The following is a 128,065-nucleotide window of genomic DNA, read 5'->3' as shown; positions in this document are numbered from 1 at the left end:
CACACATGCTCAGTGAAAATTGGGAAGAATTTAGCTGCAAAGCTTCCACCACATTCTGACGACAATAAAAGTGCTGTATCCCGAGGCTTCAGGTACCAATCAGAACTTTCCTTGAAATTGCGGTTCCCAGCTGCTGCACTTATGAAATGCTGACTCTGGACGCAAGAACTGAGGAGAGGGAGCTTTTAGTTGGTGCTCTCTACTGTACCAGACATGAAGGAGAAGCAAATCATATGACAAATGCAAACAAGAGATGAACAAGATGAGAAAGGGGCAGTGGACTTCTGGTACTTCCACAACTCTCATTCATAAGCCATGGCATTGATAGTGAAGGGAGGCCCCTTGCAGCAGTGTTGGAATAGAGCTCTGGAGCATTCCACTTAGACACATGCTTGGGGAGGGACCAGGGAATAGAATGGGACCAGGAGCCTGATGGGATGGATAGACAATGCTGGCAGGAGTAGGGGGAAAGGGAGGGAGGGGAGAAAAACTTGGGCAGGAAATTGAGAGGGTGGAACCTGAGCTGGGATGAGATGGACTGAGATGACTGCGTCTAAAAGTAGGAGAGCCTGAGAATGGCTGGGCAGGGAAATGGGGTGAGGGAGAAGGGAGTTAGGAGCCAATGGAGGGAAGTGAGTAAAATGGGTAGAAAAAATAGTATGTATACATGTAATTAAAGATTGCCTCATAATATATATGCCCAAGGCACCCAAAATAAGGATGAACAAGAAACCTTTATTCTGGCCATGCCTGACTTTCCAATGCTCAGCTTTGCAAATGTAACTCTGTGTCAGCATTGTTTTGTGTGTAATATATTTGAAATTGTAACTTTGGTTATTTTGGAAGCTGCTGATTAAGGCCCTCTTTTTTCTAGTACAATCACTATCTCCTGCTTCACAGAGGTTTGTCTTTCTTCTCCAAGGGACAGAGCAAGGAAGAAGTTACACTGGGGCAGCTTGATGATGACAGTGGGAGGAAATTGGAAAGCCATAGGCGAGTAGAACCTCTGTCATCTCTCCCATTCTCATGCCTGGTGCATGGGACATGAGGTATCCCAGAAGCCCCAATATAACAGAAACCAGATGATAGTAACAGAATGAACATTAATACTGTGGGAAATAAGAAAATGATTCTGTTCTGAAGATTAATTAGTTTTTGGTGCGGTAGCTGCTAATATTAAAAGGCACCACTGACCTGCAGAGAGAGATAAACAAGAAAAAGTAATATGAGGGGTCTGATTCACATAGATGCACCAATGCTTGATTGCGCCAGCACAAACCCAGGATCAGCAGAATTGCCAGGAGGTAGCAGTGGTGGGACCTAATTCTTCATTTTGCTTGGTGAGGTGCAGTCCAGAAGACTGGACCTGGGAAGAGGGCTACTGTGGGGTAGTGATGATTCAGCATGTTCTTTCAGCAGCATCCGCCTTTGGGACAGGCAATCTTTACATTCAGAGTATTTAGATGCACCACCTTTCCTCTGAAATCTGACTATATTTCCAGAAAAGAGAGGAAATGAAGATTAATATAAAGCAGCAAGTAATGTGGCAATACATTAAACAGAAAACAGTTGTGTGTCACCATCTAACTAATGCTCAGTGGCCTAGAGGAATCAAGTCAGTGATCTCAGACCAGGTTCCAGTGGAATTTTCCACATGAAGCCCCTGTAGCACAACTGCTTCTTGCCCCAGTTAAAAGGGGATTAAAGAACTCTTCTGCACTCAGTCAATCCCAATGTGCCACACCTGTTAGGCTTGTCAACCTTGGAGAAGGATGGGACCTTAAAAGGAAGGCCCTTGGATGGGTGGTATTTAGGAGCACTGAGCTCTCCGGCCTCAGGGGAGAAGGGTTGTTACTGGGGGAACTTTTCCAGAGCACTAATAGTTCAAGTTCTCAGAGGGAACAACTTTTCATTATTTTTAAATTCAGAGTCTTGTTATTTAGACACACAAAGGAAAGAAGCCCAGACCACTTTCCCAAAAACTATTGTCTTTTCTCCTCAGAGACTGCGGGGCCATGGAGGAGTTTTGCCGTTTCCTTTCAGAGGTCTTCTATCACCCACCTCACAGAAGGGCTAAACCCTCTAAGAAGTACAGCTGGAGAACTATACATCAAGTCTGGAACCCAAACTGTAGTCAAACCACTGTCGAAAGAGGTATGTACAAGACAAGAAAGGTACTACCCTCACCATCCAATTACATGTGGATCCGGCTGCCATAGGGGGAGGTAGAGAGACTGAAAGTCCTTGTGCAAGAGGGATGTAGACCTAGCCCAGCAGTGCTGGAAGTGGCTCTCTGTCACCCAGCAGATATATGGAGCATATCTGTTCCAGTAAGAGCTGTTGCAACAGTGGCCCACTCAGCAGTAGCTGTTGTCTTAATTGACAAAACAGCATAAAGAGCAACAACAGCTAGCGTGATAGTTGGTGATAGGTTTGCAGTCAGAAACCTGCGTTGCTATCGGTGCTGAGGAAAATGGTGAAGATGGGACCAGATGATGATCCCGGCACTTTCTTGAACACCTTTGAATAGGTAGCCATGCTCTCTCAAAGGCCTCCAGATCATTGTGGCCTTCAGCTAGTCCCCCACATGACTAGCCCAGCCCAGGACACCTACGGAGCACTTGACTCTGAAGCTCCAGGGGAAAAGTACTTCTGAAGAGCCTAGCTGAGAAGGGTGGTGGACTGGCTGCAGAACAAAATTCAAGTGGCCAAGTTAATACTGGCTGAACAATTTAAACTAATAAGAACATAAGAACGGCCATACTGGATCAAACCAAAGGCATCTAGCCCAGAAACCTGTCTGCCAACAGTGACCAGTGCCAGGTGCCCCAGAGGGGGTGGACTGAAGACAATGATCAAGCAATTTGTCTCCTGCCATCCTTCTCAAGCCTTTGACAAACAGAGGCCAGGAGCACCATTCCTTACACCCTGGCTAATAGCCTTTTATGCACCTAGCTCTCTTTAATGTATCTCATGAATGTATTTAGCTCTCTTTAAAACTGTTATAGTTCTAGCCTTCACTGCTTCCTCTGGCAAGGGGTTCCACAGGTTGACTGTGCGCTGTGTGAAGAAGGACTTTCTTTTATTAGTTTTAAACCTGCTACCCATTAATTTCATTTGGTGTCCTCTAGTTCTTCTACTATGGGAACAAATATATGTTATCTTTATTCACCCTCTCCACACCACTCATGATTTTATATACCTCTATCATATCCCCCCTCAGTCTCCTCTTTTCTAAACTGAAAAGTCCTAGTTTCTTTAGCCTCTCCTCATATGGGACCCATTCCAAACCCCTAATCATTTTAGTTGCCCTTGTCTGAACCTTTTCTAATGCCCAAATATCTTTTTTGAGGTGAGGAGACCACATCTGTATGCAGTATTCATGATGTGGGCGTACTGTAGTTTTATATAGAGGCAGTAAGATATTTGTCTTATTTGCTATCCCTTTCTTAATAATTCCTAGCATTCTATTTGCTTTTTTGACTGCCGCTGTACACTGCATGGGCGTTCAACTAGAAGCCAAGAGTAGGTAAGGAGGCATCACAAGGGTCACTGATAAAGGTGGTGCAGTTAATGGAAAATTTCTGGCAGAATCCCCAGAAATGTGGGGAAGTACTATACTCTAGGATTAGGAAATAGGCCAGGTCTGATCTCAGGCCTGGCAAAGGGAGACCACCCTCTGTCATTCAGGGACAAGCGTTGTCATTTTCAGTCTCACAATGGTTAGAACAAACAATGGTAAGTCAGGATTACCCAAGACATAACCAAATCAGAATGGTTGGCTCCCAGTCACTCTTCCAGGACAAGACAGTTCAAGTCCAGGAACTCAGCCCTTATACCAGGTGCCAAGAATTATCTTGAGCAGCTCACTGCAGTCTACGTGGCTCTGGGAAGAAGGACAAAGGAGCTTGAGCTGCAAGTCATGTTCTTGTTCATCCTCCCTATGAAAGGAATAGGCTCAGTTAGGACCATAAAATTGTGCAGCTAAATGCATGGTTACAAAGCGGGTGTCTGAGACAGGGCTTAGGGATCTCCAACCACAAGATGTTGATCCAGGAAGAAGGATTGCTAGGAAGAGGTGAGGTCCATGAGAAGATCATATTCACAGGCAGGCTTGCTAACCTAGTGAGGAGAGCTATAAGTTAGGTTTACTGGGGGATGGTGACCTAAGCTCTGAGGTAAGGGGAAGTGGGACACAAAAAGCCTGGGAAATAAACAGGAAGAATTGAAAGTCCTGACACAGAAAAATAACTATAATGTGATTGGAAGAACAAGGATTTGGTGGGTAAGTCATATGGCTGCACCTCTGTCATGGATGGATATAGACAGTTTAGGAAGGACAGGCAAGGGAGAAAAGGTGGAGGAGTTGCACTTCATGTAAAAGAACAGTATGATTGCTCAGAGCTCCAATGTGAAACTAGAGAAAAATCTGTTGAGTCTTTGGAGTAAAATTAGAGGTGAGAGCAATAAGTGTGTTGTTGTGGTAAGTGTCTGCTATAGTCCACCAAACCAGGAGGAAGAGATAGAAGAGGCTTTCTTCATACAACTAACAAAAGTTTCCAGATCACAGGCCCTGGTTCTCATAAGGGACCTCAAACACCCTGACAACTACTAGGGCTATGTCTAGACTGCAAGCCTCTTTCAAAAGAGACTTTTTCGAAAGTATCTTTCGAAAAAGCCTCTTTTGAAAAAGAGCATCTAGACTGCAAGCAGTACTTTCGAAAAAGCAAGCCGCTTTTTCGAAAGAAAGCAGCGAGTGAGTCTGGATGCTGTCTTTCTAAAAAGCCCTGTTGGCATTCAAGAATGCCTTTTTTCGAAAGAGCACTTTCGAAAAAAGGCGTTCTTCCTCGTGAAATGAGGTTTACCGCCGTCGAAAGAAAAGCCGCGTTCTTTCGATTTAATTTCGAAAGAACGCGGCTGCAGTCTAGACGCAGGTGATGTTTTTTCAAAAAAAGGCTACTTTTTCGAAAAAAAACCCCTGAGTCTGGACACAGCCTAGGAGAGCAATATAGCTGTTCACAAACAATCCAGGAAGTTGTTGGATACAATTTCCTGGTGCAAGTGCTGGAGGAACCAATTAGGGGTCATGCTTCTCTTAACCTGCTGCTTACAAAGTGCAAAATCGGTAGGGGAAGTAGAAGTAGGTGGCATCCTGGTCAGCAGACACACTGAGATGGTTGAGTTCAGGTTCTGACAAAAGGAAGAAAGGAGACCATTAGAACATGGACCTTGGACTTCAAAAAAGCAGACTGACTCCCGCAGGGAACTGATGGATGGGATCCCCAGGAGGCTAATATGAAGGGAAAAGTAGTCCAGGAAAGCTGGCTGTATTTTAAAGAGGCCCTATTGAGGGCACAGGAACAAGCCATCTGAATGTACAGAAAAAATAGCAAATATGGCAGATGGCCAGCTTGGTTAAACAGATAAATTGTCAGAACATTCAGTGTCCCTCCCCTGCCACCAAAAGGATTTCCTGCTTCTCATGTACTTCACAAAATTTTTACTATTAGTTTTTTGAATCTTTGTCAAACTGTTCTTCAAATTCCCTTATGGCATTCCTAATTATATTTTTACACTTCACTTGCTAGAGTTTATGCTCCTTTCTACTTTCCTCAGTGGGATTTAACTTCCACGTTTTAAAGAACTCCTTTTTGCCTCTCACTGCTTTTATTACTTCATTGTTTAGCCAAGGTGGCACTTTTTTGTTTCTCCTATTATGTGTTTTTAATTTTGGGTTTATATTAAGATGAGGTTCTAGTTTTCTATCTTTAAAGAGCTTCCATGCACCTTGCAGGGGTTTCATTTTTGGCACTGTATCTTAATTTCTTTTTAACAAATTTCCCCATTTTTGTGTAGCTTCCCTTTCTGAAATTAAAATGCTATTGTGTTGGGCTGCTATGGGTTCTTTGCCCCCCTCCACATGGATGTTAAATTAATTATATTATGGTCACTATTACCAAGCAGTTCAGCTATATTCAGCTCTTGATCCAGACCCTATGCTCCACTTACGACTAAATCAAGAATTACCTCTCCTCTTGTGGGTTCCAGGACTAGCTGCTCCAAGAAGCAGTCATTTCCTGTGTTAAGAAATTTTATCTCTGCATCCTGTCCTAACGTGACCTGTCCCTAGTCAATATGGGGAGAGTTGAAATTCCCCATTATTGTTGAGGGTTCTTTTTTAAATTTGTATAGTCTAATTTCCCTGAGCATTTCAGTCACTATGACCATTCTGGTCAGGTGATTGGTAATATATCCCTGCTGCTATATTTTTATTATCTGAGTAGGGAATCACTCTATTCATAGAGCTTTCAAGGTACAGGTCATTTAAGATTTCTACTTACTTTGACTCTATGCTTTCTTTCATAGATAGTGACACTCCTCTACCAGCAAAAACTGTTTTGCCCTTCTGACATATTTTGTACTCCAGTACTAATATGTCCCATTCATTATCCTCATTCCACCAAGTTTCTGTGATACCTGTTATATCAATATCCTTATTTAATATGAAGCACTCTAGTGCTTCATATTAAAGCACTATTACACTTCTAGCATTTGTATTTAAGCAATTAGACGATTTTTGTCTGCCATTACATGATGTAATTGAATGGAACTTTTTTTTTATTTGACTATTTCTGATCAGATCCTGCCCATCTTTTATCATCATCAATCCTCTCCTCCTTACTAGGGCATAGAGAATCTCCATTAATAGATTTCTGACTAAGAGATGTCTCTGTCTAAACTGCATGCTTCTCTGCACTTGTTTCCTTTCCCCAGTCCTTCATTTAAAAACTGCTTAACAACCTTTTTAATTTTAAATGCCAGAAATCTGGTTCTATTAGGTAGAGTCCTTGTATAGGCTTTCCCTTTCCCAAAAGGTTCCCCAATTCCTAATAAATCTAAATCACCTCTTCCATATATTGAGACCCTGCAGTTCTACCAGTTTAACTGGCCCTGTGCATAAAACAGGAAGCATTTAAGAGAAAGCTATTTTGGAGGTCCTTGACTTGAATCTCCTATATAATGGCCTAAATTTGGCCTCCAGGATCTCTCTCCTGTCCTTACCTATATCATCTATATGTACAATGACCACTGGCACTTTACAAGCATTAAACTACACGCAAGTCTTTCTAGATATCTTGAGCCATCTGCAACCTTCACACCAGGAAGGCAAGTAACCATGTGTTGTTTCTGCTCATGGCAAACCCAGCTGTGTTTCACTTAGGAACAGGCTTTTTCAACCCTTGTTGTCCATGAGCAGACTCACCCCTTGGTTAATGGTTGTTGCATGCTAAAGGATTTAAGGATGAAAGCCTTGTTAACAAGTTCTCAGCCTTGCCTACCAGGCTGCTAGGTTCAGCACATAGTCCTGCTAACAGACCACCCTATCTACTTCAGTCAGTCAACAAGCACACAACAAACATCCTAAAGACAATAAACTCACCCCTGCAGCATGTAGTCACTCCTCCTTCCTCTGGTAAACTCCCTTGCAAAACTCCCGTTAGTTGCAAGGAGTCTGAGGTCATGAACAAGGGTCAGAAGCTAGAATTTGAGAACAGGTGGAACACCTCTTGGCCTTCCTCTCAATGTCTTCATTGATCCCTCACCAGTAGACATATTTCTGGGCTATGACTTTCCTTTGCACAATGTCAAAGTGATCTTGATGAAGAGCTTACCCAACAAAAAACTAAAGTGCTTTTGGAATGATCTCATTTCCCAAGTGATACTACTTCAATTTACAGACAACTCATGTTGACGTGATACAAATTGTATAAACTGGGACTTTTTAAGATCACTCAACCATTATTTTGTAGTCCCATTCTCTTCACAAGAGAAGAGCATCATCCTTAGTTTCTTCATTGATGTCTGTTCTAGAGAGGAGTAACCCAGCCATAAAACTGAAATAGAACTCTTTGAGTTGATGGAAATTTGGGCAGTCACACCTGCCAGGCTCCTCAGCATTGCCATGCTGAGCTCTTTAATGAAACAAAATAATATAGGAATGAGCTCAAAGTATCAATACCTATTGTTGAATAGCAGCAGCTAACGATGAAATTCTGTGTTTTAGTCTAAATAATGAAATTATTGTCTACCATACAGATAGGTATGAATCTTTCAAATTCTGAAGATAATGCCAACAGCTTATTTCTTTATTTGTGACTAGTTCTTAGTAGAAGTGAGTGTTACTGAAGCACAGACAATTGGTTTTCTCCACACCATTGTAAGAATCAAAATCCCTGGCTACGTCTACACTGCAGGCTTTTTGCACAAGAACAGCTGTTCTTGCACAAAAACGTGCAGAGTGTCTACACTACACAAGTGTTCTTGTGCAAGTAAATTTACAGTACAGCATCGGAAAACAGTGCTTCTTCCGGAAGAGTTATTCCTCTCCCCACGAGGAATAAGCTCTCTTGTGCAAGAGCTCTTCCATAAGAAGGCAGTGTAGATAGGCAACATGAATTTCTTGTGCAAGAAACTCCTATGGATAAAATGGCCATCAGAACTTTCTTGTGCAAGAGCACATCCACACTGCCATGGACGCTATTCCGCAAAAGTACATCTCTTGTGGAAAAGCACATGGCAGTGTGGATGTGCTTTTGTGGAAGACATTTTGCACAAGAACTCTTCCGCAAAACTGTTCTTGTGCAAGATGCCTGCAGTGTAGACATAGCCCATAAGAATGGCCATACTAGGTCAGACCAAAGGTCCAACTAGCCAGTGTCCTGTCTTCTGACAGCGACCAGTTCCAGGTGCCCCAGAAGAAATTAACAGAACAAGTAATCATCAAGTGATCCATCCTATCAGGAAAAATGTAGGAAAGAACTGCACCCATCCTGATTATGGTTAAGCCACAAGAACACCTCAAGGTGGAAGGCTGGATGAGGGTGTAGTTGAAACTTGTCCTTGAAGAAAACCATGTATGGTGGTTCTGAAGATAGGGCCCTGATTTCTGAGACCTTTTTGGCTGAGATGATGGCCCCCAGGAAGATTACCTTCCCGGACAGGTTTTAACAGGATGGGACTCTCCGCCACAGTGCTTCCTGCTGGTCACTTGGGAATTAGCTCTTCAGTGCTGGAGTGCCCCCTTCTGGCCGGTTTCTTGCCTGCTGTTAGCTTTGCTCTCCGCCACTTTGTGTTAGGACCCCAACCCTCCCCTCTGGGTACTGCTCTCTGAAGTGCACCCACACTCTGGGATCCTTCCCTTCAGGGAACCCCCAAGCTCCTGTACCCACCTTGCCTCAGTGACCCTACTGCCAGTCTTCATCTAGCCCCTGCCTCGGGACAAGCTGCAGTCTGAAATGGCCACTCATCATTGACAAAGGGGTGTGGACCTGCTGCCTTCTACTGCCCTGGCTATCGCCCTGCAGCCCTAGTACTCTCAGACCTTGCTTCAAGCCCTTCAGCTTGGGAGCTTGCCTGGCCAGAGCTTCCCCAATTCTGCCTGCCATTCCCCAGCCCTGTTCTAAGTCAAGAAGCCTCTAGCTTCCCTAGCAACTAGACCCCTCCTGCTCCGCAGCTGGGGTGAAAGTGAGTCTGAATCTCTCCTCCCCTCCAGGAGCCTTTATTTATACTGCCCTCGGCTGGGCCCTAATTGATTAATACCTGCCACAGCTACTGGCTCCATAGCCCTGTGGTTCCAGCCATCTCCTGTGCTGGGTTTTAACCTCTTCAAGGTCCAGTGTGGGGCAGACTCCCCATCACACAGGTAAAAAGCAAGTTACCAAGGGGTTTAAATTTGGCCCCCGTTAGTCTCTATAATACCCATTTAAGGTTCCAAGGTGAAATCAGCCATTTCACGTGTAGGTACAGCCTGTCTAGTCCCTTAAGAAAATGTCTACAGAGCACATTAGCGAAGATGGACTTGCTACTAGCCCCAGGTGAAAAGCAGATATAGATGTCAGATATACTCTAATCAAAGACAATGACAACCCTTGAAGCATTAGGTGAAACCAAATAATCCAGAATACTGTACACAGCATTGGCACTTGAGTGGGTAAGACCACCTTTCTGTCCTGACCACATCAAGAACTTGTACATTTGGCCAAGTATGTAGCTCTGGTGGATGGTTTTCTGCTTCCTAACAGAACCTGTTGAACTGATCTCAAGCATGCTAGTTCCTTGGGATTCAGTCATGGAGCTTCCAGGCTATCAGACAGAGGGGCCATGAGACTTAATGTTCAGATGCTGCAGAAATCTGTGACCATGAGAGATTACATTTAGGAACAGAGATGGGGGAATTGATGTTTCCACCGAAAGTTCCAGAAAGTTGGTAAATGAGTGCTGGCATGTCCAGGCCAGCACTATCAGTATCTGGCTTGTTCGCTCTCTTGCTTTCTCTTGACCTTCAGCAGGACCTTGTGTATGAGTAGAATGGGTAGGAATGCACAGAAAAGATGGTCCTTTCAGGGAAGAAGGAACATGTCTGCAAGTGAACATTTCCTGTTGTACTTTGTCACAAATAGGTCTATTTGGGGAGTTCCTTGTCTCGGGGAAAAGTCCCTCATGACATCCAGATGAATAGACCCTTTGTGATTGGAGAAGGATCCGATGAGATGATTGGCTAACACACTGAGTCCCTGGAAGACAGGGAGTCTCTACATGGATCAAGCAGGTTATGCAGAACTCCCAAATGCAGAGATCTCCTGGCAGAGATCAGAGGAGTGCCCTACACTTTGTCTGTTTCTATAGAACACCACCTTCCTATTATCTGCAGGGACTGATACACACTCACTTTCAGGTGGGACTACAACTCTTGGCAAGCAAGACACACCACTCTGATTTCTCTCATGTTGAGGCCCTGGGTTCTGAGGACTTTTAGGGGAGTCCCTCATCCCAACTTAAAAGTATCAGTGACTAGAGATATTGACAGTTGGGGTTAAGCACATGGAATGCCTGCACAGACTAACAAAAGAGGGAAGAGATCACTGGAGCAGGAGGTACAACCACCTTGTCCAAGCAGTCTAGGTCAGGGTAGTACACTGATGCTAGCCAGGCTTGAAGTGGTCTGAATTGCAACCTTGCATACTTCTCCGTGTAAGTCAGGGGTGGGCAAAAGGCCCTCCATGGGCCTGATCCAGCCTGCCAAGCAGGTGGATCCAGCCCACAGAGGCCCTGCTGCTCCCCCACACTCCAGTCAATCAGGGTCTGGGAATGGGGGAGCACGTGAAGAAGCCTTCTTTGCTCTGCCCCTGCCCTGCGAGCAGTGCATGGCACTTCAAAGCACCGTGTGCTCCTGGAAGGGCAGAAGGCAGCTTCACATGCTCCCCCTCCACCAGGCCTTAATTCATCCTAATTGGCCTGGTGGTGGGGGAGCGCATTAAGTCTCCTCCCATGCCAGGGGCATGGGCACCTAGGAAGAATCTGGGGTGAGGCCAAAGACACTTCCTCACCCCCAGACCAATCCTGGTCTCGGGGTGGGGAACCCAGAAGTATATTGGCCCTGCACCTCTGACTTTATTCCCCATCCCTTCCCGTGCAGCCCAGGGCCACTTAAAAAATTTCCAAAGTGGCCCCCGGCAAAAAATTATTGCCCACCCCTGATATTATGCACTGATGTAAGTGCATAATACCGCATGCACCAGAAGTTTCAGGCAGATTCTTGCTGTGGTGATAGGCTCAATCAGAAAGAGCCTCAGAAAGCAACCTAATGTCTGGAGGCTGGATTCCAGTAAGTAAGTTTTGGCCTGGATTGAGCTGAGGACCATACCCACAAATTCTGGTATACCATCATCAGGTGAGCCCTCACAAAGGTTTCTTGGAGCCAGATCCATGCCTGGCAAACCCAGACCATGGGCTGATGACCAGACCAGGGTTGGAAAGGTGGCCTCCTCTTATAGCCCCTCCTCGATTTCTGCTATAGTCTTGTTTTTGCTGTGACTATTACAGCAGAGGTCAAGGTTGTCACTTGAACTGTTTCCTCATCTGAAGAAGTGGGTTGTGCCCATAAAAGTTCATACCACCATCTACATTTTTTGTTAGTCTCTGAGGTGCAACAAGACTACTAGTTATTTTCTAAGTTTTTTCAGTTACAGACTAACACAACTATCCCTCTGAAACTCCTCAACAGTGTTGACATATGTAGTCCCAGAAATTTCAGCATGTCCCTGGAGTCCTTCAAACTGTGCAGCTTGGTGTACATACATTCAGAAAGCAAGGATATGCCCTCAAATGGTAGGTGTTACGTTTTTGCACCTCATGAGGAAGGCATGAAGTCTGTAGCAAAGAACACCTCTGCCTCACTAAAGCTAAAGCCATGGTCCGATGCGACTGAGTTCACCACATCCAGAGCCACCTGCAGGGATGACTTTGATACCATCATTCCTTCCTCAACCAGTGCTGAGAACTCAACCCTGGATTCCAAGATAATGCTCTTTAAACTTCATCATTGTGCCGTATGAGTTAAAGTAGTATCTGCTAAGGACTGCCAGCTGGTTAGCAATACAAAGCTGGAACCCCCCTGTGGCGTAGATCTTCCTGCCAAAGTGGTCCAGCTTCTCTGCATCCACGCCCGCTGTCCCTAGAACCAACTCTGGAGAGGGATGTCTTTAGAGGAGGAAAGCAGCATTTGCATACCACCCTTTTTGCCATAGGCTGCAAAGAGGCTAGAGTTTGTTACAGCACCTTGACAGATTCTCACATGGCACTGTTTGGGGGAAGAGCTACCCGAGGGGACCCAAAGGTACCAAAATGTTGACCGGGGCCTGGGAGATCTCTGAAGTTTTCTACAACTGAATGCCCAGGTTTTCCTCTACACTTCTCAATCCTTCTTGATGTGCCCTATGCTCATACTGAATGAGCACAATCGAGGCACCGGTAACTGCCATGTCCAGAGAGGAGGAGGAACTGATACCTAGCTCTGATTCTTTTCTGCCCACTCCTGATAGGTTTTGTGATGCTGGTTCATGAGTAAGGAACTGGTCTCGATGCTTTGGCGCTGCCCCGTACTACTAGCATAGGAGGGAGTGAGAGGACTCTATGGTCTGATGATCCTGAGTATGATCTCTGAGACTGCGGAAAGCCCAGGGAATCCACAAAGAGCAACTGCATGAGGCCAGCCTGCAGGTAGGAACCCATGACTTATGCTCAATGGTCTGAATAGTACAGGCTCCTATCCGGGGTTTGGGAACCTGGTTCTGAATCAGACGCTGAGGATTTGCGCCCTGGGAACCAGAGATGCAGTACTGGACGGTATCAGCAAGTGGTACCAGGACAAAGGAGACCAATGCCATTGCATCATTTCTGGCTTTCCTTTCGACAGCACCTGGGGCCTCAGTGCTAAAACCAGCCTTCACCTCTAGTGCCAGCTCACATCTAGTCAACTATGGTGGAACCAGGAAGGACATCGGGTCCTGCACTGCTTGGAACAACTCTGGTGTCAATGAGCATACAAGCCCTGCTCTCCTCTGGCTCTCCCGTAGGGGAAGAGTCCCACAGCACTGGACTCCATGGCTCGCTCCCTGGGGCCAGAGTCAATGGTACTATTGCAGCAGCAACTGAGACCAGGTGGCCCGCCCCAAGTCTCACTCTTCTCTCCATGACTCTGATCCAAAGTTCACTTAAGTCAGTGGAAAAGGCCTCATTGACATCCGGATGTTTTGAATCAGGCTCTAGCAGGAGAGTTTTGTAGCCTAAGTTCCTCCAGTAAAACTCTCACTCCAAGTTAACTTCTGAGAGTGTAGGTTTCTCTCTTCAGGTATACTTCCCTGCAGGAGTCCTGACACTGCTTGGAGAAGGGCTTTTCTGCATCTTCTAAGATCTCTCTGGTGCTGAAAAAGAGAAGTGCTATGGAAAAGTGACAAAAGAAATAAGCAATATGGCAATTTGAGGACTGGACACAACACCAAAGGTTTCAGGGAGCCATCCAGTAGGCCACACTAAAGCATATGCCCATGATAAACAGAAATTGTTGGCATATTCATGATCTTTTTCTGCTTTGGTGGCTGGATGTTGCTCCTTTTTTACTGTTGCCTTGTACATTAATTATTATCACTAGATCATAGTGCAAAGTGGTATTGCTCCAGGTCAGTGTTAGTTAATGAACAACTTTATTTTTCCTATTTTTTTCCAATGCAAATAGTGAGATACATACTCTAAAAATGCAAAATAATTGAAAAATCATAGTCTGTTACTGTTTATTTCACAGAACTTAAGTTGAATGCATAAACAAAGGAAACATTTAAATTTTCTTTTCACATATTATATCTATGTGAGGAAAAAAATAATACACACGATTTACATTTTACAAGATATACAAAAATCAGATTATGAAATGATCACTTGGGAAGATAAAGTTTTTGAAATATTTCTCTCTTTAAACATTAGAGAAAAAGTGCTGATCTGCTAGAGCAATAGGTGCGTTAGCAAAGTTATCATACTGTTACAAGTCTAAGCTGTATTATGGAGAAAGAGTATATAAATGGCAGTGTTTCACGAGGAGAAATGTGACAAATGTCCATTGCTAGTGCATCTTTATAATATGCACAGCCAGAATCCCCCAACCAACAACAACTATGCTGGTACGCAGGAAGGTGTTGTCATCATCATCATCATTCTAGACAGACAAAGCTCATTTGTGGCTAGTAAGGGGTTCTGAGAGTGTCTAGCAGCCACCCTGTTGGAGCTCCACAGGCCTGCACCCCAATTATGGGTAGCCCCTGAGAGGATATGAAACGAGGGGAACTGCATATTTGGCTCTGTACGTTGCCTGAGATTGCTAAACTAGAATTATGCCACAGAAAGCATTTTAATGAGATTTATTGAAATACAGCATCATCAGCTATCCAAACACTTGTAGTGCAGTTTCCAGGACGATGTGACTATGTGAATTATTAACAGAAATAGACAAATGCTTTGCTGAGCAGTATGGAGAGACTGTGCGTTGATGGGAAACCTGACAATCACAAGGGCAATGCAGGTGTGGTGAAGAAGCACATTCTCAAAGACTTATTCACATTTGCTTTGTGTTTCATTTTCATTCTTTTAATTATACTAATTTGTTCCGTTTTCTAAGTAGTCAGCACTATATTTTTCATAAGAAATGCTCTTGCTAAAGTAGTTCTGGAATCTTACACAACTATAGATTGGCTATGAAATAAAGTAATTGCAACTGCTAGTAGGTAAAAAATATGCAGACACTGAAAAAGTGACTTTTACAGGATTTGTACAGAAGAAAATAGTTTTGTCTTAAACCTTCAGGTATCACAGTTACATAATTGTATAAAACAAGGCCCATTTTTAATGCATCACACTAAGCATTAGCATATTCATTTTGCTCAATGTTGACCACAAGATCCTTTGTGTCACTAGTTCCAGGAACTGCATCACCATTAAAGTACAAGTTGTTCTCAAAGCTGTCACGTGTTGACATGTGACTCTTTCTTTTCCTGTAAAAGAAATAGCCTGCCAGGCCAACTCCTGCTAGGACAAGGAGCACCACAATAACTACAATCCCACTTTTGCTGTGGCTAGTTTCAGATATCTTCTTTTCATTTTTCTCCTCTGCAAATGAACACAACAGATTTAGTAGAAACCACACACTTGGCATCTGATTACAGAATACAATCCTGTACTTAGAAGTAGTGGTATATTTTTATCACTGAATGCTTTATCATCCCCAGATAATTAGTGATTGGCAATGCAGAAGACAAGATCATAAACCCTATAAAACAGCATAATTTATAAACCTTAACAACAAATTTCAATCCAAATATAAGGAAGAACTGAGAATTTGGACATAAACAGAGTATTATGGATGTTTTCTTATCAAGTGATGGTTATTTACCATATATATGACATGAAATTAGAATATAAAATATGACCATCTGATATTTCCTATGCTTTATTTGGGCCTATTCTTCATTTATTTGAAACAAAGTAATCTTACCATTTTTGTGGGGGGCCTTCTCAGTTGTTTGCACTTCAACAACTATAAAACAGAAAAAAATCAGTTACACTGGGTCTTTAAAAATCTTCATAATACACTGAAAATTGTACATTAAAAAACACATACTGTGAGAGTGGCTACCTTTTTTTGCCTGTAAAAAACCACGGACTTTTATGATACAGAATAAATACAATATTGTTACCAGTAGAGGCACATGATAAATGAATCTAATGTAGTTACAAAACACGCAATGAACCTGAAATGATTCTGCTGTGAGCTCCATCGTGACAGACCCCTGCATCAGTCAGAGCTACAATATACATATAGGCCACACATCCAGAGTGTGTGGATATGGCAGTTCACTTCACAGAGCAGCTTGTAGGATTGTGGCCTACAAGCCTAATCCTGCATATGTAGAGCCATGAGCAGATACAGAATTTGTATCTGCATCCGCATAAGTATCTGCAAAAATGAGCCGCAGATATCCACACTGACATATGTGGAGGTGGTTGCCCATGGATATCTGCCAATCTGCAGGGTTCTGAGTATAAAATTTATACCCACATCTGCAAAAATGAGTTGCAGATATCCACATTCACATTCTTACATCTGCATTCACTTTTGCAGACATAAGATTACAAAAAGGTACAGCAATTACTATTCTTAAGAAATTATGGTAATGATTAAAACTGACAGTACATTTGCAAGATTGGGTCCTATGTCACGTTGTTACTAATAGATGTAGCATGCAAGTATTTTTTGCTTCTTTATCCAATAAAGTTCAACTGCATGCATACACACAATGGAAATATTTCCAGGGTGCTCAATAATTTGGGTAGAAATAGCATTAACATGGGCAATGGAAAAATATTAAGTTAAAGGTAGACTATAGAAATAGATCTCTATGTTTTATTGCCTCTTCAAGAAAAAGCAGGCTTTAATTCAACATGCTGACTGTTTTATATTAATTCTCTGTGCTGTGAAATGGGAAATTATTAGGGCTGTCAAACAATTAAAAAATTTAATTGTGATTAATCGTGTGCGCTTCCCCTTTGCAACACCGCGGTGGCATTTCAACGGGGCAGTGCTGCATGGAGCCAAGGATCAGCTGGAATCCCCAGCTGACCCCGGACTCCATGCAGCACTGCCCCTTGGAAGCGCTGCAGCTACATTTCAAAGGGGAAGCACTTTAGGAGCCTGGGATCAGCTGGACACTCCAAATGATCCCTGGCTTCACTTATGCTGTCCCTTTGAAGTGCTGGAGTGGCACTTCAAAGGGGCAGCGCAGCATTAACACCTGCAATTAATGTATTAAAAAATTAATGTGTTAATCCTGTCCTGAGTTAATCGCAGGTCTTAACGCAGGTCAATTGACAGTCTTAGAAATTATCACTGCCTTGGAAAATTCCATTTATTCACTCAGCTTGGAATATTATTTATTTTTGCTAGGTAAATAAAATGCCATTTGTTTTCTATTGCTAATCGTCATGTCGCAATATGGTTGAGTAGATTTTGTGGATAGTATGCTACATTTTTGTGACAGTTATGCAAGGCCCTCTGTATAATACAAAAACATCTTTCATCAGCAGTCAGGAGAAAGTCAGATGATCGTGCATCAAGAGCAGCTTTCTATAAAAGGGATTTCCTTCATTTCATATAGAGGAACTAGGCACATTTCAAATACTGAATGTATTCTGCAACAGGTGCTGCATGTTCACAAGTAACATGTCATAGTGCAGTGTGGGAGAAATGCTCCTTCTATGTATTCTGCTCCTTTTGCACCTTTGGGAGATGGAATTAACCATCACAAATTTCAAATGATTCAGCTGAATTTGTCTGGTTGAAAATTTGAATTGAGCAGGAAGTGTTGCAAAAACAGGCATTCTTATGAAATGTCAATTGCTTCATGATTGACCTGTATCAAAAGTACAGCAAAGATGACACTGTTCATAGTGATTCTGCTTCATGCATCAAGCTTTCTAAACGCTGCCAGTGACACTGGGGTAGTGAAGTATATGTATGCATGAGTCCACAGGACAGGTTTGCTGTGGACTTGGTCCTTAGCTTGGTCCATTATTTTAAGGACTTTCTAAATTTTGTACACTTCAACCAATACTATTTGCTTTTACCTAATCAATTTTTCCTTCTGCAGTTTACTCATATTCTCCTAATATGTTCCAGGAAAAAATATCCGTACAGTACAAAGAAGTGAAGATAATGAATATTCACTTGATATAAGGAGTAGCAAAGAGTGCTGAGTGGGTGCATGTGTATGTTTGAAAGAGAGAAAGACAAAAAAAATAGCTTTAGGTTCAGATTTAAGCATTTATTCTGCAGGACAAAATTTTCAGGAATGGACCAAAGTGTGAGTGCAAAAATGCAATCCTAATATTGTCCTCCACAATTGCACACACAAATATTGTAACCATGTGGGCAGTTTTGGAAGTATAAGTACTAATTTCCTGATTTGCGTGCATGCATTTTTGGAAACAGAGGTTGGCATCTGTTTTTTGTCGACCTGGACACCTACTTGTTTGACAGTTTAACTAGGGTTGCCAGATGGTTGAAACAAAAATACCGAACCTTCCCTCCCCCCCAAAAAACAACCACCAGGAAAAAATTCTGTTGAAGGAAAAAAAGGGGGAGGGGGGAGAGACCAAAGTTGTTGAGAAAAAAAAGGACTCCAAGACTTATTAAGCAAAAAAAAAAAAATTTAAATAAAACAGTATTAAAACAGCATGTCCCCTTTAAGAGTGAGTGCAGGGATAGGAACAGGGGAGTGGTTGAGCACTAAGACCCAGGGGAATCATTGCTTCCCCTTGGTCAGCAGCCATATTGTGCTGGCAGCCTTGCAAAACCAGGTAAGCATGGGGGCTGGGATTGGGAGTGTTGGGGGCCGCTGGGGGTGCGGAGACGCCGGGCGCTGAGTGATTGTAGGGTTGCTAGGTGCCCAGCATTTTCACCTCATGGCTGGGGGGGAAAAAAAAAAATCAGAAAATACCGGACATCTCAGGTGTCCAGTATTCTCTGAATTTTTTTACTGGACAGGAAGTGAAAATACCAGACTGTCCGGGTGAATACCGGACACCTGGCAACCCTACCTGTAACCCTTTTTTCCCCTAGTATTATGTGTTGTGGCAGTCAGGTCAGAGAACTGCTGCAGAGGGGGGGAAAGGCAGCTCAAAAAGGGTTAAAATCCTCCCTGTACTAGAAGCAGAGGGCTGCAGTACAATTAGATGCAGATAGGAGGGAGCTGGCTCAGGCAGATTGGGGCCAGCTGACTCCTCTGCTGGCTGGCTGAAGGCCTTTAAAAGCCTCAGCAAGTTGGAAGCTGGAGAAGAGTGATAAGACAGAAGGGAGGTGAAGGAGAGACAAGGAGCAAAAGGTTAGAGAGCGATTCATACTAGCAGTACAACAGAAACAGCCAGGGAGGGAGTCCAAGGAGGCATGGTGGGGCTCCCTACCACAGAGGCCTGCTGCAAACTCCAAACTCTGGGGCTGGGAATCTACATTACATCTTATTTAGAAAATACCGGACATTTACATTTTCTCAATTTGTTTGCCGAACAGAAAGCTCAAAACTGGACACCTGGCAACTGTAGAGGAAAGAGGGGCCCTTGACATAGAAATGTACTCTAAGCAGCACATATCTATTGAGAGTATGCATACTATAAACATTACTAATAACACAAATCCATAAATATAATACATTAAAATCATCACTTACTTTTTGGTTTTTTACAAACGTATCCTTTGTAGGAAGAGCAATAAATATTATTCCAGTATCCAGAATTTGCATACATTTCAACACAATGCTCATTTTGTTGACTTGAGGGTTCTCCTACATTCCAGTTGACAAAATCCACTGCACTGTTGTCTAGCCACAACCACTGTCCTAGTGTTAATTAGAAATAAACTGAGCATTAAACAACAGTTTGGTGGTTGTTCATTTTTGGCAATGGGGATAAACAATTCAAGGGCACTTCAGACAATGTTTCATACTTTTATAGTTTGTAAAAAATGCCAAAAACCCTGAGGTGTGTGCCCTTGAGAGGTGTGAGGGTCTCAAAGGAGGCATAGGGTAAGTATCTCATACATCCTCTATTTTACTGTTTTCTTTAGTTATTCCTATTGTGGTAATGACAGATGGAAAGACATAATTTAATTTCTCTGAAATGCCCTTATCTTCTGAGATTTGCAATTATTTGATTTTATGACTATTTACTCATCACCATCCGACATAACTTTTCTAATTTCCATTTTTCATTTTCCTTGCCATAGTTTATTGTTCCTGCCTACTGGCTTTAGCAGGACTGGATTTCCGTTTTCTGAACAATCATCTGTTTACTTGAATAAATCTCTCAAGCTTTGTTATTTAGCCATACTGAGAACTCTTGTTGGATTTTTTTTTTTTTTTTGGTCTTGCTGTTTCCTTTTTTGTTAGAGATACGTGTCTTTCCACTGTCCTTAAGTAATGTTTACACAACCTCCATGCTGAGTCTACAGTTTTCCTTACTTTTCACTTTACAAGGTTTTGTAACCAGCTTCCTCATTTCTTTGAAATTCACTTCTTGGCATCACTGTGCTAGATTTTCAAGCATTTATTTCCCTGAATATTTAAATTGAATTATTCACTATTTAGTGGCACAACCATAGTTAGTTCTTGAGTCAGTTCCTGTGGGTTTCTTAAGACTAAAGCAAGAATAGCCTCCTTCTCTATGCTCTAGACCAGGGCTATTCAATCTCGTAAGCCCTGGGGGCCACAATGATACTCTCGGCACATGCTGAGGGCTACAACTTACGTGTGGTTGCATATACATGCAAATATATATACAAATATATGCAAACAGCTTCTTTCCCACAATGCCCTGGCGCTTCTGGCACCTCTTCCCTGGGGGCTAGAAACACCAACACCCTGTACCCATCTGTTCCAACCAGCCCAACGCTTGCATCTTTCAATGCTCACCCTGCCTGTGATACACCTCACCGTTGTGAAGCCTGTTCCCAGTGGAGGCCATGTTCAAAGCATCCCATCCGCGGGCCATGTGTTGACCCCTGCATAAACCCAAACCACACCATGGGCCACAAACAAATGGGCTGCAGGCCACATGCAGCCCACAGGCCACGTGCTGAGTAGCTCTGCTCTATACTAAAGTGTTTTAAGAAGCAATTACTTATTTAAGATGTCAAACAATTATTTCTATAAACCTTTTCTTTTCATGACTGACCACTGTATTACACTTCTTATTATGATTTTTCAAAATGAAATTCTTTTTTCATATTAAAATTAAAGGTCAAAAGCAAAACAAAATGTATCGGTCATTACTTTTCTGGACCTTATCTTTATGAGCTCATTCTTTCCCTCCACAATTAAGCTGTAATTCTTGCCTTATCCTTTTCTGGATAAAAACACTCTTTTCAATTACAGATATAACAAGCATCTGTCTTTGTCTGAGTTGAGTACTCCTCAGATTTCAGTTGCCCCCTACTTCCCACTTAAAATAATCTCTACAAAACTTCATCCATCTTCTGTGCTAGCTGTGTAGTGTTCTGCTTTGCATCAGGTAGAGTCTGTGCATTCTATATAGGCTTTCCCTTCCTCAGAATGTTCTCCAATGTCTCATGCACTTGAACATCTGGTTACACCATCTCGTCAACTGCATAGTGAGACTCTGACACTTGTCCTGTTCAGCTGTCTCTGCTCCTGGAACTGCAAGTATTTCAGAGACAGCCTCTCAAAGGTCTTCAACTTAGATCTTTCTCCTAGTCATCTAAATTTAGCTACCAGGATTTGTATTACCCAGCACCCTTGGGCTATGTCTATGTTGCGCATTCTCACGCAAGAACATATGCAAATGAGGTGCGGCAATGAATATTGCTGCTCCTCATTTGCATACCTAATGAGCTGCATTTTGCGCAAGGGGCTTTTGCGCAAGAAGGAGCAGTCTACACTGCTCCTTCTTACACAAAACCCCCACTTGCGCAAGAGCCGTTCTGCTGCTTATTTTCAGTCAGAATGGCTTTTGTGCAAGAAGGGGGTTTTGCACAATAAGGAGCAGTATAGACTGCTCCTTCTTGCGCAAAAGTCCCTTGCACAAAATGGCAGCTCATTAGGTATGCAAATGAGGTGCCACAATATTCATCATCATACCTCATTTGCATATCTCTTTGCGCAAGAATGCACAATGTACACATAGCCTTCATCATGAGTACCAATGTGTACCATGACTATTGGGTCCCATGCAGCCCTCAGAAGAAGTCTGTCCTGATGTATCATGAAATTTGCCATCTTTGAGTCTGTGAAGCATATACTTAGACAATCCTCACACACTCAGCTAGAGTAACATTAGTGTGTTTCTGATGAGAGGAGATTCTATCACTATAGCCATGTCTAGAAATTAGAAATCGTCCTGACTTCCAGAGATACTTTTTTGTAATGTCTATGGAATAATAAGTTTCCTCTACCTTCATTGGAAAATAGTCACAAGTAAAGGAGTCTGTCTTTTCCATACTTGGTGTTTTCCTCCTATCATGAGACTACCTTATGCAACTGGGGGATCAGGACAGCCAGCTAGATGTATACCTGTTACCTCTATAAGTAATTTAATCTCTTTGTACTCCTGTGATTCATCTGATATTCATCTGACGAAGTGGGTTTCATCTGATGAAAGTTCATGATTCTATATATTTTTGTTAGGCTCGAAGGTGCCACAGGACTACTTGTTGTTTCCTCTGGTTCAGTAACTCTGGCCCCAAGATGATGCATTTCTGCACAGAGGGACACAAGCTGCTTGAATCAGATGTATCCTCACCCCAAGAATCATATTTTATACTTTCTGAAGTAAAAAGGGTAGGAACCCTCCTGATGGATTTGCTTTTGGTCTTCAACTGTCACAATTAAACCAGAGTTTTGACTCGAGGGAGATACTAGATTGAGCTACCTTTTAATTTAAAGATAAAGTTAGAGGCCAGTGATTAGACATACATTAATTTAATGGATTCTTTTTATATTAGTTCATGAACAGCTGAGGCAACTTACTTGCACTGGTGCTCACCTCTCACACAGTCCAAAGAGCCCTATGTTCATTCAGTCAGTGCCTAGTTGTGCCCAGAGTCCCCCCCGCCCCCCACTCCATATCTGAGCAAGGACCCTCACTACTTATTTTTATGTATATCTTACCTATGATGTGACTTTTCCCTCTAACCACTTTATTATAGTCAACCAACTGGTCATATATATGACCTTCATTCCTTCAACAGTAGATAAATATATAAAATGTCTCCTTTCCTGTTCTATCTGTTTATGTCTTACATCAAAGCACAGTGTGAAACACTTGACAATCAGTGTATCTTTATGACATATACCATCTAAGAATAAGTATTACAGGAAAAAATGCTCACCATCCACGTTTCTGTACATCCCTGTCCAAAACGTTGATGATTTTTCTTCAAGTGGCTCAATGTTGTGTGCTAGAAAGTTGGCTTCAGCCAAATCTTCTACTGAAACCAGAGAGGCACCTAACAAAACATCAGAAAATAAACATGGAGACGAATTTCCAATGGAATACATTCTTCCGGTTGAGTATGACTTGCTTTTTCAAATGTTTGGAATTTTAAATCACTTACCATGTTGACTCATAATTTGCCACTGACTTTTGTGCCCAACCTCCAGTCAAAACAATGGGAATCACTGCAGGATATGATCTTTTAATTTCTGTCTTCAGTGTAAATGTTCCCTTCCCACTGCAGGAGCTACACCAATTATATACTTCATAATGGTATATGTGCACTGTTTTAATTTTTAAGATGTTTGCAATTTACATTTTTGAATCTATAATTTTTTCTAACTATTCAGCTTAATTTCTTCACTCTTGATCTTTGTTATCAGATACATCATGACTAGAAAGATAATTTCACCTAAAATCCACAAATGTCTAAAACTCTGTATTCTGGTAGGGTAAATAGAAAACGAAAGAGGATCATCCATCACAAGAAATTTGAGCATTTGAAAATGGAAGGCAGCTTGGGTGAAAAAGAACATGAAATCATAGAGTTCGTGATTCTAAGGAATGGTAGAAGGGGAGAGCAGCAAAATAGAGACAATGGATTTCAGGAAGGCAGATTTTGGAAAACTCAGAGAGCTGGTAGGTAAGGTCCTTTGGGAAGCATGGCTAGGAGGCAAAAAAACTGAAACCAGTTGGCAGTTTTTCAAAGGGACAGTATTAAGAGCCCAAAAGCATGCTATTCTACTGTGTCGGAAAGATAGAAACTATGGCAAAAGACCACCTTGGCTTAACCAGGAGATCTTGCATGATCTAAAAATAAAAAGGAGTCATATAAAAAGTGGAAACTAGAACAAATTACAAAGGATGAAAATAAGGAAACAATACAGGTATGCAGGGGTAAGATTAGAAAGTCAAAGGCACAAAATGAGCTCAAACTAGCTACAGAAATAAAGGGAAACAAGAAGATTTCTATAACTATATTAGAAGGAAGAGGAAGACCAAGGACAGTGTAGGCTCATTGCTCAGTGCAGAGGGAGAAACAGTAATAGGAAACTTACAAGTGGCAGAGGTGCTTAATCACTTTTTTGTTTCAGTCTTCACCACGAAGTGTGATGATGAAGGGATGTCTAACGTAGTGAATGCTAGTGTGAATGGGGTGGGTTTAAAAGATAAAATAAAAAAGTTAAAAATCACTTTGAAAAGTTAGATGTCTGAAAGTCACCAAGAGTAGATGAAATGCATCCTAGAATACTAAAGGAGCTGATTGAGGAGGTATCTGAGCCATTAGCTATCATCTCTGAAAAATCATGGAAGTCAGGAGAGATTCCAGAACACAGGAAAATGGCAAATTTAGTGCCCAGCTATAAAAAGGAAAATAAGAACAACCCAGGAAACAGACCACTCAGTTTAACTTCTGTGCCAGGAAAGATAATGGAGCAACTAATTAAGGAATTCATCTGCAAACACCTGGGAGATAAGGTGATAGGTAACAACCAGCATGGATTTGTAATGAACAAATCATGCCAAACCACTCTGAAAGCTTTCTCTGATAGGATAATGAGTCTTGTGGATAAAGGAGAAGTGATGCATATGGTATACCTAGACTTTGGTAAGGCATTTGATATGGTCTTGCATTATTTTCTTATCAATAAACTAGGTAAATACAACTTAGACAGGGCTAACTGCCTGGATAACCGTTCTCAGAGGGTAGTTATTAATGGCTCACAAATCTGTTGGAAGGGCTTAACAAGTGGGGTTCCACAGGACTCTGTTTTTGGGACCTGTTCTGTTCAATATCTTCATCACAGTTTTAGATATTGGCATAGAGAGTACGCTTATTGAGTTTGCAGATGATACGAAGCTGGGAGGGATTGCAACTGCTTTGGAGGATAGGATCATAATTCAAAATGATCTGGACAAACTAGAGAAATGGTCTGAGGTAAATAGGATTAAGTTTAATAAGGACAAATGCAAAGTACTCTACTTAGGAAGGAACAATCAGTATCACACATACAGAATGGGAAGCAACTGTTTAGGGAGGAGTACTGCAGAAATAAATCTAGGGGTCATAGCAGACCACAAGCTAAATATGAGTCAACTGTGTGATTCTGTTTAAAAAAAAAAAAGCAAACATGATTCTGGGATGCATTAACAGCAGTGTTGTGAGCAAGACACGAGAAATCATTCTTCTGCTCTACTCTGTGCTGATTATGCCTCAGTTGGAGTATTGTGTCCAATTCTGGACACCACATTTCAAGAAAGATGTGGAGAAATAAGAGCAAATCCAGAGAAGAGCAACAAGAATGATTAAAGGTTTAGAGAACATGACCTGCAAAGGAAGATTAAAAGAACTGGGCTTGTTTAGTTTGGAAAGAAGACTGAGAGGGGACATGATAGCGGTTTTCAGGTACCCGGTATCTAAAAGGGTGTCAGAAAGAGGAGGGAGAAAAATTGTTCTCCTTAGCCTCTGAGGACGCGACAAGAAGAAATGGGCTTAAACTGCAGCACGGGAAGTTTAGGTTGGATATTAGGAAAAACTTCCTAACTGTCCAGGTGGTTAAACACTGGAATAAGTTAGACAGACATCTATCTGGGATGGTCTAGATGGTAGTGGGTCCTGCCATGAGGGCAGAGGACTGGAATCGATGACCCCTTAAGGTCCCTTCCAGTTCTAGTGTCCTAAGATTCTATTGTTCTAAGATTCTAGGAAATGTTACCACTGGACCAGTCAGCAGCCTATCACTCTACTGCCTGATGGTCAGACCTTGCTGTGGTGCAAGATTGGGAAAGCTGTTAATTTATCCCCTCCCTTAAAGATACCTAGAATATGATGACTGATTGGGACAGTAGCTGAAGAGGGATCTGATTTACTACCGAGAATTCTTTCACAGGTATGTGCAGGTCAGACTAGATAATTACAATAGTCCCTTCTGATTTAAAAGTTTCTGAGTCTATATTGTGGTAGCTTGATGTGCATGAGGGACAGCTAAAGTGAAATATTTTGCAAAAAGCCAAAATTTTGCAAAAGTTCTTTCAGGAAATATTTCACTTAGCTTGATGTGCATGAGGGCGAGCTGAAGTGAAATATTTCCTGAAAGAACGTTTGCAAAATTTTGGCTTTTTGCAAAATATTTAACTTTAGCTTGATGTGCATGAGGGACAGCTAAAGTTAAATATTTTGCAAAAAGCCAAAATTTTGCAAACGTTCTTTCAGGAAATATTTCACTTCAGCTCGCCCTCATGCACATCAAGCTAAGTGAAATATTTCCTGAAAGAACTTTTGCAAAATTTTGGCTTTTTGCAAAATATTTCACTTTAGCTGTCCCTCATGCACATCAAGCTACCACAATATAGACTCAGAAACTTTAAAGTCAGAAGGGACTATTGTGATAGTAATCTGGTCAGTGGATCAGATTATTCCTGTGAGAGTATAAATTATTAAACTTTTTAAAAGACCCCGATTATTTCTATAGAGTCTGTGAAATTTTTAAGAGCATAAGAATTATCTGTGATGTGGGTTTACAATAAATTTTTCTTTGGCTTTGCACTGCAAATTAGGGACAGTGAAGGACAAGCACAGCAGCATAGGCACAAAAGACTAGAAAGTCAACAAAAAGAATGAAGACTGCCAAAACCTGAATATTTTGGAATATGTGCACTGCTGCAAACATATTTATCAAACTGATAGCAGCTGGCATTAGAAAGGCTCCTCAGTAATTCTGAGTGTTTCTTGTGTGGATTCAGGTGCTTCCTGGTGTTAGATATATAGTATTAGATTAAAAATCTGCAACTTCCTAAAAATTCTTGTGCTGTTAGTTCACAAAAAATGATTCAACTAGAAATTCTCAGTAAAGTTTGCTGTAAGTTGCGGAGATTGACATTACTTTGGTGAATTCTGTCCATGGGATTTTCCAAGTTTATTATTTTTGTAGTCAAATATTAGAATTCTATCACTTCCCTTCTCCAGCTTCCTCATTTCCCACCATTCAGCAATACTGAGAGTACAATTCATATACCACTACAAAACAGTACTCTGTCTTGTTTCTCCCCCTTTTGAAAGGAGTCCAAAGGGTTCTTCATTGTGATTTTCTGTTGGATTCATGAGTTTTCTATAAATTTTGTGTGGAGGCCAATTCTGTAGATCCCTCCTTCTCACTGCATCAACTTTCTATTTCCTTCACCTCTGAGACCAAGCAACACACAGCAGTGACAATTCAACATAATACACCAAAGGCTCAATTCCTAATAAAACAAGAGTCCCCTATTACATGGATACCAACTACCACTTAAGTGTAGTTGGTCAATCATATGCAAACCTGAAGCCTCAGAATATACGCATCATCCTATGCAAGGCCATTGATGAAGAAGAGCAAAATGGGCAATTGCCCCCAAAGCCCGGTGATTTAAAAAGGCCCAGGGCTCTTTAATTCTATGCCAGAGCCATGTGTGGCATGGTCTGGGTTGCCATGGGAGGCACAACATAGTCTGGGTGGTGATGAGGGTTGGCTGCCTGTAGACCTGCCCCTTCCAGGAGGGCTGGATCCACGTCCTCTCCTGCGTTGCCCAGGCTCAGCAAAATCTGTTGCTAGTCCAGCTCCTATGTATGATATGGTAGCATAATTATAATTTTAGTAAGTGTTTTCTGAACCTTTATATAACCCACCTATGTCACAGCATTTGTTAAATGTATATGTTTTTATATGTGGGGATACAGATTTTGCAATATTTCTCTCTGCCCCTTTGGTGCTCCACGTTCTTGATCCCTCCCTACACATACAGTAATAATAGCATAAATGAAATATTGTATTCAACTTTACTTAATGGGATTTCTGCTGCTGCATCTTTTCATACATTTCTTTGAAGTTTACATCATACTGGTCAAATTCAGCTTCATGCACCCTTCAGGTTGTCTTCTGTAAGTCTTGAGCGCAAATTACCTTTGATGTGATTCAAATGAGAGAAAGCCTTTGCACACATACAGGTAGAGCCAAACATTGAAAATAAGGCCAAGCTGACATTCTGCATAGTGTTGTATGTGACAGGAAGTTCTTTCCACGTTTGCAGAAGCAGATCATCAACGTGCTCCAATTTCTTCATGTCAGCCCATTTGTGCAGTTTTGCCAATTCTGCACTTTGTTGATCATTCTAAATCAGAATTCAGCTCGATGAATTTTTCTACCCAGATATCCAACTCCTTGAATTCTGCTATTTCCATATCACCGACTGAGATGCCTAGAATGACTGTCAAATCAATTCAGTTCTTCAACAAATGCCTTATGTGGACAAATCAAACTTAAACAGACCACTGTGTTTGCAAAAGTCAACAAAACGAAACTTGAATGCCCTCAGGAGCTCAGAAACAAATCTGTCAAGATCCTGCAAATCAAGGCTGTTACTTGGATTCTCTCTCTGATACAAATAACAAAACATTCATAATCTTTAAAAATGTGACACTGTGCCCATCTCAGCATCTTTGATGAAGAAAATCCATTTTGACTCAAATCCATACATTGCTTGCCCTTGTAGCTTACAGTTCAACTCATTAAAATGGTGAGTTGATGAACATAAGAATGGCCATACAAGGTTAGACCAAAGGTCCATCTAACCCAGTATCCTTTCTGCTAACAGTGGCCAATGCCAGATGCCCTAGACGGAGTAAACACAACAAGTGATCACCATGTGATCCCTGCCCTGTCACCCATTTCCAGCCAAACAGAGACCAGGGACACTCTTCCTACCCATCCTAGCTAATAGCCATTGATGGACCTAACCTCAGGAATTTATCTAGATGGAGCTCATCCTCCCTATATAGGCTCCCCCAATCCAAAAGTTTCCCCAATTCCTAATAAATCTAAACCCCTTGTCTGTATACCATCATCTCATCCATGCATTGAGACTCTGAAGTTGTGCCTGTGTACCTGGCCCCGTGAGTGGAACTGGAAGCATTTCAGAGAACACTGCAACAGAGGTCCTAGATTTCAATCTCTTTCCTAGCAACCTAAATTTGGCCTCCAAAACCTCTCTCCTACTCTTCCTTATGTCATTGGTACCTACATGTACCATGACCACTGGCTCCTTCCCAGCACTATACATAAGTCTACCTAGATGTCTTCAGAGATCCACAACCTTCACACCAGGCAGGCAACTCACCATATGGTTCCCCAATTATCACAAACCCAGCTATCTATGTTTCTAATGATCGAATCCCCTATTACTAACATCTGCCTTTTCCTAAAGACTGGAGTTCCCTCCCCTGAAGATGAATCCTCAGTGTGAGAAGATATGACAACATCCTCTGGAAGGAGGGTCCCAGTTATGGGATGGTTTCCCTCTGCTCTAGTTGACTGTTCTCCTTCCCATAGCCTTTCATCCTCCTTAAAAGTACAGGGGCTGTCTGACTGGAGGTGGCACAGTTCTACTGTGACCTCGAAAGTCTCATCTATGTACCTCTTTGCAGGAACATACTGACAATCAAAATAGGCCCAGGAAATGGGTTGAGAACGTCCTCCCCATGACGTCACCCCTGCATGCCCCTCAAGTCCTGCCCCGTGTCATGTCCAGCACATGGCACAAGCGGCGGGTCGAGCACTGCGTGCTGCATATAGCACGGACACAGAGCTGTTCCAAGTGAGGGGCAATGGTGTGCGGACATGAGAGCCCACCAGACAACAGCCCACTGGGAAATTCCCGGTATCCCACTGGGCCAGTCCGCCCCTGCCTCTCTTAGCTCCTCCAATTCTGGCCTCCAAAGCTCATACGCGGTTTCTGGGGCCAAGAGCTCCTTGCATCAAATGCACATATATGCCACCTGTCCATAGGGCAGGGAATCTTACATAATACATTGGGTGCAATAACTGCTCTTGGGCTTTTGCCTGCATTCTCTCCTACTGGTAATTAGATTGATAAGGTTATTATTTAAGTGAGGTAGTTTTGGTTTTAATTTAGTTTAAAACTTTTGAAGAATGTCAAGTGTACCTTGCCCCCTTCCAGCTCCCTCTCTAAACACCCTCACAAAATTCCTTGTTAGCTGTCCCTGTTCACAAAGCTCCCTGGTCACTTACTAGCTCCCTATCCTTCCTGAAAGGCCCACCTCCTGGCTAAGGCTTGACCAATTAACAGAGGGTTCTAGATTTCAAATCCTCATTATGAAGCTCACAGTTTCCAACTGCTGGCCTCAGCACATGGTCCTTCAAACACACATGCATCTCCAAAGTGACAAACACAAACTCAGCACACAGTGTCTTTCAGGCAACCAGCAAGTAACCCTCAAACACAAAAATACACACTATAGACAGTCACTTATGCCAAGGGTTCTGTAATCACTCCTCTTTCACCTGGAGAACTTCCTCATGAAACTAGTAGATAGTAAAACTTGAGCAACCAGACACAGTCTGAAAGCTCAAGGTGTTTGACACCTTTCATATAAAAAAATGATAATCTCATTCATGAAGGTGGCAAAATGAGACAAAATTTTGCCATGAGATAACCAGTGAATCTTGGTGTGCCTTTTTAGATCAGGCTATTTGGAATCTACTTCCTCGAGCAGTGACTGAAATTGATGGTGATTAAGGGCGCAGGCAAGAATCCAATTGGCAGTGCGGTCAACCTGTTTCATTACATTTCCAAGTTCAGTTCCACAAGATTGCACACAAGATTGTCCTGAAGCACATTGCAACAAAAATTCAAAAGTGGGCAGTTCAGCTGTTCTGACAAAAGAGTAAGGAATCCCCTGTAGACACAGACACAAGATTATCCAACTGTATTTCTGTCTCATTTACAAAGTTCAACACCTTTTAAGAATGGCTTCAGCCTTTGTTTGATTTTTCATAGATAATATCTCAGTCATTTCTTCATGAAGGGGAATGCCACAAATATATCATCACATTATACACAACTGATTAGCGTCACATATGTCAGCTGTCTCATCCATAGAAAATGAAAACTAAGTAGCTGTACTCAAATTTTGCATTTGTTCCTTGTCAATTTGATGAGCCATTTACATAGCAGTGTCATGGACTTTATTTGCTTATAATGCCATGTCTTGAATTGTCTGTAAGATTTTGTCTTTCTTGTGAATCTCGTCAAATAGTCCATGACCAATTTTTAGCATGCATCTCTTCACATTATTCCTTGTCAGTGAAAGGTTTCCCCTCTTGAATAATGCTGTATGAGCCTTAAAACCTTGTGAAGTTTAAGTGCCCATCTTTTTTCGACCATGCCAGCAGGCTATTTTGTTCATTGTTCTTCTTTCATTGCAGCTCCATGCAGGTTTCTTTTTCGCGCATCACTGACGGGGTATTTTGTAGCAAATGCTGCATGTTGCATGTTCTCTGCAAGAACTAAATAGGGCTCTTTTGTCATTCCCCAAATACACACAACTTTTTAAAATTAAAATGAAAAGTGAATTCAAACTTTTAAAAATACATAATTCCACATATGACAAAAGAGCCCTATTTATTTCCATACTGAGCCATATTTGGCTCTAGAGCCATAGGTTGCAGACACCAGCTCTATGTTGTACTGACAGGGCCAAGGAATTCCGGCATTGTGTCCAACAGTATTCCAGTAAAAATAATCAGCAGCATAATGAGGTAAAATGCATTTTCCACAGTCAGTTCTCTTTTAGTTTCTAGCTGGGATCCTGGTATCAGCAGTGTAGCAATGGCTGTGGACAGTAGGTGACAAGATATCACAGCGCTCTATCACAGTAACTATTTTTACTTTAGCTGTCACATGCTTGGAGAGTTTTATCCCAGTTAATACATAACTGTAGAAATAAGATGCCATAATATATAATCATGGCAAATAAAAGCACTTTGTACTACCACCAATTTAGGGCCCAATTCTCCCTCACAGAGATGCAATTATCACTGATGCCAAATCCAACTATCAGTAGGGAACTAAACAGAGAGTGAGTGACTAAAAATATAGGAAGCCCAGAGGGTGAGGAGCGACAATTTGAATGTTATATCCCTCATATAAAAAGATATGAAGTTTTAGTCCTCTGTGCTGCAGATTTTATAGGCAAACTCAGAAAGTACTTTCCCAAATGCAGAAGAGGAAAGGGACTTTGAACAGTGTCGGTACATCATGCAAATGATTAGATCTGTATCATGTTGATGCTGTTCACTTTTGTACTTTTAACACCTCTTTACCAAGCAGCAGCAAGTATCTGGAGCCTTGCAGGTTGGCTTCCCAAATGAGGTGGGGGAAAATAAGTGATCTGGACTCTGAGTATATTCTATGTTAATTCTTTAATTTATACATAGACCAATTCTTGAATAGAGGAGGACTAACAGCAGGTAGGAAATCCTCCCTCCCTCCCCCCGCAGGAATCCTCAGCCTTAGCACCAAGGCTTGGCTCCTAAGTAGCAACGCTGCCTCAAGAACAGACTCCGGTCAGACCAATGCAGAGAACCAGTTGTCCTGCTGTCCACATAGTTTCTTCCAGCCAGAAACATGCATTTCCAAATGAAGAATGTACAATGTGTTGTCCCATACTTAACATTTTCTCTCATGTTAAGAAAAAGAACTGGAAGACTGCGTGTAACCAGGCCACACTTCTTATAAACATGAACATATGCTACAACCAGAGTTGAGCATTTGGGGGGGTGGGAAACATGTCTGTATTCAAAGGGACTCTAGGAAGTAATTTGTGGCAATTTAATTTAAAAAACTGTATAAATCATGATATAAACTGGAGGCTATGATAAAAAACACTGATAAACCAAAACAAATAATTAATTTAACCGTTCCTTTGTAATTTTAGAAATTCAAATACAACGGCTGTTTTTACTAGTACATGAGAATCAGACATTGAAAATCACTGTAGTTAAACATTCACTTCTCCAGGTGATTAAATTACAAAAAAGGAAACAATGGTGCCAATTTAACAGTGCATTGTCCCTGTCAGGTTTCTGTAATTCTATTCATTCAATGGCTTATAACGGCAGTAGCTCAGGAGTAAATCAGACCCACAGCATAAATGATGTAAAATGAAATTTTAGGAAAGCAAACTTTGTATTATTAATGCAGACAAGGAATTTGTCTTTAAATTATTATTATTATTGCTAAAACTTACTATCATGGCCACTGATACAGTCATCATACTGTACAAACAATAGATGTATGACTTGTGTGCATCTTACCTCTAATTTAAAAGGACACTCACCTAATCGAAGGCATTCTAAGGAGGCCTGGGCCCAGTTTCTTGAAGATGAAGACTCAATGAAGTAGCAGTGACCACGGAAAGGAATCCATGATTTGTGTTCTAACTCAGGGCACTTTCCTGGGAGTTGGGGAGGATCAGTCGGAGCTTTAACTATTTAAAAAAAAGGGGACACAGATTATAATTAATAAAACATTTTGTTGAACAAGTTTCTCTTGCTTTTACCATGAGTTGCACATACTAATTTGACACCAGGAAACTCTCATAATAAATGTTTAATCATAATATAACCTTTTAAATGATGTATTCCTTGTTATTATGCCATACCAGAAAAAACTCTAAATGGTGAATAATTAGTGTTACAGCTGCATTTTACACTCTAAGCACCTAATTCAGCAAAGTCCATAAGCACATGCTTATCTTTAATCGCTTCCATATGTCTATCCCTACTGAGCAAATGCTGAAACATGCTTACGAACATGTTTAAGTCCCGTGTTCAGTGCTTTGCTGAACTAGAGACTAAATTTGGTTAGATCAGGCCATAAACCAATACACCTCTTAAACCAAGAGAAGAGTGCAATTAACATCAATGGTGGTTTCAGGTGCATTTAAAGACAGCCCAGTATCAGGCCAAAATTATTAACTGAAAAACTACAGTAAATAAAATGTTTAAAATCTCAGACAAGTAGGAGAATATATACTGTACAGCCTAATGATCAGGAATGTATCTGTTTGTTAAAACCAAGTACTCTGGGTCAAGAAAGTCTGTTCCTCTTTTACTTACCTCTTGACCTGAAATCAGGATTTTCTGTTTTTCCTGGCAATAAGCTGGCATTTCAATTCTCATCAAGCCACGAGGAAAAAAAATATCACTCTTGGTTTGGCAGGTAAATAAAATAGAAATGGGTTTTCAAATATTTTGTTTAAAATTATAATGATTTTGCAATCTGCCACTACACAGTGCACTGTGGTGATGAATGAGGTTGTGAATAGACTAACATCTTTTTAACAACTGTAATGTGTTTTTGTTCACCTTTAGCAGTGGTGCATTTTTTAAGTACTGCAGCGGGATTTAGCTTATTACTGCCATTAAAGAATAACTTAATTAAACATGACAGAGACAAAGTGGGTAAGGTATTAGCTTTTACTAGACCTCTTTCTTTTGGTGAGAGACAAAAGCTTTTGAAACAAACAGAAATTGGGCCAATAAAAAGATAATTACCTCAAACACCTTGGCTATGTCTACACTGGCACGATCTTGTGCCAGAGCTGTGCAAATGAGGCTAAGCGTGGAATATCGCCGAGCCTCATTTGCATATCTAATGAGCCGCCATTTTTGCGGAAGAGGCCCTTGAGCAAGAAGGAGCTGTCTACACTGCCCCTTCTTGTGCAAGAAAAACCCTCTTACGCAATGCTGTTACGCTGATTATTTTCAGGAATAACGGCATTGTTCAAGAGGGTTTTTCTTGCGCAAGGGGCAGTGTAGACAGCTCCTTCTTGCGCAAGAACCTCTTCCGCAAAAATGGTGGCTCATTAGATATGCAAATGAGACTCGGCGATATTCCACGCTTAGCCTCATTTGCATAGCTCTGACACAAGATCGCGCCAGTGTAGACATAGCCCTTGTGTCTCTAATATACAGGGATCAACATGACGACAACACCACGCTATTAAAACACAACTATTTAAAATACACTAGTTGTTCTTCTTAATCTAGTCAAAGGAAGATGTTCTTAAAACATAAGTGTGTTTAATTTAGAATCAATGATCCATGATTAAAACCACCCTATAACTCTGAAAATAAGTGTCTACTCTTTTGCCCACAAGATCTGAGAAAACAAAACATTATTTTACAGGAAAACCAGTTGTTTTTTCTTTGGCTATGTCAAGAATCATAAGTCCTAGATGTCAACAGATTATTGTACTGTGTTTTCTATTAACCATTCTTTCAGTAAGAGATGTAACATTAAACTTCTCGGTCTTGTAAATTAATTAACTATCAAACTCTTTTTTCTTGCTTTTACCTAGCATTCAATAGTTTGTGTACTCCACTGCCCTCTGCTGGATCTATCTGACATTCAGATACAATGCGTAGTCCTGTGGTACCTTGGGGCACATCTACACAGCAGAGCAAATGTTGAATTAAGCTATACAACTTCAGCTATGTCAATTGTGTAGCTGAAGTTGAAAGAGTGCCAATAGCCAAATTAAGCTACCTTCGACTCTTCCTTCGACTTCCCTTACTCCTCGAGTCAGAGTAATAAGTTACACGGGTCAGAGTAAGAAGTCCTCCAACTCACCATTGTTTTGAAATAATGGCTTGCTGTGCAGATGCACTCTTTGTTATTTTAGAATAATCTCAGTAATTCCAAAATAGTGCTGCTTTGTAGCAATGCCCTTAGAGAGTAACAAATATAGTACCTCATATATCATGAGCTTTTGTGGACAAAACTCTCTTCTTCAGATGAGATGAGTCTGAGTCCACTCAAGCTTACCTCATCTGAAGAAGTGGGCTTTGCCCACAAAAACTCTAGATAGATAGATAGATAGATAGATAGATAGATAGATAGATAGATAGATAGATAGATAGATAGATTAATAGATAGATAGATAGATAGATGATTAAAGAGAGAGAGAGATCTCTTCCTTCCTCCCTCCCTCTGACAGGGGCGGTGAACCTTTTTTGGGTTGAGGGTCACTGACGCACAGAAAAATCAGTGGTGGGCTGCACACAAGTGTGAAGCAAAAAAAGAAAAAAACCAAACCCTCATTGAAGTTGCCCCCTATTGAGAAAAAGAAAGATGCTCCCCACATTTCCCGCATGCACAAGAGCCTAGGGGTCCCAGGCTAATCGATTTTGTGTACTCCAGCCCCACGGTGCAGCAGCAGGGGGACTGGAGCACGTGCGTCGGCTCCCCAGTGCTAAGAGAGGGGCCCTTAGCCTTGGAAGCTGGATCCAGGCAAATCAGGGGCCTGTATCTAGCCCCCAGGCCTGAGGTTCCCCATCCCTACTCTGAAGTGTCACAGGACTACTCGTTTTTAAAGGTACAGACTAACACAGCTACCCCTCTGAGACTTTCTGACATCCAAATGTTTGTCTCATTTTCTAGTCAGCGAGTTAATCTAACACAGTGTTTCCAACTGCCAGTCCATGGACCAGTGCCAGGCCGTGAACTGCTGGCTGCTGGGCTGTGGCACATTGCCATGCCATGCCCATGGCCTGATGATTGGCTCAGCAGGAATCTAAGTTCCCTGGAAGCTGCACAGCCGAGTGACTGTGCAGTTACTAATTGACCCCCGCCTAGAGGTTTAGGGTAGCCACGCAGAGAGCTTCTTGGCTGGGGCGGGACACTCCCTCAGAAGCAGAAGCTCCTTGCTCTGATTCCAGACAACGATCGTGCTGGTAGGGAATGCACCCTTGCCCTCCGTGGTCTCCCATGCATCTTCCCACCATCAGCAGCTGGACTGCAATTTTTCCCCGACCACCTCCTCCCTGTGGGCTTGGCTTGCTATTGTTAGGCTCCCCAGGGTTGGGGATCAAAGTAGGAGGGTCAGGCAGATTCTAAATGATCAATCAATGCACAAGGGAGCCAGCTTAGAAGCAGGCTCAGCATCTGTCTTGCTGGGCACAGCCCAGAGTGAGGGCTTGCATAAAACCAAGCTGAGCTCTCAAACCCACAGGATGCATCCTCTTTCCCTGGATAAGGGGGGACTGTGTAAAAATGCTCCAACTGCCTTGCTTCTACTGACCCGCAGCAGCACTCCATCTCCCACAGCTGTGAGGGACAAACCTCCAACCTGCTTCCATGGACCCTAGCTGCAGAAAACCATTGGATTTGGGCCCAGCTCTGTACAGAAGCAGAACTAGTGCAAATTTTCCAAAAGAGACTTTCCCCTGTTGAAAAAATGCCATGGCTTCAAGGCAGACATTATTCACTTGCCTCTACCCAAGAAAGAAGCAGATGTAGATAATATCAACCCATCTTTTCTCATTTTTCACGTGGAAACTCTTAGGTATATTTTATGTACTTAAAATTCAAGGAACAATACAGACCAGTCGCTGTTCAGATAAAAATGTCTAGATGGCATAAAGTGTCACTGTGGTCAGGCCCCATTATGTGTCCTGCAAACAGAATGCAATTCTGGTTTCAAACAGAACTTTTACCTGTTTTACAGAGCTCTGTTTCATTTGCATAGCATGGATCCTAAACATTCCCCAGAGAGAGTGTACAAGCCTGAATGTAGAATTTTTCAAGAGCAGAACTACACTGTTAAGCAAAGAGTTACTGTATACCCCATCACAGGCTCAGACACAGTGCCTAGATTCTACCCAGCTGAAGCCAGCTTAATGTGAATACAACACCCTGTGTTCAAATACAGCCCCCGATCAGTGTGTCCCAATAGAGCCCATTCGGGGTTATCATAACACTGTAAAGATAAGAGACAACTTAAGTTAAGTTAAGACCATAAGTTATGATTCATTATAATTGGGGGAGGGATCGCTCAGTGGTTTGAGCATTGGCCTGCTAAACCCAGGGTTGTGAGTTCAATCCTTATGGAGGCCATTTAGAGATTTGGGGCAAAAATTCATCAGGGATGGTACTTGGTTCTGCTGAGAAGGCAGGGGACTGGACTCAATGACCTTTCAAGGTCCCTTCCAGTTCTAGAAGATAGGCAATCTCCATTATTTTATTTTATTTTTTTGGCTAACCCAGCTCTCTACTATGGGGCTACTATAAGGTGGGTGCATAACTGGCTGGATAACTGTTTTCAGAGAGTAGTTATTAATGGTTCACAATCCTGCTGGAAAGGAATAACAACTGGGGTTCCACAGGGGTCTGTTTTGGGACCAGTTCTGCTCAATATCTTCATCAATGATTTGGATATTGGCATAGAGAGTACGCTTATTAAGTTTGCAGATTATATGAAGCTGGGAGGGGTTGCAATTACTTTGGAGGATGGGGTCATAATTCAAAATGATCTGGACAAACTAGAGAAATTGTCTGAGGTAAACAGAATCAAGTTTAATCAAGACAAATGCAAAGTACTCTACTTAGGAAGGAACAATCAGTCTCTCACATACAGAATGGGAAGTGACTGTCTAGGAAGGAGTACTGCAGAAGAGGATCTAGGGGTCATAGTGGTCATAGGGTTGCAAAGGTGGTTTCAACACAAATACTGGACACAATTGACATTACATCACAATCTACATTACATCTTATTTAGAAAGTACCGGACATTTATATATTCTCAGTTTGTTTCCTGAACAGAAAGCTCAAATACTGGACTGTCCAGTTCAAAACCAGATATCTGGCAACCCTAATAGTGGACCACAAGCTAAATATGAGTGAACAGTGTGATGCTATTGCAAAAAAAGCAAACATGATTCTAGGATGCATTAACAGGAGTGTTGTGAGCAAGACACGAGAAGTCATTCTTCTGCTCTACTCTCTGCTGATTAGGCCTCGGTTGGAGTACTGTGTCCAGTTCTGGGCACCAGATTTCCAGAAAGATGTGGAGAAATTGGAGAAAGTCCAGAGAAGAGCAACAAGAATGATTAAAGGTTTAGAGAACATGACCTGAAAAGGAAGACTAAAAGAATTGGGCTTGTTTAGTTTGGAAAGGAGAAGACTGAGAGGGGACATGATAGCGGTTTTCAGATATTTAAAAGGGTGTCACAAGGCGGAGGGAGAAAAAATGTTCTCCTTAGCCTCTGCGGATGGGACAAGAAACAATGGGCTTAAACTGCAACAAACGAGGTTTAGATTGGACAGTAGGAAAAACTTTCTGTCAGGGTGGTGAAACACTGGAATAAGTTGCCTAGGGAGGTTGTGGAATTTCCATCTCAGAGCTATTTAAGAGTAGTTTAGACATACATTTATGAGGGATGTTCTAGACAGTACTATGTCCTTTCATTAGGGCAGGAGATTGGACTCGATGACCTCTCGAGGTCCCTTCCAGTTCTGATGTTCTATGATTCTAAGATACTCTTGACATCTTGCCAACTTCTCCCATTGCCCAAATCACTGTAAAAAGCCAAGCGCGTTCTTGTCTTTCTTTTTACTGGATGAGGCTGAGCACAGTCCTGTGTGTTTCTACCCACAAGTAATGTACATTAACTCTTGCTACCTTCCCAGAAAAGCATATTAATGCTAGAAGAACAATGTGATGGTGTGTCATTCAGTTCGTCTATTGTTTCTCCCACTCCTAGTATTTAAGGCTGTCTTCATGCTGCCTTTGAAATGCTTTCTTCTATTGTTCTGTGCTATGGTCTGTTAAACTTTCACAATACCCTCAGTTTTCAACAAGACCAAGACGACATAGTCACTAACTCAAGCAGGATACAATGTACTTTCTGTTAGTTTTCTGTGTTTTACAAGGCATTCCTTTTGTACAAAGCAGGATACGAACATAAGAACGACTATACTAGGTAAGACCAAGGTCCATCTAGCCCAGTATCCTGTCTGCTGATAGTGGCCAATGCCAGATGCCCCAGAGTGAGGGAACACAACAGGTAATCTTCACGTGATCCCTCTTCTGTCACCCATGTCCAGAAAAACAGAGGCTAGGGACACTGTTCCTACTCATCCTGGCTAATAGCCATTGATGGGCCTAAACCTTCATGAATCTATCTAGTTTTGTATTGTTTTGTTTTGATACATAATGTACAGATTTACTAGGCACTTTTGTTTTTGCACTAATAAACTGAGTTGATGGGTTTGCATTTATGAGATATGATTACTCTCAATGAGCTTTTTTAGTAACTAAGAAAACAGGAATAAACACTGGCCTAGAGCCCACTCACTGTCTTTCCGCTAACTCAGTCTTTTCCGCTCACTTGACTTCCTCCAGTTATTTGTTTGTTACTCAACATTTACCATATATGTGTACAGTCCCTACACAACTGAATGTAAAGCATCTTAATTATTACCATTGTTCCATTCAATTGCTTACCATCTGAACGTTTACAGATAGAATAGTAGTTTTCATCACAGGATGCTGTCTTCCAGGCTCCTTCAGGGTCCAGATAGACACAGCCTATTTTCTGTTTTGGTTCCCCTTTGGCCCACTTAGTATACTTCAACCTCCACTTATCTATCCATTCATAATGTCCATCAGTCTAAATGCAAAATTAATTCAACAGAAACAACAAATCAGGCATCAATAATTGCTTCAGTATTTGTTTTGTGAGAGGAATTGTTTCACTTTCTTAACCTGTCATGACACGAAACAGAAGAATACCACAGCCCAGTACTTTGGATGTGGATGGATATTTATAATCTGTCCATCTGCCTTTACCAGAAATTGGCATTCAAAAGTATAGAACTATGAGACACAGCTCAAACTTTTGATTCATGCAGCATATCAAGTTCACAATTTAATCCACCATCACTCTTTCCTTCAGTTGGCTAGCATCCATGGTTGTTTTTTTTTAACAAGTTGTACGTGACATTGCTTACTCTGGGTATAGATTACCTGAAGTAAATACTTGCCTAGAAAAACATAAGGCATAGTGCTTGAAAGACTAAGATCACAAAATATGTGATCTAACCTGATTAATATTATTAAAGCACATTCACTGCCTTTAAACAATGATGTTATATGCAAGTAGTTAGGTCCAGTATATAATCTAATGAGATCAAAAATAAACTGAGATAAGGAATCTGAGAAGTATATGACCATAAAGAGTAGCACCATGCTCTTACCAAATTGCTGTTCAGACCAATCCATACAGGCTCCTCATACTTTAACATTTGTAGCCACAGGAAAGAGAGGGTGTAGGGATCTAAGATGCTGGCCAGGTCAGAGGAGTCACTATTGCATTTTCTCCTTGCATCTTGCCATGTCATTTTGGAATTGACGAGCAAATAACTACTGTTACTGTAAGGGATAAAGCTTGTTGAGATTGCTGTGGATGAATGGTACCGCTTGGAGTCTACAGAGAGAAGAAAAAAGGAATGTGAAGTTGTTGTTGGAGGGAGTGCTTACATGTAGTTAGAGATACATTGTGGCTGGCTCTACATGTCTTTGTGGAGACATGGAGAAAACAGAGACCCTCTGTTGTCTGATTTGTGACTTCTGCAAATCCACTAAAGAGAGTAAGGTTTCACAGGTAGAAAATGAAGGCAGAGTTTACATTATCATTGAGAGTAGCTAACAGTGCTGATAATAGCACAATGGCTAGTATAGAATCCAAACTATGCTCTCACAGCTGTGCTAGTTCTGCAGCGCTAAAGTTAAGTAGAAAAAGGCTAAGGAAACTATGACCCTGAATACGTCCAGAGAGTAACGGCTCGTCCACACAGAAGCTGTATCAGTTTAATATACACTGGTTTAGGTTTGGTCTACACATAAAATTCTATCTGTTTCTAGTTTAATAAAAGATGTGATTTTAAATTGATTTACCTAAACTGGTGCAACCTTATATGTGAACACTCAAATCAATTTACATCTGGCTTATATTGGTTTACCTTGTGTTGGTAAAATTATCAATAGGTATGGCCAGTATTTATATGGTTTTGCACTTGTTTAACTATATTTGTTTTTTGAACAGATCATAATTGAACCAGTACAATTTTTCTATATAGGTAACTCTTAAAAGCTGGTTTTGATGTACAGACCAAAATTTTGATGGCCATATTTTTAAACAGTACTTTTTTTTAAACCATAGCCACTGAAATGAAGGATACCGACAACATAATGCAAGTTGAAATTCAGCATTTAACCCTCCAGCAAACCATAAAATCTTGCATGAGATTTTATTCTCATTTTAGTCAAAATACATGTTTAAGAACACACCTTTGTTCATTTGACATACATAGCCTTTGTTATTGTCACAGCTTCCATCAACCCATTTTCCTGCCTCCTTAACTGGACTATTTCTCATAAAGACACAGTCAGCCTAGGAAAAAGAATACACAAATCAGTTAATAGATAAATCAGAAGCAAGTGAGAAAATTGCTTCCTCCTCTTACATGAATATCATTAAATTTAAATTCCCCCATCATTTTAAAATTCAGGAATGATCGATATGCTGTGGTTTCGCTCCTCTTGAATTTTCCTAATTCCTTAACTTTCCTATGGTTTTGTCCTATTCACTCCTGTGAAACAATGGAATGTGGGGGGGTCCTTCAAGAAGAGGGAAGTGCAGAAAATCTATTCTTTTCCCATCTGCTTTCTATACAATATGGAGGGCATCAAAGCCACAGAAAAGTTCAGAGGCAAGTCTTGATTGACATTGGTCATGTAAATTGAGCTTTCTGCATGCATACTACTTTTTGGTCCATGGAAATCCTGGAAGGTAAGGGGGCAAAGCATTTTTCGGGGGGGGGGGTCCTCCCTCTTTCAAATTCATAGTTCCAGCTATGCAAAATATTAATGGCAAAACTAGAAACATTTAGGCCCAACTTTTCAACAATATCCACTGATTCAAGGTGCTTGACTTGAGATTGCATTTCCATTTCCCTAACCCATTTTCAAATCCACAGAGCTTTTGTGGGCCTATAACAAGCACATAGCATGCCATACAAAATGTTTTACATCTGCAGATATTTTTGAAAAGTTGAGCATAGTATTTTTTTTTCCACTTTGCAGCTTTCTCACAGAAACATTTACATTCTGAAAAACATACGGGGTGATTTTTTTTCCTGAAAAAAATCAAATGATTATTTACTGAAGCTGGTGTATTACCTGCTTCTCCCCCATAGAAGCAGCATCTCCACCATAGGGTGCAGAGGGAACAAGAGGGAGATGCTGTTGTTGTGCAAGTGACCTGCAACTTTTACTTCAGCAAGAGTCCAGTGCCCCAAAAGAGCCAATTGCAGAACTGGGGGAGGACCACTGTGAGAATGATAAAAGGATGTGCTAATTCATAGAATCATAGGGTTAAAAGAGACCTCAGGAGGTCATGGAGTCCAACCTTAGCTAAAAGCAGGACCAGTACCACTAAATCATCCCAGTCAGGACTTTGTCAACTTTTTATCCCATAGCAAGATCCAAATGGCATGGCTGCCATGAAGACACACACAAGTTAAAGCTGCTCTTCTTTCCTGAAAATTGGTTTAACCGGAAGTGAATCCTTCTTGTGACATAGCAGTGCTTACTGGTGTATAAAGTGCAATTTATGACCAGTGTTTGCCTTTAGTACAAAAATAACACCTTCTAGACCCTCAATTAAACTAGCTCCCAAGCTTGATCCTGCTGGAAATCCTTCACATTGTCTCACTGGGTGTTCCGTAATATTTTGACTACATTTCTCTTCCTGTTCCTTTATCTGAACTCCAACTGTGCAGCTGTCACATTTTTTTAAGCTGAGCCATTTTCAGTAGTCAGTGTAAAAGCTTATATAAGCTGCCATAAACTATAGAGTGAGGCTTCTGCAAAATATGTTTGATCAAAACATTCAACACATGTATCGCTTGTGAAGGATCTGAATCTGGCAATAGCACATATCTGGCCCCAGCAAACAACTTCACTAAATCAGAAATAAACTTGGCAGTACAGTTATTTAACAATAATCTGTTAATGATGTTCACCTGGTTATCATATGAATATAGTTCCATTTGTCCAGATGGGAAACCTTTACCCCAATTTGTAAAATAGACTCCACTTCCATCTGTCCAAAGGTACTTGTTTTCATGATTGACATCATTTAATCCAATCCAATTATCAACCCTGGAATCCTTTAAATGGAAGGTCAGAAAGGCTGAAGGAAAGAAGAAAAACAGTTTTCATTAAAGGTAGCAAAGCAGAGCTTCCCCCCCCCCCCATCAGAAAAGTGGCTGATGTATCCAGAACTGGGCTGGCTATGGTCCAAATTCTTGGAATATTGAATTTTGTGAATCTTCTAATCTGATAGTTTGCAAACATAGATGAATGTCTAGTGGAAGAAGTGAAAGACACAGATATTGTTTCAACTTTAAGTTAAAAGATACAGGGGAAAACACAACTAAAAGAAGAACAAGATTGGAAGATTTTTATTTTGAACAAAATTGGAAAGGCAATTTGAGGAGGGTAAATTGTTAGTCTGGCAAGCAAGGAATCAGATATACTATTTTTTTATTTGTTCAAGATACCACAAATGTATGTCTAGCTCCCCAAATGTAGTAGCAGTGTCAACAGCAGGTTAATAAAATGGCTCCTTTGAAGTTGCAGGGTCTTACTCCATTAAGTGCCCTATAGCCTATAACCAGGACTATGAACTCTGCTCTGAAGCACATGGGAAGCCAGGGGCGTTTATAAAGAGCAAGTGTGATATATGTGCATCAGTCTTTATTGCTAACATTTATTTGGGGATGATGTTGGAGATCACATCTCTGAAAATAATAAAAAATTGCTTGTGTTTGACACGTATGCTGCTCTGATTGCCCTCATTCTCCTGCCCCTTGTTTGCGTGGGGAGCCACTTCAGTGTTCCCTGTAAACTGTGAGCTTGTGCAGCCCCTCATGAGAGATTCAAATGCCTCCTAGCTCATTAGCAGAGTGCCCACAGCTAGATATTTTGTTGTTACATATGGTGTAAATGACTCAGTGAACATAAAATTATTCCACTCATGCATGGAAAAGTTTAGAGGGAGCATTGACTGGCACCCATCCACATTACAACTTCATTTACATTTTATACCACTTCTTGATACCCCAACCTAAACTAATTAAAATATGTATTATGAGTTACACACTCCTTTGCAGACAACAGAACTGTGTGCCAACCATGCTCATGCATCTGTGCCTGCCATGGTGCCTACCCACATTTGTATTTCTGCTTTCTGGAAAAATCTAGTCCAAAGTGCCTCAACAGGTGACAGAAAGCAGAGGGAACATGCACAAAGAGCAGCACTAGCAGCATAAGCTGTAAGATATTTTGGACTGTCCTACAAGAAAGCTGGAAAGGAAGAAAACCAATCAAACCGATTACACAAATAAATGGCTATCATCCACTCAACGAAGTAATAGTGTTCTGGTTACCAGAAGACAGTCAAGGGTTAACATCCTCGCCTGACAAGGCAGAAACGTGGCTGCCTGCCAAAAATCACATAAACAGCATCAATCATATTTTGTGCAAACATGAACCAAATTCAGGGCCAACCATATCACTACCTTGACACAGATTTAAAATTGTAGCATACGCCGGCCTACACTTTTTTTTTCTGGTCAATAAAAAATGATTATCACAGAATTAACCAGATCTAGCATTTCACCCAGGAGCTTACTTTTTTTCATTGAATTAATACTCATTTTTGATTCTCTGTTCTCCCAGCTAATTGTCCTTTAACATTTTCTTAATACAGGTATGAATGTCACTCGTGCCTTATCCTGCTGGGAATAAAACTTGTTGGCTCATTTGCCAAACATTAATGTTCTTGTCCTGCTGGGAAGTGCAACAGGATTTCAGCTGTTCCTTGCACACTTCTGTTGCCAGTAATAATATTGGTTTGTCCCTTCAGTTTCACTGTTTGTATGTTTCTTACCTAATTTGAACCCCTCTGCATATACAACCTTCCAGGAATCTGAACAATGTGCTCACAACTGAAATGTTTGCCTTGGAGCGAATTCAACTAGCTTTTGAAGAAGCAATCATATTTAATCCCTAATATTTTCCCCACACTGAGAGTCTAATTTTCCCCCACCATGTAAAATCATACAGTAGCATGAAGGCAATGGAAGTACTCCAGTTTTACAGTAATATAACTAAGAATATGTCAGAATATAATTCCATTTACTTGTCTGTGGCTCTGTTTGTCTATTTGTTCTCCTTCAATTTGGTTTGGTGCAGTAGCTGTTTTGCATAATCACTGTTTCTCTCTATGTTCTTCTTCTTCTTCTTTGTTAATATTTATATTATTGTAGGGGCTAAGATATACAGTCATACCTATGACCTCTTTGTGCTAGGTGCTGTATAAGCACAGAACAAGACAGTCTGTCTCCTAAAAAATTGAAACAAAGTTTAAGACGAGATAACAGATGTTACAGAAAGAAGGAGGGGAGGCATTGTTGTTTTGGGGATATTTAGAAGGGGATCAGCTAAAAGGAAAGGGAAGGGAAGATAGTGAGGGCACAGGGCAGGAGTAATATGAAGTATAGGATGGGGAAGAGGTGTTTGGAGCCATTAGCCAATGCACACAGGGAAGAAAAAGTCACAGAACATTGTACAGTTTTGACTGGAATGCCCAGAGGTCCCTGCTTTAGCTGCTTCTAGTCTCGGGTTGGATGCTCTCCGCAGTTTTGCCCCAGGGACATGTGGCAGGACAGAAAGAGAGGTACCATCTGGATCCTAGTACCTCTGCCATGGATATTCCTCACATTTTCTTATGTGATTTTAATCTATTACAACTCTTTCCCTTTCTCTGACTATATAATGTTTTCCTGCTTCACTTCCTTTTTGTCTTCTGCACACACTGTTCTGCTATGCTATGTAGTTCCTCCCAAAAGAAGTGCATAATGACTTATTTAGCTACGAGTTGAAGCAGTTTGAGATGCACATGTCCAGAAGCCCTGATCTCATCATCAGCAAGAGAGTTCCTATCTGTTTCGAGTCACTTCAGCTGTAAGGATGCTTTGCTGTTAGAAGCTTCTCCTTATACCAGTGTTATTTTTCTGGCAAAATGGACTGGGATGCTGGCAATAGTACAATCATTATGAAGCAAAACTGTCAAAAGGAATCATGGGTGACCTGGAGGGAAATTTTCAACAGATTGAATTTACAGGGGATAGTCTTCAAAAGTTATCAGATTAATTACAAAAATTGAGTGTGACAAATCTCAAACACAATAATCACATCACAATAAAAATCAACCTGAATAAACAGTGGTGTACAAATACCACCACAATCACTTCAAGAGGTGATAAAAAAGTATAATTTAAATTATTTAGAGCTTACCTTTCAATGACCAGTAAGTAGCTGTCATTACATAAAAAACTAAGATTACTAGTATGTTGTGTTAAGAGTTTAGCCTTCCCAGAGTGACATTATCAAAATGGTTATCAAATGTGCAGTCAGATTGAAAATCAGAGAATAATTTATTTGGATCCCATTAGATCTTAGATTGGTATCTCTCCTAATTTTCCTCTTTTCTTTCCTGTGCTTATAAGGGTTAAAGCAGCAAAATAATGTCTTATAATCTCTAAGGAGAAAAAAGACAAAATGCCTGTCATTAGGCATTTTATGTGACTCAACTATTACCACCATTCTCCCAATCTGATAGAATGGTATCTAAGTCCTACCAACTCTAAGTTACTACAGAAAAATAAATAGCACCTCTAATATATACAGTATGTGCTCTCAAATACATATTTTTCTCATGTAACTAAAAGTTTGTTAATTCTATGCGCAATCAGTGACAGATAAAAATAGTACAATTATTACTGCTGCTGAAGAGTTACACTTTAAACTTGCCTTTATAATTACTTTTATTAACTAGATAATAACTGGAACAGTACCTTGTACTTGTTCATTTGGTATGGAAGCTAAATTTCCTCCTAAATTCATACAAGCTGTTCGTGCTGCATGCCATGTCAGTCGCTCATCTTCATTTGAGCCAAACATTTTGTAACACTGAAATAAGAATAAATCATGTAAATATTTTACTTCCTGTCATACTACCTGAAGATAAGTAAGTCATTCTTTTTGAATTAATATGACTGCCATATAACTTCCTGTAATCAAGAAGGAAGGCGATAGCTTTGCTTCATCATAGGAATATTATATTGCATGCTATGAAAAGTTTGTAGGAAAAGTCTCATATACAATGGAGTTGGCATTTGATTATAAAGAGAAAATTAAAACTATAGATACCAAAAAGCGTATTCTTAAAAAAATCTATTTACCAGATTTCATCTGAAATTATCTCAAAACAACAAGCAGAAGCTGACTGCTTTTTATAGGTCAGCCACCTATATTTGATGAGCTACCGAATGATTGAAACCAGTATATTTATATATGTGTGTAAGAGCTCAAAATATAGGCTAAATCAAGTAAAGCAGTGATTTGGGCAATAAAATGCAAAAAATACATTTTTAAAGAAGAGTTTGGGAGTCCGTGAGGCTAAAAATTGCAAAAATGTGCTGATAGAATGTCACAGTACAGAAAAACTTATCTATGTTAACCTGAAACATTCTTGTCAATAGATGTGCTACAATGTGTTCTTCAGCCCAGCCTGCTTGGAAATAGGGGTCAGAACTAGACTGTTTGGTCACTGGCAGCAGAGGAATAGTCTGTTTCCTGAAGTTCTGTCCAGCTGATACAACTTTCACAGCCAGGAGAATTCCATTCTACTTTCATAAATTACTGATTCTAGTGCCTGTACTTTGAATGAAAAACACAATTTCTCCTACTCTGGAACATGAAGGTGACTTACCCTAAAGAAGCAATCTTTGTATGTCACTTTCTAACTCTGTCTCTAGGGTGGGCTGGATCTATCAACTTTACATTTTCAAGTAAAAATGTATCAATTTTCCTATTCTTTATTGTACTCAGTACCACAGATCTATAACAGAGGGATCTCCCCACTGGTGAGATCCTTGAAACATGGACCTCCAAAATAAGGTAATGTGTATAATATATCTGTATCCTCTATCTTTCCCATGACACTGAAATGTGGAGAATACCTGTGCCAAAAAGTGGCACTGGCCAATGATTAGAGGACCAATATGTAAAATTTAGTGAATTTAGATACCGATGCCCACAAAGCTGCCTAGCAGATCTCAATACCAGATTCAATTTTGATACTTGATAGAAGAAAGAAATACACTTGAATTCACTATTGAATTAATGTTATGGGAATTGTGAAGACTACTTGTGTGAACTGAAAGTATGAATCTGGGTCTCAACCCCCAACTTCATAAACTCATCTTATAGAGCTAGTTATTATCAGTTAGGAGGTTTATTTAATGGATAGGAAGTATATTGACACATGCCACATGAGTTTGAATGCAGTACTGCTTTAAGGACCAGAACAAGAGATTCTTCCTATTGTGCTTACGGAGAGATTTGTTAGGGGGATACAACTGTGGCAACATCACTAATAACTTTGGTTTCACAAGTTTCTGATCCTCTAATAGTGGTAGTGTCCATTCAGAATTCTGAATATAAAGGGCCAAATTCTGAACTCACATACACTAGTGTAAAATCAAAGAAATACTGCTGCAACTGGATTTACACCTCTGCAATTGAGATTAGAATCTGCTTCTAAAATTCCAATTCTTTCTGTTAAATGTCCTAACATGGACACAGAAAATAGGTTAGCCCATGTGTAAAGCAGCACTGGATCAGTATAGAAAGGAAATACATCACCCCCTTAGCAAAATCAATCAAAAAAACAAACCCTCTCTGTATTAAGTCATACACAACATCTGAATTGATAGCCTCTTGCAGAATGAACTAAGCCACTGGAGGAATGGGAGCAGGGATTCTTAAACACAATGGCTACGTCTACACTGGCCCCTTCTTCGGAAGGGGCATGCTAATTTTGAACTTGGGAATAGGGAAATCTGCGGGGGATTTAAATATCCCCCGCGGGATTTAAATAAACATGGCCGCCGCTTTTTTTCCGGCTTGGGGAAAAGCCGGAAAAAAGCGTCTAGACTGGCGCGATCCTCCAGAATAAAGCCCTTTTCCGGAGGATCTCTTATTCCTACCTGAAAGTAGGAAAAAGCCAGAAAAAAAGCGGCGGCCATGTTTATTTAAATCCCGCGGGGGATATTTAAATCCCCCGCGGATTTCCCTATTCCCAAGTTCAAAATTAGCATGCCCCTTCCGAAGAAGGGGCCAGTGTAGACGTAGCCAATGTGTTGTTCAACAGAGTTTCCCTAATACACTCTGAGAGGGCTTATTCTTATACCCTACTCAGGATTGATGCTGGCATTTTCAGTTAATAATAAATCTCCAAAATAAGCATTAATCAGAAAAAAAGTATAAATTCAATTAAATATATACCTGGATTATTCCTGTGTGAAAGATCTGTAAGACTTATAGCAACTTACATTGCTTATATTCCACAATTTATTTCCTAAAGGATTTAAATGTGGTTTTATAATTACCCCAAATAGCTGCACCAACCAATAACTACAAAAATGTAAACAATGCCTGATTTTTTTCCAGAGAAAATTGCTTGCATGCATCACAAATGAACCTGTCAGCATGCAACAAACCCCTTTGCATGAGAAATGCTGTATGCAGACCTCGGGCCTCACTTTGAGAAACTCTTGCCCTCTTTCTCCAATATTGTATCATAAAATATAAAAATACATTATTGCTCTGTCTAAAATGCAGCACATTGTGGATATGTGACTGTACCTTATTTTGAAACAAAAGCCAAGTTTCCAGACATCCTCCTGAGGCTGAAGGTGTTGTAGGAGAAACAGTTGCATTAATGGAACTGTTGTGCCTTTCACATATATAAGGATTTGGATAACCACAGTTTATATCATTCCATAACCCTGAATGTGAGATAAATACATAACTGGGTGAGACTCTCAGTCGTCATGAATCTCATCTCATGAGACACAAGGTGGGTGAGGTAATATCTTTTATTCAGGCCTGCTGCTGGAGGGCAAAAGGGACAACTGCCTCGGGGCCCAGTGACTCAAAAGAGACCGGGGCTTCTGGTCACTGCCACTGCTGCTACTGTGATAGCAGTAGCACCTAGAGCCCCAGGCCCTTTAAATCACCACTGGGGCACTGCATGGCACACTCCAGATGGCTCTAAGGGCTTGTGGGGCATATGCCATGATCTGGGAGGTGCTGAGGGCTGGCTGCCCCCAGCCCCACCCTTCTAGTAGTGTGGAGCCAGCGCCCACCCCACCTTGCCATGGGGCCCAGAGAGGTTGTTGGCTCCCCTGCCTTTCTTGGACCAACTTCTATTAATGAGACAGAGACACTTTTGAGCTGCACAGAGCTTTTCTTCAGATCTGGGAAGCTGAACTGGATCTACCTATTTTTTTTTTATATATATATATATTAGAAGTTTCTGTATGAGAGGCTGTTTGTTCAAGAACTCCTCCGAAATGGTAAGAGCTAGGACCACAGAATTTGGTGTGCAGCTTCCTCTTACCATATCTTAAAGCAAGGTCAGGGTTTGGTTGTGCCAGGAAAACAAGGTGTGGCTGGAATTTGATAGTTTTCCATAACATAGAAAGAGAGGGGGAGAGAAAGGAGGAATACAATCCTCATACTTACCATTGGGAGCAAAAAGCACAGGGGAGAGCTATCCTGCTGAGTGACCACTGATGTAATGGCCAGCTGGGGATGGGCCTCTGCCATCCTGCCTGCCATTGGTAAGTGGCATTCCTACCTAATCCCCACCTCCAAATCCAGACTCACCACCGTGCACCCCCAGCCCCTGGGAACACCACCAGGACCTGCCAAATCCAGCTCCAGCCATCCTCCACAGGACTCACCAGCGCTCTCCTTCTCCTACCCTGCCTGCACCATTGGGATGCCCAGAGTGGCTGCTGCAGGCCAACCTGCATGGTCCTGCTCTTCTGCTTCCCCCCCACTTCAAACCAGGGAGTGCTAGAGGAGGCCTATGCAGCCCCTCTTGCCTCCCAGGTTGGGCACGAGGAGCACCAGTGGGGAAGGCCTGTGATGACCCTCACCTCTCTGTCTCTTGGTCCCAGGAAATCCCTCCAGGGAAGTCCTGCATGGTCCCTCCCACCTGTCCTGTGTGGCACGTGCAGCAGAGGCCTGTACATTCCCCCTCCCATCTTCCTGGGTCAGGCACTGGGAGCAATGGCCCAGGGGTGCCATGCATAGCTCCAACCCTTATCCCAGCCAGGGCCCTCTTCCTTAAGCCCCGGCCCTACTACAAATTAAATCCAGAAATGTCATATTACTCACCTAAGTTTTTATACATGACTACACAGTTTTCATCATTGTTTGCAAAGTTGGGTTCATGTGCTGCCCATGCTAAGAAATTCACAGGAGTTCCATCCATCCAGCTTAAAAATCAGATAAAACAGAACATACTTATGCAAAAATGTATTGGCTTTCCTGCTACAAAATTCATTCTGCAAAATGTTGGAGAAGTCTATCTACCCTTAGCCTGTGTCTAGACTGGAATGATTTTGCAGAAATACTTTTAACAGGGTGAGTAACTTCCTTTTCTTCTTCAGGTGATGTTCCCGTGAGTGCTCCATGTAAGGTGACTATGAAGCAATGCTTCATAGTAGCAGGTAAAACTGTCATTGCTGTGTCTGCCACCAGCTGAGGCCTGATGGTGTAATGCTTAGAAAACGTGTGGTCAGATGACCAGGAGGCTGCCTGATAAATGTCTTTAAGGGGCACATTGTGGAGGAATGCCATGGATGTTGCTATAGAATGGGTGAAGTGTGCTCTCAGTGCCAACATCAGTGGTTTATTGCAAAGGGAATGGCACTGGAGCATGCAACCTGCCATCCGTTTGGAAATGCTTTGTGTAGAAATTGGGTTGCCTCTGGAATAGTTTGCAATAGAGATGAACAGATGTGGGGACTTGCGAAATGTCTGAGTTCCGTCAGTATTAAAAGCCAAAGCCCTTCTGACATCCAGGGTGTGAAGCATGGCGTGTGTAGGAGATGCATGAGGCTTTGGAAAAAAGCATAGATAGGACTATGTGTTCATTAATGTGGAAGCAGGTACTGACTTTAGGTAGAAAGACAGATGCAGTTTCAAAGTCACTTTGTCTTGGGCAAAGACTGTGTATGGTGGGCCTGCCATTAGGGCTCCTATCTCGCTGACCCTTCTCACAGAGGTGACGGCCACTAGAAAAAGCACCTTCATTGTGAGGAACAGGAGAGGGCATGTGGTCATAGATTCAAGGGGAGCTCTCAAGTACCAGGTTTAGGTCCAATGACGGTGGTGGAGCCCTGCAAGGGGGTAAAGATTCTGGAGTCCCCTAAGAAAACTTCTAATCACCGGATGCGCAAACACTAATGACCCCTCAATGCGTTCATGGAAGGCTGTAATGGACACGAGGTGTACTTCAGTGGAAGACATAGATAAACCTCCACTCTTCCAGGCATGTAGGTAATAGAGTATCATATGAAATGGGGCTTTGACAAGGTCGGCATACATCCAATGACACCAGGATGAGAAGCACTTCCATTTCTGTAGGTACATTTTTCTAATAGACTGCCTCCTGCTATGAGGCAGCTCCATGCAACCAGACAGGAGCCAAGCCCGGAGGTGAAGGGTCTGTGGGTGGGGGTGAAGTAGCTTGCCCGCATTCTTGGAGAGGAGCTTGCACCTTTGTGGAAGAGTGGTTCAATGGACATGCAGGAACCAGGTCTGTCCGGACCAGGATGGGGCCACTAGGATGACATGAGCTCCATCTGAGCAGAACTTGTGCAGGACTCTGGGGATCAATGGTACTGGAATGAAGGCATAGTGAATAGGTTCATTCCATGGGATTTGGAATGCATCACCCTTGGATCTCCTGCCAAGTCCCACTCAGGAACAGAAATGAGGGCATTTTGTATTGCTCTTGTTTGCGAAAAGCTGCATCATTGGGAAGCCCCACCTTTCAAAGAAATGGACTGTGCTACCACGGGGTAGAGTTCCCACTTGTAATCTATAGTGACATTGCAGCTGAGAGCATCTGCCAGGACGTTGTTGACCTGTGGTAAATAAGCTGCTCTTAAAAGACCCCATTCCAGAGCCATACAGCCTCTGCACAGAGGGATCGAGAGTGAGCTCCACCCTGTCTATGTAGTAGAACATGGTGGTAGTATTGTCTGTCAATATACGAATGGTGCAATTGGTGATGCCTGAGACAAAGTGTCTGCATGCATTCCAGACAGCTCTGAGTTCTAATAGATTGATGTGCAACATGGTCTCGGGGGGTAAGCATTTGCCGGTATAAGTGGGTGCCCCCCTATCAAAGGAGCATCCGTTTTGATCTGTAATGATGGTTCTGGTTGAAGAAAGGGGACCCCAGAGAGCAAATTGCAGGGGAATGACCACCATTTGAGGAAGTCCAGTATTTGCTTGGGCACCAGGACCAGCTTGTCTAATGGGTGCCGTGATGGTGTATAGATCATCGCCAGCCAATGCTGGAAGGCACAGAAATGTAGATGTGCATACTGGACCACGTAAGTGATGGCAGCCATATGGCCCATCAGTTGGAGGCAGTTATGGACACTCCGAGGGGTTTGCCAGTAGGGTGGCAAGATCATGCAGCTTATCAAACTTTTGTTGCAATAGATATGCTCTGTCCGATAGGGAGTTGAGCCGTGCCCCTATAAACTCTAAGTCCTGTACGGGATTGAGAGTCGACTTCTGCTCATTTATTATGAGCCCTAAGTAGCTGAAGAGTCTCTTGGTCTTTGACACCATTTCTGTTGCCTCCATTCTCATGCAACCCTTTATTAGGCAATTGTCTAGATATGGGAAGATTACAACCCCTTGATGTTGAAGATAGGCTGTGATGACTGCTAGGACCTTAAAAAAAACCCAATGGAGTGGAGGATAGGCCACAGGGGAGGACCTAGTACTGGAAATTATCATCCCCCATGGTGAATCTCAGGTAGCATCTGTGTGCAGGATGTATCAAGATGTGGAAGTAAGCGTCTTGTAGGTCGAGGGCTGTAAACTAGTCCCCTTTGTCCAGTGCTAGAATGATTGAAGCTAGTGTGACCATCTTGAAGTGTTGTTTCTGCAGGAACTTGGTTAGTGTGCAGAGGTCTAGAATTGATATCCAGCCTCCTGTACACTTCTGGGTTAGGAAGTAAACTGAGCAAAACCCTCTTCCCCAGTACAGCTCGGGAACTTCCTCTACAGCTCCCAGATGGAGGAGCCGATCGATCCCTTGCTCAAGAGGTATGTGGTTGGAGGGGTCCCAGAAGAGGGACTAGAAAGAGGGGAGGGTAGATGGAAGGGAGTCGAATGGGATTATGAACCCCGTACGGATGATTTCCATAACCCAGATGTTATTGTGTCCCAATGATGAAGGAAAGGAAGTAGCCTGTGGTCGAATACATAACTCTGATTTTGCACTGGATAAATGGGGAGGTCGGGCAGGCCCTTGATCAATGTTTCAAATCTGCTGTTTAGAAGCCTGTACACCAGAGGAACATGGTTGTTGTGGGTGCCTCCCTCTGGTCACGTTGCCTGTAATGATTGTGTTTGTATGGCTTGTTTTGAGAATGATTATGTGTCCCTGTTCCTATTATATGGGGTGTATCACTTTCACCTGTATAAAGGGGTGTACTGCTTAGCATGTGCAGAGTATTATGTGAGTTCTTGCTGCTGTGCAAAATCTCATCGGTGTTGGCTGCAAATAGCTTGTGTTTGTCAGAGAGGTCCTCCACCTTAGCTTGGAGTCCCTTTGGGGACCTCTGCGGCATATAACCATAAAGCCCTCCTCATGACCATGGCTGTTGCAGTTGCTCTTGTTGCCATGTTGGCTATGTCAGTTGCCAAGAGTAGCACAATGTGGCTGATTGTGTGCCCTTCACAGATGACCACTCTGAGGATGGGTCTCCTGGATTCTGGCAGGTGTTCCATCAACTTGTCTAACTTTGAGTAATTGTCAAAATCATAGTTGGCTAGAATGGCAGAGTAGTTAGCAAGATGGCTGAGTACACTTTTCTGCCAAATTGGTCTAACCTCTTGTGTTCTTTGTCCCCGGAGTTTGGTTTAAAATGAAGGACTTTTGACTGGTGGTTTGCCGTGTCTACCACCAGTGAGTTTGGTTGACAGTGGGGAAAAAGGAAAGTCTAATTCTTTGGGGGCGGGGGACAAAATACTTCTTGTTTGCCTTTTTACATAATGGTTGGGCTGAAGCAGGTGTCTGCCAGATGTCATCGGATACCTCCATGATCACCTCATCTATGCAGGAGCGGCTCTAGATGAGCTGCCGGCAACTGGTGCCCTAGGCAAAAACGCGCAATCAGCGCACGATTGGTGCCCCCACCTCCAAAGCCTTCAACGGCCATTTATCTTGGCACCCTAGATGACCTCCTAGTTCGCCTGTATTGACGAGCTTCCACTGCATCTATGGGCAATGTGATTCTGCCTTGAGATGAAGGATGAATGTTCTTTAGGAGGTGGTATTGTTTCTCCTTCACCTCTTCGAGTTACATTTCCTGTGTCACAGCTACCCTCCTATAAAAATCTTGAAACTGTTTCAAGTCATCGGAGGTATACGCGTCCCCCAGTACTATAGTCTCCTGAGGGGAGGTAGATGAATTGTCTAGTGGTATTTGAGCGTCATCTTGGTTGTCTGAGAGCTGGCCCTCCTCCTCTGACTCTGGTGTGGTGAGGAGAATGTGAGATGAAGAAGATGTAGAAGTTTTCTTGGCAAAGGCACTGGGCCAACCGACATCTAGGTGGTCCCCAGTAGCCCCATGGTGCCCAGTGTGGTGGGTTGTGTGGAGGTGGATAGTGCCAGTCAGGGAGCCACTGAGGGTGCTACGGGTGCTCCTTGTAATGATAGAATCGTTGGGACATGGTGAGCAATGAAAGTTACCAGGAGAACATGCTCCTCCAGTCGTATTCGGTCACTTCAGAGTGCCCCTGCAAGTACGATGACCTCCTGTAATTTTGGGATGGACACTGTGGATAGGGCACTGGTAGCTGCTCCCTTGATAGAATTGTGGGGGGCTGTCTGCCTGCACTCCCATTTTCGAGCATGTCCCCTCTTACTTTTGACTGCCTCATTGCAGTCAACTTGGGCTGGCTCCCTGTTGTCATTAGCTTCCTCAAGGGGAGGCACTGGAGAAGCTGGTACGGTGGGAGGTGGTGCCAGGGATTTGTGGAGCCATTTAAAGCTGGCTCAGCTTCTTTCACCAGTGCCGTGTGTTGGAGCACTTGCTCTGGTACCGGTGCTTGTCGGTGCTCTCTCTGGTGCTGAGGAGGAGCACACAGGTGCTGTGTTGCGGTTAAGTGCTGGGGCAGTAGTGCTTGCTGTTGCTCTCGGCACTGCAGTGCTGGAGGTTCCTGAAGCATCTCCCCTGTTGATTCTGGGGGCCAAATGGGGTGGCTCATCTGACCAGAAAACCCTCTCTTGCAGATGCCTCTGAGGTGTTGAAGAGGCAGATTTATGTTTCAGAGGGTCTGCTGATTTCCTCACTGAGAGCTCCACCACCAGCTGTATAGCTCTTTCCAAGATGATCACGTGGAACCTGAGCTCCCAATCATTTCTGGCTCTAGCTGATGAAGTGCTGTAGCCATCAGAGGCTGGAGGCACATTTTAAATCCCTGAGCGCCCAGCATAATGACAGCCATTACCATTCATGGTTGAGGGCTGCAGTGGAGGGGTGTTCTTGTTTAAAACAAAGATCAAAACTTTGGGTTACAGCTGAGTTTGCACCTGTTTTGTGTAGTATTAATGCACCTTTAAACTAGGGATGTTAAAGACTAGTCAACCTGTCGACTATCCCAGTGGTGTGCAACCTTTTTTCATTCGCGACCCCAGCCGGTAGGGTTGCCAGATGGTGTCACCAAAAATACCGGACCCCCTCCCCCTCCCAAAAAAATGCTGGGCCGCCAAAATGCAGTCACAGCCACTTTAATTGCCAGGCCACTCCCCCCGCTGCATGTACATCAGGCATCGAGCCGGGAAAAGCAGAAAATACCGGCTGGCTGTATCACAGCGCTGCAATCCCCAGGAAGACAGCCACGACTCCCAAGAGGGACACGACCCACAGGTTGTACACTGCTGGACTATCTGATAAGCATTTACTTATTGGATAGTCCATTGGATAGTCGAATAGTCAATTCCTTCCCCCTTGAGGCAGCAAAGGGGGGGGGGGTACTTCAAAGCAGCAGTGCCACACAGCTGAGCCAGGGATCAGCTGTGTGGAGCTGCTGCTTTGAAACCCCAAGGCAGAATTTCAAAGGGGCAGCCTCCACTGCCACACAGCTGATCCGCGGCTCAGCTGTGCAGCAGTGCTGCCCCTTTAAAATGCTGAAGGGCCATGGAGCCCAGCTCCCCAGCTAACCCCAGGGATCAGCTGTGCGGCAGCTGCCCCTTTGAAACACCACCTCCACACATTTCAAAGGGGCAGCTGTGGAGCCCAGAGGAGTCCCCAGCTGATCCAGGTTCCGCTGAAATGCCACATGGAACCGAGGTCAGCTGGGGAGTCATCTGAGTCCCCTGCTGACCTCGGGCTCCATGGCTTTGAAATGCACAAGAGCCCCCACTGTACATTTCAAAGCAGGCACCCGCCTGCAGCCCAGAATCAGCGGAACTTCCCACTGGCCCTGGGCTGTACGCATAGTTCCGCATTCCTCCTTTGAAATGTACAAGAGCCCCAATGGGGGCTCTTGTACATTTCAAAGGAGGAATGCAGAAGTGCCTATTGACTAATCAAGTAGTCAATTAACCACATTTTAAAATCCCTACTTTAAAATTTCCCAATACTGGGACCCAGGACAATTCTGAAGGTATTACAGGGCCACAATGGAAGCGAGGGATTAGCATTGCATAGCTAAATCCAGACACTCATTTTCCCCAATCCAGTCTTCTCTTTCTTGCTGTAGGGCAGGGAATAGCATAGGCACCATTATATTGGCAGTGTGCCACCTGACTTTTCATCCATGTTGGAACAAAGCTGCCCACAGTCTGGCAAGCCAGTTATAAGGCTATTTTGTGATGTTGGAGCTTTACCAGTGGCAATATGAAGGAAGTTCTCACTCTGACTCAAACATTTGAGGATGGAGAACCAAATGTTGTAATGCTTGGTAACACAACGATTGTTAGAATACACTCTCTCCTGGGGACTACAGTGAGCAGTTAGCAAAACCAGTATTTGAGAATCAGTTTATGGATTGTTGTGTTTTGACATTCTGTGTGTGACTTGCATAGAACAAATGGTCCCTCTTAACAGTATACATCAAAAATTTGACTGAGGCCATCTTTATAAAAATAATTGGGAGGATTGTTAGTGACCTGTAACTGGTTTGTTCTTGTACTTCTTTGAGAAACTTCTTAAGGGGGGAGAAGATGGTCTTCTGTGATGTACTCCTAATCTTGAAATAAGTGACAAACTATAATGTTCAAAATCCATCAGAGCTGCTGAACATAAGAAAGCTTAATGTTTTAATATTCCTAAAGAATTAATAGATTTGCAAGAGTTTAGCTCTATTGACTTCAATGGAAGTTGGACTTCCATAAGGCCAAATTCCAAAATTCATTCCAGTATCAATAGGTAAACATTATTTTAAAATTCCTCAGGTGGCTTTCTTTGTAACAGCCAGAGAGCAAAATTCATCTCAAATTTGTCCCCTCTCTAGAAAAAATAATATAGCTATTATAGTGATGAGTCATATAGAAATGCTGTAGTAAATGATAAATATGGAATTTTTCTAAACATTTTAATGAAATATGCTTGTGAGCGGATGAGATCTTTATACCAATATTTAGTCCAGAATACATTTTTACAAGCTTCAGTAACAGTAAGGCTACATCTACACTGGCAGCTTCTTGCACAAGAACTCGTTTGTGGAAGAGTTCTTGTACAAAAACTCTTCCAGAAGAGAGCGTCTACACTGCCATGTGCTTTTGCACAAGAGACGTGCTTTTGCGCAAGAGCATCCATAGCAGTGTGGACGCTCTCTTGGGCAAGAAAGCTCTGATAGCCATTTTAACCATAGGGGCTTCTTGCACAAGAAATTCATGTTGCCTGTCTATACTGCCCTCTTCTGGAAGAGCTCTTGCGCAAAAGGGCTTATTGCTCGTGGGGAGAGGAATAACTCTTCCGGAAGAAGCCTTGTTTTACAACGCTGTACTGTAAATTTACTTCTGGAAGAATGCTCGTGCAGCGTAGACAGCCGGCAAGTTTTTGCGGAAGAATGGCTGTTCTTGCACAAGAAGCTGCCAGTGTAGATGTAGCCTAAGAGTGACATCATGGTCTCACTCAAGTCAATAATAAAATGATTTCAATTGCTTTGACAGGGCTATAGTTTCACCCTAGAGTTTTATGTAATCACAGCTTTGTCTGGTACAAGACTTATTTCGCTAGAGTACATGTTACTAGCCTTGATTTTGCTTGTTTACTTACCTAACCTTTTTATCAATGCTCAATTGTAAACCAATGAAATATGCGTCTTCCTTGCCATTTTTCAAGATCTAAAACAAAACCAAAAAAAGTCAAATGCTTCTTTTTAATATATAAAAAATATTTTATGGAGTGTAACTGCCTGGACAGTACATTACAGGCCCCCCTATGGATTGTTCCACAAAGGACAAAAGTTTTTCCATCCTGCAACAATACTTTTGACTCAAGCTTAAATTGGTACAGCTCATGTGTTTGCTCCACAAGTACCCAGTTCAACCCACAATATGTTGGCCAAGAAGGCCCAACACATTGTTTCCCTTCTAATTTTTTTAATTTAATACCTAGAGAAATTTCTAGTGATGGACATTCTCTTTCCTATAATTTTGATTAAATCCAAGGTAGATCCTTCACCCTCTATTCATTATTGCTATTATGCCAGTTGAGGAAATTTGTTTTTAATGAACATCTACCTTGTAAGCATATTTCTGATTTTATAAAACAGAGACTAGATCATAGGCTACAGGAGAATTTGCCCCCAAATTCCTATCCACTCAGGGTAAACAAGCTTTTCTTTGTGGCTCAGTCAATGCTGCAAATTCTCACTTCCCTCCCAAGATTTTGCCAGCCATTCCATACAATGCTGAGAAATATGGGACAAACAACCCTTCTTCTCAACCCCACATATACACCTATAAAACCTCTGATTTTATCTGGAGTATTGCATTTAAGGTCTTCCCCTCAAGCGACCTAGCAACTCAGGAATTTCAAGCCAGATCCTGTCCATTTTTAATCATTGATGGCTTACATTTTATTCCATTCTTTTTAGATGGACAAATAAAACAGTGGCTAATTCTGGTAATTATTATTCTTCAGAGTAATTTGGTTTTTGTTAAAAAGCTGATTTATAGGCATAAGTTGATTTAATTTAAAGTTCCGTGACAGTCCCTATCTTAACTAGTTTGCCAACCAAAAGCCTAATTCACTACTACATTAATAATATGTGGAGATATACCTATCTCATAGAACCAGAAGGGACCTTGAGCAGTCATCAAGCCCAGTCCCCTGCCCTCCCAGCAGGACCAAGTACCATCCCTGACACATTTGCCCCAGCTCCCTAAATGGCCCCCTCAAGGACTGAGCTCACAACCCTGGGTTCAGCAGGCCAATGCTCAAACCACTGAGCTATCCCTCCCCTTATTGCTGTTTTATGCCAATCAGAAACGTCGCTGATTTTACGGGCATCAAACTGGAATAAAATAGTGAATCAAGCTCTAAGGTGAAATATTCTGTGCCTGTGTTCACTGTGCTTATTGCTGAAGCAAGTCATGGTTTTCTCACATATCTCCATAGCATCTTTCTTTCGCTGTCATCATCTATGACAAGAAGTTCTCCAAAATTCTTCTTGCAAAACTCTCGGCCTTGCTCCATGGGAACACTTTCTGTGCTGAAATAGTATTGCCTGTCTCCTTGTATAATCCATCCATCATCTGTGACTTTATACTCTGTAAGACAAATCATGAGGACATATGTATTGTATCTAACATACAAGTTACACTCATTCCAATTTTTTAAAATACATTAGGAGGGCTGCAAACCCTGCTTGCTATGCTCACCAACCAACCCCCTCTCTCTGGCAGCTTTCATGGCCAGAGAGCAGGAGAGCTACACTCCCCAACCCCACTCTCTGTGAGAGCAGGGTGTCTGGCCGGAGGAGAGAGAGTAGGAGTGGGCTGGGGGTGCAGGGTCTCGGTGGAGGGAGTGAAGGAAGAGGCTTGGGGTGTGGGGTGTCGGCTTGGGCCGGTGGTTTGTACAGAGCTGCTCCCAATAGAACTGTGCTCCTTTGGGAGAAGTACAGTTACTGAGCATCCTTAGTTGCACTGAGCATGGTCAGTAGCTCTATTGAAAGGGAACAGAACTCTACAAACCACCAGCTTGCAGCAATGGAAGAGTGGCGCTATGTGAGGAGGGGCTGTAGCCAATAGGACCATGGGGGAAAAGGTCAGACAGGAGGGAAGGTGGCCAGGAGTACGGGGTGGGGGCAGGAGCTAGTGGGGCCCTAAGATGACCCTTCATGGGGGAGTGATGTAAGGACCAGAGGAGCTGCTTGGAGCAGATAGTGAGGCACCCTGTTTGGAGCTATGCATGAGCTGAGGGGGATGATGCTGATGACATTACTCTGGTGTCCCGCAGGAAAAAGATTTTTAGAGAGAGAGAGAGAGAGAGAGAGAGAGAGAGAGATTACTAAAAAAGCTCACTGGGAATGGGAGACTCCGTTGGTTCAGGTTTTACTGTTGCTCCTGTAAAATAAAACAACGTGTAACTCATCTCATAGCCCGTGTTCTTCCACTGACACATTTAGTTTACAGTAGTGAGGGATTTAGCGCAAAAGATACAAGGCATTTCTGAAACATAATTAACAAAATTAAGTAAAATAAAAGTCTTACATAGTACTCAAAATGTATACAGTAAAATTTAAAGAAAACATTCCTGCCCCAAAGCACTAATCTCAGTTATCACGGAATCACAGACTACTAGGACTGGAAGGGGCCTCGAGAAGTCATCGAGTCTACTCCCCTGCCCTCATGGCAGGACCAAGTACTGTCTAGACCATCCCTGATAGACATTCAGTTTAGAAAAGAGGAGACTAAAGGGGGATATGATAGAGGTATATAAAATCATGAGTAGTGTGGAGAGGGCGAATAAAGAAAAGTTATTTATTAATTCCCATAATAGAAGAACTAGAGGACACCAAATGAAATTAATGGGTAGCAGGTTAAAATTAATAAAAGAAAGTTCTTTTTTCACACAGCATGTAGCCAACCTGTGGAACTCCTTGCCAGAGGAGGCTGTGAAGGCTAGGACTATAACAGAGTTTAAAGAGAAGCTAGATAATTTCATGGAGGTTAGGTCCATAAAAGGCTATTAGCCAGGGGATAGAAATGGTGTCCCTGGCCTCTGTTTGTCAGAGGCTGGAGAAGGATGGCAGGAGACAAATCGCTTGATCATTGTCTTTGGTCCACCCTCTCTGGGGCACCTGGTGCTGGCCACTGTCAGCAGACAGGCTACTGGGCTAAATGGACCTTTGCTCTGACCCAGTACAGCCATTCTTATGTTCTTATTTATCTAACCTACTCTTAAATATCTCCGGAGATGGACATTCCACAACCTCTCTGGACAATTTATTCCAGTGTTTGACTACCCTGACATTTAGAAACTTTTTCCTAATGTCCAACCTAAACCTCCCTTGCTGCAGTTTAAGCCCATTGCTTCTTGTTCTATCCTCAGAGGCCAAGATGAACAAGTTTTCTCCCTCCTCCTTATGACACCCTTTTAGATATCTGAAAACGGCTATCATGTCCCCCCTCAATCTTCTCTTTTCTAAACTAATCAAACCCAATTCCTTCAGCCTTCCTTCATAAGTCATGTTCTCTAGACCTTTAATCATTCTTGTTGCTCTTCTCTGGACCCTCTCCAATTTCTCCACATCTTTCTTGAAATGCGGTGCCCAGAACTGGACACAATACTCCAGCTGAAGCCTAACCAGCGCAGAATAGAGCGGAAGAATGACTTCTCGTGTCTTGCTCACAACACACCTGTTAATGCATCCCAGAATCATGTTTGCTTTTTTGCAACAGCATCACACTGCTGACTCTCATTCAGCTTGTGGTCCATTATAACCCCTAGATCTCTTTCTGCCGTACTCCTTCCTAGACAATCACTTCCCATTCTGTATGTGTGAAACTGATTGTTCCTTCCTAAGTGGAGCACTTTGCATTTGTCTTTATTAAACTTCATCCTGTTTACCTATGACCATTTCTCCAATTTGTCCAGGCCATTTTGAATTAGGACCCTATCCTGCAGAGCAGTCGCAACCCCTCCCAGCTTGGTATCATCTGCAAACTTAATAAGCATACTTTCTATACCAATATCTAAATCGTTGATGAAGATATTGAACAGAGCTGGTCCCAAAACAGACCTCTGCGGAACCCCACTAGTTATACCTTTCCAGCAGGATTGTGAACCATTAATAACTCCTCTCTGAGTACGGTTATCCAGCCAGTTATGTACCCACCTTATAGTAGCCCCATCTAAGTTGTATTTGCCTAGTTTATTGATAAGAATATCATGCGAGACCCATCAAATGCCTTACTAAAGACTAGGTATACTCTTTATAATATAATGTAAGTTACCTTTTAAATGTGTCAGCATTAAATTATAACTGTTTTGAAATGCCTGGGGCATAGCAGATAGTTATCCTGCTCTAGAAAGACTTCTAGGCCTTCTGAACCTGCTTTTTATATTGATTTTATATAAAAATTAGTATTTGTAGTGACAGACAAGAGGAAAGCTAGATACAATCTGTCAACAGGTATTACTTGGTTTTTTCAGATAAAGTTTTTTTCTTTGAAAAATGGCCTTTTCTCTCAAATAATTTTTGTAAAAGAAAATTGGTAACTTTTTCTAATATTTTTCATAAAATCTTTTATTTTTAATAGAAATGCATTAAACAATGATTTTTGTATTTATTGAACTGAGTTTACAGAAAATGAAATGTGTTAACCATTTAGATAAGGCTTCAGATAAAACTTTCATTAGAAAAATATTGCAAAAATAAGCTTTACCATTTCAAATCCTTTAAAATGAAAATAATTTAATTTTTTTTTCTCAATTTATGTTCATGCACAATACCTGCTAGAAAAAAAGCCTATCACAATATATTGTCGCAGATTTTACCATTTCTTGATTATATTTCAGTAGCATAAATGACAGGCCACAAATCCTCTTTGAGCTTTGTTTGTCATAGCATGGATTTCCCAGGAGCTGAGACTGCATAAAATGACTTTCCATTACATGTGATGTCTCTCTATGTCATCTGTCTTTTAGTAATTTTCCTTGTTGAAAAAATAGACTCTCAAAAGTATTAACCTTTTGGTGAAATTTCCTATTGAATTTTCCAGAAATTTCTTTACCCAACAGAAGTGGATCTTTCTAGTCTAAATTTGCTCCCGTTCATCAGAAATATGCCCTTCACTTTATGGTCTCCCTAAATAAGAGACTGTGATGAGGCAATTGCTGGAACAGTCATTGAAATACTTGAAGTTAGCTATGTATGCTGCTTTTAGAATATGCCGTTTTCTTGATTTGGAGTTTTGGACTGGATGCCAAAAAAAAAAAAAAAAAAGCAACCCACCTCCCCTCCCCAGAATTCCTTAATAAAAGTGCCCTTGTGCCAGCCAGTCAAAATTTTAAGTTCAACACATTCAGAGCACATTTGTTCAGGTCCTCCTAATTCTGGATATGTTTGCCTGTTACCATAACTTTAAAGCTACTGACCTGTTTTTCTTCAAACTTCATTTGTTTTGAAGATTTCTGAGAGACCTAAAAATCAAACCATGTTTGAAGGAAATTGGTTCAGTAGCTGAAATAGAAAAATTCTACTGCATATGCAGAAAAACCCTACTGCTTATGTACAAAATTCTCAATTTTAATTTGATTTTCTTCAGTTTGGCCTAAACCTTTGATCTCATAATAGATATGTGCAAAATAACCACAATTTATAAAATCTGGCTTTTAACACACACACGCAGGAAAAGACCAGTTTTTCATGTTTTAAAAACTCAAAAAGGATTGAATTAATCTGAAGAGGGGGAAAAATCCTTTTCAATACACTAAAATTAAACCTCAGAAAATATAAATGTAAAAAACTTGGAGAAAAGAAAGAAAAAATGAAAAGGGAAAATTTGAATGGAATTTTAAACTGAATTTTAAAGTTATCAGTGTCTCTTAGAATAAATGAATGTAATTCAAAAATCACATTCCCTTCTTTAAGATATGAAAAAAAGCAAGGCAAACCCACTGATGTACTATCAGGACACCCGTTAGACATTCTAAGTCTTTCAATTTAATGAAGACAGCTGTATTAATACCCTCACTCTGTTCTCATTTTACTTCTTTCATGTAACATTCTAAAGGGTAGCTATTTATTTAAAATAATAAAAATACTTTCTTATGTTTGTTTATTGTTCTTATTTAAAAGACGTAATTGTACCTTTTTTTATTTCACAAATCCAGTCGTATACATAGTCACAATGCCTGTCATTCCATAACATGCTGGAATCTCCACTGACTTCTGTACAAAGTTCCATTCCTTGATAATTATTTGGTTCTCCATAGGCCCAGTTTGTATATATTACCTATAGTGGAAATAGAATTGTATTACAGGTTGAACCCCTCTAGTCCGGCACTCTCTCGTCCAGCAACATTCATGGCCTAGCATGATTTTAGTTACCCAGATGGCCACCTATCATGGGGGTGGCCAAGTTTCCTGTGGTCCCATATATTTTTTATAGCCACTACTCCTGACTCAATGTTCTATGTTATTTACCCCTAAACGTCTTCTAAAAATCGAGTAAGTAGTAGAAGTGTTGGTAATGCTGCTAGACAATATTGATTTCCTGTGTTTCGGCAAATTCTCTTGTTCAGCACCGGTCAGGTCCAAAGGATGCTGGACTAGAGAGGTTCAACCTGTACTATTTTCTTCATAGAAGGAGATAGTAACTGTATGCTGTAGAGAGACCCCAGTTTGATTTCCAGGGTCAATCTGGAAAATAAAGCTGATCAGAAAATGGAATTTCTATTCTGTGGGAAATTCTGACATTTCAAAATTTTCATCTCAATTCAGAATTCAAACACAAGTTAAAATTTCTAAATTTCTTGCAGAATGAAAACTCCAAAAAAAAGATTGAGACACATCAAAATATTTTTCCTTTGATAAGTTAAAAAGTTTTGTTTTATAATGTGTAAATATTATAATAATTTAAATAAAATTGTGAAAATAATATTTAATTTAATATAAAAGTCAAAATAAAATGAACTGAAACAAAGATGAAACAAAACATTTTGTCATATGGGAACAAAATAAAAAAATTGAAATGATTATTTTTAGAAAGACAAAGTGAGTGAGGCAATATCTTTTATTAGATCAATATCTGTTGGGAAGAGCAAGAGAGAAGCTTAAGGCAGGGGTTCTCAAACTTGTGATACTGTGGCTCTCCCTCTCAGTTGCTCATGACCCACCTCTCCATTGCTGCAACCACCCTCTCAGTTGCTCGCGACCCCCCTCTAAGTTGTTTGTGACCACCCTCTAAGTTGCTCAGAACCCCCCGGGGGATTGGGACCCACAGTTTGAGAAACACTGGCTTAAGGGTTTACTCAGAGCTCTTCTTTAGATTCTTTTTCATATTTTTTCCATCTAAAATTGCATTGAAATGACATATTCTCATAAAATATTGAGATTTCAACAAAATCACATTTTCCAAATGTAAACTGTTCTGTTGGTTTTTTTACACCACTTCCACTGGAAAGTACCATAGCCAAATTCAGTACATTTACTTCAATTTTACACCCTCGCTTCAATAGACTTACTACTTGTACACCAGTGTATGACCAATTGGCTACAGATCTCTGAAGATCAAGTTCTGGAAAAGGGAAAATTTTAAAAACCTAAGCTTTTTTCTCCTATGTTTTATTTGTTTTAATTTTTACAAAACAAAAGCAGAAATGGGCAGCTATCCAGGATGCTAAGGTGCTACAGACAACTATACTAACTTCACCAAGTCTTCATCGCCAAAAACAAGCAAATGAGAGCAATTTCTCTTTCTGTTTATATAGACTACCCTTTTGCTCATATTAGTCACTTTTATTCTACTTTTATATTTTAATCACTTTTTTAAAAGACTGCTGTACACAAAAACTGGTTATCAGTCTCACACATTGCAGTTTACTAGGAGTTCAGGAATATGACTGAGAATAAAATTACAAACAAAAAAAAAGCATGAAGATTAGAGTCAGGAAAACAAATTGTGGAAAAATTAAATAACTCACTGAAGACCCATCACTCCAAGTAAATCCATCATCAGGATTCAAATAATATAAACCTAGCCAGAATTTCTGCTGATAGTATCCATTGTTCCTAAATCACAAGATATATAAACAGATTAAAAATAAACAAGACACACACATTTTTATATGAAATAAGTTTCAGAATTGCACATCACAGCAAGTAGTTTCATAAACTTTATGTGCAAATATTTCTAAAATCTGTTGGAAACATATCTGAACATTGTCATCAGATAATTTAAAATTTATTTATAGCTGTGTAAACGTGGTAGACTCTGGCCTTCAGAAGAAGGGATTGAACCTGTCATTGAATTTGCGACCAGAGTTAAATCCAAGTGCTTCGACTGCATGAGCTAAAAGTCAACTGACTCTCAACTATGACCAGAGGGAAAGTGAGTTACAGCTGCTAGGAGTATCTGTAGACTGGTAGTTGGCATTGAACTGACATGGAAATTCAGAGTCACATTTCTGTATAGCAAAAGTCCCAAATGCTGAATTGCCACTGGCCCAGTGGAAAACCCTCACACTCAACCATAATTTATCTTCATGACAAAGTTCCACCGGTTTAACTTCAGGTGTGATATTCCTGGGATTTGAGCTGCAGCAAGAAATTGTACGAAAGGTACAAAGAGGATAATAGTCAAGAACAAAGTGTGGGTGGTTGGGGCTAGACAGTAGGTATTTGGACAGATTAACAAAGGTATTAAGATATGTAATGATGCACATATGCATTTACTGTGATTTTCAAAATTGCCTACATGAGCTAGATTTTCAATAGAAGCATCTAACATTCTTAGGCACTTTTGAAAATCCTATTGGATGTCTACCTGCATTTATAGGCACCTAAATCCTTTTAAAAAATGATCCCATTGTCTGGGACTTGCTTAGTCAAACTGTTAATGTTGATAACTGCTTAGTTGGGGAAATGTTGCTGGTTTGGGGTTTTTTTTGTTTTTTTTTTTTGTTATTTTGACTTTCTCCCCACCCCATGCTGGAAAAGGGCCAAATCAATGAAGAATTTTAACCTTACTGAGACTGGAGAACCCCTCTGATGGTCAATGGTCCTGAATGGATGTAGCTGGCCCTTCTGTTTAGGACCTTTGTCAGGTACATAACAAATGAGATCAAGACTACAATAAAATCCACACATCCAGGGCATGGGCTCACCCTTCCAACTCACAGCTGTCCACACTCCATTGGGTTTTCTTTAAATGAAGATGGGGATAAGGTGAGACATCCAAAACCATATTTTTCTCCTTAAGCATGAGAGTTTACATATGTAATACTTCTATTCTCATATACCAGAAGAGATCCTGTTTGTATATCAGTATTTATACATTAAATATATTGTTGCGATTTTATTACCATTTATTAGTTGCAAAGGAATCAACTTGCATACAAACTGTCCTGCCAAATAAGGGCAGAAATACAGCAGAAGAAAATGGGATTTTTTTTTTAAAAAAAAAAAAAATTGGTTAAAAAATGAAGGATTTTTTTCATGTAGAACTATTGAAAACCTCAAAGTTGTTTACTGCTGGATAGATTATATATAGTCATCATTTATGAAGATAACAGTGGTAAAACAGTGTCTTAACAATGGGAAGCTAAAATGGTCTCTGAAATCACCTCAGGAAGTTGTACATATTTTTGCACGTGGGAAAGTAAGGTAAGAAGAAGACTGAATAAATATCCTATCTACATTCACAACGTGTTCTAAAGTCTGCTGACATGATTTATAAGACTCTGACTTCAATGGCCTTTGAATCAGATCCAAACCTCTAACCTACTCATACAAAATTTGTGATAGGCATGCTGATTTAAAAAGTTACATTTGATAATATTGATAATATATTCCTTATTTTATACAGTATAAGTTCCTTAAAAGAGACCACTTAATTGCATTCACATTCACTGCACAGGAACAAAGCTGCTGGAAATGGTTTCAGCTTCCTGGTTAATTAGAGACAGGGAAAAATAAAAACCCTGACCAGTTTTCAGTGACCATTTTCCTGCTCTTTCACAAATTTTTGTATGTTAGACCCAACAGGGCTGCTGACAATTGTGTGGGGTGGGGGAGAGACAGAGAAAAGGGAGGGAGTGGCAAAGGGAACAGTTTCCTCATGATTGAAGAGGTGATTTAAAAAGGGCCCATTGCTTTCAGCAGCAGCGGCAGGAGGAGAAGACCCTGGCTCTTTAAATTGCTACTGGACCCCATGCAGCACATACTGGGCAGCACTGAAGGTGCAGGAGGCTTACCCACAGCCCTGCCCCTTCCTCCCAAAGCCCCACTCCCATGGGCCTGGCAAAATTTGTTCTCAGTTTGGTACCAAATTACTTCTGTAGCAAATGTATACATTTCCAAATAATATGCAGATAAAAGTATACCAAAATATTAAAATTTAGAATTCCTGATTGTCAATATTATAATTCTAAAATAATTTAAATTGAATGACAAATATTGTACCAACATATGAATATTTAATTGATACCAGCTATTTCAGGAAGGATCAAAAGGCATTCTTCTCTTATTTAATAGATAAAGTGACAAAATAACTACAATGTAGGTAGATACTCACGCTATGGAACGCCATATAACATATTGTTCTTCTTTGCCATTAATAGTGGCCAAATCTCCTCCTATAGCTCTACAAAATTCTTGAGATTCCAACCAAGATCTCTTTCGGTCTCTTGAAAAAGGCTAATGAGATTATATTTTACAATCAGAGATATGCTGTATGTATCACAGAATCAAAAAAACATAAGCCATTTCCTTATGGTATGATGTCAATCTAATGTTAAAAATCAGACTGCATAACATTTAATATGTGTTGTACAGGTCACTGAATACCTTGTATCAGGATCTGTTTCACTTTAGATCAAGTTTACACTGAGGGAGAAAATCGACTTAAGACACATAACTCCTGCTATGAGAATAGCATAGCTAGAGTGGAGTAAAATTTCTGCAGTGTCTCCACTGAGGAGGTCGACAGGAGAAACTCTCCCATTGACTTCCCTTACTCCTCATGACCCCATGGAGTACTGGGTTCAATGGTGGTGCTGTCATCGGTCAATTTAGTCAGTCTTTACTAGATCCGTTAAATTGAACCCTGGAGGATTGATCTCCAGAGCGTCAATCTCTGGGTAAGCATAGGCAAGGATTTACATGCAGACATTTGAGTCATGGTTAGAGGATAGCATTGGTGAGACCAACCTTTATAATAATGCAAATAATGAAGAAAAATAGTTTCAAACCTAATAGGGGCTAGAGATAGGGGAGACGAACAGTCAGGTTTGAACACTGGAAGTGAGAGTAGAGCAACTGTGAGCCCCTCTCACCTATTATTGTATATTACTAAATAGTTGCTCTTTTCACAGTATCTGCACTGCAGTGATGATGAGTGAAGTGACCTCTATTTATAGCTTGTAAATCTTGTCTACAAAACACTCAGAGCACTTTTCAGGGAGGAGAGAAAGTGCTGATATGTCTAATCTGCATGCAAGTCATTCTTGTTTCAGTTCTTCTTTGCACTTACGTGTTTCAAACATGTACAGAGTCCACATTAATTGAGAATCGTTCGCTAAACTTACTTTGAAGCAGAAACTAATACGACTGTTTGAATCCCAACCTTCTGGGCACGTGGGGGCAGGAGTTGTTGTTGGAATGGGTGGAGGTGTCACACCCTGAGCCCATTGTTTGCAAAGAAATTTTGCCTTTTCCTCACATTTCACAACATCCCATAATCCACCAGCAATTCCAGTCCTCATAGCAACGCAACCTGACTTTCTTCCTTTATACATATATAAAAAAAAAAAAATTTTGTGTCATCAAGAACTTTATGAACTTTGAGCTCTGTCTTTATGTAAACGAGTCCTTCATCAAAGGTTATGCAGTGAATCGGAGGTATATAGCACATATCATCCTGTTTCATTTAATGGCTGGCCCTAGTAGCTTCACAACCTTCTTTTCTCTCACAACTACAGTTTTCCTCTGAATTCCAGTGGGAGAGCCCTACATTTTTGGTGCTATGTTCTCAGTTTTAACTGATCCCAGTTTTGATCTCTTTTAATGACTGCAGTGTCTAGACCTTTGTGGCCCACATGCCTTGTATAATTTATGAAAAAAAGGCATTCTTGATTGCAAACAGGGCTTTTTTGAAAGAGAGCATCCAGATTTTGTCTGGGTGCCCTCTTTCTAAAACACAGATCACTTTTTCGAAAAAGTTGTGCCTGTCTAGACAATCTCTTTTGAAAGAAAGATTTTTTCAAAAAAGCTTCTTTCAAAAGAAGTGTGTAGACTAGATGTACCCACTTCCAGTAAGGGTCCCATACCTTCCTTGACCACACTCTTATTGCTATCATCGCTTGCTAGCTGCAATTCCAGTTGTGCTTTGGCCTTCCTGATTACACCCCTCCATGCTTGAGATAGATTTATACACACACACACACACACACACACACACTCCAAGTTTCCACTTCTTGTAAGCTTCCTTTTTGTGTTTACGATCACCAAGGATTTCCCCGGTAAGCCTATCTGGTTGCCTACCATATTTGCTTTTCTTACTGTGCATTGGGACAGTTTGTTCCTGTGCCTTCCATAAGGCTTCTTTAAAATGCTGCCAGCTGTCCTGGACTCCTTTCCCCTTCATGTTAGCATCCCAGGGGATCCTGCCCATCAGTTCTCTGAGGGAGTGAAAGTGTGCCCTTCTGAAGTTCATAGCGTGTATTTTGCAGCTCTCCTTTTTTCAGGATCCTGAAATCAACCAATCTCATGATCACTGCTTCCCAGATTGCCACCCACATCTACTTCCCCTACTAATTCCTCCCTATTTGTGAGCAATAGCATAGGTACAAGGAAGTTGTACCCAGCATTCTCCAAAAACTTCTGTGTACTGCTGTATTGGTCTCCCAACAGATGTTAGGATGAATAAAGTCCCTCATTAAAACCAGGGCCTGTGATCTGAAAGTTTCTGTTAGTTGTCTGAAGAAAGCCTCATCTACCTCATCCACCTGATCCGGTGGTCTATAGAGACACCAACCACAACATCACCTCTGTTGCTCCTGCCTCTAAACTTAACCCAAAGACTCTCAACAGGCTTTTCTCCCTGTATATACTGGAGCTCTAAACAATCATACTGCTCTCTTAGGGTACATCTAAGACTACAAACCTCTTTCAAAAAAGCCTCTTTTGAAAGAGATCATCTAGACAGCCACAAGACTTTCAAAAAAGTGATCTGCTTTTTTGAAAGAGACCATCCAGACAATCTGGATGCTCTCTTTCGAGAAAGCCCTATTTGTGTACAATAATACCTTTTTTTGTTATTCCAATCAAATCATAGTTCTTTGACTGTGTCAGGACTTCTAATTCTTCCTGCTGGTTTCCCAGGCTTCTTGCATTCATGTACAGACACCTTAAATAACTAGCTGATTTCCCTGCATTCTGTGTATGGATCAGGAGTCCTCCTCTGTGGCACTTTCCTCCTTGTGTTTCTTCCTGGTATCCCACTTCCCCACTTATCTCAGGGCTTAGGTCACCATCCTCCAATGAACCAAATTTAAAGCCCTCCTCACTAGGTTTGCAAGCCTGCCTGCGAAAATGCTCTTCCCTCTCTTCATGTTCATAAGGCAATATCCTTATTATGATGCGGTCAATTATACCACAAGACCTCACCCTCACCCATACACTCTATTTCCCAGCTAGCATTCTGTTTAAGCCACCATGTACTCCATATCATTCTAGCCCCCCTATAAACAACTCAGTCTTTCCCATAACACGGGCAAATACAATTTCTATTTGCACCTTTTCCACCGTAACTAGCAAGCTAACATAAAGGAGGCATACAGATCACTTACACCATTCCCATCTAAGTAGCAAAAACAAATTCCGACAATTAAACCCTTTACCAAAGAAGCATCTGAGAACCGCCAACTGCTGTCCCATCCAGTAAAAGATATAGAAGTTTTGTTAAGGAAATTAATTACTCTCCAGCCCATACTGTAATACTGCATATACCTGGCATTTCTGAATTCCAGTGCGTGAATAAAACTGCTTCACCATTGGTCCACTTGAAAGTTCCCTTTTCCTCTATATTTGAAAGACCGATCCAAAAATATTTTTCAGGCCTCAGCCCTGTCAGACTAGTTAGATAAGCTAGTTCATATCTGCAAGAAAAGACGACAATAGTGAAATCAGTGTTAATCCAATATTTGTACATAGTATGTCATTATTACTGAAGAGTCATTCAATGTGTGGTTTAAACATACTTATTTGTACAAAACATCAAAATAAAGTGGAATTATTCACTTCTGAATTTATAGTTTCTCTCACCCCTTTCTTTCTGTAAAGAAAATTACATGCAGGAGCACTGAATTTGTGGGAACAAGAGAAACGAAAGAGGGCACCTCATGTGATCTTGGTGGAATATAATCTTAATTCTTGAGAACGCACAGTAGGTCTATATTTTAAACAATCTGGTCCTATATGCAAGACAGTTTGGTGTTAAAAGAACCACAAGTATCTAATGCAGATTTAGGCTATATCTAGACTACATTCCTCTTTCGAAAGAGGGATATAAATTAGACATATTGAAATTGCAAATGAAGCCGGGATTTGAATTTCCCACACTTGATTTGCATAATTGCATCACAGCATTTGTTCAAAAAATGCTATTTCGAAAGTGAAACCGCAGTCTAGACGTGGTTCTTTCGAAAAGAAATGCCTTTTTCAAAAGATCCTGTAAACCTCGTTCAAATCTCAGCTTCATTTGCAATTGCAATATGTCTAATTTACATCCCTCTTTCGAAAGAGGAATATATAGTTCAGACATACACTAAGAATCTGCCATACTACAGTGAGATATAAACAAAAGTAATTGCGTTTAAGGTGGATTGGTAGAAACTAAAATTCATTATTTCAGCTAACCATCATGAAAATCAAATCTATTAATTAAGAACCATTAATCTATTAACCAATCTATGAATTAAGCATCAAATCCATTAATTAACATCTATAAGTCATCACGGCCTGATGAAATGCATCCTAGAATACAAAAGGAGAAGATAGAGGAGGTATCTGAACCTTTAGCTATCATCTTTGAAAAATCATCGAAGTTGCAAGAGATTCCAGAAGACTAGAAAAGGGCAAATATAGTGCCCATCTATAAAAAGGGAAATAAGAACAACCCAGGAAACTACAGACCAGTTAGTTTAACTTTTGCGTCAGGAAAGATAATGAAGCAGGTAATTAAGGAATTCATCTGCAAACTTCTGGAAGAAAATAAAGTGATAGGTAACAGCCAGAATGGATTTGTAAAGAACAAATCATGTCAAATCAATTTGATAGCTTTCTTTGATAGGATAACAAATTTTGTGGATAAGAGAGAAGCGTTGGATGTGGTATACCTAGATTTAGTAAGGCATTTGATATGTTCTCACATGAACTTCTTATCAATCAACTAGGCAAATACAACTTAGATAGGGCTACTATAAGGTGGGTGCATAACTGGCTGGATAATAACTACTCTCTAAGAACGGTTAATGGTTCATAGTCATGCTGGAAAGGCATATCAAGTGCAGTTCTGCAGGGGTCTGTTTTGGGACCAGTTCTGTTCAATATCTTCAGCAACGATTTAGATTATGACATAGAGAGTTCGCTTATTATGTTTGTAGATGATACCAAGCTGGGAGGGGTTGCAACTGCTCTGGAGGATAGGGTCATAATTCAAAATGATCTAGACAAACTGGAGAAATCATCTGTGGTAAACAGGATGAAATTTAATAAGGACAAATGGAAAGTACTCCATTTAGGAAGGAACACTCCATTTCATACATACAGAATGGGAAGTGACTGTGTAGGAAGGAGTACTGCTGAAAGTGATTTAGGAGTCATAGTGGAACACAAGCTAACTATGAGTCAACAGTGTGACTTAACAGAAGTGTTGTCAGTAAGACACGAGAAGTCATTCTTTTACTGTACTTTGTGCTGATTAGGCCTCAGTTGGAGTATTGTGTCTAGTTCTGGGCTCCACATTTCAAGAAAGATGTGGAGAAATTGGAGAGGGCCCAGAGGAGAGCAACAAAAATGATTAAAGATCTAGAAAACATGAGCTATGAGGCAAGGCTGAAGGAATTGGATTAGTTTAATTTGGAAAAGAGATGACTCAGAGGGGACATGATAGTGGTTTTCAAGTATCTAAAAAGGTATCATAGGGAGGAGGCGGCAAAATTGTTCTACTTGTTCTCTGATGATAGGATAAGAAGCAATGGGCTTAAACTGCAGCAAGGGAGGTTTAGTTTGGACATTAGGAAAAACTTCCTAACTATTAGGGTGGTTAAACACTGGAATAAATTGCCTAGAGAGGTTGTGGTATCTCCATCTCTGGAGATATTTAAGAGCAGATTAGACAGACACCTGCCAGGGAAGAGCTAGGCCATGCTTGGTCCGGGCAGGGGACTAGACTTCATGATCTCTCAAGGACCCTTCCAGTTCTTGTATTCTATAATTTTGTCCACGTATAAATGTAGGGCTTTAGGGCTGGGAAGATGTAGAAATAAAAGTCAACTACACTTAAAAGACAACAATACTTAGAAGGCTCATTGAAAATACAGTAGAGATGGTAGTTTTGCAAAGTCAAAGCATCTAAAAACATTTTGCATATGTTGTTATTATTCCAAGACCAGATTACTTTGCTGTTCATTATTTGTATTAAAGTTCTACCAGCAATGTGTAATTCACTTGTACACACATAAGAAAACACAAGCTATGCCATCTAGAATTTGTATACAGTCCTGGTAACACAACAGAAACAAATATGAGAAATTCTAAAGGGTCCACTGACTAAATATAACTAGGTTCTGACTTCCCACACTCTACCCTCCCTGTGTTCCTCCAACATGTAATACTGGATATTGTGCATCTCCTCATGTAAAATACATTGTGTTTGGTTCAACTGCAAGGGACTTTCAGATAGAAATGAACTTTTTGGTTAGCTTGCTCATGTTTTAGGATCCTCTTTATGGGACAAGGGCCAATTTGACATCAAACAAACATACATAATTATTTTGAATTCATGGTCATGGATGGCCTAAGTGGTAAAGAAAATGATTCTACAGGAATGAATTGAGGTCAGTGTGGCAGTGCCACACACAACAGCCTAAACAGAATTTGCAGGTTTTTCCCCCAGAGCTTGATCCTCAAATCAGCTCCAGGAAAATAATGATTACTTTATCATTATTGGGCTTGATACTCATGTGGCATATGCTTTCCCTCATTTTCACTAGGAGCCAGCCAAGAACCTGAGCAGATGCTGATAGTGCTGTGGGACCTGGGGCAGGATGGTTGTCAATGTAGCATGGAGATCAGCTGGCTCAGATCATATGATGGAGCTATGAGACAAGTTTTAATGAATTCATGCAATTAAACGGATGGGAAAGTCAGTCACCAAATGGCCCACTACAGAGGAGCAGGTGCTGTGATAAATAGTGTCATTGGCAATCTGTCAACTGGCATCTTCAACAAGCTTCAATTGCCTCCAACCTATTCCAGTCATCAGTGGGCTAAATGGTTATCCATATCCATGCGGCGGCTTTAACTTGATAGTTTCTGGTGAGGTGATCGCATTCTAACGACCTCATAAAAGTATATGGTTGGACATGCATTAACACGGGGTCTGGCAGGGTCATGGGACACCACCTGGGTGGACAAAGTAAGGAGGATATGAACAGGGTGGTGGTCATATTCATTGGAGACATAAGAGGGTTGGCAATTTCACAATGTAGGGCACCTAAATTATTCAAGGAGGATGGCGTTTGTGATGCAGATTTGTTCTGAATTATATAAAAGGGGACCATAGGGGATATTTGGGAATCTGTGGGGACTTGTGGGGAGGCAGTCAACCTAATTGCTGGCACAGCCTTGTGATGGATGTCCAATGCAGGTACTCCATAGGGAAGGTATACAGTGACCTGACAAATGGCTTGGGAAAAGGCTTAAAAAGGAGATGTTCACTAAGGCTATGTCTAGACTGCAAGCCTCTTTCGAAAGAGAGCGTCTAGACTGCACGCGGAACTTTCGAAAAAGCAAGCCGCTTTTTTGAAAGAAAGCAGCGAGTGAGTCTGGATGCTCTTTCTAAAAAGCCCTGTTTGCTTTCAAGAATGCCTTTTTTCAAAAGAGAACTTTTGAAAAAAGGCGTTCTTCCTCGTGGAATTAGGTTTACCGCCGTCGAAAGAAAAGCCGTGTTCTTTCGATTTAATTTCGAAAGAACGCGGCTGCAGTCTAGACGCAGGTGAAGTTTTTTCGAAAAAAGGCTACTTTTTTCGAAAAAAACCCTGAGTCTGGACACAGCCTAAGGGATTTGAACAGAGGGAGAGAGAGTGGAGCTCCTATGACTGCTATGGAAAGGAGCCCACCGACCTTTCTTAGAAAGCACCTTAACTGTGCTACAAGAATGGGGTAGACAGTAAGGTCCCAGCAATGTGTTGTCTGGAGGACCTGGATGAGAAAAGAGGGAGAGTGCCCAGTGTAATTAATGAATTGACATGGGATTACCTGTGGAGTAAGGATGAGGGCCTGAAATTTAAGCCATAGGCCTGGTATGAGGCCTAGGTAACAGTGGTCAAGACTTTCCTAATATAAAGCAAAGCTAGTGAGCAAGAGGCAGAGACTGCTCAGAATTTGGCACAAGCAGGGCTGGTATTGCAGATACACTCATACCTAATTGGTACTATGCTCAGGCCATAAGCACATTCCAGAGGGATGGTAACAGAACACCTCGTTAAGAAACATCTTGGAATCAATACACACTCCTTAGATAACAGGGACATACTGACCCAACTTCAGGACAAGGCCTAAAATGACAGCATGATGGATAGAAATGTTCTGATTGAACTACCGTGTACATAGTAAGGTAGTGTCAGAGCAACCTGAAATGCTAAAACTGATGTGTAATTTGTTTGCACACATGTATAAAAATGCCCCTGAAGGGAGTTGATTTTTCTAGACTATGGGGCAATGGAAAATCTTGCCCTTGACTGAGCTGGTCCACTATCAGTGTGTACATATACATAGTGGTTGTTGCATAAAAGTCTCCGCCCGAACTATTACTTGATTTTACACATGGATTTTCTGGAAATACACTAAACTGAAAGGTCCTGCCAACACATGATTTAGAGACTGACAAAAACCTCCTGCTGACTGCATTGTTAGGGGGATGAAGGGGAGGAGGGAGCAGTTGTCTTCTAAATCACTTAATTACTGATAATTTGTGAATGATTATCTGAAGCTTTGTAATAGAGTTGCATTGCCTTTTAAACTCTGAAATTCATTGTACTCTTTGTTAAACCTTACAACTCTGATCCTTTTTGTAACTTTCATCCACTCTGCTTGTAACTTGCTCTAAATTGCATTCTCCCCTGAGATATGAATGTGTGAGTGGAGACTATTGTGTGTTTGGGATTAGAAACTGCACGGCTGAGCACATGGAGTCAGATGATGAGTCATCAAACCAATTAAGGACATGCTGGTGCTCTGCTGGATCAAGGGAAGTCTGGGCATGCTCTCTGGGGACAAATGTGAAAGAGTCAGAGGGGTGGTACAAAGACAATAAAAGGAGAAAGCATATGGCAGAAATTCTCTAAGAAGTTCCTCTTCCAGTTTCTTTCCTGAACAACACCCCAGCCACAATCAGCAGAGACCCTCCAGAATCTACATGCTTGGCACCTTCTACAACCCATTGGCCTGTGTATGTGTGTGAGTGTCTGAGGACAGGAATGAATGTGTGTGAATGAATGAAGGTGTGTGAGAGAGATAACTGGTTCCCTTTTAGTCTAAGCCTTTAGTGGCAGCCATATAGCGCATATAGCGGAGTGTTAATTCCTCAATCAATAAATTCATACTAGTGTAACCCTGGGTGGTCTCCAGTGGGAATTTTTTGGGTAACAGTGGTTTGGTAGAGTCTGTGGACAACTATTACTATACTTCATTTGACAATAAACCTGGCCAAATACCTAAGGATGTTAAATTGTGGTTATCTGGCTAATCACGTAGTCAATACAATTGTGTAGTCGAGGCTCATGCCAGCTCCGGGAGCCACCCACACTACATCTCTGCATTTTAAAAGTAGTAAGAGCCACTAGGCTCTTACTACATTTAAAATGCAGCAACACAGCATCCCTGACCAGCGCAAGCTAGGACTGCCCGGTCCTGGCTCACACTGAGTCCAGCAGCCAGGGGCTGCTGCCAGAGCAGCCCTTGTACACAGCCAGCCTCGGCAACTGAACAGGTGCTGCTTCCTGAGCAGCCTCTTTCTGTGCCAAGCCTCAGCCCACTACAGGCAGAGGCTGCTTCGCAGCAGCCTTCACTAACCCTTCCTCTACTGCCTCTGATATAGATGGGGAGCAACCTGCTCCCCCCACACACTTGTTGCCTCTCATATACCCTCCAGATATCTCCAATCATCTGATTTTGTAGTCTTTGGGGGTTCTCTTGGTGTCTGCTCGACCAGCAGAAAAGCCAATGTGACCTTTTTGAAAGTCAGCTCTGTTCCAGAAAAAGTAACTACGTAAAAATAGCACCTTCTCATTTGCCAGATCTGCTTCCTATATGGCATTCAAAGCCTTAGCAATTCATTTAAGAACAAAAATAGTTTTTTCCAGCTTTTTTTACTTCTGTAAACTCTACAGAACCAACACAACTCAGGGAGATCAAATGCAATTGTTTTTTGTTCATCAGCAACTGAATTGTTTAAGAAATACTAATCTCACATACCTGTGCAACTGCACTGATAGGAATAGGGTTGCACTGGTGTAAATGAGGGACTAATTTGTTTTGAAGGCCCTTTACAATTGTGAAATCAAATTTCATAGCACCCATCTTTATAGTGGGCTGACCCACACCTTTGGATTTGGGCACCTACTCACCTACACACATATTTTGAGAGGTTCTAATATTTCGTTCTAATTTTGTACGTCAAACCCAACTCTGACATTGTTCAACATCAGGCATTTTATTTTTATGGTTTAGACTATTTTAGGATTTTGAGCCTTGTAAGATCCTATAAAGTCTGCAGAAGAGCAGCCTTTTCCATACCTGTTTTCAACAGTAGCTAGGTAAGCCTGGTTCTCTAAACAGGTTTGATTTGCTTCAGAAAAGGATGCAAATATACTTGAAATCATGTAACAATGAAAGCCGTATCTCTTCCAGCCCTGTGAAAATAAATATTATGCAATTACACAAACTTGCTGGAAAAGTGAGATGTATACTCTGTATTAAAAATCATTTAGAACATAAAGTTACTGGTAAACCATGAGACAGCTAAAAACAGTCAGAATAAAGGGGTCAGAATGTGAACAACAAGCAGATGGAAAATAAGTTATCAAAATATTTTCTTGAAATAAGTAGAACATGGGAGTGTTTATTCAGCAGTCAGATGCTGACTTGATTTTTCTGATAAGGACATCTCTTTTGTAAATGACATTAAAGAAATCTTAAAAATAAAAACTGGGCCAGTGCCATGCTCAGGCTATCTTTTCTTTGTTTGCTTATCCAACAGTAAAACTGCCTGAGGTCTGTGTACTGAACAAGTAACGTGGAATTTTCTATTAGAATTTTGAGCTAGTTCAACACAAAAGCATCACGAGTCTTCAGAACCACACAAGACCCAGAAGAACTTGGATGTTAAATGGATAATACACATATATAAAACTATCAATTATAAGCTATGAAGTAATAAAAATGTAAATAAATAAAAACTACTCTGACTGTAACAAAGCTAGATACTTTACATCTCTGAATCATGTGTAGGCTACACAAAGTTGTTGATAAATGTTTTATAATATTTTTAACTAAGAGCAACATCTTTCCATAACATATTGCTTCATGAAACAAGAGGTAACATAGAATGACTTGTTAAAAACATTTCTTGATAAGTCGATGTTCACCTCTCTTCCACTGCCTCTGAATAGCATCACTTCAACTCAATAAACTTCAAGCTCAGTCCTGCCAGGAGAACTTGGTTCCACGTCAGGAAAGTGATCATCTATAGGAGCTACAGGTTTGCAAACAAGGGCCAAAAGGGCAGCCGAAACTAGATCTATGTATACTTCCTGGTATCCCGTATGTTCTCCACATTATGAAGGCTAGAAGCGCCATATGTCGGTGAATCCAACACAAACCAGTTTTTGGCTTTCCACCCTAATCCTCGCAGTAATCTATTTTTTTTTTATTTTATGTCTCAATTGTTCCGTGCTTATTCAACTTACACAATGTATTTTGTACTTACTTTATGACAGTCTGGCTCATTGATTTCTTCTTCTACACTAGTATCTGCCAAAGGTTTCCTTTTACAGATGTATGCAAGTTTCTTTTCACAAGCACGATCTGCCCAGTAGCCATCCTGAAAATGGCATAAGGGAAAACACGTATCAATCAAGTGGACATTTTAGTCTTTCAAAAAATGTTCATTAGTTCCTTAATGTGAGTAATGTTAATGTGAGATATGTTTTTGTAGTGCCATAAAAATGTATAATACACATCCATGATTTATTTTACATTCTGTCTATAGTACAAGTAGATAAATATTGGGTATCCAGTTTTTACATACTGAATTTAATGTACATAATGACCAACTCATGACCAACTCTTTTAAACATGGTCCATGTGTGTGTGTGTGTGTGTGCGCGCGCGCGTGTGTGTGATGTCACTTCATACATTACTCAGTCAAATGCTAAATATGCATTCATTGTAAATGCTTTGGATGAGATGTACTCATTGCATACATATTTATGTGCACACCGACTATAAACCTCTGACTTATTTAGAAACATCTAACAGTGGTAGTGTTCACCAAATATAAATTGAATAAACAAAGAATTTAAGTAATTAATGAACTTTGGAGATGGATTTTATCACAATAGCCTTTAAATATAGGAGCTTCATAAGCAAACATTAAAATATTAATTACCTAGGCAACAGAGGTAATCCTACAGATTGCCAGTGGGACAATGCTTAGATAGGTACATCTACATATTAAAGGTGTCTGACAAATGCATACAAGCTGGAAAGCTGAGTTACGTATATTGCCTGCCAAAGAGCAACGTTTTTCTCCCACATCTTTCACTGAAGTAGCATTTTAACAAGTATTACTTCTGATATTGAGTTTCCTGCATTAGGCATGGTGATCAGCGGACTCTAACAATGAATATCACAACAGATCACACCAATTGCTAAATGCAAGCTATAGTTCATGAAACACAGATATACAGAAATCATAAGCACCTGGAATAAATAATTTATAAAATAAGTGCTGGCAAACTATCCTATACTAGTGCATATCCTATAGTTAGAATTAGTTTTCAACTTCCTCCCATCCATTATCCCCAGAAGGTTACTAAATTTCTGCTAAGTTTATTGAGAACAGCCATATAAATTATGAATTAATATGGGAAAATATTACAACAGACAACACTGCCAAGCAGATAAAAAAAGCTCCTAGTGAAAAGTTGTATCTCTGCCATGAAATGTATTTTTTTCATTAAATTGTATCTGATGGAACAGGTAAAAAAATGCTGCCAATGGCTAATCTGAAAATACACAGATAATTTCATTAGTTTGTTTCCCCAGAGAAAGACTTAAAACTCCGTAAAAAGTGACCTAAAAGGAATTTTAATTCATAAATGTGTTACAGTATTAAGATCTTCTATTCCTGCGGTCACCAAACCATCCATCAAACTCCTGCACCCCCACATCCTCAATCTTCTGCCACAACACTCCTGCACCATCCACACACTGCAAATCCATGTCCTGAGCCCATCATACTCCTAACCTCCCTGTCCTGAGCTCCTTACACACCCCAACCCAAACTCCTGCACCCTCACATCCACAAGCCTGTAGCTTGCTCAGCACCCCAATCCTCCATCTGACCCTAACACTCCCCAGCCTGGAGTCCCCTCCCTGAGCCAGCATCCCCTTCTCCACCTCCTCCTGCATCCAAATTCCCTCCCCAGAGCTTGCACCTCTCACTCCTTCCCACACCCAAATCCTTCATTCCCACCCCAGAGCCCACACCTCCTATCTCAACTCAGTGAGGGTATGGCTAGACTACAGGAGTTTTTCTGGCAAACACATTCTTTTGGCAGCCTTATTCTACGAGGAATAAGGGGGCTTTCAAAAGAAGGGTTTTTTTCCAAAATTTGGCCCAGTCTAGATGAGCCAAATGTCAGAAAAATCTCTTCCAACAGAAGGATTGAAAAAAAAGCGGCAGAGTAGCTGTATCCTGAGAGTGTATATGGTCCAGGGATAGCAAGTAATGGAGAGAAGAGGAACAGAGAGGGTGGGTCCTCAAAGAAGGGGTGGAGTCTTGGGAAAGGGATGGGGGTAGATCTTGGCTCGTCCTGACATTTAAAAAGTGATCTTGGGTGTAAAAAGGTTGGAGACCACTTCTCTATTTCAAGGCCCGCCAAAACTAGGAGCAAGTGCGGAAGTTTCTAGGCCTAGGTGGTCTACCATACATAAGCCTTGCACAGATTTCAGGACAACCAGAAAGATTATTTGTACTGTATATTTATTTCGCCTCTTTCATCCTTCACTCCCTCACCACCAGCCTTTTGCAAAATGAAAAACAGGTTTTGCTATTGAAAAATGTTTGCCTTGATAAATGAATCTGCAATGGATCAAAAGTCCAAGTATTTTGCACCATCACAAAACTGGCAAAAAAACATTTTTGATGGTTTCATATAGCTGTCTCTTGCATGACTTGTCTCTTACCAGAATCTCTTATCTAAGCTCCCAATATTTATCTATCACTAGCAGATGTACCCAGCACTGCTCAGGTCTATAACTGAAGGAATTTCTTTCTTCTCTTTTTTTTTTTTTTTTTTTTTTTTGAAAAATAAATTAAAAGTATATGTGTTATTTCAATTATTATATTTTTCAAAAAGGAAGGAAAACGAAAGCTGGAGTGAGAGTTTGAGGGTGAGGTGGGGCGGGGGTAGGTGGGTTAGGGCAGAAAGTTGGGAGGTGTGGTGGGACTCAGTGGAAGGGAGGACTGAAATCAAGGCAGGTAGGAGGTGCAGGATTCAGAGCAAGGGGCTGGGAGGTGAGGGGAGGTCTTACCACAGCTGTCCACGGTGATGAGGGTGGTGCTCCAGTGGTGACTCCTCCCATGAGGCTGGGGGCAGCTCTCCCCTCCCAGCGGCCCCACCTAGTTGTCCTTTCCTGCAGGCTGCCAGCTGACTGGGGTGGGGGAACCAGGCTCTGGAGGCTGCCACCCTCTTGCCAGCACCCCCTCAATGGCTTGCAGGTTGTCTCTGGTGGGCTCCCCCTTCCCCCCCCCCAGCCCCCATCCATGGCTTGCATGGACAAGCAGATTGGAGGGGGAGAAGTTAGAGGTGAGGCCACTGCAGAGGAGGGAAGCCCCCGGAGCCTGACCCCTTTCAGCAACCTGCAGGCTGTGGGAGGGGGCACTGGAGGAGGATGCCACCCCTTTCAGAGCCCCCTGTGGCCTGTGGGAGGGAGAGAGGCTCGGGGGGCTGCCTGTGATCTCCAGCATGCCTCCCCACACACAGCCTGCAAGCTATCTGGGGAGGGGCCAGGCTTCAGGGGCTGCTCCCTGCTGCTGCAGGCCCCCAGCAATCTGCAGGCTTTCTGGGGAGAGGCCAGGCTTCAGGGGCTGCCCCCTCCAGCTGTTCCCCTCCAGTGCCCCGTCCCACAGCCTGCAGGCTGCTGCAAGGGGTCAGGCTCCAGGGACTTCCCTCCTTCCAGTGGCCTCCCCACTAACTTCCCTTCCGCCCCCCCCCCCATCTGCAGGCTGTCTTGGGTGGAGCCAGGCTCTGGGGGCTGCCCCCTCCTTCAGCAGCACCCCCCCACACACACACAGCCTATATGCTATCCACGGGGGGGGGGGAGGGAAGAGGGTCTAGACGTGGAGTATGGGGGGCTCCTTACCCGGGTGCTAGCAGGCAAGATATTTGAGCCCCAATCCTGCTGGCCACTCTCTTGGTGCTGCAGCTGCCCCCAGCATCCACTCTCAGTATCATATCCCTCCCCTATCTGTGCCCCCCTTCACATTCCTGCTCTCTCTGCACCCTCCCTTTTCATGTTATGGGAAACAGCCCTTTCCATTTTCCAGGAACAACAAAACCCTGACATTTGTTTAAGTTATGATAAGAGGAAGCTGCATACAAAATTTGGTGGTCCTAGCTCTTACAGTTTAGGAGGAGTTCATGAACAGATACACACTCTAAAGTCTAAAAGATAGCTCGATAGATATGAGTCACTTGTAGGAGCGGCACCTCATTTTCCGGGAATAGTGCTAACCTTATCAAAGCAGGAATTACATGATTTGTCTGCAGTGGCTTGCTTTAGTGCATTAAATAATCCCTTTTGTTGCACAGAGTTCTTTAAAAAAAAAACAGCATTTCTCCATAATATGTTTTCTTAGTGAAATTTATAAATCTGTGCTATGTTACACAGCCCCTGCCCAGTCAAAGACGACAAATTCCCAAATCTCAGCCACATTTCTTTATTTTGTTCCATTTCCTAGAAGCCACAGTCATACATGTTCATGTGTCTCATGGAATAGGTAGATGTATTCTTCTGAAGCCCAAACTCACAAATCGCAGTTCTGCAGATTGGTAAACTTGGACAAGAAAGGCTGCTACGAAGCATCCCATTTAAGCATTGATTAGAGTCTTTCAAAAGTAACTCAAAATCTTTGGAGCAACAAATGTTACTTCTAGTACTACTACCCACAATTCCCATGCTCTTGGACAAAAAAATGAATTAAAAGGGCTTGAAAAGACCTCAGTAGGTCAGTGAGTCCAGTCCCCTGCCCAAAGCAGGACCAACCCCAAATAAATCAACCCAGCCAGGGCTTTGTCAAGCGGAGATTTAAAAACCTCTAGGGATGGAAAAAAGAGGCTCACGTGAGACAGATATGGCTGGATTAAGTTACCTGTCCTTTCATGACAACACAGTCTTCTTGCCTATTGTTTGCATGGGTTGGTTCTCCACGTAGCCATCTGGTGTATGTCACAGGAGTTCCATCACTCCATTCAAAATACATCTGAACCTTAAGGTCATTCAGTCCAATCCACAGCTCATCCGTTGGCACTGAAAATCAAATTAGCAGATTTGCTAATGAATATTTTATAACAGTATGAATTTTCAGTCCCATCATGGAGTGAAGAATTTATGCTCAGAAAAGTTAAGAACAGCTTCATGAACTAAGTCTCTTCTTCATAAACAACGCTGGCTATTCCTCATGTGTATACCCCTTGTTATCGGAAAAAGTCTATCCTCATAGTGGGGTCTCAGATTTCCTCCTAAATGCCAATTTACCTAAATTGGATTATTATTACAAATACAATTATTTGTAGCTCGGTTTTCTAGAATTTTTGTAAATTGCTGTCATGTAAATAGAATTTTTGTAAATTACTGTAATCTAAATAAAATGCAGGACAATGTAGCACTTTAAAGACTAACAAGATGGTTTATTAGATGATGAGCTTTCGTGGGCCAGACCCACTTCCTCAGATCAAATAGTGGAAGAAAATAGTCACAACCATATATACCAAAGGATACAATTTAAAAAAATGAACACATATGAAAAGGACAAATCAAATTTCAGAACCGAAGGGGGATGCAGGAGGGGAACATATGAAAAGTCTCTGTAATCTAAATAGACTTTCATGAATTTTTAAAAATGACCCTTACAAAAAAAGGACGTACTTTATGTTGCTATTCCTCAGTACAAACAATGAGCAGTGAAGAACTGTCCTTGTTCTTGTTTTTAAAAATGTATGCTTTACCTGGAGAGCTGATAATCAAAATATTTGTGACTTTTTCCAACATACTGAAGGTGTCATTCCTGTTCTTCACTGTACTTTATTTCTACTCCAACTCCGGGAGCTGTTTGAATTTTGCCCCTCTTCATATCTCTCCATACCGAACAAAGCTATTTGCCTTCATTTCACAACACATTCATAACTTAGCCCACCTCTATCATCTTCTGTATGGTATAAAACTATCGACCGCTGTCTTCACTCTATCAGAGGGGTATCTGTGTTAGTCTGAATCTGCAAAAGCAGCGAGGACTCCTGTGGCACCTTATGGACTAACCAAAGCGTTGGAGCATAAGCTTTCATGGGCAAAGACCCACTTTGTCAGATGCATGACTGACAAAGTGGGTCTTTGCCCACGAAAGCTTATGCTCCAACACTTTGGTTGGTCTATAAGGTGCCACAGGACTCCTCGCCACTTTTGTCTTCATTCTATCACCCATCAGTCCATTTTCCCCACAAATAGCTTTATGCTTTTCCTATGCTTCCCTTTATGTGTGGGAAACAGCTATAAAAATCACAAGCCACCCGGTTGTTCTCCTCCAGACTTCTCCTATAACTCACCTCAACCATGATGCCTATAAAAGACAAGACAATGGCTAGACATCTGATGTGCTATGTGACCATGCTTAATACACTCATCATAAATCTCTTACTGGTACCTTTTGCTCCCCCTGTCCGTTATGTCCATTTGATATGACCTGTTCTATACATAAACTGTAAGCTCTCTATGACCATGATGGCCTTTTCATTTTGTGTATGTGTGCACAGTACTTAGAATAATAAGAATATAAGAACAGCCATACTGGGTCAGACTCAAGGTCCATGTAGCCTAGTATGCTGTCTTCCAACACTGGCCAATGCAGGTGCCACATAGGAAGTGAACAGAACAAGCAGCCATCAAGTAACCCCTCTCTTGTCACCCATTCCCAACTTCTGGATAACACTACAATCACCTTATCTCACACAGTCTTAGGCAAATCTCCCCTAATCAATTCCCCAACATTGCAGGGGCCTCAGATATTGGTACTGCCTTTATCTGTGCTGTTCTGTCTCTGTGGCAAATAGTTTAGTCTCCATTTGTACTAACTGAAATCCATTTGTACTAACTGGATGAAAATGAATAGCTTATGATACACAGGAAGTCAGACAAAATAATCCAGTGGTTCCTCCTGGCTTTGAACTCTATGAAAATGTGAACCAAAATAAATAATAATGATGAACAATAGGGCTAAATCTAACCACATTAGACTTATTAAAGACCAGATGGCACAAAGTCATTCTGGAAAGAAATTTCATAATGAACATAACTGCAAGGTTTCATTATCAGTGTGATTCACTTCAGTTTTTATTCAGAAGGAAAATGCCAAGATAAATAACCATCTGATATTACAATTGTTTTCTATTGTTTTGTTCTTAAAATTTCTCACTTCATTGTGTCATTCCCATGACTTTTACACTGAGTTGCATTTCAAAAAATATTTCTAGGTGGATTTCAATGATGAAATACTAGGATGCATTTAACCATTGGGCTAATCAATCAGTGTCAAAGGATTTTCTGTATTAGTACAGGTTCTACTGATCTAATATGGCTTTGTTCCATCAATTCATTGAAATATTAAAACAAATAAGCACTTCAGTTACACTGAAAGTGACACAGTAACATAGCCTGCAGTAAACATGGGCCTTTGGAGAGGAAATGGCCACTGTATTAAATTTGTTTCTTCTGATACATCTTCACTGCTAAGAATTGCCATAGATCTTGAGTTATCTTTCACCAACCCAATATTGGAGGCAGCAGATATTTGCTCTGGCTTGAAACACTAAGGAAAGGATACTACTGCCAGGCTGTGCACATTGTCTTGCTCTGCATTCACAGTCATTATGAGCAGAATGTAGACACTTTGGCTATCACAGCATATTTCCCTTTTCCCTGTTAAGCCCTTGCCATTGTCAGACTAAAACGGTGCAGAGTCAAAACATCTTTGCTTCAAAGTTAGCCTATCTAACCCTCAGGAAACAATACCCACTTGGAAGCCATTTACCATGCAGGAAAACATTCGTAAATTCCATGGCCACAGCAACGAACAACAATGTGCCATCTACACAATCTATTTGGGAAGCTGGAATTCAAAAAGGCAGTTTTTTTGTGTGGCTTTATAACCATGGAGGTAATTTAATATTTAATACAAATGCACAAGTACAGAGTTTCAAAATCTTTTTCTTCGCTGTTCTCCAAAAAGCCCAAGACATTCTTTTGCTACAAAATATTTTTACTATGCAAAAAACTGGCAGCATTGACCTTTGGGAAAATATTACTTTGGGTAAATTTTACTTGACTTTCAATTTAAAAGTGGAAAAATTTTGCCTCTCTCCAAATTTGTTAAGGAAATTTGCAACCATCTAGAAATTCAAAGGTGAAAATTCACAAAGGAAAATGTGTGTGCGTCTCACAGCTTTGCAACTTTGTGATGTTTGTTTGGCATCAAGTGACATATAATTAATGCTGCGATATTCAATGGCTGTTCCCATCTGCAAGGAGGCCTGCAGAATAATATTTAGGTTAGCCCATACCTCTGGTCTATGGAAAACACATATTTAACTCCAGAATATGGCTGATTCAATAACAAAACAAAGAAGGTGGGTAGTTCTCAAATGCTGTTGACTTAACTTGAACTAATTATGACTAAATTAAGTTTGTACCCTTCTTGTATTTGGTTGTCTGCATCACATTACATCATATTTAACCCAACATTAACTTTTAGATCAGGGGGTAGGGACCCTAAGGTCCAGGGGCTGGATGCAGCCCCTAGGTTCCCTGGATCTGGCCCCCAAGGCTTAGGGCATCTCCCAGCATTGGGGAGCCCACTCTGGCACTCCAGCCTTTGCCCCACACCCCAGCCACAGCTCCCGGCCCCAAGTGATATTTCTGTGGGTCAGTGGCCCCCAACCCAAAAAAAGTTTCCAACCGCCGTTTTAGATTAACATAATTTATGTTTAAGAGCTAATAATTTCTTTACTATTGAATGGATAAATTAAGCTTATAAATTTAATGAAAAAAGCAAGAAGGCAACATAGCCAATTATCTCTGTCTTCATCTCTTTTGAAGAGTTAGCCTAGTGATATTACTATTAAGGCGCTAACAGAGGACAGCACAGATTTATGATCCCAGGCTGAAATTTTCCAATGGAAAAGATTCTTTTTGTTGGTAAATGCTGATTTAACAAAGTCTAAGAATTTATCAGGAATATATCAGTTTCATCTGCATCAAAGATGAAAATGAGCCCCTTTTTTCTATCTTTCTTTAGATCTAAATACAAGTCACACTTCCTTAAGAAGATCTAATCCCCACAATGGGAGGCACGACACACACACACACACACTTAAAAGGAAGATCGAACATCTTTCACAGTTCAGAGGAACATCTCCCAGGAGCGACAGGAGAAAAATCAAATGATTCTGTTTAGATTTCCAAGGTAGCTATCTAAATACTATTGTGACAGGTGCATTTGAAGTGCCATTCACAGATAAAACATCCCTAATTTACAAATGACAAAATGGAGGCAGAGAAAGATTAAATAATGTCCTCCAAGACGCACAGTGAACACATGGTAGATCTGGTAATAGACTCCACTTCGTCTGACTCCCAGTCCTGTGTATTAAACAACAGGCATTGCTTCCTTTCACCTACCCCATCCAATGTTCCCTCTATTTTTTACTATCCATGTACAGAATACATTTAGGGTGTAACTAGGCATGTGCAGATGTGCACCACCAGTAGAAACACATGCTGCTGGCTGTGGGTGCACTGTTGATCAGCTGGGTGGCACCTGAATCCCTCCTGGATGGCTGCCCAAGCACTCAGTTGACAGAGAACACTGTGTATTGATGGTTAAGATCTGATTCTCTGACAAGATGGAATCTATTTGCATCAAGTCTGGGTGAAGGGAAGATGGTAGGAAGGCTCTGGGGTATACGATATTGAGTCTGATACAATTAACTATACATTACAAACAATGTCACAGCTTCTGAACTAAAATGTTATTATTCATAGCAATTGGACTTTTATGTTTTGCTTCCCACATTTTGAGATTTAACTTAGACAACTTTTTACCCCTTTGTGTATAGGATAAATTTCGGATAGATTCTTTTTCTTTTATTACCCAGTAAAAGCAAACATTTGGGGCAAAGATTCTGCTCTCAGTAACACCAGCCTAAACTCTATTATCCCGCCCCCACTGACTTCTCAGTTTCCCTCAAATACACATAGCAAGTAAATGAGAGCAGAATGCAAACTGTTTACATCCAGGTCCCCCAGAAAGGACCTTATCACGGCCACCCCTTGAAGGTGAGCAATAAGGAAAGAGGGTTAGCTCCCGGCTGCGCCAGTCATAGGAGTCTGGAACACCACACGATGTTTTGTTCCTGTAACCAACGTCTCCTCTTTAAGTCCTTTACCAAACCATTTATCTGATCATTGCATGGGCAGTGCATGACTCCTCCACCTGGACTGTGGCCCTGTCCTGAAGCTCTCTCCCACTCGGACACTTTTCCTGGGGCCCACCCTCACTCCACCCCTGGCCCACTCAGCACCATCCCTTGAGACTGTCCCTGACCCTTTCGCCCCTCCCACAGGCTGCCACCTGGCCACTTATTTTTGTGCCTCTTCATCCCTCCCACAGGCCCCCATGTGAGCAGAGCAGGGAAGAGAAAAGGCAGAGGGAGGGTGGAGCCTCAGCCTCTTTCCCATCCCCTGCCCATAAAGTGCTGTATACATCACCCAGCAAGCTAGCCAAACAATGCCCTCCCCATTATACTTAAGGTGTTGTGCCATTATTCGTTGGCAACAAGGCATCAGACACATGTGGAAAGTCCCATCATTCTGAAAGATTCTGCTGCTTTCATTAGACTTCCCTCTTTTACAAACCAGGAATTTCTCTGATACACATCGATTCTTTCAAACTGTTGGAAGTTCTGAAAAGCCCCCACGTCCCTGTCAGGAAAGCACTAAAGCACATACTTAAACTTTGAACATGTTTAAGTCCCAGTGTAACTGAACATGTTTCAATCCCCATGTATTTGGGGCATTACAAAACGATTGTTCATTTTCATATTATATATATACACACACACACACACACACACGATTGTTCATTTTCATATATATATATATAGACACACACACACAGACACAGAGAGAGACAGACAGACACACACACACAAGGCCCTGTAGAAATACTCACTGTACCCAAGCTGAGAGACAATGAAGCTGTACTCTTCAACATTATGGATACTCGCCAGATCACCATCTTCCTTTCTACATGAAGTTAAAGCATCCTTCCATATTTTAGTGTCTCTTTGAAGTATATAACAATGACCGGCATATGACATCCATTGAGCAGGGCATTTAATAGGCACATTAGTCTCTGCAGGGAAAATTACAATGAAAGATTTCAGACCAGTAAAAAAAAGGGAGAGAAAACTACATAACATCCACCACCTTTTCCTTTGTTCTTTTTGGAGATAGCAAGTCTGTCTGAGATTGCATGCTGAATTCACCATAGAAAAATAAAGCACATTCAAATAAGACACAACACATTTAAAAATGTGAAGTTTAATTAAATATACATTCAAAAGACTATGTTAAGAGATTTCTAAGGTTGTAAAGTCAAACACTGAAAAGTTAGACAGTGACAGTATTAAGGGGTCTGGTATAGCCTTAATTCAACCCCTTTGTGCCTATGTATTATAATACAAACCTAAATAATCTGACTCCTCAGCCCTCTTCCTCTCCCATTTCTCATCCCTCTGCATTCAGATCAAAATTCTTCCAGTACCTCCATGTTCTGTGTCTGGGCACCAGGAGGGGGACCTCTGTCAGCACACAACAGGAAGTTTCTCTTCCCTGATCCTGTGCCCAACACCACTGCAGCTCCAGATAGCCAGGAGGAGCAACAGTTCTCAAAGTCCTCCTCAGCCCCTGCAGCTGGAGTGTGCTCAATGACTCTATGAGGACTGTTCACACATAGTTTAATTAGCACACAGTCAGGAGGGATCAGGCACAATGCAGAGGGACTGAGTCTTGCAAGGGTTTCACTGCTGAAGTTTCTACTAAGCATGTGTGAACTCAATTTTTTTTGTTTAGTGACTCATAATTTGGTCAAATGTTCATAAGAGAAGCAAAAGGCACATCTTGTGACAATAAACTAAACCACTTGCTAAATGTCAGACCCTGGCTTCCACAGAATGGGGATGCTATCACTTCTGGATTAGAAGATTACTATTAAGTGTGTTAAAACCACCACATTTCCTTCTCACCTCATTTTGAGAAATGGGCTGGACCATTTTACCAGAAATATCATAAAAGAAATCAGCCTGAGGCAGACACATGGCATGGAAAATTTCCAGGGAAATGGTTTAAGTTTGGTGAAGTATAAGCAACTGAAAATAAGGTATTACAATGGAAAGTGTTGAGCAACCATAATAGATGGGAAAAGAGCCCTTACAATTTAAACATATAGACATTGTAAAATTTCATACGGGGCAGAGGGTTTCTTTTTCAAAATATTAAAAATAAAATGTCGTGAATATTGTGAAGCTAATGTATATCATATAACAGAAATTCCTGAAAGAAGTAACATACTGAAGCATTAAGAGTCACCTCACCTCTGAGAAGCATTTATTTCACAAAGGGCTGATCCTGCAAATACATGTGAATAGCTTCAGTTCCAAACACAAGCATTTAATGAAGAAGCCTGTGTTTTCTGAGAATCATCAAATCATGGAATACTAGAACTGGAAAGAACCTTGAGAAGTCCTCTGCCCTCACAGCAGGACCAAGCACCATCTAGATCATCCCTGACAGATATCTATCTAACCTGTTCTTAAATTTCTCCAATTATGGAGGGTCCACAACCTCCCTAGGCAATTTATTCCAGTGCTAAACAACCCCAGCAGTTAGCAAGTTTTTCCTAATGTCCAACTTAAACCTTCCTTGCTGCAATTTCTTCTTGTTCTATCATCAGATGTTAAGCAAAAGAATTTTTCTCCCTCCTCTGGTAACAGCCTTTTAGGAACTTGAAAGCTGTTATAATGTCCCCTCTCAGTCTTCTCTTTCCCAAACTAAAAAACCCAATTCTTTCATTCTTCCTCATAAGGTCATGTTTTCTAGACCTTTAATCATTTGTGTTGCTCTTCTCTGGACCTTTCTCCAATTTTGTCTTCTGATGCAAAAGAGACAGGGTAGTTGGCTCTCGTGCATCAGGAGCGAAAACAACAATAGTAGTTGTGCCCTTCCTCCTCCTTTATTAAAGAAAATTAGACCTGCAACAAAAAGTGTGTCTAAGTTGATTACATGAGACTGCACTAGGGTATCATCAGCAATCACCTTGCTGATTTTTAAACCCCTTTATACAATTTCAGCGTTAGCAGCCTACTCCATTAAAGGTTGGGATACCTGCTGGACAGAAATTATAAAGTATATATGAGCACAGTAAGCAGCATTATGTGAACTAGAACAAAAATTAGCGCACAATTGCTCATACAGTACACACATATTTATAACAAAACTGCTCAATGAGCATGCAGCCTTGGCATATGATATTAAAAATTTGTCAGGAGATCACTGCATGAATAATGGTCTGTCTCTGAAAAAAATGCATGTCCATCATGATACAAATGCTTTCTCTACAAATGTTTTGAAGCCCTCAGACTTTGCCACTCCAATTATTTTAATAGATTGTGGTGGTTCTTTAGTGGGAAAATAGAATTTTGCATCATTAGACCAACGTATTCCTGAAGTTAATAAAAACCCTTCTCTTCTACACAAGTAAAGAGCAACACGCATACTACAAAGAGTTTGGCTAGTTTGCACTACAACCATTTGAATTGTATTTAGCGATAGACTAGAGCCACTGACAGAATGGGGCACAGAGGGCAGCTGACCTGAGATCTGCTGATTTAAAAGTGCCTGGGGCTGCTAGCCGCCTCTACCTCAGCAACTGCAGGAGCTGGAGTCCCTGGCCCTTAAAATTGCTGCCAGAGTCCTGTGTGATGCATACCCAGGGCAGGGAAGGACTGGCTGCGAGATGCTAGAACCCAGCCCTGCTCCTTCCACCTGATGCCCGCTTCAGGGAGGCTTGAGTCATTCCCTCCACCAGGGGCCTGGCAAGTCTGTCCTCAGTCCTGTTGTAGACTGTCATGTAATGAGCACTCTGCTCTCTCATAACCCTTGTACACAGCCTTGCTGGATGCAACCCATAATCTCTAGGGTTGAATTTAACCACCAAGCTAAATGTCAAACATGTGCTTGAGTGCGCTGCTGGATTGGGACCTAAGCCACTTTTTTCATTCCTTCTCTGGAGGCTGGACAGGAAGTTGAATATGTACAGCACCTTGTAAGATCACATCCTGCTTCTTTCCATGACTCTTCCTCCCACTGGACATGTAGTAAATTGTTTTACTGCATGCATCTCTATGGTGCACTGTAGTGGGGTGGTCACCCTGCTCTCATGAGATAAGGGAGAGGTCTGGGACTATGGAGCAAGTGTTTGAGGTAGGTAGCAGCCAATCAAGGCCAAGATGGGGCATTATAAATAGGGGCTGCTAAGCTCAGGCACACACTCTTGCTCCAGCTGTGGAGTATGAAGGACCTGGCTGCCTGGTAAGTTAGAGAGAGTAAATGAGACAGAGTAGTGCTAGGGAAAGGCAGACAGAGCTCTGGAGTTCTAGCCTGACCCAACTCCCAGGCTACGTGGCCAGGGCAGAAGCAGAGGCGCAGCAAGGGTGTTATGCGCAACAAAGGCAAAAGCAAAATGTGTGCCTCCCTCCCCGCCGTCACGCGGCAGGGCCCCAAACCTGATGCACAGCTGAGCCTGACCCTCGGAGGAGGGAGGGAACTTGTACCATGTCTTCCCTCACCCCCTCCAGTTTGGGGTGGGCCCCCGCACACACTATCCTGCTGTCGAAGATGAAGGAGGGTCAGGCTGAGGACAGAGAGATGGGGAGGAGGCTCCAGCTGGGGGTGATGGGTGTAGGAGGAGCGGGAAGCTGAGGGATGACAGGGGGAGTGGAGGGGAACTAAATTAGTGCTCCCCCACTGTGGTGCCTGGGGGCAACTACCCCCCCCCCCCACACACACACACTCCCTTTGCTACGTCAGTGAATGTAAGAGATTAACTTACCTGTTAAAATAATACTCAGAAAAACTTAAATTAGGCAGTAGAATAGTAATAACAGTTTAGGTCCCAATTCAGAAAAGCAATAAAGCACATGCTTAAATTTTGAATGTGTTTAAGTCCCACTAATTTCCATGGAATTTAAGTACATTCTTAAGTTTGTTAGGCCTTGTCTACCCTGAATACTCACATCGACTTAGCTATATTTCTCATGGTGCAAGAGACATCACAGCGAGATGTAGTAAAGCCAACTTAAACTGCAGTACAGACACCATTGCCTTAAAGGAACACCAATGTGCCTTGCAACACGGTTTAAGAAACGCTGCTATAGTAGTGGCATAGCTGCAGTTGTTGCCATGTTTGTCATTGTCACGAGGCCGCCTGTCCGGGCCGCCGCCCCTCCTGTTGCCCCTAGGCCGCGCTCAGTTTAACACTTGACTCTGGGTCACCGGGCGGAGTGGGGGGTCCGGGCGGGGTCCGGGCCCGCCCTCTCTCCGGACCCCAACCCAGGGCCCTGACACTGAGAGGTGCCCTCTCAGTGGTAGCAGGGGGGGTCGGTACCCCAAAACACCCCTGCTCTCGGGTTACACAGCCCGCCCTGGGTCTTGCTCCACTCCGCCGACCCTCACTGCTCCGGGTACCCGCCTGTCCCTGCGGGCTCCCCGCTGCCTTGGCTGCCTCCTTGCCTGGCTCCCGTGGCTTGTTCCTCCCTCGCTCGGGCTCCTCCTCCGGCTGGCTTGGCTGCCGCAGGTCTCACCCCCGCTGCCGTTGGCTCCTGCTCCGCCGCCGCTGGCTCCTGCCCCGCTGCCGCTGGCTCCTGCCCAGTCGGGTCCGCTGGCCCCGCCGGTTCCGCCCCCCTTCCCCTGGCCTCCCCGGCTCCTTTTATCCCCCCTCCCCTTGCCGTCCCTGGCGTTGCTCTCCCGACGTCATCACCGGCGCGCCCCGGCGCCGCGTGATGACGTGTCCCTCCGCCCCCGCTCGGGCCTGCCGCGCTGATTGCCGGCTCCGCGGCGGCCCCATCTGCCTCGCTCGAGTGGCGGGGTTGCTCCACCCCGTCACACACCTCCCCCCTTTGCAAAGTTCCTACACCCCCCGGTTGCTCGTCACCCGGCAACCGTGAGAGGCAGTCTGCATTCTCATTGTCCTTGCCGGGTCTGTGTTTGACTTCGAAACGAAAAGGTTGTAAACTTAAATACCACCGCATTATCCGCGCGTTATTGTCCTTCATGGTCTGCATCCACTTCAGGGGTTCGTGGTCCGTCACCAGCGTGAAGGCGTTGCCTGTAAGGAAATAGCGCAGAGAGTCTATGGCCCATTTGACGGCTAACGCTTCCTTTTCAATCACTGCGTAGTTTTTTTCCCTAGGGAACAGCTTGCGGCTCAGGTAGGCTACGGGGTACTCCGTGCCCTCTTCCTCCTGCGCGAGAACCGCTCCGAGCCCCACTTCGGAGGCATCGGTTTGTAATATGAACGGTTTTTCGAAATCAGGTGGCCGTAACACTGGCCCTGACATCAGGCACTGGCGGAGCGCCTCAAAGGCCCGCACCCCTTGGGGCGTCCACACCACCCTTTGAGGGCGATCTTTCTTTGTAAGGTCTGTTAGCGGGGCCGCCAGTGAGGCAAAGTGGTTTATAAACCGCCGGTAATACCCCGCGAGGCCTAAAAACTGGCGGACTTGTCGCTTGGTGTGGGGTCGAGGGTAGTCTCTAATGGCTTGTACCTTGTCCAGCAGTGGTTTTAACCGCCCCCTCCCCACCGTGTATCCCAGGTACGATACTTCCCTGTTTCCGAATTGGCACTTCTTGGGGTTTGCCGTGAGTCCTGCTCGTTGGAGCGCCCGCAGGACAGCTTCCAGCTGTTGCAGATGGTCCTCCCAGGTCCTACTAAAGACGACAATGTCGTCTATATATGCCGTGGCGTATTCGCGGTGGTCTTCTAATATCTCGTCCATCATCCGCTGGAATGTAGCTGCCGCGCCGTGCAGCCCGAATGGCATGGTGACGAATTGGAAAAGCCCAAACGGGGTAGCGAACGCTGTCTTCTCTCGGGCTGCCGGTGCTAAGGGTATTTGCCAATACCCCTTTGTGAGGTCGATTGTCGACAAATACTCTGCCTGCCCCAACCGTTCCAGCAGCTCGTCTACTCTGGGCATGGGGTACGCGTCAAACTTAGACACGGCGTTCAGCTTACGGAAGTCAATGCAGAAACGTGTCGCTCCGTCTTTTTTTGGCACTAGCACGATGGGGCTCCGCCACTCACTCCGCGATTTCTCCACTACTCCCCACCGTGTCATGTCCTGCAGTTCCCTTTGGACTGTGTCCCACAACTTCCGGGGGATGGGGCGCACTGGGTCTCGAACCTTTTTTCCCGGCTCCGTGGTGATTTCGTGTTGTACTAGGCTCGTTCTCCCAGGTCGGCTCGTTAGGCTGGCCGCTGCCCGTTGCAACACTGCCCGTAGTTGGCCCTGCTGAACCTGATTTAGCTCCCTCCCCACAGGGCTAGCTGCCCAGGTGACCTCTTCCTCGCCCCAAGGCCCAAACTCGATCTCTGTACTCAAGGCCTCTGCTAGGGGCTCTTCCCGTGGTACCCACCGTTTTAATAGGTTAATGTGGTACACCTGGCTTTGACGGTGCCTACCCCCCACTTGGACTTCATAGTCTACCTCTCCAATCTTTTTAATGACCCGGTACGGCCCTTGCCACTTGGCCAACAGCTTGGACTCCCCTGTTGGCAGCAGCACCAAGACCGGGTCACCCGGACTGAGGGTCCTCGGCCGTGTCCCCCTATCGTAGTGGCGGGCTTGGGTTTCTTGAGCTTTCTCCAGGTTTTCCCGTGCCCACCTCCCTATGGTCCTCATACGGTCCCGTAGCTTAATTACGTATTGGACGGCCCCCAGTGCGGAGGACGTCTGCTCCTCCCACCCTTCCCGCACTAAGTCTAGTATACCCCGCGGCCGCCGGCCGTACAATAGTTCAAACGGCGAGAACCCCACCGATGACTGTGGTACCTCCCGTACCGCGAAGAGCAGGGGCGGTAGCAGCTTGTCCCAATCGTGTGGATCATCCTCCACCAATCGCCGTAGCATCGCCTTCAAAGTTTGATTAAATCGCTCGACGAGGCCGTCCGTCTGGGGGTGGTAGGCTGCGGTGCGGATCTTCTTCACCTGCAGCCAGTTGCATAGCTCCTTCATTAGCCGCGACACCAGATTCGTGCCCTGGTCAGTCAAAATCTCCTTTGGGAGTCCAACACGGGCGAACATCTTTACGAGCTCGTCGGCTATCGCGGCTGCAGTGGTCTTGCGCAGGGGCACGGCCTCCGGATAACGCGTCGCGTAGTCAACTACAACCAAAATGTACTGATGCCCCCTCCGGGTGCGCTCCAGGGGTCCTATCAGGTCCATGCCTATTCGCTCAAAGGGTTCCGATACCAGCGGCATGGGCACTAGGGCGGCTCGGGGTACCCGGGCCCCAGAGGTCCGTTGGCATTGCGGGCACGACCGGCAGAAATCCTTAATGTTCTGGTACACCCCTGGCCAATAAAACCTCTGGAGCACCCGTTGCTGCGTTTTCTCAGTCCCCAGGTGCCCTGCCCAATGATTGTTATGGGCCATCTCCATCACCCGCCACCGATACGCCTTCGGCACGACCAATTGGGTTGCCCCATCTCCTAGCCCCGGGACCCGATACAGCCGATCCCCCTGGATCTTGAAATATGGGCCTTGCCCGGGCCTCTGCTCGGCCTCTTCGCCCTCCCCCGGGGTGCTCAGTGCGTTCTCCCATGCGTGCTGTAGCGTCGGGTCTTCCCGCTGTAGGACTAGAAAGTCGCCCTTATCGACCTCTAGGGCTGCCAATGATTCTCCCCTCCCCGGTTCCTGCGGGGGCAGTGGCCCCGCGTCCTCCTCCTGGGTGGCCCATGCCTCGTGCGTGCCTCCCTGGTCGCGGGGGTCCCATTCCCCCAGGAGCCGCCGCAGTCCGGGCCAGTCTCTGCCCAGTAACACGGGGCAGGGTAGCCGGGGTGTTATTGCTACTCGCAGATCCCCGCCCTGTTGCCCGTCGTGTATCTTCACCCAGGTCGTGGGGTACGACCTAGTGTCCCCATGCACGCATTTAATCCACACCGGGGTTCGGGTGCGCACCCCTTTCCCTAGCGCGTCTCGCCGCACTAGCGTCTGCCCGCACCCCGAGTCCAGTACGGCCTCCACTGCCTCCCCATTTAGGCGTACCTGCCCTGTTATACGGGCCCGGCTTACCTCCGATCGCGGCCCTCTCTGGGGTTTGGGCTGTCCGAACGTGCAGTCCATCATGGGGCATTCCCGGCGGAAGTGGCCCTCCTGGCCGCACTGGAAGCACGTCGGTTTTACTTGGGGGCCCGATGCTTCTTCCGTGCCCCTTTCGGCCCCGGTCCGTGCTTCCACTCTCTCGCGGTGCTCGGCCCCGCGCCACACTGGGGCTAATCGCCGTTCCGGCCCTCGGGTTGGGGGGCTTCTGGCCCTGGGCCCTGTGTTGCCCCGCCCTTCCTTCCCTCTGGGGCTGGGGTCTCCCCGACCCACCGGGTTGGTCACGGACCCTATCTTGCCGTGTCCTACTGGTGCCTCGGCCGCCATGAAGTGCTCCATGAGCGTCACGGCTTCTTCCATAGTCCCGGGCAGGTGTCGGCGTACCCATTGCTGGCCCTCCGCGGGGAGCACCTGCAAGTACTGCTCAAGTACCACCAGGTCCGCCACCTGGGCTGCTGTCTTATTAGATGGCTCCAGCCACCGCAGCCCGGCTTCCCGGATCCGTTGGGCGACCGCTCGGGGGCGCTCCCCCGCTCCGTACTTTGCTGCTCGAAACCGCTGCCTGTACGTCTCTGGGGAAATGCCCATCTGGTCGAGGATCGCCTCCTTAACCTTGTAATAGCACAACGCGTCGCGGTCCGATAAGCTTCGGTAGGCGAGCTGCGCCGGGCCGGATAGGTAGGGGGCGAGTATCGTAGCCCAGTGCTCCTGGGGCCAACGGGCCGCTATGGCCACCCGCTCGAACGTCACTAGGAACGCTTCGGTATCGTCCTCCTCCCCCAATTTGGCGAGCCTGATGGGTAGTCGTACTGGGCCCGTCATGTCCTCCTCCCCTTCGTCGGTGGGTCCCGCCGGCCTTGTCCCATCCCTCAGCTCCCGAACTAGCTGTTTCTGCTGCTCCCTAAATTCGGCTGTCAGTTGCCGCAATGCCTCTGTCTGTTGGCTCTGTAATTGACGCTGGCTATCCACCAGCCACTCCACGACTTTGTCCCCATCCATGGTGCCTCAACCTATTTGGGGTGGCAATGGAAATGGAAGAGGGGGAAGGGACCAAGACCGAAAGAAAAACGAGGCCCCTCTCCTCCTGTGCCCTCCGCTACAGGGCCGCCACTGCTCACATTCTCCACCACGTGTCACGAGGCCGCCTGTCCGGGCCGCCGCCCCTCCTGTTGCCCCTAGGCCGCGCTCAGTTTAACACTTGACTCTGGGTCACCGGGCGGAGTGGGGGGTCCGGGCCCGCCCTCTCTCCGGACCCCAACCCAGGGCCCTGACACTGAGAGGTGCCCTCTCAGTGGTAGCAGGGGGGGTCGGTACCCCAAAACACCCCTGCTCTCGGGTTACACAGCCCGCCCTGGGTCTTGCTCCACTCCGCCGACCCTCACTGCTCCGGGTACCCGCCTGTCCCTGCGGGCTCCCCGCTGCCTTGGCTGCCTCCTTGCCTGGCTCCCGTGGCTTGTTCCTCCCTCGCTCGGGCTCCTCCTCCGGCTGGCTTGGCTGCCGCAGGTCTCACCCCCGCTGCCGTTGGCTCCTGCTCCGCCGCCGCTGGCTCCTGCCCCGCTGCCGCTGGCTCCTGCCCAGTCGGGTCCGCTGGCCCCGCCGGTTCCGCCCCCCTTCCCCTGGCCTCCCCGGCTCCTTTTATCCCCCCTCCCCTTGCCGTCCCTGGCGTTGCTCTCCCGACGTCATCACCGGCGCGCCCCGGCGCCGCGTGATGACGTGTCCCTCCGCCCCCGCTCGGGCCTGCCGCGCTGATTGCCGGCTCCGCGGCGGCCCCATCTGCCTCGCTCGAGTGGCGGGGTTGCTCCACCCCGTCACAGTCATGTAGCTATAAACTTAGTGATGGAGCATTTAAGGGAGCATAATTTAATTGAAAACAGCATTAAAGAACTGTTCAGTATTCTACACTAATATTCACTGACTCCACATTGGCCATGTGGGAGAGGGACCTAATAAAGGTTACATAATCAAAAGAATTGGAAGCTGCAAGACTATTGTCTGCTGTTCATATGCAGGCATCTTGTTTTGTCTATGTAAACAGCAGACCTGGAGCCCATTAAAGGTTTGGAAATTCAGACAGACCATTTTGGTCAAAGAGTCAGAACAGCATAGATTAGGCTAGCAGTAAAGGCCACTGAAAACAAAGCCATATGGATTTAGGAGACATCTGGGTGGTTTTCTGGAAAGAGAGGGAAATGCTGGGGGCTGGCAATCAAACAGTGACAAAGTATAGAGATGGTACAAAGAGAAATTTCAAGGGAATCGCTTTAAAGCTAAGTAGCATTTTTCTGTCTAATGCTGCTTTGCGTTTTCACTACCTACATACAACTGATTCATATAGAATTTGGACGTTTCTTTCTAAGAACCAAACACTGGTGAAAATACTCTCTCTAAAAAATTCCAGAGCTACCCGTTACCAAAATGCCTTGACAAGTTGGGGATACACTGATACGCCTCAAAGAGGTCTGAAAAACCCACAGCCCAGAGAGGTAGAGCTATGCTGGTCTAAGCCCCAGTATAGCACATCGGCCTAGCAACCACCTCTTGGGAAGATGAATTAACTTCAGTGACTGAACTTACTGAACCCTTCCCATCAACATAGATAGTGTCTTTGCTAAAGCACTAGAATGCTGCGGTTGTGGTGCTGTAGCATTTCCAGTGTATTCATTTTTCAAGGTATCAAATGTGATAACAAGGAGCAACAGATTCTCTTCGGCAAATGAAAACGTTAGAAAGTTTTCGACTGTCCTTTTTCAAAACAAATCCTTTGACCTGTTTTATGTACAGACAATGACATCTCTGGGCCACATGATTCCCCCAATAACTGTGCACAAAAGGGCCCTTCTGTTTGCTCATGGAAAGGGGAACTCAGCCACTTTCTTCTAATTCAGGGATGTAGGCCAACAGAGAAGTCAAATTGTGTGGGAAGTGGATGAACCAGGACTGCTGGGGGATCCCACTCACTCTGAGGTGGGATTTTCCTTTACACCATCAAATACAGCGTTCTGTGGCCATTCTTATGTTTCATTCTCATTTTTTCATTCTCTAATTACATCACATTTAAAATCATTCCCATTATTAACTTATTGTATTGATCAACCTACCTGAAGGAATAATGAAAGACTCTAAAGTGGCATTTCCTTTTTTACAAATATAGCCAAGTTTCTGATCACATTCCCGGTTTTCCCATTTAGCACCTTTTCCAGGATTCAAGGCTCCACAAGTTTTTCCAGGCTCTGGGGAGGGACTTCCTTTGAAAAAATAGACAGAAAACCAGAGAACATTCCTGTAAGCAAATCACTATCTAAAGAAAACATTTTTGTGGCCCTTAGTCTGTAATTCTTTGTGATTTCATTCCCATACTGTTTTACCAACAATAATAATCAGGGGTCAAGATAATTAAAAAAACACAGACATAATTTCCCTATCACTCCAACAAACCTTTTCTCTTGCTATTTTGAATAGCAATGACATTAACAATGCAGACTTCTAGATAATCACTAGAATCCAGAGTAAATAGCTAATTGAACTGCAAGAGGGTGTTCACATCACTCAGAGCTACTCTTTCAGGATGTCTGCATACTCAGATTTTTAATCGGTTTAGATTCTGACGCTTTTCTTTTCAACTATAAATGGTTAGGTTCTTGGGGGGGGGTTCCCCCTTTCCAAATAGAGAATGCATAGACTCTGGAGCACAAAGTGCAAGCTTCCAGATCCAGGGAAAAGGACTAGTTCAATGAGATGCAGTGGACTATTTAAATCCAGGATTTGACTATTTCTATAAAGAGTTGGTAGGTAATTAGTTAGTTGGCTGCAAAAACTGATGCTAATCTGAAAAGTTGTTAGGATTGGAAGTTTTATTCTTTTTATATTTCTTATTTTAGGTATAATAATATAGTTGTAATGTAGCAATAATATAGCAATATAAGGCATATATATATTAACATACAAATTAAAGCCCTTTCAGTTGAAGGTCTATTTTCTTTGTTCTGAAGTTAGTAAATGTTCTAAAGTAGAAAAACAGTTCTGGGTATTGTGGCTGTGTTAATAAGATCAGAGGAATTCTGCTAATGTTGAATGCCAAGCTTTAATTGTTCAATTTACAACGCTTTCGCTTTGCCATGCAGATCTGCAACCTCAGAAAGTTGTGTGTATGTTAGGAGTATGAATGTGTCAAGATAAGATGCAAAGTTATATGACTTTAGAACCAGATGGCCAAAGAAGGGGGGTGACTGAGCATGGGCAAGGCCAGAGCATGAGACAACCTGGCTGCAGAGGAGCCATCTATAACCACCGGTGTATACCCACTACTCACAAGAAGATTGGATAATTGGCAGATTGACAACCTTAAAGTGGAGCAAGCACCCCAAAAGGACATTGATTACAGGATGAACCTTCAAGAGATGTTTGGGAAAAATTGACATCAACAAGATAACATTCCGGTCACAAGCTGACAGAGCGGGATCCATGGATTTTAACAGAGAAGAAGGATTATATAAAGCAGGGTGCTTTGCTATGGAACTTTGGGTTTCGTCTTGCCAAGACACCATCCCGAGAGGAGCACCAACCGACAAAGGCCCCGCTCCCCCTTGCGTTCGATCTAGCTGGCCACTAGATTGACACAGACTCTGGACTGGTAACTATGATATAATTTGGCAGGATGATGTATGCATGATGGTGTGTGTGTGTGTGTGTGTGTGTGTGTGTGTGTGTGTGTGTGTGTGTGTGTGTGTGTGTGTGTGTGTGAGAGAGAGAGTGTGTGTGAGAGAGAGAGAGAGAGAGAGAGAGAGAGAGATTGAAAAGCATATGCAACTGTTGTATTCTCAATAAAGGCAGCGTACTGCCTTTTCCCCCATAAAAGATCTTGTGTGCTTCATTTAAGCATAACAAAGTGGCTTGCAACTTTGTCCAAACAAATGACAATAACAGGATATTTGTGCTAGAAGCTGACAAGGCACTTCCAGGAAGAAAAGGGAAGTGGAGGGAGAGAACCCTATAGGAAAAAATAGTAACCTATAATGACTAAACCACTATGGTAAGATAAAGTTTTCCTGGATCTGCGTTAATATTATTACACTAATCCTGTTTTTCTGTTCAGCCTTTATACACAAAAGGCTATGTATGCAAATGGATACCCATAGAGTTCATATATCACAGCAAAGCAATACTTTTTAGTGTGTAAGAATGCTCCACTGAAATTGTTTGTTATTGCTGTTATTTTTTTATTACAATATTTAGTTTAGTAGTAGTATTTTCATTTATATGATGCCAGTCCCCCTAGGATGGGAGTGTCATTATCAAAATGTAAACTAAAAGTCAGTAATTTAATAAATGGGAAAATTCAACTAAAACTGGTTCTTAGTCTACAAATGGCACAGGCTGTCTATAGGTTGTCATCTTACCACATAGTGAATGTTTTTCATTATGGTGGGTGTATGGTTTTAGAGGAGACTGGAGGGAAGGTTGGACAAGCTGCTACTAACCCTCCTACAAACACATATAGTAGATGCAAATCTGACTCCCTTTCTTGGTTCACCTCTGTCTCAGGCAATGAAAGCCTTCCTCCAACCTAGGTGAGGCTGGTATGTAAATTCTTTTTGTGGGGCACACTGGGCATAACATCCTGGATAGCCCCTGCATTCAATATAACTAGCAGAGAGTTTCTTGCACTGGCTGTCTGTATGAAAGGTGAATTTTAATCTTTAGAAATATTTATTCCATTCTCCCCTACTGTACACCTCACCTCCTGCATAACACGTGCTAAAGAATTTCATTTAGTGAACTTAATATTTTCACAATGCTTGAAATAAAGTGCTTCCATGCCCTACTGTTTTGTGTAATGAAATGCCCTGGAACATATTTATGTTTTAAAAATTAAGTCCTATATTCATACAGAAGACCCAAGTATAGGCTGAGCCTCTCTAGACCTGCACCCTCAGGACCTAACCAGTGCCGAACCGGAAAATTTGCCTGATCTCTGGAGGTCAATCTTGTTTAGCAGCATTACAAACACTTCCTATCCTTACTAGGCTCTTATAAGACATTTATGGTTTTATTAGAGCTAAGTAACAGCACAGAACAAAGAGTCAAGACTGTTGTCTGTAAACAAACTTTACAGGACTATGGAAAAGTTGGCCACACCCACAATAAGTGGCCATTTTGCTAACAAAAATCATGCCAGACCACAGATGTTGCCGTACCAGAGAGGTTCAATTTGTATTTTAAAAAAGAAGTAAAAATGTACAAGCAACGTTTTCTTAACTAGATGGTTCAAAATTTTCTATGAAGCATCAGTGTTTCGATGTGCCTAATATGAGACACACAATATGTCATTTGGGAAATGTAGATGCTATATGAACAAAATGTAAATGCCATTAAGCTTTTAAATACTTTTCTAAGTTTAGAATCTATGTTAATAATTCAAAGATAAAAATAGATAAGTGAAGAATTCTGTTCTTGATAAACATGAGATCTGTTGCATGTCCACATTCAGTTCCATTTAACACAAGTTAAACAAGTTCCATCCTATAGGAAGAGTAGAATACAAGAGCTGAAATCTACTACGTTGACCTGATAGCAAAATTATGCCTCTAAAATTGATTACCAAATTGACTCGTACTTACCTGGAACCCAGTTTAAGTATCTGAAAGGGCTGCCACCACTCCATTGCCATCCACTGTTGAAATTCAAACTGTTAAGACCAAACCAGAGTGAAGAACTCAAAGTGCTAGTTAATCCTAGACAACCAGGAGAAATACAGAAAAGGGTTACCATTGGGGTGCAACACAACAGCAGATGCTATGCTATTCCAGTCTATGGAGTAGTGGCTTTAGACAGGGGCCCTGTTACAGCTTCTCAGCCTGCCAGTCACTTCAGAGCTTGAATTCCATCCACTCCCATTCCCCACTTCATGCCCTGCACAAAGCCTGACTATTCAGAATTTGTATCGATCAAGTCAGTTTGATAGCAAATTATTTGGCAGCATGGGAAGTTTAAGCAGTGAGGGCACTTACAGTTCATTCTAGCATTAGTGCTGTTACTGAACCCAGCAGTATTCCTAATTTTAAGTACAGGAAATTTTGCTAAAATAAGTCACACATATAAAACCAAGTGAGTTTTATAAGTGTGCCTACTATGAACATGCACAAGGAGATAAGACTAACCACATTACTGTTGACACTATAAAATGCTAAATTTATGTTAATACTCATTAGGGTTCCACAATATAAATCACAAGAGGTCAGAAATGCAAGAGTTAATATTCTGCCAGCAAATATTAACTCATCTACTTGCACAGCCTACATCAGTTTTGGTACTTCATGACGAACAGTAATGAATTACTCTACATATTTAAAGAGCTTAAGGTATATAATCTATTGTAACATGCAAAAATACTATTAATATTTTATCCGGTGACATTTCAAATAATCCAGGTGTTGTCTTCTTCTGGTTGTCTTACAGCCTTCTTCTCTTTCATCTGCTGCCAACTCTGCAACCATTTGTTTGCTACTGATCAAATCAATAATACTAGTCAACTTTCAGATTATGATCATAATCTCAAAAACACTCATATACCTAACTAACTTCCTGAATGAGTAGTCCCACTGAATTCAAGTCAGAAGTACTCAAGTGAATTCAATGCGACTACTCATATGTGTAAGCATTAGCAAATTTAGAACCTATTATTCTATAGTTTATGTTTTGCTTCTCTTTTAGACTTTGGAAAGTTACTTGACTGATTATTGAATATCACATTTTAACACAGAGCTTTACAGGTCTCAAAAAAAAAAAAAAAACCAATGCACTGATATGCATCACTTATTTCAGCTTTACCAATAGTATAGGATCTCAATGACAGAATATCTAGAACAAAATGCCTTTGATGCTGTTAAATTTAAATATGCAAATTAAATATGTGCTACATGGTATGATGCAAGGCTCCTTTATATTCTCTAGTCTAAGGCCAGGTTTACACTACGGGAGAAAGTTGACCCAAGATACGCAACTCCAGCTACAAGAATAGCATTGCTGGAGTTGACGTACTTTAGGTCGAATTTCTGCAGTGTCCCCACTGTGGGAGATCAAGGGAGAAACTCTTTCATCAACTTCCCTTACTCCTCATGACCCAGTGAAGTACCAGGGTTGATAGGGGTGCCATCAGCGGTCAATTTAGTGGGTCCTTACTAGACCCGCTAAATTGAACCATGGGAGATCGATCTCTGGAGCATCAATTTCAGGGTAAGTGAAGGCAAGCCATAAAAAAACCCAGTGGTTGAATATACCAGTAGAGTGATGAAATCTGAAGGGGTTATGCAAGTCTATAACTTAATATATCATGAAGCCCTGTAGGTCCTATGCCATGATTTCTGTGCTTGACTGGATTTTTAACTTGAAAAAACTAAAGCTTGAGGGAAAATATGCTATACATATTATTGGATATGGTTACTAAAAAAATAATATTTTTCTATGCTTAAAATAAGGAAGACACACTTTATAGCACAAGAAAATTTGCCCTTTATTGTGACATGCTCAAAATATCTTATTTATCTCAGTATTATGAGGATGAACAAATATGCATAAAATCATTTCAAGATAGAGTGAGCTATACAAGCATTATAGTTACAATATACAGAATAAAAAACACCTGCTGCATTTGCAGTAGTAATAATTTAATTACTCTACCTGCCAAGTATGTTTGCTCATGCAACTCTGTGATACTTAATAATTCTGCATTCTGTTGCTGACAGCTTTTCCTTGCCTGGTGCCACATTAGAACTGATTGGGAGTTTATCTGGTAGTGGACTCCTGTCAATGGGTCTGTATTCCACAGAGTGTCAATATCTTTAACTGTAGTAGAAAAATAAGATATGTTGTTGTTTATTACTATGAATGATGCAAATGAAATGTAGAATAAATTGTGGCGACTAAGCATATAAATGCCACTGTTGTAGTACAGGACCAGATCTAAAGTGCTCTGAGGCCCACAGGTGAATTTTTATATATTCTATAGCTAAGCCATGACAGTATATCTGACTGAACTGCTCATTACATGTAATAGGCCACTCTCATCCAACTCCTCAGGCAATGTAAAGCCCCTATCTAGGTGTGAACATGACCAGCTAAAATCATGCTAAAGAAGTTAGCCTGCATCAACATGAGGGAAAAGATTGAGTTTAGGGTGGGCTTATTTTGTAGGGTAAGCTAAGGCCAACCTCAACTCTACCACTTTTCCAAGTCAAGCCAAAGCCTCTGGATGGCAGGACAGAGTAGAACCTAATGGGTTACACCACTTAACTTTTAATTTTCTCACACGGAATCTGCTTTTGAGTAATAAAATACTACCTTGCACTACTGTGCTGAAACTTCTGTCTCAAAAAGTTGAAACCTGTATGTTTTCTGCTGATCACAGAAAAAAAGAAAGTGTCCAAAGAGCTGAAATTCCTGCAGCATAAGTCAGAGATTCTCAGGTTGGAAACTGTGAAATATTTGAGAGAAAGGGGTCTTTTCCTCTCTCTATTCTCAGGAGAGTTCAGACAACTTTAGTGTGTGAATCACAGGAAACCATTACAATAAACAATACTCAAGACAAAGGAGAGTATATGCTAAGTGTCAAAAGGTCAGTAGCCAGTTCCACTTTTTCCTGTATTGGAGCTGACAGCCTATAGATACATAAAATCAATTATTTCAAATTAGCCTTACCCACTAGAAACAATAATATATATTGGGATATGCATTTTACTGGAAACAGTCCAAGATGGTGTAAGGACTAATCTCTTTAGTATAATATGTTCTGTTTAAAATAGCACAGAAAGTATTAGTTTTAGGTACCATGAAGATATTTGAAACAGAGCTTACATTACTACTTTTTCTTTTCAAAAGTTTGACACTGTGGCAGCCTGAGAGCAGGGAGCTGCAGAAGCCTGGTCCTTTTGCAGCCCAGGGAGGTGGACGGGCTAATGCCCCACATCTAAAGGACTTCCCCCCAGCCTACAGGGAGGGTCCATAGAGCCCAGAAAACCAACTAATTACTTGGAATGAATAGAGAGAAAATAGGGATGGGTGTGAGGGTCAAAGAACTAAAACAAGGAAACTGGATGGGGATACCAAGCAGAGAACTCTGGACAGCACCCACTGCCCCTCAAAAGAGCCAGTGGACGCCACTCAGTGGAACTCTGCCCAGATGTGTGAGCGGATGCAGGAATGGAAATAGGCCCAACAGTCACAGGCCCCTCCCTCTGCCAACCTCTGCTTCCTGGTTTTATAAATTACCAGTTTGGCGATAGCCAGGAGGAGGCTGACCAGGAGGTTCCACGACTTAGTGGGGCTATGGATGGGGTGTGCTTAAATTAGTAGGTGAGGGGAAAAGTGCAGCCAGAACCTCAACAAGAGGTTCTGGGGGAGCCAAAAGAGGCGCTGTAACCTGGTACACTCAAGGTAGACATGTGCCAGGGTCTCCCTCACGCCACAGAAGGTGCAAGTGTTGGGAACAAGGGTGAACCATGCCAAGTACATGCCCATGCTCACAGCACCATGAAGGATTCTCCAACTGATGTACCTGGGCCATGGAACCAAGGTGGAATAGAGACTGCCCCCCCTGGGGGTTCCACCTCACCCTACTGGAGGGAGGAGGTCCCGCTACTTGATATCTGGGGAGGACATGATGGTGGGGAAGTGGAGCGTGTGAAGCATGAGCGTCTACAGATGACTGTTTGGCGCAGTTCAGAAGGGGACCGGCTGCAACGCATGCAGACAGCTCGGGTGCTGAGGTGGAGGTGGTTGGGAAGGCACACAGGGTTGGGGGCTGATGGAGACATCAGCAGGGCCAGGGGTGAGGGGTGGCAGGGTGCACCCTCTCTCAGGACCCTTTCGAGAGAAACCTGAGCAGTGGGTGGCAAAGTGTCCTTCATCTCCAGAAGTACACACCAGGGAGTAAGTAGGGTGGAGAGCCCTATTTACTGGGCAAGCGCCGGAGGATCCACCCAGTCTCCCCAGTCGCAGTCCAGGAGGTCTCCGATCCTGGTGACTTCTGCCAGGACCAACCTTTGGTGCATTAAGGTGGACTCTGCTGCCTGCACACGTAGATGGGGATTGTGTAGCAGGGGCTCTGCGAAGAGGTCTGCCCCCATGGTGGCTCCCAAGGACCTGGTCGCTGAAAGCAGCTTCCAGGTCCAGAGGAGGTCCTGGGAGAAGGCTGGCAGCTCAGAGAGGTCTCTCAGAAGACCTCTCAAATATCAGAGCCCTCGGAAGCAGCAAAGGAAAGCGTGCGCCATCATGCTCCACACTGGACTACCTGCATCAAATAGGAGCCTTTGCAGGATCTGAAGGTGGAGGACATGGACCTGTGTGTGCAAACACGTGTGGCCCTGCCCTCTATCCTCCAGTGGGAGATAGAGAACTCCTGCAAAGACCCAATGCCGTCCTGGCCAGAAGAACCGTAGCGTCAGCTGCTGCATCTGAGCCAGGAAACCCAGGGTCAAGACCAGGGTGTTGAGACGGTGCCAGAGCATGGACAGGACCAGTTGGTTAAGCACCAGTACCCTCCCACGCAGGGAGAGGCACCAGAGAAGTCCCGTCCATCTCCACAACCATTCAGCTACTCTGGACTCTAAGCCTTGCCAGTTCGCCAGCAGAAGGGGATGCATAGCAGAGAGAAAAATGCCAAGATAGAGCAGCAGACCAATGCTCCACCTGATGACCAGAAGCACTGATGGGAAGGAGCTCACCTGTCTCCCAGCCCTGACTACCAGGCCAGAGCTCTTGACCCAGCTGACACGGGCGGAGGAGGCCACCGAGTAAACGGCTTGGCAGGCCTCCACCCACGCCAGGTCACTTGGGTCCTGGACCATGATGAGCACATCATAATAAGCTTCCCTACAAAGAACATCAAGGCTGTTGAAAGTGGAAAATGTACAGTACAAATGTCATAACCACACCATTAATTTGCTAAATAATACACTACATTAGAAAGACTTTAAAACTTACACTTCAGTGGGCAAAATCCATACATACGGTCTTCATCAAAGTCTGCAGTTGTTCCACACCACAGCCAGCCATCTGATCTACCAGCATCTGTACACTCCGCATACCATTTGCTGTTAAACTTGAACGGGAATACACAGGGTGCTCCATTTGCGTTTCCTCGCAGTGTAAACATATCTAAGGAGATAGGATGAAAACAATTATGAAATATGGAACCCACATCTGCCCAAGTTTATGGATATAACAAGTAGACAGAATATCATGCCATAGAAGGTAATCTGTGCAAGCAAACTTCCCATACCCTTTTCTATGACAAATTTCAGTTCAACAAGTTCTCGGTGTCAATAAAAAACTAAAAATTGTCACTGAACAGAATTAACCAAGCAGTCCTATCTTAAAATTTAAAAGTACATTATTAAGTATACATATAGTCAGTAGGGCTCAGGCATTATATCCAATTAAACAGTAATAATTACAGTACGGTAACACAAATTACATTTTTTCTATGGACCAATTCAGTTAGGGTATGTCTACACTACCCCGCTAGTTCGAACTAGTGCGGTATGCCTACATTACCCCACTAGTTCGAACTAGCGGGGTAGTGTAGACATATCCTTATTGATTAGATTTGAGGATGATACATGTAATAATAAATTGGGAAGGGTCTACTCAATACACAGTAATGGCCCAAATTCTGTTATTCTCAGATACAATTCCCATTAATTTTTAAAGGAGTTGTGCCTGGTAAGGACTTCAGGATTTGGCTTACTAAACTCAATGAATAAATAGGGATGGTGTGTGTTTGGTTTGTACACAGTCCTGCATTGCGAGAGAGACACAACAGCAGTATGGGAGAGACTGTTTCTCAGGAAGTGTAATCTCTCCCAGAGCATCCTGGTTTGCACTTGAGGACCAAGAGTCAATTGCACAGGGATGGTGGGGTGTTGACCTCAGCTCCTTCCTTCCAGCTTTCAAGGAATTTGCTTGCTAGGGCTTCAATTGCCTGGCCTAGGGATTGCTACTGTGATCAAGCCATGAAAGGGCAGCTTCTTACATGCCCCTTCCCTGTGTGCCCATCAAAAACTGATCAGTCTGGTCCATAATAATTCATGTGTTCAAAATTTTTATAGAAGCATTTATATAAAAAAAGCATACAGGCAGTCCCCGAGTTACGCGGATCCGACTTATGTTGGATCCGCAGTTACGAACGGGGCTTTTCTCGCCCCGGAAGACGGGAGCGGCGGGATGCCCAGATGCGCCGCGGTCCGCCACCCCTGTCCTCCGGGGTGAGAAAAGCTGCTCCCCGTCTCCCTGGTCTGCAGGGAGACGGGGAGCAAAGCCTTGGAGCACGCCCGCAGCGGAACAGCCCGGGCGCGCTTGAGCTGTCCCCCTGCGGGCGTGCTCCGCGGCTTTGCTCCCCGTCTCCCGACCAGCAGACCAGGGAGATGGGGAGCAAAGCCTAGGAGCACGCCCGCAGTGGGACAGCCGCGGCGCGCCTGGGCTGTCCCACTGCAGGCATGCTCCAAGGCTTTGCTCCCCGTCTCCCTGCAGACCAGGGAGATGGGGAGCAAAGCCAAGGAGCATGCCCGCAGGGGGACAGCTCAAGCGCGCCCGGGCTGTTCCGCTGTTGGCGTACTCCAAGGCTTTGCTCCCCATCTCCCTGGTCTGCAGGGAGACGGGGAGCAAAGCCGTGGAGCACGCCCACAGCGGGACAGCCCGGGCGCGCTTGGGCTGTCCCGCTGAGGGCGTGCTCCGTGGCTTTGCTCCCCGTCTCCCTGGTCTGACCAGCAGACCAGGGAGATGGGGAACAAAACCTCGGAGCACGCCAGCAATGGGACAGCCGCGGCGCGCCTGGACTGTCCTGCTGCCCGCGTGCTCTGCGGCCTTGCTCCGCATCTCCCAGGTCAGCAGACCAGGGAGATGGAGCAAAGCCGTGGAGGACTTGGGCGGTCCCGCCACCCCTGTCTCCCTGGTCTGCTGGGGGGCGTGCAGCTTTTCTTGCCAACCCCTGGGGTAGAGCAGCTGGGGGCAGCCTCATTCCATGAGGATTAAGCCTAGTTTGAACTTACTAGTTCGAATTAAGGGCTGTGTAGACCCTTAATTCGAACTAGTGGGAGGCTAGCCCTCCCCAGCTTTCCCTGGTGGCCACTCTGGCCAACACCAGGGAAACTCGTCTGCCTCCCTCCCGGCCCCGGACCCCTTAAAGGGACACGGGCTGGCTACGATGCCCGTGCCAGGTGCAAGCCTGCCAGCACCCAGCCAGCAGACCCTGCACCTGGCACGGATCGAGCCACACACCCGATGTCCCCCAGCCCTCCCACTCTTCCCGGGACCAGGCTGGCGGCTCCCGGGAGCTTGCCCGGGACCGCAAGAGGCGGGCACCCGCCTGGGCTAGTGCGGACATCGTGGACCTCGTCCACAATCTCCACACTAGGCACAGGAAAGTGGCCGGCTAGGGCAGGAGAGCTGCCAGCCTGGCTACCCAGGAACAGGTGTGCAAGAGAATCAAGGGGGTCCACTGAGACCCCTGATCCTGAGCCCTGAGCTTACAATGGCCATCCTGGGTCAGACCAAAGGTCCATCTAGCCCAGTAGCCTGTCTGCCGACAGCGGCCAACTCTAGGGACCCTGGAGGGGATGGACCGAAGACAGTGACCAAGCCATTTGTCTCGTGCCATCCCTCTCCAGCCTTCCACAAACCTTGGGCAGGGACACCACTCCTACCCCCTGGCTAATACCACTCCATGGACCCAACCTCCATGACTTGATCTCACTTCCCTTTAAACTCTGTTCCAGTTCTAGCCTTCACAGCCTCCTGCAGCAAGGAGTTCCACAGGTTGACTCTTTGCTTTGCGAGGAACAACTTTCTGTTACTAGTTTGAAGCCTGCTACCCATTCCTTTCCTTTGGTGTCCTCTAGTCCTTCTTTATGGGAACTCATGAAGAACTTTTCTGTATGCACCCTCTCCACCCAACTCCTGCTTTTAGAGACCTCTATCCTGTCCCCCCTCCATCTCCTCTTTTCTAAGCTGAAAAGTCCCAGTTTCTTTAACCTCTCTTCATATGGGACCTGTTCCCAACCCCTGATCATTGTAGTTGCCCTCCCCTCTCCCAGCCTCTCTCTTCCGCTCTCCCCCCTCCTTTTCGCTGTCTCCCCCAGTTTTGTTCAATAAAGACAGATTCCATTTTTGAACACAATTGTCCTTTATTTTGTACATCAAGAAAAGGGGCTAGGGAAGGGTAAGTGGAAGAAGGTGAGGGAGGAATGGGGTACGAGCCCCCGATGGGGAGGACTGGGCTGGCTCTGCGGGCTTCTGGGGGTGGAAGCTCTCCTGCAGCCCCCCAATTGCCCCCTCTCCCCAGATGGCAGCCTGCGGCAAGTGCAGCCGGGCTGATGGCCGAGTGGTGTGATGTGCCCAGTGTGGGTACTCCAGGCACTCCAAGCCAGGACTGGTTTGCAAGCGGGGCACCCCTGAGAACTGTCTGTCCGGGGTGGGGGTCGGGTCCCTTTAAGCGCAGCCCTCGGCTAGCCTGAGACAACATCTCCACGCTCTAAGTCCTCCTCTGATTCCCTGCCGGCACTGCTTCCGGCCATCCTTAACCCTGGTTCAGGGTCCACTTAATGTGGACATGCTAGTTCGAATTAGCAAAACACTAATTCGAACTAAGTTAGTTCGAATTAACGTTGTAGTGTAGACATACCCATACAGATTCAACTTAAGAACAAACCTACAGTCCCTATCTTGTACGTAACCCGGGGACTGCCTGTATTTATATTCAAAATGTACAATTAAATTCATTAAAATATCCAGTATTCTTGCTTATTCCACAATAATCTTGGGAGCTGCCCCAAGTAATGAAACAGTAATTTTCAGTGTCCTGGAGATGAATAGATGATGTTACATAAACTCCAAGATAAACACAGTATATTTCTGTATTTATTCCCATAGAAGGAAAGCATGTATAACAATGATTGAGTGTGCATTTTTAGTGTTTCTATATCCACTCCTACACATGTACAAATAACAGCATCATTAAATACTTGATTGGTATAGTTATATTCTTGTGTTGTGTAATTAGTGCCATTATTCACCAGAAATGCTCTTTTGGATGGTCAATTCACTCAGGGTATGTCTACACTAGATAACTATTTTGAAATAACTAAACCTGATTTAGTAACTCTTGAAATAGCATGTCCACACTACAGGGAAGCCTTGAAATTAGTCTGAGGCAGGCTCCATTAATGTGGACATGCTTCCTCGACTTAGAGCCTCAGGAAGCATTGAAGAGTAATTAGTTTGAATTACTCCGCGGAGTAATTATTTTGAAATAATAGCACTGGAGTGTCCACACTGCCACTATTTCAAAATAGGAGTTATTCTCTGAGGAAAGCAGAAGTACAGATTTCAAATTAGCAGCCCATTATTTCAAAACAACAGGCTTGGTAGCGTGGATGCTTCGCTTATTATTTCGACCTAAGAGGGGTTATTTTGAAACAAAGACCTAGTATAGACCAGGGCTAATAGAGCCCATTAAATCTTCCCCTCTCAAACTCTTGTTGATTTCATTGGGAATTTTGCTCATTGAACAATTACAAAACTAAGTAAATTAATAGACAACAGAATTCTTTAATAGGTATTTTTGCAAAATGACCAAAATAATTTCCAAAACATTACCTTCATAGAATCTGGAACACAAATCATCTGTGGTTCCATAGATCTTCCATCTACTCCATACTCCTGATCCCTTGTAGAGCATAATATTCTTTTCCTGTTTGTTGCCATAGTTGAAAAATAAATCTTCTCCTTGGATGGCAAAAAGGGTCTCATTTCGGCATTCCCATTTTTGGAGTTCACTTGCTTTATCACACGGATACAAAGTGATTGGAATCCAGTCTTTCTTTGATGGCACTCCTAAGCATAACTTCAATGCCACACTCATCAGCTGGTGATCAGAGACCCACCTGAATTTTTGAGACTCATTGTCCTGGTTGCAAGAGGCTGTTGTGACTGAACTGGAACTCTGAACTTCTACACAGCGCTTGTGGTCTTCATTATATATTAAAAATACTCTGGTATCTGTAAAACAAAAAATTACAAAAATAATATTACATGGGGATGGTTTTAGGTAGACTTAAGGGTGTGGACACTTAAGGTGTCATTTGGACACTTAATTGTGGGTTAAGTTCTATCTACTGTTCAGTTAAAGGCGGCACGATTCTTTACTACCCTGAACCTCACCCTGTTCAAAGTGAGTGCAAAATACTACTAATTCTAATCTGAGAATATTTAAATGTATTTTGAATATGTATAAATGGTAATACAATAGGTGCAAGGAAGTAGAGGGTCAGACCCCGAAGGCCTAAATCAGCAGTGAGACTGGAAGCAGGGCGGGGGAGGGGGAGGGAAGCTGTGACCACAAGCATCACTAAAAACCATGCACCATGAACTATATATTGTGCAGCTCCTGGTTTGGATTTACCCATGCACTCCAAGGCACTGGCTTCTCCTTGAGCAGGGAAGTCTGATGCCATGAGAATTTTTGCTATGGTCCTGAGGCTTTGTTCTTTATTGGGAGTTGCGGGGAGAATAGGTTGTACCTGCTAAATGTGCTCAAATGATTTGTCAGGAGGGCCCATGGGTCCCAAATGATAAATCACTCCCATAAAATGCACAGATCTGTGATTTCCCTCTACCCCCTTATTTCCCCACATGCTTTCACAAGGAATAAAATAGCTATCAGGGTTGCTATTTTAACTACTGCCACAGGTTATTGTAATTAACACCTTCCTGAGCTATTGTTCCAGACTTGGGCAGATGGCCCTGCATTTTCAGGTTTTGTTTTAATCTTCTCTAGGCATTTATTCCTTTTTTTTAAAAAGGGTGGAAATTGCTGGAAAAAAATTAACTTCACCATTCTCTAGGTAAATATCACTTGCTTCTCCTGCTGTTTTGTTTTCATTCAAAATAATCCCCTTATATTGTAAAACGTAATCAGATACACTTTTTCATTTTTCAGCTCAAAATGTAGTTCAAGAACTTCTCTGCTTTGAATGCTGAGAACCATCCATGCAAGCAGTAAAGCCAGTAATGCAGGGCTACTCAACTTTGGAAGCCCCGGGGACCACAATGATACTCACAGCACATGCTAAGGGCTGCAACTTAAGTGTGGTTGCATATACATGCAAATGTATATGTAAATATATGCAAATAGCTTCTTCACACTGACAGGCATGAATACAAAGATTAAGGCAAGACTACACAACACATAGGCCCCATTTAAGTCAGTTCTCCTGATATTAATAAAATGCAACATTTACCCAATTTCCACCCATATGACAGCATTTTTAAATGAGCAATGACAGTCCAGGAATTTAACTACTAAAACGCATATCAGCAGAAGAACATTACAATGACTACTTTTTTGTTTTGGCTCCCACCCGTGGGCCCCATATTGAATCCCACGTAAACCCAAACCACACCACAGGCCGCGTACAAATGGGCTATGGGCCACATGCAGCCCACGGCTGTGTGTTGAGTAGCCCTGAAGTAATGTGTATGTGCCTTACAGCAGTGGCACTCGACTTGCTCTGTACATCTAGGCTGCTCTGGAAGGAGAGATGGCAGCTGGGTAACCTGGGCCATGTGTTGCTGATGGAGCTGCTGCCATTCTTCCAGAGTGTGCCTGGATGTGGAAGAGGAGGAGGAAACAACATGAGGAGATAGCACCTGCACCTCCTGCATGTCTTCCGTTTTGGGGCTGGCTCCTGGTGCCACTAAGCAAGATGGCCCCATGCCCAGATGTGGAGCTGTGTCCAGGGGCTCCAGCCCTTCCAAAATGTAGATAAAGATTGGTTTAAAAAAATAACAGTTTTTGTAAAAATCTGGGAAATTTTCAGTAGAAATCAGTAAAAACTGAAAACAAAGGTCCTCATGCACAGGCTCACACTCAGTTTGCTTTATCAAGGATTCTTTCACAACCACAGTAGAGATTTCTTTTCCTTCTCCCACCTCCTCCATGTTTACATTACATCTAAATCAGTCATGAAAGCCATTACACAATAGATCTGGCCCATAGCTTGCTTGTCAGTGTTGATCCTTTTAACGTGAATTTTAAAATGATATTGTCCTGTTTAGCAATTCAAATTGATGTCTAGCGATGAAATTCAAAGCATGTACAATACTTAAAATGCGCTTTCAGATATACAGTTAAAAAGGAGACCTTAATTAAGGCATTCTGGATAATTGCTAATTGTTGAATAAAATAATTGCCAAGAAAATTTATTACACAAGTTGCAAATACTTTGGGAGGGATGCCAGATGAGCTCCAATATGTAGTTGTAATTTTTTGTTGTTGTTGTTGAGACTCCAATGTGTAAATGATTATACTCTCCGGAGGAAGGATAACCCAGAGATGGATAACTTGCTGACTCAGAGGAAAAGCTGACTTATCTCATCCATTCTTTGGTTTCCTTCTCTTGTCCTTTGCTTCCAATTCATTAGGAAGCAACATAAAACTGATGAGCGCAGGGGACAAACTGTTGCCTCTTGCCAATTAGTTTTACTTGCAGACAATACAAGGAAATGTATAAGTATTGTCACTAGTGATAAATTATTTTATCATGCTTTTGAATTAACAGTTAATGAAGTGTTATTGGAAACTGATATATATGCAAAGTCTACAATTTGAAACAACCCTCTTTTTTCCTGAATCCTTATTTAAAGGCACTAGGTGAAAGACAACTGGAGAGATTTGCATACTTTTGAAAACACTGACTCATATTCAGAATCACATTTTGTGGCTTAAGTTAGCATTCTGTGCTTTGTGCCACTTGCAGTGTTTAAAAGAAGAGGTAATATGTGCCAAAAGATATAAACTGAGCCCAAACCTGAATTGTTCAGGTACCTGAAATGTTCAATGGCTATAGATCAGTTGTGCAGTGACAGAGATGTACTCAGGGAAAGCATCCCAGGACTTAGGCTTTTCCAACCACACCTGGACAAGCAGTGCTAGTAGTGCATAAAATGAAACAGGATGTGGCTGCTTTAACTAGTACAAGGGCTTAACATGCATCTGTACTAACAGAAAATACAAAGGTAGGCAGCCCAGGGCTCAACCCAGAATGAAGCATGTAGTATGTAGGGGGAACAGAATACAGCAAGCAGAAACTGGAAATTGACAACAATTGGCACGGAACAAGCGAATAGAAGACACATTAGGAGTCCAGATGAGGTGGTGGCCTATACAGCTGTGCACTTTCCTTTCAATAAACACTGCCCCTGTGGCACCTGTGACTGATTTGTAGTATATCCCCATGCTGGCTCTCCGCTATTCTGGTTTATGCAGGTCTCTTTGTACCTTTACTATGCCTCCCTTCCTATTTCACCATACAATAGACTTCCCACACAGTACTTCCCTATTTCTGATGCTCCTTTATGCCTATTTTAGTCTTCTGATTTGTCTTCTGCCAAACAAAACACACAGCATGTGCAACTGCTGTTCTTATACAGAGATAAAATTTCCTAATATCTTAAATAACTGCTTCCTGGAGTTGCTGGTCCTGTAACAGGACAAGAGGAGAGGCAATTCTTGTCTTAGTCCTAGGTGGAGCACAGGATCTGGTCTAAGAGGTGAATATAGTTGGACCGTTTGGTAATGGTGACCATAATATAGTTAAATTTAATATCCCTGTAGCAGGAAAAATACCATGGCAGCAGAACACTGTAGCATTTAATTTCAGAAAATGAGGTTAGTTAAACAGAAGTAAATAGGTACAGTACCAAAAGCCAAGTACCTTCAAGCTGCATAGAAACATTTGAAGACACTATAATAGATGCTCAGCTTAAATGTATACCCCAAATTAAAAAACATAAAAAGAACCAAAAAAGTGCCACCATGGCCAAGTAACAACTCTGCTAAAAGAAGCAGTGAGATAAAAAGACATTATTTAGAAGTGAAAGTTAAATCCTGTTGAGGAAAATAGAAAGGAGCATAAGATCTGTCAAAGTGTAAAAATATAATTAGGAAGGTCAAAAGGAATTTAAAGAACAACTAGCTAAAAAAGTCAAAAAAAGAATAGCAATTTTTAACGTACATCAGAAGCAGAAAGCCTGCTAAAAAAGCTATGGGGCCACTGATGATCAAGGTACTAAAAGAACACTCAAAGACAATAAGGCCATTGTGTAGAAAGTAAATGCATTCTTTGCATCAACCTTAAGGGCTGGCAATGTGAAGGAGATTCACAAACCAGAGCCATTCTTTTTAGGTGACAAATGTGAGGAACAGTCTCAAACTGAGGTGTCATAAGAGGACCTTTTGGAATAAATTGAGAAATTAAACACTAATACGTCACCAGGGTCAGATAGCATTTATCCAAGATTTTTGAAATAATTCAAATGTGAAATTGAAAAATTATTTCCTGTAGTTTATAACTTATCCTTTAAATCAGCTTTAAATGACCAGAGGATAGCTAATGTGATACCAATCTTTAAAAAGGGATTCAGAGGTGATCCTGGCAATGACAGGCCGATAAGCCTGACTCTGGTATTGGGCTTCACTATAGTAAAGAACACTATTTCCAGACACATAGATGGACATAATTTGTTGGAAAAAATCAACATTATGTTTGTAAAGGGAAATCATACTTCACCAACCTACTAGAATTCTTTAAGTAGGAAGAAGGGGGGAGTCAACAATCATATGGACAATGGGGAACCAGTGGATACAGAGTACTTAAATTTTCAGAAAGCCCTTGACAAAATCCCACACCTTAGACTCTTAAGCAAAGTAAGCTGTCATGGGATAAGAGGGAAAGTCCTCTCATGGATCGGTAACAGGTTACAAAGGGTAGGAATAAATGGTCAGTTCTCAGAATTGAGTGAGATAAATAGTGGTGTTCCTCAGGGGTCTGTTCTAGGACCTGTCCTCTTCAACATATCCATAAATGATGTGGAAAAGGGGTGACAAAATTTGCCGATGATACAAAATTATTTGATAGTTAAGTCCCAGGCAAACTGCGAAGAGGCACAAAAGAATTTCTCAAAACTGGGTGACTAGGCAACAAAATGGTAGATTAAATTTAAAAATGATAAATGCAAAGTAATGCACATTGGAAAACATAATTCCAACTATATGTACGAATTGTTGGTTTAAATTAACTGTTAACACTCAAAAAATAGATCGTGGAGTCCTTGTGGATAGTTCTCTGAAAACATTCACTCAATGTGAAGTAGCAGAAAAAAAGCTAACAATGTTGGAAATAATTAAAAAGGGACTGATAATAAGACAGAAAATACCATATTGCCTCAGTATAAATTCATGGTATGCTCACATCTTGAATATTGCACGTAGATATGGTTGCCCCATCTCAGAATAAGATTCAGAAAAAGGGCAACAAAAATGATTAGGGGTATGGAGCAGCTTCCATATGAGGAAGAATTAACAAGACTGGGACTTTTCAACTTGGAAAAGAGATGACTAAGGGGAAATATGATTGTCTATAAAATCATGACTGGAATAGAGCAAGTATGTAAGGAAGTGCTATTTACTCCTCATAATACAAGAACTAGGGATCACCAAATGAAAATAATAGGCAGTAGTTTTAAAATAAACAAAAGGAATTATTTCTTCACACAATGCAGAGTCAACCTGTGGAACTCCGTACCAAAGGATGTTGTGAAGGCCAAGATTCTAACAGAGTTAAAAAAGAAATATATAAATTCATGGAGGATAGATCTATCAAAGGTTATTAGGCAGAATGGTCAGGGATGGTATTCCTAGCTTCTGTTTGTCTGATATTTGGAATGAATGACAGGGAATGGACCATTTGATGATTACCTGTCCTGTTCACTCCCCTGGGGGCATCTGGCATTGGCGACTGTCAGAAGATAAGACATGGGGCTAGTTGGACCTTCGGACTGACCCAGTATGTCTGTTCTTATTTCTCCCTACATCTCCATCAAAATTCCTCTTTATAACTACATTGGGATCTCTCTTTTCCACAAAGTAATTCTTGTTGGGGTTCCTATCTTATCTATAAAAGGTAAGGGATTGAAGCTAAACAGCATCTGTCACATAACCACATTTTCCTTGGAATTATAGAACAGTAGAACTGGAAGAGACCTGAAGAGGTCAGCACAACCTCCCTCACCTTTGCCCATTGTTCTGTAGTTCAGTGTTTGCTGCAAAGGTTGCAGTGCTGCATGTGAGGACGCTATTCCTTTGTATGAGCAATGTTTGTGCCAGCTGACCCCTTTTTTGTCTAGTTGAGCAGGTGCAAATTATGCTCCACTGGAGGTATGATTAGGTGTGCACTGCATACCAGAGGCTTCCTTCCTTCCTTAGGGCCCTGGGCAGGGACCTGGTGAAGAGGGCAGGCCCGGGGCCACCTAAAACCCCCTCCCTTGCTGCCCTACACTCTCATTGATTAGCAGGTACTGCTGGCCAGCTGGCCTAGAGGGCAAAAGCTATCATTATCAGGACCCAGGAAGGGGTCAGAACTTAGAGGCTAAGGGACCTCCAGGGGTCCCACAACACTCTTACGATGGTGGGCTTGCTGGGCTCTGCCCTCATGCCAGAGAGTGGGAGCTCGTGCCCCTAAGTCCGTCTTCCATGGGTAAACTAAGGCGGTGGGCTCGTTGGTCCCCACACCTCTGCCAGGTAGTGGGCGCTTGCAGCCGTAAATCTGCCACAGGCAGGACTGGAAAAGAATGGACTCAACTTCGCTATCACTGAGGGGATGGGATGAGGAGGAAAATAAAGGATGTAATTCAGCCAATGCATAGGGTGTGAAGAAGGAATTTCTTTAATGAAGAACAGGTCAGTGAGCAGAGGAAATAGGTGCCTTCAAGTTGTGACTCTACCTCCTGGGTTAAAAGTTACAAGCTGACAGCCCAGATTTCTTAGAAATCCAGAGCCATTTTCTCCTTGGTCCCTCAGTGCTATGAGGACAAGGTAAGGGAGTGCTACTAGAGCTTCAAGAGAGCAAAGAGAAGCTTGGGGTATGGGAAAGGAAAAGTTGTCCGATACGGGAGAAACACTCAAGAGTGGAGAACAGGAGAAGTAGCTGAGGGAGGAGCTTGTGTAGACAGCAGGACATGGGGAGGGGGAATAATAAAATCAGCACAGGAGAGTGGCCTCCAGCACTCCAAAAAAACAATTGATGTATTGCTTTAGAAGCAGCAAAGCAGTGGCAGCAGAGCGATGTACATGAGTTGCAACTAATGGCTCCTGTGAATAGGAAGGGGCCTGTTACACCGTATATACTCAGACAGGTTCACAATTGCTTTAACCATTCCCCCTCAAGGAACCTTTCCATGCATCTCTCTCTCCTCCTCCTCCCTCCCCACCGACCCATCTCTGCTCCTGCCCATTGCTGCTGTGTGTTTAAATCCTCTTCTTCACTTGACAGAGGATTCCACAGACCACAGCTAGAGGGGCAAACATGTCTACCACATTTGTTCCAGATGTGTAAATTGAGGTTGATAACAGACAACCATCAGGTTCCTGCAACACAAAATAGGTCTCAACGCATGAGAACAGATGCACTTCCACACCAACATCCATACTCACAGCTCAGACAGAGCAAACACTTACCCAGCAGCTGAAAGGCACTCTGACATAGAGAGAGAAAAACCAGGAGCAGGGAAAGCCTCATCACAAACGTATGGATATTTTCTTCCCCACCACCACAATGAAAGATGAATCACTGTTTAGTTTCTATCACAAAAATATTTCTGAAGTGAACCAGGTAGCAGGTCCCCAGTTCTTGTGAAGGGTTGACGGATCAGGGGAAAGCTCTGTGCTCTAAATGATAAGGAAATATCCTGTCACATGAGGTGTTTTGAAATAACAGGAATTCACAGTTCAAACTTTGCTTTCCTAAGCTAATTTCTCTGCTGTGGGAAGAGTCTCCAACAGAAAGGCAGGTGATAAAGTAATGACAGATTATGGCAGTTTTTCAGGGGCTTTGTTAGTGATTTTCCAAGTAAATCAGCCCTCAAAAGAAGATACTGGTGAGCATACAGAGTCCCAAACAGCAGTGGAAGAGCAGATTTTTCACCCTTCCTTCACAGCTAAACCTTAAACTTTAAATATTTACTCTCTGTTCTGACATGTAATCTCATTACTTCTGAATATAGACATTGCTGTAATATAGGATTTTTAGAAAGAGTATCAAATCTCTCTTCCTCTCCTTATACAGGATATACATATACTTGGAGTGTGAAAATATTTATTTATAAACATCTTATTTCCTAGTAGCACAGGAAGAATAGGACACAGCTGAAAAGTGAAATGTTAAAATAAAAGAGAGTTTCACTCAGTAAAAGTAAAGTGTATGTATGCCATGGGGTTCGACTCACTGCCAAGGCACCTCCTGCTGGTCATTCTGGGAATAAGCTCTATCAACCCTTTCCCTTGGGCACCCTATACCCGTGGGCTATGTCTACACTGCAGGCTTTTTGCGCAAGAACAATTGTTCTTGCGCAAAAACTTGCAGAGAATCTACACTGCATGCATGTTCTTGAACAAGTAAATTTACAGTTCAGCGTCAGAAAAGAGGGCTTCTCATGGCAGAGTTATTCCTCTCCACACAAGGAATAAGCCTTTTTTTCCACAAGAGCTCTTGCGCAAGAAGGCAATGTGGACAGGCAACGTGGATTTCTTGCGCAATAAACTCCTACGCCTAAAATGGCCATCAGAGCTTTCACGCGCAAGAGAGCATCCACACTGCCATGGACGCTCTTGCACAAAAGCACATGGCAGTGTGGATGCACTCTTGCACAAGAACTTTTGCACAAGAACTCTTGCGCAATACAGTTCTTGAGCAAGAAGCCTAACGTGTAGACGTAGCCATGGTGTCTTGCCACCATCACTTCTATTCCATACTCTGTCCAAACCCATGGCATCCACCAGGGGGCACAGCCCTCTGACAGACCCCAGTGCTATTGCCCCTCCTCTCAATCAGCGGAGCAGCAACCCACTATCTTGTCATTCACCTTGGAGGTCCATTACAATCCTTACGCTAGCCCAGCGGTGAGCAACCTGCAGCCCATCAGGGGACTATGTGCAGCCCACATTACATTTTATTTACTGTTGCCCAGGTGTTGAGTTACCAGATTACACTGGTTTCCGTCTACATAGGTTTTTTCCCCTGCTGGTATTACTAAAGTGACACACAAAAAGCAAGTGCACATAATGTGAGGTACATGCTAATTGCACACAGTAGTGACTGAGAGCCACGTGCTCCCTCTGAATCCAATCAAAGGGCTGCTCGAGTTCAGTGGGTATGCCCCAGAAAACTTAAGTATGCAAGTGCAATTAGCAAAACTGCTCTATCCTGAGACACCATCTTGGTTATGCCAGTCTTGTGGCCCACTGAGATGAGGG

At 42.8% G+C, this 128,065-nt stretch overlaps 1 protein-coding gene across 2 annotated transcripts; it reads right to left on the bottom strand.

Annotated features, from left to right (window-relative positions):
• Positions 1-14,101: 14,101 nt before the first annotated feature.
• On the bottom strand, positions 14,102-126,492 carry LOC102444982 (macrophage mannose receptor 1-like). 2 transcript variants are annotated; one of them, XM_006119498.5, is made up of 30 exons: positions 126,272-126,492; positions 118,354-118,755; positions 113,683-113,856; positions 110,383-110,547; positions 108,324-108,437; positions 104,805-104,951; positions 93,498-93,680; positions 87,369-87,526; positions 82,698-82,811; positions 81,506-81,621; positions 74,435-74,583; positions 72,013-72,212; positions 71,001-71,122; positions 68,410-68,497; positions 66,575-66,719; positions 62,781-62,822; positions 61,864-62,027; positions 60,529-60,596; positions 52,385-52,485; positions 50,843-50,985; positions 47,989-48,103; positions 44,089-44,258; positions 42,353-42,455; positions 41,260-41,489; positions 40,508-40,673; positions 33,557-33,706; positions 23,282-23,398; positions 19,608-19,775; positions 15,881-15,922; positions 14,102-15,495 (listed from the first exon to the last, which is right to left on the bottom strand). In XM_006119498.5, exons 1-30 carry the CDS (start codon positions 126,330-126,332, stop codon positions 15,245-15,247), a joined length of 4,368 nt encoding a protein of 1,455 aa, XP_006119560.3. In that variant the 5' UTR covers positions 126,333-126,492; the 3' UTR covers positions 14,102-15,244. The 2 variants fall into 2 exon arrangements, with proteins under 2 accessions (XP_006119560.3, XP_006119561.3); XM_006119499.5 differs by lacking the exons at positions 104,805-104,951; positions 108,324-108,437; positions 110,383-110,547; ... (1 more) ...; positions 118,354-118,755; positions 126,272-126,492 and adding an exon at positions 94,014-94,231.
• Positions 126,493-128,065: the final 1,573 nt, after the last annotated feature.

Source organism: Pelodiscus sinensis, chromosome 2 (assembly GCF_052426305.1).
Source record: "Pelodiscus sinensis isolate ZL-2025 chromosome 2, ASM5242630v1, whole genome shotgun sequence".
In the NCBI taxonomy this organism is placed as follows: domain Eukaryota; kingdom Metazoa; phylum Chordata; order Testudines; family Trionychidae; genus Pelodiscus; species Pelodiscus sinensis.
This window is presented reverse-complemented; position numbering and strand designations above follow the sequence as displayed.

Excerpts from the sequence above, each read along its gene's own strand:
- LOC102444982 (XM_006119498.5), bottom strand. The coding sequence starts at position 126,332 with ATGAGGCTTTCCCTGCTCCTGGTTTTTCTCTCTCTATGTCAGAGTGCC. Across the intron at positions 104,952-108,323 it reads ATACTTAAACTGGGTTCCAG|GAAGTCCCTCCCCAGAGCCT; the intron begins GTAAGTACGAGT and ends ATTTTTTCAAAG. Across the intron at positions 19,776-23,281 it reads GATGTACAGAAACGTGGATG|GACAGTGGTTGTGGCTAGAC; the intron begins GTGAGCATTTTT and ends AATTAACACTAG.